At 41.2% G+C, this 144,179-nt stretch overlaps 1 protein-coding gene, 1 long non-coding RNA gene and 1 pseudogene across 3 annotated transcripts; 1 reads left to right on the plus strand and 2 right to left on the minus strand.

The window, feature by feature from the left end:
- Nucleotides 1-873: 873 nt before the first annotated feature.
- On the minus strand, nt 874-88,244 carry LOC146561453 (gamma-aminobutyric acid receptor subunit pi). 2 transcript variants are annotated; one of them, XM_085297567.1, is made up of 11 exons: nt 87,834-88,244; nt 87,174-87,272; nt 63,532-63,621; nt 28,854-28,966; nt 22,644-22,711; nt 18,595-18,812; nt 16,448-16,530; nt 8,066-8,203; nt 7,781-7,933; nt 6,182-6,372; nt 874-5,970 (listed from the first exon to the last, which is right to left on the minus strand). In XM_085297567.1, the coding sequence occupies exons 3-11, from the start codon at nt 63,582-63,584 to the stop codon at nt 5,605-5,607; spliced, it is 1,383 nt and encodes a 460-aa protein (XP_085153693.1). In that variant the 5' UTR covers nt 63,585-63,621; nt 87,174-87,272; nt 87,834-88,244; the 3' UTR covers nt 874-5,604. The 2 variants fall into 2 exon arrangements, with proteins under 2 accessions (XP_085153693.1, XP_085153692.1); XM_085297566.1 differs by lacking the exon at nt 87,174-87,272 and having other exon boundaries at nt 87,834-88,243.
- LOC146561454 (uncharacterized) lies at nt 80,598-84,958 on the plus strand. Its single transcript, XR_014894747.1, has 4 exons — nt 80,598-80,715; nt 81,639-81,787; nt 82,490-82,697; nt 82,775-84,958. It is a non-coding gene; the product is annotated as an uncharacterized LOC146561454 (long non-coding RNA).
- A 35,280-nt stretch (nt 88,245-123,524) lies between the features above and the next one.
- Nucleotides 123,525-124,941, minus strand: LOC146561455 (uncharacterized; annotated as a pseudogene).
- Between the last annotated feature and the right edge of the window lie 19,238 nt (nt 124,942-144,179).

The following is a 144,179-nucleotide window of genomic DNA, read 5'->3' on the forward strand; positions in this document are numbered from 1 at the left end:
AGCACAGAGATAAAAAATTGAGGTCAGACATTCAATCCTATCATTCATGCCCTGAGGAAAATAAAGTTAAATATTTAAAATATCCACCAATTTTCATTTTAATATTACTGTAACAGTATATGAAAGACTTTTGCCCGGTTCGACCCTGTTTAGATCTCATTTATGTTTATTTTTTGTGAGTAACTGTGTACATCTACATCAACTGTAGTTCTAACTTCTAATAGATTTGTTGTGGTACAAGCAGTGCAGCGTAATGCATGTATGAAAAAGTCTTTAGATTTACAAAGAACACAAACATATACACTCAGTCCTCCAAAGCTGGACTCTGCTGCAGAAATACTTTTTTTCTTCACCCTTTTAATAAAAAATAATTTATTTAATAGTATAAGGAGCTTGGAAAGAAAAGCATCTGGACTTTTTTTTAAAAAGTTGGTTGAAGACTTATTTAATAGTTTGCCCAAATTCTCTACTCTAGATGATGAAAATGTTTTAAAAATTCAGTTAATTTCCAATTGGAAGCACCAAACAGCAAAGTGGCTTGGTATGTCTTTAAAGAAAAGCAACCTACTGAATTCGCCCCTTTAAAGAAATGTGTGTTTGTGTGTGTGAGAGAGAGAGAGAGACGACCTCACTCGGTATTCTGCTGAGTCAGAGCTAAGGGAGCTGGAGGGCATTCCAAACATCTGCAACACAAACACATTTGCATGTCTGAAGGCTAGCTGGTCTCTGATTCTGCATTTGTAATTTTGATTCTGGAAAATGATGCGACTTTCAGACTGCTGTGTTGGTTGATGATGCCATAGTCATACACAACACTATAGTTATTATAGTTACTATACTATAGCTGTATAAAGAGTGTCAACAATGAACACGTTAAACCTCTTTTTTTTATTGCTATCATTCATATTCATACACAGACTAAACATGCATAGTGTTACTATTTATTTACAATAAGGAAACTGAAGTCTATATTAACATGGTACTATAGTGTATAAATAGATTGTACATGAAGATGTCCCAAGAACTGTGAGGCTGTTATAATAGCCAGTGTCTCCTGGAAGATTGACAGGTCCCACAAAAGGACAGAAAGGGGGGGGGGGGGGCAGTCCAACTGTTGCTCCAAACATGTCCAAACGATCTTGTTTGCACCTTCACCGTCAACAATGCTGTCCATTTAGAGCAAACAGGCATTTACATTGTAGTTGCAACTGTGGAGCCATACCTTAGGACAACCTTACGACTCTGTGCGTCCACACTGACAAGATGCTTCAGTGGTTGCTTTTGTGGTTCTTTGGCTCCATATTGGCATTCATTTCTTGTACTTTTCACTGAGAAGATTACTATCAGAACTATGACTGTGGTGCCATATTATATAAAACCCGGCAGTCTATGTTTTATCACGTTAACCTTTCCCCCAGATCAGTGCGTCCAGAGAACACAGTCACAGATCATTCATTTCTTTCAAAGTTTTGAAAAAAAGTGAAAAAGAAAACAGAAGTTTGAGCAGATTCTTACTTTAAACTCAGATGAGAGCCCAAATCAAATGAAAATATACATCTTGTTCATGAAACAGTCTTTTCTTACTCTTTAGTGATGATTCCTCTCTATCATGTTGAACCAAAACAAATCAAGCAACGGAAAAACCCCAACAAAAAACAAAAGATACGATTGACAATCATGCAGGAAGAGCATAAACAAAAAAATATCCTACTTTTGTATTATAATCAGACAAAGATCAATCAAAATGTTTGGTAGTTGATGGTATATTCAAAAATGGTTAAAAGGAGAAGTAGAAGCTAAAATGAAGCACATTCAAATATGAACAATTTAGCTCGTCACTGCACACTGAGAAGTAGTTCTTAGAAATGGAACCTCTGAGACTTGTATCATGGTGAAACTTGTACCAGTTTTCATATTAAATGAGTGAGATTATGTCATAGCAATACTGAGTACTGAGCAATAAATAAACATGCACCTCTGATATTCAACTGAATCCTGTTTTCTATCTGAAATATGAACTTCATGCTATTTCAGAGTTCTTCAATGAATAACAAACATGACATAACTTGAAAAATCTCTTGGGAACTAAAGGGAAACGAAGAGGAATGGTTGAATTAAATTGAAGTCTTTGGTTCTTTGGTTCACAACGCTGACAGAGAATGTGCTGTATCATCTCAACTGAAACAGTTGAGAGTTAACAGTTTACAAAACTGAAGAGTTCCACAGTTGAGTACAGTCGTTTACATGCACTCATAATGTTCATGAGGGTCATTTTGTGTTTTTAAGGTTTTCTTTAAACTTGTCTTTTCCAAGGTGGGATGATTGTACAACATCTTTAATGATTGTAAAGAAAAAAAAAAAACAAGAATTGGGTGTTTGAATTTCTTTAGATATTTGCAAATCTGCACAGCCTCAAACCTATACATAAAGGCTCAAATATAAAGCATGCATTCAAATATTCAAAGTGCCGCTCAAGGTTCTCCGATGTCTTTTAACTTGACATGGCCAAGGCCTATTAACTTCTCGTTCGTGATCATCATTGACAAAAAGTTTTTTTTTTTTGACAGCCCTCATTCAATTGACCAGTACTCATGAAAATGGGGAAGTCCAAGAAACTCAGAGAAGATCTGAGAAAGAGAATTGTAGATTCACACAAGTTGGTCAAGAAGGTCTCTTGGCACCATTTCTATAAACTGCAGATTCCAAGATTGTCAGGTCAATCAACTTTATATCAGTGGAGGTTCAAATGTTTCACTAATTTGCCAAGGTCAGAAAGAAGGCCCAAAGTTTCACCTTTAAATGAGAGTAAATTAGTTAGGATGTTTAGGAACAACTAATAAACCACTAAGAAAGAAGCTTGCAATGAACTGGAAACGCTGGGACACCAGCGTTACTATCGACAGTAAAGTGAGTTTGATATCACCATGGACTAAGAGGGTGCTATCTGAAAAAAAAAAACGCCTCTGCCTCAAAAGCTCACATCCAATTTTCCAGCTGCCCACATACAAATGCTTTCTAGAGAAAGGTTTTATGGTCTAGTGAGACAAAAAATGAGCTATTTAGCCACAATAAAAAAATGTGAGACTTTTAAAGCTAAGAACACTATACTACTAGCCAAGCACGGTGGTGCTAGCATCATGCTCTTGGGCTGTTGTGCTGCCAAGGGTCTTAATACATTCCATAAAGTGGATAGAACAAAAAAGAAAGGAGGAGATGATTATAACTTGGATACAACTGGATGTACAACAGAAATACAATGATCCCAAACACACATCAAAACAGGTTTTGGATGGGACAAAGCAGGCTAACACTGAACATCTGGAATGAGCTTCCCAAAAACTCTGATCTCAGCCCCATTGAAAATTTGTGGTTTACGCTACTGCACAAAAGTCTTGCTTTTTAAAGTTATTAAAGATGTATCATACACAATCATTCCACCCTGGAAAAAGAGCAGTTCAAACAAATGATTAAAACCCCAAACTTACCTTGACATCCATGCCAACGTTGAGTGTATATAAACTTCTGACCCAACAGTACCTCAAACATTTCTATGTATTTTCCATTTAGATAACTTTCAGATGACAACATCCTATTTAAATATTTTATCCATTTCATATTTAAATCCATCTTAAAAATTTTAACACTTTAACTGTCCGATCCATTGAAAAACCACAGTGAAAACACTACCAGCCAACCCATAGAGAGAGAAATACTGCATATATTTATCACTGTAACATAGTACCTGTCTGTATTGGTATATGTCTGCTGTCCTTTATATTTACACCTGTGTTTTCCATTATGCCTGCCAGTTAGTATGGAAACCCAAAAGCTCCAATATAAATAAATAATAATACAAATAAACTGAAGTATACAGATGATCTAATGAGATTATTTCAGACACTATTAAAATTAAGCTACTATAATTTATAAGAAATGTTTTGTTCTACAACGTGATTTACAGGATGCCATTTTCAATGACGCTTTATTTCATGTTAAGTTTTTCATTAGATATTAATACTTTTTCTTACTAAAACTGCTGTGGAAGAAGACAACATATTATTCATGTGAAAAATTAAATAATAATTTTCAGTATGAACTTTTTTCAGCCTCTTACAGAGAAATTTTGACCCACTCTTCTGTACAATATTGATTTAGTTCCGTTACAGCTCTCTTAAGGTGCCACTACTGCATTTCAGTCAAGTTTGAATGTTGTGCAGTCAAAACACCTTGGTTCTTTTCTTTTCCAGCCATTCTGCTGGAGACTTGCTGGTGATCTTGTGATCATTGTCCTGTTCAATGACCCAATTCCAGCCAAGCTTTAGCTTCCAGGTGGCCTTGAATTTATCTCTAGAACACTTTTGTGTAAAGACTCCTGTGAACGTTTCTTTTTTTTCTTTTTTTCACATGACTATAGAAATTATGTTCCTACAACAGTCTTGCTAGCTGGCAGTTATATGTTTAAAAGCCTATTTTATTTTTGAACTCACAAGATTAGTCAGCGCTCTAAAATCTAGCAATTTGATGAAAAAGAAAATAACAATCTGGACTGAGAAGACTGAGAAGCTAATCTAGCTGGTTGGCTGGCTAGCATACTCTAGGCTGGGATTTAACAAAAGTAAAGAGTATTTCTACATCTAAAGGCCGAGCACATATATATATATAATCTCACTCTATTTATTAACATGAATTTTCATTTGTAATTTGATATTTATTTATTTAACATGGATCCCTTTGGACTTCCATATCTTGGAGTGTGCAGGTGTGCTTCCCTTTATGAAATAGCAGAACAGATTCATACCGTGACAAGTGCCATTAAACTGTTCACGATAGCCAGATTTCCAGAATACAACTGAAGGTATCCAAGGCCACTACATTTATAGAAATGAAAAAAGGGTCATATGCAGGCTGGGAGAAACAGTACTGCAGTGAATTAAAAATAACTCACACAAGGACACAGAAGAATGAGAGCTTTCAACAATGAGTAGAAAGCTCGTCCTTTGGAGGTTTATATTTCTCAACACATGCTCCATTGTAGTGATTTTTCCACCTCCCTTGCCTGTCGTTTTCAGCCCTCTTCTGCCATCTGTTACTTTTGCTATTTCACTCTAAATGTTGTGCCTGCAGGCAGGAACAGGAGTTGTAAAATATCAATGATCAATCCATCATAAAAGAGACTCAAAGTGGAATGTGAATTTGTTCACACTCAATAGCACAGGTGAATTCTGTCATAAAGCCTTCAATTACAGCTCCATCCTAAAATAAATATTAAAGCGTGACAGAATTTATAAAATATCACCATGTCATAGTCAGGTAGGCCAATTTTTATCAAAACCAATTCCATCAAATTTTAAGCAATGTCATAGTTTGAGTACTTATTAATATTTAAAATGGAGCTGCAATTATGAGCATTCCCTTTTTCCACCAGAACAATCCCATATGACAATGCGACCTCGCTCATGAGTCCAAATGTAGAAGTTTTACACATTCAACCCAAAACACACCTGAATTACACTTACTGTACGTATGTACAGTAAGGTACACTTATTGTCTACTAACACTCTCCATCTTAAACTCTCCTGGACATATGCAGCACTTAAACAAATGCTAAAAGTACAGATAATATGTCCAGTAGAGTAGGTTAACAATGACAAAAGACAGTGGAAAGGTGACTCTGGAGTAGTTGTCTATATGGTGGGGGTTCTCCACATGACAACAGTGTATGGCGCGCAGAATCTTGCGGAGGGTGGCCAGAACAGTGAGGCACCAGTTGGTGTGCTCTGGAGGTGCCGCCTCAGGCTTGGGCTCACTGCCCGAGGGGCTAGAGGGCCTGACAGCGAGTTCTGTTGAGGCGGGAACTGAAGGAGAAGTTGCAGCGGGCTCCTTGCGCCTCTTGGCCCTGTTGGAGTGAGTGGAGATGGTGGTGACGATGCCGTTCATTTCATCATCAAAGTCGTACATTCGGTGGCCGTACTGCAAGATAGAGAAGAAAGATTAGGTTTGAATTAAAACAAAAACACAATGCGTTTACATCCGAGAAATCCAACTTACCCCAAAATGCTCATGGTGACATGATGATGACGATGACAATGACAGCGACCACCATGATGAACACAATGACTGTGACAACAGTAATGACCACAACAATCAACAGTTAATGTAAGTACATCCAGGAGTATCTCACCATGAGCATGTGTGCATCAGCGTGAGTGAGGGTGCAGAAGTGGGCCACAGCGTACTCAATAAGTGCTCCGAAGATAAAGCTGAAGCAGATCCCCAAATACACATCGATGGCCTTGATGAAGCAGTTGGCATTGGGTAGTGATGTCCGGGCTCCCATCATCAGAGTTGTCATGGTCAGTACTGTGGTCACTCCTGGCACAGAACACAGACAGTGGTCAAGTAGGATTCTTTGATGAACCACTAAAGACCTAAAAAGAAAACCACGTTTTTTTTTTTGTTTTTTTTTAACTTAGCCTCAGGCCGAGGTCAGCTTTGAACGGGAGTTATTGGTTGTAAATGCAGAAATGCCAATAAAAAGCTAAATGTTGATAACCCAATGCATTTCAACAAAAAAATAAAAATACAAAAATAATCCAGCTTTTGCTCTTCATAGCACCAGTTTTACCAATGGAAACTCAGGTGATGGTTTTCGTGTTTCCTGGCAATATGCTGACATACTTTGTAAAGAAAATGAAACGAGGCGGGATATTTGAATGGACAACACAATCCATAAGTATTATCCAAGTCGAACCCTGCACTGAGTTGCACCTTGTAATCTCACTGCTGACCTTAGTGTGCAATGAATGTAACAGCAAATGATTGTCACGACTGGGCGGCCAATACAGGGAAGAGGACTCAGACACCACATGGAGGCTCGGAGGTACAAACTCAGGGGGCTAAGAAACTGAATGAACTCACTCTATGGCAGGCAAAAACTTCAGTGTTACTAGATACAATACTAGAATATTTGGACACTATGAACAAAAGCAGAACTACGAAGCACTAACTAGGCTAGAACTATCTCAGCAATAGTCACAAGACATGAAAACATAAAACAAGAGTCACACTACGAGTGCGGCAGCAGAGTCCAAAAGGAAAAAGTCTCTTTAGCCAGATGGGGGAGCAGCCAGGGAACCCGACACCAGGTTCCAGAGCAGGCACCCTAAGGTGGAGGATTACGGAGCTACGCTCACAGAGTCATTTTACAGGTGGAGGCAAGGCTTGGGGGGGGGGAGTAAGGTCCGGGTGAGACTAAACCAGTCCAGGTTCACTTACTGTGAAAATTTACATGCTTAGATGTTTCCACTAGATACAACTTCAAGAAATGATCATCTAAAATCACAAACTGAAAATCAACACTACCTACCAGTAAGTCCCTGATCTCAGCTTCACTGAGTAAAAGCTGAAAATTCCAAAAGTCAAAACTATCACAAAGGAGAAATCCCTTTGTGAATCCTCTGGTGAGGTCCATCAGTTGGCAACCATTACAAAACAATACTCAACACAGTGTTAAAAATAAGCATTTTAATTTGTCCGGTTACATCTGAGCCCATCAGAAATTGCAGATGGTGCATTTAACTTCTTAACTAAAGATGAAAGTCTACACTTTGATTGCATCTCAGTCACTTTAGGTTTACTATGATGACTGACAGAGAGCAGGACACAGCAGCAATAATAATGCTTAAGTTGCAGTGCAAAAATATATGACATTTGCTCAAAAAGAAATGTTCTAAATCTGATTCTGATGATTGAATGAACAGAAAAATGGATTATCCCATACCTATGCAAATACGTGCTGGAACAGAAGACAAGGAAATCCAAAATGAAACCCATGAGAGGACCACCAGCAGGCTAGAGGGGACATAGGTCTCCAGGATGAAGTACAGAATGCTCCTCTTCAGCTCAAAGTGGAAGACAAGCCTGGGATAATTGCCTGTAAGAAGAAAGACAATAAATACACTAAAATTTAGTACATTTACATGTATTGATGTAATGCACAATAGTCTTTAGTAACAAAACACTGCTTTTTAAAGAATTAAACAATGGTTTTGGTTATCATTGTTACCAGTTTCATAGATGGCCTCTGAGACAGATGTGTAGTGGCCTTCTACTGTATACTGAGCCAGCTGGAGACTGTCTAAACCACTGACAGACTCATTTCCTCTGGTCCAGTAGAACATAACATCATTTATGTTGTAACCCCCTAAAGAGAAGAAAAGATGACAATGAAGAAAGCTGCTCTAATTACTATACAGGATAAAATAATTAATTTGATCAGTGAAATTTATCTGTAACTTTAATGATTGTGTGCATGGAAGCAGTGGGAGAGTCTGCAAGCAAAAAGCATATAACAAGAACAGCTACACAATTTATTATGATATTATCATAATAATTTATTATGATATTATCATAATAAATTAGGCAGAATTGAAATTTAATTTTTTAAATATCAGTGTTGTAAAAAACACACACAAACAATTTTTTTCTCTGGAACAGTTAGCGGTTTAATGATTTGTGCAATAACTGGTTGATGAGCTCTGATGCCACTTATGCTGAAATGAGTGTGAGTGTGTGTGTGTGTGTGTGTGTGTGTGTGTGTGTGTGTGTGTGTGTGGAGGGGAGGGTCCTGCTGAAGAGCTTAACTCTTGCCTCTTACCATAACAGACTAATCATGCATATTGCACTGGGCCCTAGAGAGCCTAGATAACCCAAATAAAGCTTGGAAAAAGAAGACATGCAAAATTAATATGATCAAAGATGCCACGGTTAAGTGTGGTTGCGCCTTTGACAGAGCAATGTAACAATGTGTAATCGTATCAGTTAGTAATAACTAGTGTTTCTCGTGTAAAAAAGAAAAAAATAAGGATAAAGTGTGATTAATAAGGCTTAACTTCTTAGGTGTATTTTTCTCATTTATCTGCAGAGGGAGCAAGAGAATAACAAAAGCGTGAAGACACGCTGTTGGCAGAAGCTGGTGTGCACCTCAGTAATCTGCCTTGCATGAAACGCTCATTAATTCTCTCTGTTTAAACCCATATGGAGTCATGTATTATTGACCAGAGCCACAATACTAGAAGCATAGCTTTCCTAATGAAGGGCAGTGGACTTTGAACCTGAAAGGTCCAATAAATTCACCTTTTTATATTTCATTGTAATTCTCTTGGTAGAGGAATTCATTATTCTTCTGACCTAAAGCCCTATCGTTACTGTACAAATTAAGAGACACAGATGGTCAGTGGCAAGCTGTGCAATAGCATGGAAAGAGTTACATTCAGTGCCCTGTAGCAAGCAGCCAAGAGTGTTGTATTTTTTTGAAAGCGTCCCCACAAAAATTTGACTTACAGCCATGATTACAAAAGGCCGTCACTTTCTTTTGACTCTTTTTGCTGTCAGAATGCGGAAAATATTTACCGCAATCTTAATTTAAATGCCCCTCACCCTCCCACGACGACGCTCTCTTTAAAGCCTCCTCCTGTGCAGAGGATCCACTTTTGGCACAGCATTAAAAGAAATAAATCCTTGAATATACATCTTCATAAAGAGACACAGAGACCAAGCAAGCAGGAAATAGAGATTGAAGGAGAGGAGGACAGGAGGGGAGAGAGAGAGCGAGAGAGATGGAGAGAAAGCAGCAGAGATAGAGAAGCACGATGAGAGCGAAATGGCAAAGGGGGGGGGGGGGCATACAGACACAGAGAGAGACAGAAGGAAACAGATGCAGATATTTAGCCTGGAATTATTAAAGCGGTGAAGGAAGGATCCATCATCCTCTCAGTTACCTAACGTTAACCTCCAGATGCCTTTATGCCTGCTGTCAAGTGGCACTGGAGCTCCAGCTAAATGTTTTATTTGGCACTGAGGTCCTGGTGGGCTTCTGGCAGGGATCTGACTTAGCTTAGCCCAGCTGCCGTCATTTAATAGCATGGAGCAAAAGCAAGCTGGGAAGCAAAGACAGTAGATGAGCAGGTGGAAATAGTGGAGAGGTGTGAGGAAGGCTTTTTCTTCCAACCATTTACTGCACAAGGCAATGAAAATGTGTCATAATTAGGAAAAATGGTCTCCCATTTTCAGCAACGTGTCACGAAAAATGTACACTTTTTAAAAAGCGAGGAATTTTTGCAGTGTTGTGGCAGAGGTTTTCATTCCACAGTTATTAGGGTACATTTAAAGGATTTGTAGGATTAGATGGTTTTGGTTCGAGGGACCCTAACTGACCCTGCAGTATAATGACTGTGGCTTTAAGATTATTCAAAGTCTAACTGAATAGTTTGACATTTTAGGAATAAACTTGAAACTGTGCATTAAAAGCCCCTTTGAATTTATATGAATTTTGCTGTGGCACGCCAGCTATTGTTAGATTCATTCTGTTTGCTTTAATAATTCTCCTGAATGGACATGCGATCGTGGTGAAAAAGAAAGTATACCCCCTGTCAGCTTTTTATGTATCAGGCCATAATAAACAGAGGTGTGGACTCGAGTCACATGACTTGGACTCGAGTCAGACTCGAGTCATTAATTTTATGACTTTAGACTTGACTTGAAAAAATGTTCTAAGACTTGTGACTTGACTTGGACTTTTACACCAATGACTTGGGACTTGAATTGGACTTGAACCGGTTTACTTGAAAAGACTTGATATTTTACCCCAAATATAAAATTTAAAATCAGTTACACAGCGATAAAAAGAAACACAAAAATGTCAAGAAGCTGTTGTATTATTAACTGCAATAGCCGGTCGCATGACAGCCACGGGAAGCCGACGGGTAAAGAGATCGGTTGTTATCGGATTACGTCGTTGAAGAGAAATTGTTCGAGCCATGTTTCCGAAGTAACAAAGACGCGACTGGATTGCAGCCATTCAAAGACCAAATATAACGTCCCAGAACACTCCAGCTCACAGGTTAGTCTGCTCCAAGCATTTACACGAAGGTCAGTGTTTTTTAGTAGTTAATACGTCATTTTTCATAACATAATTGGTGATATAGGTTACAAGCAAGTCTGGCGCTGAACAGAAATTGTCGCGCTATGCTCCTTTGTTTATTGTGCATAAATAGTAAATTATCCTGACACAATATTGTGTTTCGCTTCTGTTATTATGGTACATTGATAAAAACATATACTTTTATTCACAGGATAAAACAGGTTTTTTGTATCACCAATTGTCCAGTACGATTACAGCATACAGTATTATTGTCACTGCTACATTTCTGTGATGGGTACCAGAAGTTATTTCCACTACTAATTAATTACCGTTGAGCTCAAAGGTCCTATTAATAAACGGTTAAGGAATGTGTATTTATGACGACAGTTTGTGAGACTGGTAAACTTATGATACGTACGATGGTCTTTCGTTCTACACGGTGCATTTCAAGGTCCTGCACCCATCCGTCGGTAAACTGTACCTGGGCTTGTTGCAGTGACCTGAAGTTACTAAACTTCATGAGTGTATGCACTCACTCCAAGAACCGTATAATTATAAATATGCATATAAATATGCTAAGATGAGATAGCTGACTTCATCTAACTAGCAAATGTTGTCCAGGCTACGTTGGTGATACAGTTTTTTTTAATGTGTATGATATTTTTGTCATGCGATTTTAAAGCTGGTCCTACAACCGCATCCAAGAATAACATGCAGCTTATCTCAGAACTGTCGGTGAAAATTATTCTTGGAGCTAGGTTTAATTGAGCTGCATTTTAAAGAGGTGCAATTTCACAATTTGTGTATATTTTCTAAGTTCACTATTTTGTCATGTGTTGAGAAAAACACAGATTTTAAAATTACATGGTCTAATATTTACATTTAGCATAACTGCAACATTATTTTTTCATTTTTTTTTTTTTAAAGACTCGAAAGGACTTGAAATTCAAAGTTTCAGACTTGTGACTTGACTCGGACTTTTACACCAGTGACTTGAGACTCGACTCTGACTTGCCTGACATTACTTGAGACTTGACTTGAGACTTGAGGATAAAGACTTGAGACTTACTTGAGACTTGCAAAACAATGACTTGGTCCCACCTCTGATAATAAATACAAATCTGGTCCTTAGCAACCTCAGACGAAGTACAAAGCCCGACATATTACACCGAGTCATGATTTAACAAAAGCTAAGTTCAAGTGCAGAAGCAGGGCATGAAAAATTAAGTACAGCTGTACTGTTTCCACAAGAATTAAGAGGGAAAGTAGCAGCCAGGTGTTCATGATCAAACTGATCTTCAGCAAGTAACACCACATCTATAATAGTAAAAGTTTTGTCAGTTCACTGGTCTGAAGCAGTCAGTTGTGGGTTATGCAATGCCAAGGAGGAACGATATCTGCAGTGATCTTAAAAAGCAATTCATGCTGCCCATCAGTCTGGGAATGGCCACAAGGCCATTTCCAAAAAAATTAAAGTCCATCATTCTACACTGGGAAAATGTATCCACATGTGGAAAACATTCAGGACAGCTTTCAATCTTCCCAGGAGCGGACATATCAGCAAATATAGCCCAGACTAACAAGCCTCAATGGGCATGTTAAATGTTAAAGTTCATGACAGCATAATTAGAAAAAGACCGAACAAGTCTGGCTTGTTAGGAAGGGTTGGCAGCAGAAAGTGTCTTCTCGATAAAAAGAACTTGACAGCGCATGCGTTGCAACATCACATCAACATCACAACCATATCCTTTAGTTTTCTACAAATGTGTCGGTGTGCATTACGATCAAGCGCCTTCACTTTGGTATTGTCTTTCCAAATGCAATATATCAGCACAAACACCTGATACCAGCTGTGGAGCACGGTGGAGGAGAGCTGATGATTTAGGTACCTCTGTCACATCAACCCTCTGTGTGTCCTCCTTCACTGCATCCATGAATCTCTCTGTGGTCTTCCTATTTTAGTCCTGCCTGACAGCTCCATCTTCAACATCCTTTCTCAAATATATCCACTATTCCTCCTTTGCACATTTACAAACTATCTCAGTCTTGCCTCTCTAATTTTGTTCCCAAACCACTCAGCCTGGACTGTCCCTCATATATATTATTTCTTATCTCGTCTATTCTGGTCACTCCCAGTGATATAATTTAACATCTTCAGCACCATCACCTGTTTTTATTTTTATGTTTTATATTTTAAATGTTGTCTGGGAAAAAAATCCCCAGTAACTGGTGATTCTGAATTGATGATATGTGTGAATGATTGTCTGTGCGTTTTAGCTCTGTGATAGACTGTGATAAAGGGCAGGTGTACCCTGCCACTAAGCGCAATCGCGCACTGCAGGCACGGTGTCTGCGCACAAAAAATCTAACCTAACCTGAATTGCAATTAAAATAAATACGTTAACAATTCATTCTGCATTGTGAGTCAGTAAGTGACCGGTGACTGGGTGCTCCAGCCAATGATGCGATTCACATTCGTATATACGCCGCTAATCAACATCGTTGACAGGCTATGGCAGCGTCCTTACCGGTGTTTTAGTTAGCAAAGCGGCGTGGCTGATGTGGAGTGAAGCCATGTTAGTGACAACGTGTACAACCATTGGAGATGTGAGCAGGACAGACGGAACAATTGAGGGAAAAAGTGTGGACTTTATACCAGTTTTTAAATTGTGTTCATAGGCCAAGTAAAACCAGAGTTATGATAAAAAATATATGCAACGTTTGGTTTTCTTCCTGAATACTGTCGTTGTTTATATTTACTGCGGGAAGAAACGGTAAAAACGGCGTTTTATAAGGAAAACGCTCGAAAGCCTGTGAGCAATGACAACACAAAAACCTCCACCCTTTCCTATTGGTCGAAAAATGTACCATGTCGACCAATCAAAAAATGATATGCCAACATGGCATTTATTGTTTAGGAAGGGGGGGAAGTTTTAGGAGTGACTGCAGTGTTTTGAGATGCAAGAGATGTTTAGCTCAAATCTTGTGTAGTTAGTGTGTAGTGTAGTCAATAGTTTGGTTGTGTGTGTCAGAACAATGAGGCGACTGCTGAATGTTACAGGAGTGATACATCTCCTGTTGTCAGGCCTGCAGGCTGTTGTTCTCCTTTATCTCATAGTGGACAGAAATTATGTTTTGGAGTGGCACAAATAATTTGTGTGGCATCAGATTTGATGCAGAACAGCTGATTGTTCTGTAAATAGTTTGAAATGTTTATTAAAAAACCGCCTTGGCAGCATTTTTAGGTAAACAGCTGCAAAAAACTTTTTTTGAAGAAGTAACTATATAATTAATTGCCCAACATTGGTCATCATATACTGTATTTTGCAGACAGAGAGTTACAGACTCTCTCCCAGACCACAGACTCATACTCATAATACAAGTCAGAGCTTTATTTAAAAAAAAGAAAAGAAAGAAAGTTGTGTTTTCAAAATTGGAGTTCAAGTTGTTTTTACTTCCAATAGTGTTAACATACCACACAGGTCATGAACAAGATTTATTTATTAATTTTCATTGTAAGTGGGCTAAAGCACTTAATTAAAAGTAGTCTAACATAAATGTAAATGCTTTAATTTGATTATTTTAATAAACCATGTGACTTGGATGGAGTCGATGCTAGCGTGACCACAGTGCACACGTCTGCTGTTGCTCACAGTGGTCCAAGGGACTGCTCAGGGAGTTTGTGTGTTTGCTCAGACACATGAAAAATTAGAGAGAACACTGATTAAGAGCTAACCATAGTTGGGACTGTATCCAGCCCCGCCCTGAGATTCTGAATTGGAAATGCTGTAAAGAAATGGGATGTTTTTACTTTTTCATTATTAAGGGTAGACAAATGCAGAAAATGATTTTTCCATTTAACATTTAGTTCATAGCACAATACAATGTGCAAAAAATGAATTAAATGAGAAACCCTGATAGTATGTGGATCTGTCTACCAAACTGTTGTCATGCCATGTTTTTGTAATTTTTGCTTTCTTTTAGCTCTTTTTTTTTTTGCCAAAGTACGTTAGGGTCTGTGTGCAAAGATGGCATAGATTTTCTATACAAATCATATCAAGCTGAGCGTTGACAGTGCTGAAAAGGAGGGCACGAATTACAACATCAACAGAGTAATTCATGGTGGAAAAAGAAAACTTTTAGAAAGAAGGATTTTGTAACCTAGCAACAATGAGAGCTTAAGAGAAGTGCTATAAAAATGAGGTGACAGGCATTTCCAGTGCAAAAAGTGCTTTATGTGGACATGGACCCCTATTAAAACAGTGCTCCTCTATGAAATACTGTCTTAGCTGTCCAGGCTTTTCTTACATTACTGATGTCACCATGGAAAATATTTTTCCATTTCTATCTTTTCAAACAAAGAATGCACAGCTGCCCCAGTCTGCCATTTTTGCTCATTACAATGCTTCTGCTAACTTTAGTATGTTTCAACCACAAGTAAAGTATTTGTAATGTTGTTAGCTGTAATAGACTTCATGCACTTACAGCAATGTTACCACTGGCTTGGATTATACTGTATGCCTCTCCTCTCTGGGTTGAACCAGAAAGGTTTTACTTGTCTAAGTCACTATACCAATAAGGAAAGGCATCTGGTGTACAAATCTGCCAATGAGTAGCCAAAAGTAGGTCTTAAACAACAGCTGGGTGAGGGTTATTTTTATTTTCATGTCACCTATTATTACTATTTTTCTTACCATTCTCTTATGGTACATTTGACCAAACCCTAGCCCACAAAGTGCAACTGATGTTGTTGAAATATGGCTGTATATCAACCCAAGCCACAAGCCTTTTCCTAATATAACCAAGCACTTAGGTGCCTAAAGCAAAACATGATTAGACTCCGACGATGCCATCATGCCAGAATGGGATCCCAGCAGTGACAAAATTTAAGGTTGTATCCCTCAGGGTCTAGACATTGGTGATGGTCAAGATGAAGATGAAGGCTTAGATGGACCTGAGGTGCATGAACGAGTCTGAAAGGGAGAATGATGGTAAAGCAGTGAAATTTAAACCTTTCAACAAGTGCTTGCTCATAAGGGATAATCTCATTGTTATGGTTTTCGCTCTAATATTGCAGAGTTTTTACCGTACAAATAAAAAGCACCTTCAGGCAATCATTGTTGCAGACCATAGCATCCTCCCTACCTCAACCACTGGCTGTTTTTCCTCTCGTTGCATTTTTTTAAAATTTTCATTTTCTTGACTTTCATTGTGCAGTGTTTTTATAGGTGGTTCAGTTGTAACCCGAGGCACTAGCTGTATTTTTCTTTTTTTTCCACAGCAGCAGTTATGTCCTTTATGAAACATTTCATCAAGACTGAAGTAAATCCAGTTTATGTATGATGTGTGACATTCGTGCAATTTTACAAACACACACACACACACAACCAATGCAGAACATGAAAGTGATCCATTTCATCCTTTGTTTTGATCGGATTTACTTGAAATTATGCCCACCCACCAACAACTCTGCCACAGCTTCAGGTAGCAAAGATCAGATTTTCTTTAAATATAAAGTGGCCTTACAGCTCTCCAGTTGTAGCGTGCAGGTCTGCTTGTCCATGGGATACTTGGTCAGGTCCATGTTGCAAGCCACAGTGGTGGTAATCCTAGACAACAGAAATGTTATTTAAGTCCATGAAAAAGGTTACCAACGGCAAATGATATTTGTTATTCCTGGAGACTTTGAAAGCATGAAAGTGGCATACAGTATCCTTTTCAAATTAGCTTTTCCTTTAATTGCTTAACCTTTGGCTACAATCATCTCAGTGCTTTCTCATGTATTCCCTCCAGGCACAGCACTGAAACATTTACCACAGCTGTCCCTTTCCTCCAGCACCTCATATTTCTCACTTCACTCTGTCATTTTTCACAGCTCCAATTCCCCAAGGTGGTCATTTCTCTCCTGACTATCTTTTCTGGCTTGTTTTACTCTCACTAGTCGTGTTCTCTGACTGTGAAGCACCATCCTCCTCCACATTTTTCTGCCACACTGAAGCGTAGACGGTAAGCACTTCTTTGTATTGAAAGCAAAGGTCCATGAAGACTGGAGAAACTCTTATTTATTCCCAACAATAAGTCAAGAAATTGAATTTCGCTGTACTTAAGGATGACACGTGTTTTTTTTTTTTTAAAAAGAAACACAACTCATGTTCACGTTTAAAATACTGTACTATATACGGATGGACTGTGAAGAGAGACCACCTAACTCAGGTTACTATAACATAACACCCACATACCCCACCAGTGGTCGATTTAGTTGATTGCACATGATTTGGAAAGGCACACACCTGTCCATATAAGGTCCTATGGTTGACAGTGCATTTCAGAGCACAATCCAGCCTGGAGTCTGCAAAAGGTACCTGAAGGACTCTCAGACCATGAGAAACAAAATGCTCTGGTCTGCTGAAACCAATACTGAACTCTTTGGCCTGAATGCCAAACATCATTTCTGGAGGAAACCAGGCAGCGATCATCACCTAGCCAATACCATCCCTACACTTAAGCATGATGGTGGAAGCATCATGCTGCAGAAATGTTTTTCAGCATCAGGAACTGAGAGACTAGTCAGGGTTGAGGGAAAGATGAATGCAGCAATGTACGGAGATATCCTCGATGGCAACTTGCTTTAGAGCACTCCGGACCTCGGACTGGGATGAGGGTTTATCTTCCAACAGGACAATGACCGTAAGCACACAGCCAAGATAACAAAGGAATGGCTTCTGGACCACTCTGTGAATCTTGTCGAATGCCCCAGCCAGAGCCTAGAATTGAACGCCTGTTGAACAACCTCCCCAACTCCCCATCCACTGTTTGCAAGGTTCTGCAAAGAAGAATGAATCTGCCTAAAAGTAAGTGTTCAAAGCTTGTAGTGTCATACTGAAAAAAGACTTGAGGCTATTGTTGTCAGAGGTCAACAGAGTACTGAGCAAAGGCTGTGAATATTTATGTACATGTTTTAATTATTTATTTTAATAAATTTGCATGAGTTTGAAGGAATTTATTTCCACTTTGACATTATGGGGCATTGTGTGTAGAATTGTGAGGTGAAAAATACATTCAATCCATTTTGGAATAAGGCTGTAAAATGACCAAATCTGGAAGGAGTTAAGCACTGAATACTTTCCGCACAAACTGTATATCGAAGAATAATTAAAAAAAAACAAAAGAATTGAGTCAATGAAGTCAAATCCAGATCATAGACAGCTCCTCAATCTGTTGATGAGTTGAGGTTACAGCATGTGACAGTAACACAGTAGGCTGTTTAAATCCCTCTCACCACAGTTTTAAAAAAGCTGCCTGCTTGACTCAGTATCTATGAGTGCAAAGGTAATACAAATTTGAGAAGCCTGCCAAGATCCCATCAGATCTTAAGCCTTGCACACAGTACAATATCTGTTTCCCAGATCCTAACAGGACTTATGTTGCATTGATAGCCCACAGCTCTTTGTATTGCCAAATCACATGGTCCTATACTCATACAATCCAATACACAAGTAATAGAATTGACAAAACTCCCTGCTTCGCAATCACATTATCTCATATTCAACCCACGCTTCTTCCCTCAGCCAATGTTCCTATCCATTCCCCGGACTACTTTTCATTGTCTGTCAAAGCAGAAAACAATAAACAGAACAAGCCCATCAACGCACAATCTTTATTTGTTACCCCACCTTAGTGCGTAAAGGACAGTCCCGTTGGGGAAGATGCGGATCAGCCTGTTCTCCACAGTGATGTCATGGAGGAAGGATTTCTTGGAGTCAACAATAAACGTGTCTGGGACCCAGAGGAGCTCAACTAGCCGCCCGTCAAGGCTCAGGCTCTTGTTGCCTTCAAACACCAAGCGCTCATCAGTCCATCGCTGGCGGAGGAATATGGTAGCCGTGTAGTCCTGCAGTAATGAGGCCCGAACAGGTCATTAGCAGAGCTGATACACTGTTTTTACAAAGCATGTCAGTAATGTGCTGACAGACAAGTCATGTTTTTGCAAACCGAGCTCAGTGTTGTTGTATTTTTACAATTTTTGCAATTTTTACATAGCCCAAAGCCCTTCTGTGCCTCAAACAGCAGTAATTCAAAACATTGCTTCAAATCAGCAAGTTCTGTTCAAGTTTGTTCTGTTCTTTTAGCACACTGAACTTATTTTTTTCTTCATGACATTATTTTTCAAAGTCTTACTGTTGCATCATGTGAGACAATGTAACCATTTTCATGTGTTGCATGCTAGCTGTAAGCAGAATTTTCTCACAAAGCAAGCATTGCAGGAATGAACCATTCCCAAAGGAAAGTCATTGTTGCACTCACTATTTAATTAAGGCTGGTCGACCACTCTTAGTCAAGAAAGTCCAATCTCATATGAGCAAAACGAGTATGCACTTCCAGTATACTGAAACTTTTGTAGCTTAGTTTTTTGATAAAGATTTTTCTTTTAAACATGGATTAACTCTTGAAAATATGTTTTAAATTCTGTCTTCCCTACTTTTAATTTTAAGTTGCTTCATTGAAGGTCCAGCATGGGGATGATTATCTATGTCTGTTGACCTTACATGTCCTCAGATATGTAAGTTCCAAAATGCAATCCAAAAATATAAAGTGCATAAAATTCTTTAAGTTTTTCTTCCAAGGAGCTAGACTTTCTGGTAATTTTTTAAAGTGGTCTTAAGCAATAGTTTACTAGGCTTCCTAAAGGTATTTCAAAGTTGTTTTCTGGGTTTTGGCTTCTTTTTTCATTTACTGAAAGCCGTGTCCTTAAGAAGCAGTAAAAAAAAAAGGTCCAGCAATGCCCTGACACAGGGCCTCAGAGTTATTCCACCACACTATTTGCTGAAGCGAAATAAATTATCTTAACAGAATAGTGGCATCAAGAAGCAATTCTTAGGGAGGATAACATGAGAGACAAAGCTGAGGTATGCCAATTATACAAGAACTGAGCTGAAAATAAGTGACAACAGGTCTAATAGAGTGATGAATACAAATTCAAAGTTTCATCAATATGTATGGAGGAGTTTAGAAGAGGGATACAAGAGTGGGTCTCTACTTAACCCTATCTTTTCAAATTATTGGAATTGTAAATGCAGAAAAATACCATCAGATTTTGATCCACCATGTAATACCATCTGGAAAGCATCTGATTGGCAACAGCTTAATTTTTCAGCGGTGCGATGATCCCAAACTCAAGGCCAATGCAGCACAGTATATTTGTATAGAAAATACACAGTGGAAAGCTATCAGTCATGGACTGGCCTCCAGAGATCCTGGACCTCAACATTATTGAAGCGGTGTGGGATCATCTTAACAACGAACAGAATAAAAGGCAGCTGACATCCAAAGAAAAGCTTTGAATGTAGTTCAGGAAGCTTGGATAACTATTGGAGAAGACTACTTGTAGAAATTTTGAGAAAGCTTGAAAGTTCAGACAGCTTTTAAGAATAAAGGTGGTCATACCAAAAAAACGTGTACACATCAGGTTAAAAGAAGTGAGGAAAAAGGCAATAAACTTTTCATAACTGCTTACAGGTATGATGCTTTTTCAAACATTTCACAATACAGACAGACTGATCAATAAACTCGGAAAAATGATGTGTTCTGACCTGCATTGCACAGTTTCTTGTTGCATTTAATCAGTTTTAACCTTTGTGGTTTATTAGTTAGGGACCCATGAAATGTATCGATACTACCAGTCAAAAGTTTGGTAATGGTTTTTCTTTATTTTCATGACTATTTACATTGTAGATTCTCACTGAAGGCAACTATAAAACTATAAATGAACACATATGGAATTATGTAGTAAACAAAAAAGTGTGAAACTGAAAACATATTTTAGATTTTAGATTCTTCAAAATAGCCACCCTTCGCTTTCATTACTGTTTTGCACATTCTTGGTATTCTTGTGATAAGCTTCATGAGGTCGTCACCTGAAATGGTTTTCCAACAGTCTTGAAGGAGTTCCCAGAGATGCTGAGCACTTGTTGACCCTTTTGCCTTCACCCTGCAATCCATCTCATCCCAAACCATCTCGACTGAGTTTAGGTCAGGTGACTGTGGAGGCCAGGCCATCTGGTGCAGCACACCATCACTCTCCTTCGTGGTCAAAGAGCCCTTACACAGCCTGGAGATGTGTTTGGGGTCATTGCCCTGTTGTAAAATTAATGATGGCCCAACTAAACGCAAACAGGATGGGATGGCATGTCGCTGCAGGATGCTGTGGTAGACATGCTGGTTCATTGTGCCTTCAGTTTTGAATAAATCCCCAACAGTGTCAACACCCCACACCATCACACCTCCTCCTGCATGCTTCACGGTGGTAATCATGCTTGTAGAGTCTGTCCCGTATTCAGTAAGTGAAAATAAAATAAACAATAAAAGGTGAATCAAATGGACCATTACGGCAAGGCTGGGATGGTCAGTTTGGTAAAGTAAATCCGTTGGGCATCTTTCTTTGCCTTTAGACAACAATTCTGATGGCAAAAGAGCCAAACGGGACAGGCCAAAAAAAAAAAAAAAAAAAAAAAAAAAAAAAAAAAAAAAAATCATGCTTGTAGAGACCATCCAATCATCTTTTCTGTGGGTGGAACCAAAGATCTAAAACCTGGCCTCATCAGACCAAAGCACAGATTTTCACTTGTCTGATCCATTCCTAGTACTGTTTGGCCCAAACAAATCTCTTCTGCTTGTTGCTTTTCCTTAGTCGTGGTGTCTTAGCAGTTATTTGACCATAAAGGCCTGATTCTCCTCTGAACAGTTGATGTGTCTGCTACTGGAGCTCTGCATGGCTCTAATCTGAGATGCAATTTGAGGCTGGTGACTTGGATGAATTTATCCTCAGAAGCAGAGGTGACTTGGGGGTGGCTGTAGCTCAGGTGGTAGAGGAGGTCATCTACTGATTGGAAGGTTGGTGGTTCGATTCCTGGCTTCCCCTAGTCTGCATGCCAAATATCCTTGGGCAAGATATTAACCCCAAATTGCTCTCTGATGCATCCATCGGAGTGTGAATGTCAGTTAGAAAGCACCTAGGAAAAATGTGCTTGTGTGAATGCACAAGTTGTGTAAAGCACTTTGAGTGCTCAGAAGAGTAGAAAAGCGCTATATAAGAACCAGTCCATTTTCCAGCACTCTTGGTCTTCCTTTCCTGGGGCAGTCTTCGTGTCAGCCAGTTTTGTTGTAGTGCTTGATGTTTTGACTTTGACTGAATATGTCACTTGGGGACACGTTCAAAGTTTTAGCAAATTTCTGGACTGACTGACCTTTAGTTCTTAAAGCAATGATGGACTGTGGTTTCTCTTTACTTAGCTGATTGGTTCTTGCCATAAGAAGAATTCAGTTGTCAAATAGGGCTGTCAGCTGTGCCAACCTGACTTGCCCATTAAGAAGGCAAGAAACTCCACAAATGAACCCTGACAAGACACACCTGTGAAGTGAAAACCATTTCAGGTGACTACATCATGAAGCTTACTGAGAGAAGGCCAAGGGTTTGCAGCGCTGCCAGCAAAGCAAAGGGTGGCTACTTTGAGGAATCTAAAATATAAGACATATTTAGACTTTTCTTTCAATTTTTTCTTTGCTACATAATTCCATATATGTTGCTCTATATATTTAATGTCTTCAGTATTTATCTACATTGTAGAAAGTAGTGAAACTAAAGGAAAGACCATTAATTAAGAAACTTTGATTGGTAGTGCATGTTTTCATTGTTTAATTTCAGAAAGTAGTGTGATACTCTTACCATGTTGATCTCTGAAATGGTGTCAATGCTGGCAATGTCCAAACTCATACCCACTGTTACCGGACCATCTAGAAAAAAAGAAGAAACCATTCAAAAACATACTGCTCTATGTTCACACACTGCTTACTCCCTTCACTTTTAGTCTACATTAATCTTTGTTAATAGTCTATCTGGCAGACTGACAGACAAACTAAAGTCTATGTTTTGCTTGAAAATAACTTTTTCTGTGGCACATGGAGAAAGGCTGAGCTGTATCATGACACATTATTATATATTCAGGTTGACCTCAGCTGGTTATGAGTGCTGTGAGTGTCACTGCCCACTCAGCTGTGTCTACACAGACACAAGTAATTTAGAAAGAAAACCAGAGGACCGAGTTTAGCACCTCTCCCACTGACCGCTGCCAAAACAGACTGAAGATCTCATTATGAGTGCAGCCTTGGGATGACACAGCTGCCACTGGGAGTGTGGCTGTAGCCACAGTTGGGCTTTAGTTCTCACAATTTTGGCTGTGAAACATTCACATTTAAGGCCACGCTTCTTATCTTATTTTCATGTGACAATTTAAAAAGTTCTTATGTTTTATGTTAAAGGGTTACAGCAGCAACATGGCATAAGAGATGCAAATCTAAAGGCAATGCTGGAGCCTCACTGCAGCAGAATGTTAAGTAGAGTTTTTGGTGCCAGTTGTAATTTTCACGCACACGGCACACAGAATCCAGGTGGAGGAGGGTCCCACGGCACCTGTTTTATATGACCAAGGCAGTTTAGCAACACTTTATCATACAAAGGTACAGTAGTGTGGCAAAAGCTTGCAAGGTTATCAAGTTTTAAGGTAGTGATCATGGCATTAACAAAATAGATTTCTCAGGTCTTCAGAAAAAGAATTGTGGATACTGTTGCAAACAAAAAAAACTGTAAATATTAGAAAACCATCTCTAACCATCTCCGAAAAGACCAGTGATACCTGTATGCAGTTTGCTGTCATCATGCAGACATCCAGCCAGCTTTTGGGCAGACCATTCTACAACTGTTTGTTGTAATGGATTTCACTGTATTAAATCATCAAACCCTTACAGCATCTCATCTCTAAAACACGGGGATGGGAGGATAATTTTTTCAGGGCTGTTTGGCTGCCTCAAGGGCAAGAAGGCTACCATCACTGATGAAGCAAAGCATTTTGAATCAGATCAAATTATGTCAGGAAACAAATGATCTCAGTTTTAAGAGAGTGTGGGTAATGCGACAAGAAAACAGTGCACAGAACACAAGATGTTCTACCAAAATACAGCTAAAGAAGACCAAAGATTCGAAGCTCCAGAATCACTTAAATCCAACAGGAGTTGGACAAGAGGCCTGGCACAAACCATTCTTGTGAGGAAACCCAAACTTGAATGTATTGCTTTAAAATTATTCTAAGGTGATGTGTTAGAGGCCTGATCAATATTAACCAGAAATGTTTATTTGTGAGATAAAATCAAAGGCTCACATTTTATCAGGTCGAATTTGATTTGATGATGTTTTTTTACTTTTAGCCTAAGACATTTGACAAAGACGACGAAAATAAATACAAAACGCAGATTTCAAAAGATGATTTCATTTAATAAGGGAATAATGCTATTCAAGCCTATCTGGCCCTATGTGAGAAACTAAATGCCCCCTAAACCTGGTAACTGCTTGTGCCACTATTGGCAGCAAGTCTGCAACCAAGCATTTGCTATCAACTGGCAATGAGTCTTTCATGTCACTGTAGAGGAATTTTGGCCCACTCTTCTTCACAGACTTATTTAATTTTAACCACATTTGAGAGGTTTTGAGCATGGATTTAAGGCTAGACTGACTAGGACACTCTAAAAACTTTGTTTTGGAAGTTTTTGAGCCATTCACGATAGACTTGCTAGTGTGTTTCAAATCATTATCCTGCCCAAATGGGCTTGACCTTCAGGCCATGACTGATGGCTGGACATTTACTGTCGGGATTTTATGATAGAGAGCAGAATTGATGTTTCTATCATTTACAGTTACTTTTACGACAGCTGTAACAGGATTCAAGCTTTCTAACAAGTTCATCTTTTGTCTCATCAGTCAAGAGAATATTTTGCCAAAAGTCTTGAGAGTGGTCGAGATGTTTTTGCCACATTTGCCAAAAACATCTTGACCAACCAATCCGTTGGGATATTTTTGGTCAGCAGTGGTTTTGCCTTCGAACTCTCCCATGGATGTCATTTTTGCAGAGTCACTTTCTTTTTTCTGAATGATGAACACTTACCATAACTGAAACAAGTAAGGCTTGCAGTTCTGTAAATGCTACCCAGGGTTCTTTTATGAGCTCTGAATGATTCCTGGAGTCATTTTTTTGGAGGCCCACACTCCAGCGAAGATTCTCACCTGTTCCAAGTCTTCTCCTTTTGTGGAGAATGGCTTTCAACGTAATTCCCAAAGCCAGTCCCAAAGCTTTAGAAATGGCTTTGTAATCCTTTCCAGACTGATAGATGTGAGGGACTGTTTCTCATCAGTCCTTGAGTTTCTTAAGACCGTGCCATGCTGTGTTTCTGTCATGTTTTGTTCAGATCCTTTAGCCTGCTTCACTTTGTCAGACAGGTGCTATTTAAGTGTTTTCTTGATTCAACAGGTAATCACACCTGGGTTTGGCTAGTGAAAGTGTCCTCGGGGGGGGGGGGGGGAATAATCACTTTTTAACTTACGGCCAGTTATTTTTTCTTATAACCTTTCTTTAATTGAAAACTATTAAAATATCAACAAAACAAACACAGGAAAGGGAAAACATTCAAAATTTCAAATACAATGATCTGCAAAGCAAAAACAAAGTGTATTCGAAGTGGCAGTGGCTGTGTGTATATGTATATATATACAGGGAGTGCAGAATTATTAGGCAAATGAGTATTTTGTCCACATCATCTTCTTCATGCATGTTGTCTTACTCCAAGCTGTATAGGCTCGAAAGCCTACTACCAATTAAGCATATTAGGTGATGTGCATCTCTGTGATGAGAAGGGGTGTGGTCTAATGACATCAACACCCTATATCAGGTGTGCATAATTATTAGGCAACGTCCTTTCCTTTGGCAAAATGGGTCAAAAGAAGGACTTGACAGGCTCAGAAAAGTCAAAAACAGTGAGATATCTTGCAGAGGGATGCAGCAGTCTCAAAATTGCAAAGCTTCTGAAGCGTGATCATCGAACAATCAAGCGTTTCATTCAAAATAGTCAACAGGGTCGCAAGAAGCGTGTGGAAAAACCAAGGCGCAAAATAACTGCCCATGAACTGAGAAAAGTCAAGCGTGCAGCTGCCAAGATGCCACTTGCCACCAGTTTGGCCATATTTCAGAGCTGCAACATCACTGGAGTGCCCAAAAGCACAAGGTGTGCAATACTCAGAGACATGGCCAAGGTAAGAAAGGCTGAAAGACGACCACCACTGAACAAGACACACAAGCTGAAACGTCAAGACTGGGCCAAGAAATATCTCAAGACTGATTTTTCTAAGGTTTTATGGACTGATGAAATGAGAGTGAGTCTTGATGGGCCAGATGGATGGGCCCGTGGCTGGATTGGTAAAGGGCAGAGAGCTCCAGTCCGACTCAGACGCCAGCAAGGTGGAGGTGGAGTACTGGTTTGGGCTGGTATCATTAAAGATGAGCTTGTGGGGCCTTTTCGGGTTGAGGATGGAGTCAAGCTCAACTCCCAGTCCTACTGCCAGTTTCTGGAAGACACCTCCTTCAAGCAGTGGTACAGGAAGAAGTCTGCATCCTTCAAGAACAACATGATTTTCATGCAGGACAATGCTCCATCACACGCGTCCAAGTACTCCACAGCGTGGCTGGCAAGAAAGGGTATAAAAGAAGAAAAACTAATGACATGGCCTCCTTGTTCACCTGATCTGAACCCCATTGAGAACCTGTGGTCCATCATCAAATGTGAGATTTACAAGGAGGGAAAACAGTACACCTCTCTGAACAGTGTCTGGGAGGCTGTGGTTGCTGCTGCACGCAATGTTGATGGTGAACAGATCAAAACACTGACAGAATCCATGGATGGCAGGCTTTTGAGTGTCCTTGCAAAGAAAGGTGGCTATATTGGTCACTGATTTGTTTTTGTTTTGTTTTTGAATGTCAGAAATGTATATTTGTGAATGTGGAGATGTTATATTGGTTTCACTGGTAAAAATAAATAATTGAAATGGGTATATATTTGTTTTTTGTTAAGTTGCCTAATAATTATGCACAGTAATAGCTAAAATAGCTAAAACTAAAAACTACTTCCAAAAACATTCAGCTTTGATATTAATGAGTTTTTTGGGTTCATTGAGAACATAGTTGTTGTTGTTCAATAATAAAATTATTCCTCAAAAATACAACTTGCCTAATAATTCTGCACTCCCTGTATACATATGCGCATATGTTTTGGATAGCTTTTTTTTCCCTTGAAACCATTTAACTGATTAGGGTTATAGATAAATATATAAAATCATGAACTTTTTTCTGCAATTGTAAGTTATTGTGTGTGTATTGGTGCTGACTAAGAATTGTATTAAAATGGTCTGTATTCCTTAATTTTTATGCTGTACTAGCAGCACATCTGTCTTGGAAGCACCCTAACTTCAAGCAGTAGCTATCATACGACAACAGCAGCTGAACTTGAAATGATAACTAAATAATCGACCACAGCTTCATCCGTCATAGCCAGGCAAGGCGGGAGCAGCTGCGCTCAGAACCGGCAGCTTGCTACTGCTTGAGAGCTGCCTTCAAAAATAAGTAACGTGTCACACCCTCTCTGCTTTATATTGAACTGTTGTGGAACGCAAAAGTGGGGCTAAAAAATTTCTCTCTCTGACCTTTTTCTAGATTGTGTCTGAGTGTGATGACATAAAAGGGTATTTTGAGGACATAGGCATATATATAGTGTTGCATAATAAAACATTGTGTTATATAATGTAAGGTTATTGGAGGACAGCATATTTAAAAATGCTAAAGACCCCCACTTCTATCCACCAGCTGCAGTCTGTCGAGTGTGAACCTCCTTGAGGGAATTAATTCTTCCTGATTCACCATCAAAGACAGGGTAACTTTGCTGCTCTCCCGTGTTTCATCTTTCTATTCTCCTTCCCTTTTACTTATCAGTCATTTTTTTTCCTCAGAGACACACAAATGAGTCTGGTGTCATACTGCAGATACTGTATGTGCCAATGAGATGCATGTAAATCTACTGTATAAAAGTGTTTCTTGTGGAGTTTAGTATTAAAGGAACAGAGTGTGAGAGTGTGGCTCTCCTTTAAATCCAGGCAAGAAAGTGATTATCCAAAATGCTCAGTTATTCCTTTAAGGGTGTTTATGTGCTAGAAATGATGATTATTAGTTTTTGAGTAAGGAGGCAATCCACTTCAAACGCCAAAAATGAGCGCTCAGACGGCATTGTGCAGACCTGCTGGCTGTGCTTGAGGTTATCTGGCCCAGATGAGAAGTGAATCATTGCAAAGTTTAACCAAATTTAACTGTTTTTGTGGCAAAGAAAATGCAAATGTAAAAGAATGAATATAATTAATGGAGGTTCCAGCAGTGCCTGAAATGCAAAGGCATATGCGCGTGTGGGTGTGTGAATATGTCTCTTTGCTAGCGCTTTTACCATTACCGTGTGCCAAGCTTGTGCTTCCAGGCGGGAGGACTGGTGATTACGCTGAATAGCATTCGCCTTGGTAAAGTCCAAGGTGTTATTACAGATCAAACAGCGAGTAAACAAACCATAATCACATTGTGATGGATTCCCGGAGCTCAGAACAATAACTGTAGCGAGGGATTTGCGGGGAATGACATAACATTGTTCTTCTTCTGAAAGCACACATTGTGGCAGACTTTGTTCCTCTATTGCAAACAAATTGGTCACCTGGTGGAAACTGGAATCTAAATAAGACCATGTATTGTATGTGTTAAAGTAAGTCTTGTGTATGCGCATTCAGGGCTTCATAACATGGTTAAACCTCCATGCCTGTACGCAGAAAGTAATGGAGTACACCAATTTCAAAGCTAAATTAAACTGGCGTAAATTTTAATGTATGTATGTCAGCATATATTATCTGAGATGGGACACGCAAGCACAAAATTGCATTATGAACCCATCTCGTTCTCTGTCAAACGCAGATTTCCCCTGGGTGTTCTGTCATTTCCATGGCTGCCTGTGTCTGCAGTTCCCTTACTGTCAAAGAAAGGCCTGAGGTACTTGTTGTATCCTTTCATCAGCCTCTGGATGGTAGGAGGCAGAATCTCTCCTTCCTTCACTTCTGCGTTGAGCAACGAGCTCTCTAACAACCTGAGAACAAAGACAGACAGAGGGGGGGAGGGGGAAAAAAAAGCAGAAATAAGAGTTATTTTTCGTTTCTCTTCCCGTTGTGCATTTACCAGATGGATTCTTCTTTGGCGTTCACAGAGTCTGCAGGGTATCGATTGAGTTCCACAGCAAGTCTTACCAGCCATGCAGGGAGGGAGTAAAAGAAAGAAGATTTAAATGGAGATTTGGAAGTTTAAAAAAAATGCAAGAAATGAATAAACAAACAAAAAATTCTTTAAATTGAATGGGTCAAGAAAATGTTAAACCAGCCATATCTGCTTTTCCATCCACCTACGAATTTGAAATTACTATTTGCTTTCATAGGTTGTTGTTTTTTTCCCTTTCTTTTTTTATGCTATCCTTAAACGCACAGTGAAGTGTGGGAAGATGATTATATTGCTGGCAATTGTGGCAGCAGGGATGGGGGATGCGGGGGGCACTCATTGCGCTTTCCCTAGTGGTATGTGTGTTTGTGTATAAATCAGGCTCTAAATACAGAACGCCTGCTCTGTAGAGAGAAAGCCCCAGGGCACGTGCAATGATGTAAGCGGGACTGAAGCAAGACAGATCAGACCATGTGCAGAGGCAGAAAACATTCATCTCCATGCCCTGGCAGCATTTCAGAGTTCCCTCTGTCACTTGTGCGCTGCGGTAGTCAAACGTGTGACAAGAAGCGATACAATAGTGAAGCAAAATGAGCTCCATTTCTTACACTATCAGCACATTCATGAGGCACTGTATTAAAAATACAGTGTAAATAAATCCTTATACCTTGGTATTCTTACTCTAAACAATTTAGTGAACTAGGATCAAAATGATCCGTGTTTGCAGTGAAACTGGTCCCATACTATTCAGACCCCTAAAAAGAAGTGTGCTTTTCCAGCAATATCTAACCCTTTTGGGCACAGTTTATGTGGTGTCTTTGTTTAAATCTTTGTTTAATCTTCTTTTGGTTGCTCACTTTAGAGGTCGCCACAGCGGATCATCTGCCCTGTCCCTTGCATCTCTTCTGTCAGCGCTCCGCATATCCTCTTTTACTGCATCCATGAACCTTTCAAAAGTAGCCCAGCTCCCGCTGATCCAGTGTGGACATTTCATTCTTAGAGATATTTGACAAACATTTCACACCAGATGCCCATCTTGACACTACACTCCCAGCACCAGGTGTACTGTACACCACCTTGTAGCCCTCCTCTGATAAGGTTTGTGAAAGGGTTTGAATATAAATCATCAAAACATCTCAAGATGTGTGTAACTTGTTTGCAGTGCAGCGCTACATGAAACCTACTATAGCTTAGTTTACTTGTAAGTAAGGTGTAAGGAGACTTAATCATTGTATTTCATGCGATAAAAGAATGAGATGTCTGTGAGACAGCACCATGAGTTAAAAGCCTTTATTATCGTTTTAACTTGTTATCAAAGGGCAATTTAACACGGCTCATGCTAGCACACCAAATCTGCATTCAACACAAAAGTCCAGCCGCAGTTGATGTCAGTGTCATTTTTGCATGTATTCAGTCAGGCTAAATTGAAAATGGTATTTTGGCCAGATGAAAGCCTGTGGGGAATATGCAGACCTTAAGCAATTCATCCAATACTTCCATACACTCTGAACCATAATGATGAAAAGTCATGGAGGCAGTGGAGAGATTAATCCTCTTGTGGGCTTAATTATCTGTATCCAATTTCTGGAAAACCATTAAATATTTGTTAAAACTTTTACATAAAACCACAACTGAAGGGCTGTTCAGTAGTGCCTCGTCTCTAAAGTTATTAGCCCCTGCTGCTAAAATGATGTGTTTACATACATTAACCAGGTGCAAGTAATAATGTGATTAACTGTTATCTCTTTTCTGCCTCAAATCCACCTCTTTAACAATTGTTCAAATAATAAAACAGCCATTTAAAACATTTACCGTGTTTGTTGTTTTCCACAACAAATATGGTCAATGTTTCATCTAAAAGTTGCATTAAGCAGGGTTTGTATCCACGAAAAAAACTTGAAGGTTTTAATTTATGAGAAATGCAAGAGGTTGAGTTTGTATAAACAGCATAATCCAGTATCTTTAACAGGGTACAATTAATTACAGGGAGGAAATTATAACAAGTCGGCTACCTTTGGTAGCTGATGTTAAGTGAAGGACAGAATCTGAGGTAATATGGTATATTTTATGTGAATGAATGAGAAATGCAATAAGTGGTAGCTTTAGGTTAATTGTGTTTTCCCTGTTGTATATACTGTGAACCACTAAAATGGTAAAAAAAAAAAAAAAAAATCAGTCTATGTACAAGTATGTACAATCTATGTACAAGTAATTCCAGTGAGGCAAAAGCTCAGACTCAGACTGCTCGAAACCACTCAATTTCTATCTGTTATTTCTCCTCTTGGCTGTCTTTGACATTATTGAGGGCTGATAGCCCTAATGTGGTTATCTCAGACACACAGCTCTGGCTGTGAGAGCGGAAGATCTTCTGTTTGCAAGGGGCAACCAATCAGGAGAATATTAACTTAAGGAAGGGTGAAAGAGGCTAAAATAGCTTGTTTCAGACAGAAGCTGAATTAAAGTGCTTCCTCAAGACCTAGTATAAGATAAATAAGGGTTACTTTGAACTGCAAATCATCCAAATCTTGACTTTGAGTTATTCAATGCAAGAATTATTAAAATATTAAAATATTAAGAAATATTTTTAGCAGGACCGTATCTATGTACAAATACAATAGCATGTGGTGGCAACCATGTGGCCACCACATGGTAGCCAAGCAGAATCAAGCCTGCTTCCATAGACAAAAGCCGGCTATGGCGACAAGATGGCAGTAATTTAAAGGAAGGCTCAAACAGGCAATGCAAGAAGATTATGGGACAGAATGCTAATTGATGTGTACAAGGAGAGATTGCTTCACTTGGGTTTAAATTGACATTTATTTTTAGATTTCACTGGAACGATCAGTGCTTGCCTTGCTTGACCTCAAAGAATTCCACTACACAAATTGCAAATAAATATAAAAATAAAAGTCAGGGTGTAATCATATGTACGGAAGAGGATTAGGGCCACTGGGGAAAAAACGTGGGCACGTCTTTTTTTTCTTCTTCTTCTTTTCCAGAATTCTGAGAAAAATGTCAGAATTCTGAGAAAATATAATTCTGATGAAATTAATCTCAGAAATCTAAGAAAAAATTATTCTGATGAAAAAAATCAGAATTCTGAAATTAAAGTCAGAATTCTGACTTTTTTCTCAAAATTCTGAGATTAAAGTCAGAATTCTGAGAAAAAATAATTCTGTTGAAAAAGTCAGAATTCTGACTTTTTTCTCAGAATTCTGGAAAAGAAGAAAAAAAAAGACGTGCCCACGTTTTTTTTTCAGTGGCCCTAATCCTCCTTCGTACATATGTCTAATCCATTCATTGTTTGTAGGAATAATTTAATCTGGACCAATGTCGTAGACCAACAGCACAGCTCATCACTGTCTCACAAAGATAGAGTAACTTACTATTTTGTGACAGTGTGTCCTGTCTCTGTGTCCAGATCCTTATCTAAAGAAACTGTTTGTCATCACCCTTTTCCCCTTTGAGAGAATAGTTTGTTTTTGTTTTTGTTTTTTTACTAGAGTCCACCTTATGGCTTAAGAGCAAGATGGTTTGCTACAACTGTTGTATAGCCAAGAAAAAGTCTTCCCCAGAAAACTTAGAACTTGCTTCACCTGACTGTGTCAAATCAGCTTAGACAGCGAGGTAACTCGCTCCCAGCACACTGTTGCTATGCTGCATAATGTCTCACTCTTGTGACGTGTACCCTGTTGTTTCAGCTTAAAACATTCTTGCATGAGAAAGCCACGTCACTGACAGTAGAGACAGCACTCTGCCTTTGGCATGCAGCATTATCAGTCTGTATCACCCAGTGTGTCCCTCGTTATCTTTACAAATGGCTTTTCATCTACTCAAGTGTGTCTGTGTGTGTTTGTTAAAGAAAATCTTTTAAAATTGTATTGTTTAAAAAATGCACCAAACACAAAAAATATAAGACTTCTAGTCCTTTATATTATATATTATACTGAGTCCCATAGCACTGCACTTACTGATAGTGACAGAGCTATCCAGCTTTGATGTTCATCAGGGTTTTACAGTCTAAGAATGAAACGCAGCTTCTTTGACCAGAACGTGTGCTAAGAGCTCTCAGCTCCTTTCACTCCATCCATCTCTATAAATCCCCAGACTCTAACTTTTGGCTGTCTAAAACCTTCATCTGCAGGCGGGGATGAGACCTAAGGTCTCCAGCCTGCCAAACAGTCGCTATCCACTGAGCCCTGACAGTGGAAAAAAAACAAAGGTAGATCTTTAGAATGCTTCAGGAATGACCAAGGCCAGTAATGGTTACAAATAATCTTTGTGTTTTTATGTACAAGGCAGCATTATCATATAAACAGGAGCCTGTGTGTTGCAGTACCAACCACACACACAGATGCATGTGTGCGCACACCAACAAACAAGCAAACATCGCTCATCATTATGTACTGTAGGGTTTCTCTCTCCCAAGATGAAAACACAGTGTGTGGAATGCACATTTTCCCAGAACGCATGCTGACAGACCAAACACACCTGCCGACCGGGCTGTCTATCAAGAATAACAGGATGACATGTTGAATACCCAGAACTAAGAAGAGGAGGGTCTGCCATACTAAGTAGTAATTTTAAGCTTTGCTTTAATATATATGTATATACAGCGATATAAATTTAAAACAACATATTTTGCATATAAGTGTTGTGCATCCATTAGCCCATCTTTGGTGATCTGGCAAAGTAAAAAAAAAAGTAGAGCTGCTACATTAGCCCAGAAGCACCAACACTTAATATGTCACGGTGAACGTACCAGCAGAGCTTCTTCCATCAAGCTAAACACTTTCAGGTTTTATTTGAGGTGGCTGCACGTGTGGATCTGTTTTTCTGTCTATAGCCATTTTCTATGGTGGCCCTTTTGGCCATTTTGGAAAAAAAAACACACACACAAGTTGTTGTTTTTTTGGGCGGTTACATTTGTTTTGTTGGTTGAGTTTTAGGAGCCACATGTGTATCGCAGCTCTTCCCACTTTTCAGGACATTAACTGGTAGAGGTGCATGTAAGAGGGTAAATATCTAAGGCAGTGTGAGCTTAAACTTGCTACTGCTCCACTTCAAAGGCCAGGTGATGTCCAGTTGAGCTGAGCTGCATCACTGTAAAAATAGCAATATTCAGTTGCTATCAGTAAAAGTGTAGCTAGCAAGTGGCCTGGATCCTGCCTTCACTTAGGCACCTCCATTGCTTGGACATCCAATGTAACCTTTTTCTGGCTATGTCCTACATTAGAAGAAAGTAAGTGGCTTACAATGTCCTGGCGTAATCATCTCTGTATTGTCCAGGGTATGCGGGGGTAAGCACCACACACCTCATGGTTTCTAATATGCACAGATTCAAAGTAATTTTCTTGTGCTATCTGGCCCTATCAATATCATGATAAACTGAATCCCGACTAGTCGAAATGTGCTATTTCAAAGTTGATACAAACTCCTTCATAAAAAGGTATTAAATTACTCAGCATAGTGAATAAATGTTAGAGCAAGAAAAGAATGGAGAATTTCAAAGAACACTGTTCGACGGAGAAGTGCTTTATGGAAAAGTAATGGACACTGACAGTGGTATCTAAAAGCAGGTTACCGCTTCAGCTGCTCACTCAGGGATGTCAACATGAGTATCAATACTGCATGTGAGCAGCTGATTTCTGAGGGCTTTATCTGTCATGACACACCTAGCGACGACATTATCAGCACCGACACATGACACTATGAATCTAAACAACACCTTCTAATGTGCTAATTGGCCAGTCACAAATGATCATGTCTTGCCTCTGTGAAGTTGGTGGAAAGGAAAGCGAGAGGAGGAAGCAATGTTCAGTCCGTCCTTGTTTGTCATGATCAAAATCTGCTGCTGTTCTCAGTAATGAGAGCAGCTTTGGTTTGCTTATTCTCTCAGTCGTATTTCTTTATTCCCCTCCTCATCTCTCTGCCTATCTCCCTCTCACAGCATTAAGAAATCTGACTGAGTCACACCATGAAGAACACAATTAACCTACATATTGCAACCACAATATGACCTTCTAATGTTTCAAAAAGAAAAAAAATCAAGTTCCAAACAGAAAATTGCTTTCAAAATGTGTCGCCTCCTTAAACTAACTGCCGGTCAGATATCAAGTGAAAGTAACGACAAAGTGAGCATGACATTTTCATGGCATTTCTGTGGGAAAAAGTAAAAACTGGAAACTGTGCTTATATAGTATTAAAAGGGTTTTTATGATTATTCAGTGATATTATTGTGACATTATTATTCAGTGAAAAACCATTTGAGAAATTACTACAATACTGCCAATAGGAGTGGCAAAATCTACAGTTTGGTACATCCCGACAAAGAAAAAAGAAAGCACTGGTGAACTGAGCAATGCACAAAGACCTGGACGTCCACGGAAGACAACAGTGTTGGATTAATCACAGAATCGTTTTCATGGTGAAGAGAAACCCCTTCACAACATGTAACCAAGTAAACAACCCTCTCCAGTAGGATGGGCGTATCGATATCCAAGTCTACAAGAAGACATAATGACAGTAAATATAGAGTGTTGACTGCAAGGTCCAAGCCACCCATAAGCCTCAAGAACAGAAAGGCTAGATTGGACTTCACTAAAAAACATCAAAAACAAGCCTGCAAAGCTCTTGAACAACATTCTTTGGACAGACGAAACCAAGCTCAACCTCTAGCCAAATGATGCGACACAGGACAGAAGGAGCCGAATGAATTCTGAGGTGTTCAGAGACATACTGGTGGTGTTTCAAAATACAGATGCACAATGGCCCAAAACATACAGCCAAAGCAACCCAGGAGTTTACTAAAGCAAAGAAGTGGAATATCTTTGAACGGCCAAGCCAGACACCTGATCTTAACCCAATTGAGCATTTCAGCTGCCGAAGACTAAACTTTGGACAGAAGCAGCAAAGGCCTGGCAGAGCATTAAAAAGGAGGAAACCCAGCATCTGGTGATATCCATGAGTTCAAAACAGGCTGTCATTAGCAGCAAAAGGGTTTTCAACCAAGTATTAGAAATGAACATTTTAATTTCCGTTATTTAATTTATCCACTTACTTTTGAGCCCCTTAAATGAAGACATTGTGTTTAAAAATGCTTTAGTTCCTTAGTTTTATGCAATTATTTTGTTCAACCCCCTGAATTAAGTTGAAAGTCTGCACTTCATCTGCAAGTGAGTTGTGTCATTTAAAATTAATTGTGGTAATGTAGAGAACAAAATTAGAAAAAAGCTGTCGCTGTCCCAATGTTTATGGACCTAACTGTATCTTTATGACTTAAGCAAGTCAGTGCATCACCAGAGGCCAGCGAGTTTCTTCTGGGCAGAGACCTCCGATTGTTGTGCTTTATGTCTGCTGGAGTCACAATTCCAGTTTCAGGGTTATAGCTCCTAATGCTCCTACTACCACTGAGTCCACTTTGGACTTTACCTTCCACATCTGCTCCAGTCCCTAATACTTCTCTATTATCTCATGCACCTTCTTCCTGATGTTACTATCCACTGAGATTGTATAGATTGCATAGATTACATCTATCACAACTACTGTCTTCTGCTCTTTGCAACCACTATGTCTGGTTGGTTGGCCAGCAGCTCCTTATCTGTCTGGAACTCAGACCTAACCTTTAGCCCTGTTGTTCTCAACCACCTTTGGGGGCGTCTTCTATCAGAACTTGGGGACATGTTGTTCATATGGGGCACAAATTAGTGTTCATGCTCCCAGCTTGCATGTTACATCCAGCTACAATGTGTCTCCGGTCCTGTTAGCTGTGGTAGATTTCTGCCTTTATGGATCCGGTGCTTATAGGGCCTGTTTTTGCACTGTTATGTTCAGAGCCTCTTTACTGTCCTTTAAAACGGTCTTTCCTACCAGTAGGATTGCTTGGTGTCAGCCAATTCCTCTATTTGTCAATGATACATCCCATGCCGGCTTGGTTGTCCATAATAGTGTCTCCTGCTCCTCATCACTCATCTATCTTCATCGCCTGAGGCATTCTTGGAGCAGCTTATCTCAGAGGGCCTCTTCCTGATGTATTCACGGATGCTTCATGTTTCATCGTGGATTGTGGCACTGACAATCCTCACCGTCCCTGTATCTGTAGCTCATAGACCCTCAGTTCTTAGTTTTGAAAGTTCCTTGAAGGACATTCAATGCTCTTCTTTGAATGTTGGCTTCCTTTTGATCTGCTCTCTGTCAAGATGATCCCACACTACCTCAACAATGTTGAGGCCCGGGCTCTGGGGAGGCCAATCCATGACTGATAGTGTGTGTGTGTGTGTTTTTCTGTCCAGGTACGCTTTTACTGCGCTGTCAGTGTGTTTCAGAATATCGTCACCTGCCTCCAACCACATATTGTCCAGATAGTATTGTATCGTGGTTAAAAATGTGACACTACTTCTATGCGTTCATAATTCCATCAATTTTTACAAGATAACCAACACCAGTGGCTAAAATGTTACCCTAAATCATGACAGAGCCACTACTGTATCTTACAGATTGCTGCAGCTTGGCATTGGCAATTCATTTCAGGGAACGCCCACCCCGCCTACCTATCCACTTGCAGTCGTTACAGTAAACGTTGGACTTGCTTAGTGTTAATACTATACCACCCAAAATGTCCTCAAGATAGCTGGTTAATTCATTTTTAGTAGGTTCCTGATTTGTTCCTGTTGCCACCACCATGACATATTTTCTTATTAATGTGTGCCAGTGGTATGGATTCAGTAATGCATGGATAGCAGGGTGGTTTGGAATGAGGGCCTCTTCCACCCTGTGGGTGATTTCATCTTTTCAGATCCTGTTTCATGAGTGAGCCTCCCCACAGTTCTCCCCACCTATCCTCTTTCTCTTCTTCCCCATCTCTGCGGCACACAAGGCATCAGTCCAGGCAGTACTTGCACATTTCACAACAGATTAATTCAGTTGAACATAACCCCTGCAGAGAGCTGAGTAACATACACTGTGGACCCCCCTCTCATTCTTTTTTTTCCCATCCTCCCACCCACTCCGCAGTATGCTCAACTCAAAAACACGCGTCTCACTCTTATTTCATTGATTCATGCCCTTCCTTGTTCCCCAGACTCCCTCAGTTGGCATCGTCTCTGCTGCCGAAATCCCTAAGGCCATCGGTGTGCCACATCGCTCAGGCCTCACAAAGAAGAACAACATGTGTGTTCTGTACTTGCAGAGGGAGCAATTGGATTCTTCATTCCTCATTTATCTACAAATCGGCTGCGCTAAGTGGGATTTGACGAGGCGAGGATGCAGCTCCATTGAAATGATTTCTTTAATACATTTTCATGGGACGACTTTATCCATTTGTCATTCAGTACCACAGACTCAATGTCATGTTACTACGTAGTTTCTTTTCTCGTACTATTAATCAAGCCAATACTACAAAGCATTTCATCACACTTGGTGATTAAAAGCTTGAAAAAACATGGCAGAATGTCGCCACTGATGGATTGCTTCAAATCTTTCGGCACATAGAAAAAGCAGGTCCTCAGCTGACCTTCAGGGTCAGAGAATTAAACATATTCATATTCAAATGACAGCTAATGGCATTTGCGCCTTAATTCATAGCACCAGACTAAATCGGAAAACCATAAAAACTGGTTCAAATTCTCTACATAAAGAGCTGACAGTAGGCTCTGAGTGAAAAGAGGCATCCATTGTCTTCTGACATGCTGCTGGGGGAAACAGGTAAAACATGTGGCATTATCCGAATCCTCAAGGTGTGCTCGCAATGTTAGACTCACGCTGGATGCTACGCCTGTCGAGCTGCATTAAGTGTCTTTTCTTCTTTTGCAGAGAATATTCATTTTTTTGCACTGTGAAATGGGATTTGAGGAAAGTAGCTGCTGCTTTCATATACAGAGATTATTCCCTCGCTCATCAGGGACTTTCTGGGCCTCCTCAGACCCTTCAGCCACTACAGACTTGGAGATGCAGAGGCAGGCAATGAGGCACGAAGAAGAAAAAAAAGCCCTCCTGAGTTCATGTCGCAGCCTTGTGTGGATAAAAGCAGCTGTTTCTGTCTTTCATGCTATCCTAGGCAGCTCCCTAAGCCTCTCCACATGGGAGCATAGAAGAACTCCCTGGTGCCGAATGCAGAACACTTACTGTCTTCATAAGCCTACTGAAGTCATATGAATCTCAGAAAAAAATGTGACATCAGAAACACGTGACTTTATTTAAGTGCATGACTTATGTATGTATACTCTTTTTACTGCCTTAAATAGTTTTGTAGCCTCAAACCTTAAAAACAGGAAACCTATGAAACAATCTAGTTTACAAGTTTCGTATTAACTACTGGAAGAAAAAACAACATTTCTATGATACATTTGGTCAGTTTTTTGGCTTTATATTCTTCACAGCTCTGCTATCTGCTCATCATCATGTCATCATGTGACCTTATCCCACAGCCTGTCCTGGAAGATGCCCTAGTATATCCTTGTGTTTTCTTCTTCCCAGTGTGATTATGGTCCCGTTAGTCTTGTCCTAGCTCTGCCCATGTTGTACACCATAATCAGCCCACTGAGCTGCTCAGCTTACCCGCTCAGCTTACCCACTCATCTGCGAGGGGTATATGTGCCCAGATCCTCCATCTACTCTCTGCCAGATTTTAGCTTAAACCACAGTGGTAACAAACTCAAGGCATATATTGCTTCTATTGATTTTCCAGTCCTAGTGTTAGTTATTTCTAACCTCTCTCTCATGCTCCAGGATCCTCACCTGCCTCTGTGGTGTTTCCATGCCCACCTGCAAACCACTTTAAGCTTCCACAGCCTGAAGTGGGTTTTTTTTTTTTTACCTCACTCCTCACCCACACCAACTCCAGCCTCTATAACCCTCCTTATTTCTGTTACTACTGGATTCTCCAACTTTGCCTTCAGCCTCTCCCCTAATCATGAATTGCAATGACTAAAGACCAGGGTGTGCCAGAACGATACAAAACTGTCTTCCAGCATTAATTAAATCTGATTGCTATTGAAAAAATAATCAAGCAAGTTAATTTTTCTTGGTATTGCTTCCAGGTGCTGTCATCCCACATTCCCAATTTTACCCTTGAAGTATCCTTTTATTTTTCTTTTGATTCTGCATGCGGAATCAATATAGTTGTGGTACTTCAGCAACTAGCTAGCTGGATTTTCTGGTCGAAAAAAAATGTTACTGTGCAATAACTCACGTAGATGGAAAAAGAGAAGGGAGAGAAATAGTTTTCCAAAACTATTCCAAAACAGTCTAGTTAGAATGATTACTTTGCATCTTTGTTGTTAAGTTTACAGTAATGCATGGTGCTGCACTGGTGCAGAGCATGGTTTCCAGGCTCACTGTTAAGTTAGATTATGAATCACAGACATCTAGAGCTCTAAGTAATTTTTTTGCAGCCCTTTGCTGCACTGCTACGTTCCACCACCTACAAAATCCCATTTTAACCCCTCTTAACAATCCTTTCTTTGTGTCTAGCATTTGGATCCAACGTGTAGCACATTTTTAATTCCAAAAGATAATTCCTTTGCTCATTCAATTATATTAATCAGGTTTTTGAAAACCTGGGGTGCTGTATAAGTTGTCAAAAAAAGACAACAAAAAACAATGTAATGACTTGTAAATCACTTTATCACTCTGTTTCATTGAACAATTTAAGAACTACATCAAAATATAAAAGAAATTCAATTTATTTGTTTATTTTATATTTTAACGTGTTAATTTGAATAATTTGGTGACTGCATTATCTTTGGTACATAATATAATTTAAATAAGATCATCAAAAAATGACTAATTCCTTCTGTTGTCATTTATGCTTTGCAGCATCTGCCTGTTCTGGGACGTCAACACACATATGTGAAAGCATAAGGCACAGAGCAGAGAGACCTCAGGCAGAACAAAGCCGGCATTAGTGAAAACAGATTTAGCAGTAATTACCTCAAAAATAAAAGGAAAAAGAGGAGTCTGGGTGCAGGTGGGTTGGAAAGCAGCTTGCAGATGTGCAGCTGTGGGCTGGGTAAATTGCAGCACCCTATATAAGATTTGTCAAATGATGCTGATATAGTCTGGCACAGTGATCAGCTGAGCTGTTATGAAAACTTAAATTAAGAGGATGTAGAAAAACTGTTCTGTGTTCTAACCAGTCAATATTTCAAATTTTACCTGAAGAAATTTGCTTCACACTGCAGCCTGAAAATCTGACAGCTATCTCTCATAGACTGTGGATTCTCGAACACCACAAAAAAAATTGCAACTGGAGAAAAAGCTAAATATTTAGCTAATTATTTTATTATTTATTATTTTTATTATTTATTAATTATTATATTAGCTAAATATTTTTGAATATTTCTGCTTTCAATGTAACAAACTCATTCCTGTACTAAACATGCAAGCGTATAATCCAATTTGTCATTAATCACTAATTGGCACATCATAAAACCAAGAGATGATAAGGTAGACCCTGAACTATTAAACAGCTAAAATTCTGAAGCAAAGATGCTTTCAAAACTGCAGCTAAAGGTCTCCTCAATTCCTATATTCATGAGAGTGCTGTTAAAAGAAATACTGATGCAACACAGTGGCAAACATAGTCCTGTCCTAACATTTTTTAACATGTTCAAAGTCAGGATTTAATATATATATATATATATATATATATATATATATATATATATATATATATATATAAAGAAGCTCTTATTTTCAACAATAGACATGTCATGTCAGACTTTTCCATATCACCTTTGAATGCCCTCTGACATATTTAAATTCAGAATTTAATTGCTTACAGCACCACCACTGTCAAAAATGATCCAGTATTTAATCAGTGGATTTTTTTTCCTACTTCTAACGTACAAGCTGTGGCCTAGAAGGAATGTATCACCCATATTTTATTACCGATAGCAAAGTTTTTCCCTAAAGGGGTAATTACCTGCATGGCTATTTAAATAGTAAACTAAAAAATTTGAATGAAGTGGACTTCAGTCTTCATTTGAATTTTTTGAGTAATTAAACAGCCTGATGTGACTCAAATCTACCAAGCTTTAGGGAACGCTGATGCTTTGCTGTTAGTCTCATGTTCATAAGTCCAACCTGAACATGTTCTGCATAGCGAAATAACCAGTTTTGGTCAAGTTACTTGAAAATAGTAATTAGTTACTAGAGTGACTCTCCACCATTTGGTTTTAGAATTGAAGAAGCTTCTCAGATGAGTGATAAAATTTCTTCAAGAAACTTAAAGAAGTCCTGATGCTTTCTTTCCAAGCTCCTTAGACTACCATGACTTGGATGATTAAGAACCTACACAGACAACTTCAGAGGTCCTGTGTTCATGTTCTGATTGGTCAGAACCATACTAGCAACATAGTGACTCACCAGAAGTGCTTTGTCTGCTCAATGAAACTGTGGGATTGACACCATTTTCTTTCCCTCTTGGATTGTCACTGTGTTAGAATACAAGAATATAAATTTCTGGATTTCTAACCAAGAGACAGCACAACAGACTGAAACCAAGCTGAGCTTCCTGTTTTTCACAACTTGGTTAATGAACTAGTTGTTCTAAAGCACTTTTCAAAGAACTTTATACTAAAAGCCTTTTTCACCCATTCACACAAGCACATTTGTGTATATCTAAGTGCTTTCTATCTTACACTGTATCAAGAGCAACTCAGGGTTCACCATCTTGCTCAATACAGACCAAGAACCTTCCAGTTAGTTGACAACCTGCTCTACCTTCTGAATGACAGGTGCCTTGCTTGACGTATGCAAGGAAAAAGAGCAAGGGAAATACTTTCCAGTTCTGCACAACAGCTTAGCAAATATTTATGTATGTGAACATAGTTTTGATAGGTTTACTATGAAAGAAAGTAAACCTGGAACATCTTTACCTGTGCTTTTATTATCCCTTCATAGTAGGCAGGAAGAAGCCATTGTGCAGCATATGCACACAGAGGATTAGTGTTTACTTGGTATGCTTATGACTTGAGGATGAGTCAAATGATTGCAGGTTCGAAATTAAATATGATGCATCAAGTCTTTCTGATTTCTGTATTTACCGATTTGGAAGAGCATTCTGTGAACATACTGTTTGAAATGTCAACTAGATGGGAGAAGGCACTTTAAAGTCTGTTTTGAACTTACATTAGAAAACCAAATATGCAGTCTTGTCTTTTTGATTTCATCTATTAACCATCTGTTGAAGGGAAGAGTTTCATATGCTTCTACATATTTTTTAGCTTCCCTACTGAGAAAAAGATTAATAGGTTTCTCTAAGAAATCAGCAGGTAACAACATCAAGAAACATAAAGTACGTGCAAATAGAGTACTTTTTGCATCACAATGTACTGTTATAAGTTTTAAAAGCCAGCTGAACTAACTTTGAATTGAACTAAACGCAATTTCATAAAGGTGTTTTTAAAACTACTAGCCATGAAGACAAATTACATTCTTCCAAAAGGCTGAACTGCGAGCAGAATGTGAAATGTAATGATGTGAAATCTTTGCTGCTGCTAAGAGGCTAAATTAAATTGGATCAAATGGACTGAAATGTGTTGCTGACAGAAATTTTAGGCACCATCCTGCCAAGACTGCATTCAGCGAGTTGGATTTTCATTATGGGAACTAATCACAGATACATTTTCTCCCTCCATGGGTAGTCTTTATGTCACGGTTCTGGGTCCGTTGGACCCAGTAGTTTGAGTTTTATGTTTTGGTTTTAGTTTGCATCAGGGATTGTTTTCTTGTTCTCTTGTAGTGTAGTGTTGATGATGATGATGATGTTTATTATTTGAGTTTCATGTTTCTGTGGTGTTTAGGATTTGTTCTTCGGTTGTGTCTGCTTAGTATTTGTCTAGCTCCATGTGCCATTTTCTGTCTGTCTCTCTATGTCGAGTCTGTGTCTTAGTGTGATGGTTTCTTGTTCCTGTTTTATTGTGATGGTCTGCGTCTCATGTGAGTGTGTTCAGTTTTACCTTTGTCTCGTCTTGTTGATTATTCCCAGCTGTGTCCACCACCTGTGTGTAATTCCCCTGTGATTCTCTGTGTATTTAAGTCATGTCTGCCGTCATTGTAGTTGCTGGTCTGTCTGTGTATCTACCATGTCTCACCCGTGTGTTCTCCCTGCTGTCCATCATCATTCTCCTCTGCTCATTCTCATTCAGGTTTGTGCTTTGTAGTTTTAGTTGTTTCCCAGTATAGTTTAGTTCTCCGTGTTGCCGTTTGCCTCTCCTTTTGTGTCCAATAAATCACCTTTTACACCTTCACGACTGCCTGCGTGTGGATCCTCCTTTTCCTTTTCTACACGGCTCTTCTCACTCGCCGTGACACTTTAATTATTCTCTGAAAATTTTCTTGGACATTTCAGAGTTACGCCATTACTGAGTTTAAAAAAGAAAAAAGAAAAAAGGTGGGAAATTACACCATCCTGAAAAATCCTATCACCAGTATAATTAGTTGTGTTTTCTTTTTAACACCAGATGAAAGAGAGTAATAAGCATGCTAATGAATTCCTACCAAAAGTGTCAGCTTATATAAGTCAGGGGGAGTCATGCAAATTTATAAGATATTATTAGTGGTTTTGCAGTAAAACAGTAACATCACTGTACAGTTAACAATGCACAAACTAGGGATAGAGAAGTCTAGTTCATATTTTTATCCAGTCTCATAGAAGGGCAAATAATTAATCTAATGTAAGAATGTATGTTCAGATCAATCAATCAATCATTCTCTAATAGGGGTTTCTGTTTGTGTGTAGGGCATCAAAACTATGAAAGAATAAACCACAAGTAAAAGTATATTTAGTATATTAAGTTTTTGATTGTATTTCAGAGCAAAACGTTACTCATATCAAGACAAAAAGAAAAATAATTGAAGCTCTATCACACATAGCTATTTAAATCTCCCCCATCACAATGGCTAACTCTCAAATTAAAAGCTGCTTAAAAGTCAAGCTGCGAACAGGGGTTGTGTAAGTATGGCAGGGGATGCTGGACAGGCTTTTTGCACCCAAGCATATGGTGAGGGCTCACCGGAAGTGTGGCAGAGGCCAAACTAGTTCATGCATTTATTACTTCCAGACTGGACTACTGCAATTCATTATTATCAGGATGTCCAAAAAACTTGCTGAAAAGCCTTCAGTTAATCCAAAATGCTGCAGCAAGAGTCCTGACAGGGACTAGAAAGAGAGAGCATATTTCTCCTGTTTTGGCTTCCCTTCATTGGCGTCCTGTTAAGTCCAGAATTGAATTCAAAATCCTGCTCCTCACATACAAGGTCTTAAATAATCAGGCCCCATCTTATCTTAATGACCTTGTAGTACCATATCACCCTATTAGAGCACTTCGCTCTCGCTCTGCAGAACTACTTGTTGTTCCTAGGGTATTTAAAAGTAGAAAGAGAGGGAGAGCCTTCAGTTTTCAGGCCCCTCTTCTGTGGAACCAGCTTCCAGTTTGGATTCGGGAGACAGACGCTATCTCTACTTTCAAGATTAGGCTTAAAACTTTCCTTTTTGCTAAAGCATATAGTTAGGGCTGGACCAGGTGACCCTGAATTCTCCCTTAGTTATGCTGCAATAGATGTAGGCTGCCGGGGATTCTCCTTTCCAGTCACCTTTCTCACTCACTATGTTTTAATAAACCTCTCTCCATTGAATCACACTTGTTATTAATCTCTGTCTCTCTTCCACAGCATGTCTTTATCCTGTCTTCCTTCTCTCACCCCAACCGGTCGCAGCAGGTGGCCCCGCCCCTCCCTGAGCCTGGTTCTTCTGGAGGTTTCTTCCTGTTAAAAGGGAGTTTTTCCTTCCCACTGTTACCAAAGTGCTTGCTCATAGGGGGTCATGTGATTGTTGGGTTTTTCTCTGTATCTACTGTACAATATAAAGCACCTTGAGGTGACTTTTGTCGTGATTTGGCGCTATATAAATAAAATTGAATTGAATTGAACGTCTGTGAGAACATGCAGAACTTCGAAAGAATACAATAGAGGCTGGTGACATCAAATTCGAATGGACAATGTTCCACATCTCCATCCTTGAGGCAGCTGAACCAAGCTGTGGCTCCAAGGTGGTTGGTGCCTGTCATGGTGATGATTCCCAAAACACTGAGTGGACATCCGAGGTAAAGGGATCCATCGTGCTGAACAGTTATACTGGGCTTGGTTAGCCTGTAGGACTCCAGAGATGACCAGATACTGCCAGGCCAGGAGTGTTGCTCTGGTAGTTGCTGCAGCAAAAAAGTAGGGTGTAGGAGGAGTTTGGGGAGGCCATGGAGCAAAACTTTCAGTCAACCTCAGCGTCAGCAATGCTGCAGATTCTGTACTAACTTGCTGTGGTGAAAAGCAAAGCTGCCAGTTTACGGATCAGTCTGTACCCACCTCAGCTATGGTCATAAACTCTGGGTAATGATTGAATAATGAGAGTGCAGTTAAAATCGGCAGAAATGAGTTTACTCTTCCACATTGAAAGGGGCCAGTTGAGATGGCTTGGACATACGATTCCTCCAAGGTGCCTCCTGGGAAAGTTGCTCCATGCATGTCCTATTGGGGAGGAGAGATTGCGTCTGTTGCCTGGCCTGAGAACCAACTTATTTCCAACTTACTATAACCATAAAATGAATTAGTATGGGATTTGCTGAGGATTCATGCAGGATGGGGCAGAGAGCCATAGCACCACTGTTGAGCCAGACTTCAAACATACATTGTATGCTAAATGTTAACAGTATTAACACTAACAATATAATTACTAGGGGAAGAAGGGAGGCAAAGGCATCCTAGAAATCAATATCACAGTGACCCTGTCAAGATCTCTACGCTGGTAAAAAAACAAACAAACAAATAAACAAATAAACAAAAAGAAGCTCAACAAATTTTGATAAAAAACTGAACAATACCATTTATGTTAGTTTCTAGAGAGCAGCAACAATATTAAGGATTCTAAATGCACTCAAAGACCCTGCAGATCATTCATTAAAACACCCAGAAAAAAATGAATATTCAACCCTGTGCTGGCTATTCCACCGCACGCTGGAGCAGTTTCTTTTCCATCAAGGGCAGCTCACCCTCTGCAGTTCAGAAAATATAGCCGCTGTATTTCTCTCACTAAATTATTTTAAGATTTATTTATAATTGATTTTTGTTGTGAGCATAAACCAATTGCAATTTGTTTCAAAGCTAAATAATAATAATTACAGTGAATAACAAAGAGTGGCATTCATTTGCGGTCACATTTCTAAAGACTTTTTGAAGGCAAAAGGATTGTTTTCGCTTTAATATCGTCCTCTGCCAACACCCAAGGGAAATATCTGGCTCTTAAGCAGCTAAATGCTCTATTATGTACAGTAGTTCGATGCTAACTTTGTGTGTTCGGTGATTAGTGCTAGGCAGTTATTACACAGTTCGTTTTAGATATTTCGGCTAATGAAAATTGTTTGTGAAATTAGGATATAAGAATATGCTGAAAAACTAGAAAGTCCCCACTAATACTGCAAACATTCAGTGGAAGCTGCAGACTGACTTTATAATTCATTTTTAAACATCACATTCAAATCTTTTTCTTTTTTTTTTTTATTGTTCATTTTGGACTGCTTTCTCAGGAGCATAAAACCAAAAAAGTAAAGTCCCTATCTATAGCTGACAGTTCCTGGGTGTTTTCTCACAGTCGTTAAAGACATATTGCCCTGTGTCATTATTTACTTAACAAAATCTAAGGCAGAATGCAAAAGCAGCACGTGAATCCCAACCGGTATCATGTAGACCCACTTTAATCAACAATAACTTTGAAGTAGATCAGAGTAATTATTTTCTGTATGATTATCAGTCTCTCACAGGAATTTTGGCCCACTCATTCATTCACTGATATTGGCTGGCATTTGTTATGCACAGCTCTTCTAGGGCCCCCAACATTTCAAGTGCACTGAAGTTTGAACTTCGTATGGGTCATTTTTCATTTTAAGTGGTTCTGTTGTAGATTTGCTGCTGTGCTTAGGATCACTGTCCTGCTGCATCACCCAGTTTTGTCCCAAGCTGTTGGAGAGATGGCCTCACATTTAACTCTAAAATACTTTGGGATACAAAGGAGTTGATGGTCGACTCAGCAAAGTGACCAGGCCCTGTTGCTGCAAAACAAGCCGAAATCATCACCCTTCCACCACCGTGTTTGACAATTGGTATTAGGTGTTTGTAATGCTATGCTCTATATGGTTAGATGTGGTGCTATGCATTATGGCCAAACATCTCCACTGCAGTCTCATCTGTCCAAAGGAAATTGTTCCAGATGTCTTAGAGTTTGTGCAGATGCAACTGGCCAAACCTAAGTGGTGCTGCCATGTTCTTTTTAGAGAGAAGAGGCCATTCCAAACAAGCCATACTTGTTCAGTTTTTCTCACTGGTGTTCACATTTGCTGATGATCAGTTAATCAACTATATCTGACCATCAGGCGATCTCTTGCCTTCCTAATTCACATGGAGGCAGCAACACTGTGGTAAATACTGAGTGTACTCTGTGTCTGCATTTTAGCTTTCACAAAATATGCAACACTAGTTTAAAGGGTGGTTTTTAAAGTATTTATTACATTAATATTTACTCAATATTTATTTGATTTTTTTTAGTGTTGCTGGTGAATAATTGATTATTTTGTTATATTTTATGAGTAATGTGTTCTTCTGCCAGCTTGTAAAAACCCAGAAAAATATTTTGAAGCTCCTCGTCTTGAACCTTCTGAGCCCTCAAATGATTCAATTACACTGCTACTTCTCAATGTTATCCTAGGATCATCAGAAAGTAAGACCTATAAACCTATTTTGTATGAGACACCCACCAAAGCATTCAATTTTCAAAAGGCTTTTAAAAAGGAGGAGAAATTTTGTTGGTGAGGGAGATCCAAAGAAAACCTCTGTGATCTTCAGTTTCGAGCTGTTGTGCGATGGGATAAGCTATCAGCTAGAGTACTATCCCTCTCAAGGCAGGGAATATGCTTCTTTTATGCGATAGACTCTTGGAAAATGCAGTAACTTTTCAACTTTTAGAAACTTTAGATAATATGTTATTTTCCCTATAGACACATGCAATATTTTATCCCGTTAGAAGCAGTCATCACAAGATGGCCAAAAGGGAATGGTTATAGTCACCAACAATACTCAGGCATCTGCAGTGTTTCAAATATGTTCAGTTGGTACAAAGGAACCCAAAATATGCCAAAACAAATGAACCATCAAAAACCTGAGCCACTGATACAGGGCAGTTTGGATCCATGCTTTTGTGTTCTTTATGCTAAATTCTGATCATCCAGTGTTGCAGCAGAAATCAGACCAGGTAAAGTTTTTTTTCCAGTCTTCTCATGTCCAATTTTGGTGAACCTGTTCTAACTGTAGCCTTTCTATTAGCATGAAGCAGTCTGACCATTGTTCTCTGATCTGTGGCATCATTTTCACCCAGAAAGTTGCAGCTCACTGGATATTTTCTCACTTTTGAGCCATTGTCCATGAAGCCTGGAGAGGGTTATGCAGGAAAATCTAAGCAGATCAGCAGTTTCTGAAATACTCAGACCAGACTGTTTGGGACCAACAACCATACCATGTTCAAAGTCACTTAAATCATATCTCCCCCATTTTAATGCTAAGGTTGAACTTCAGCAGGTCACCTTGACCATGTCCACACACATAAATACACCGAGCTGCTGCCATGTACCTGGCTCATCAGATATTTAGCTTAATGAGTAGCTAAACAGATGTGCCTGGTGGCCATTGGCTATTCAGTGTATATCTATTTTGACATTTTAATGTTTTAAATTGTTGTGGTTGTGCGTTGCCACCAATTATGTCCACTAAACATTGTATAGGGGTCATTTGTGCAAAGAGATCGTTGCTTCTGGCAGGTATAAGTGATCTAACTAAATGTATGGAGTTTAATGATTTACAGTTAAAAGCCTCTCTGGCGATTTGGATTTTCTATATGCACGAGAGAACCACCACAGCAATTTTATTAAACTTCATCATACTGCATCTTTTAAATGAATCTGGAGCTTTACCAGGAGGATATATTAACTAAAATAAAACACACAGCGTAGCATTAATATTCTGAGCAGAGTTGAAATCGCTCATCAAAACATTTTTGTTTCTTGGAGAAAGCACCAGTGGTAGAAACAACCAAAAGCACAAAGCAGCTTTTCATATCCTTAGTCATAGTAGAGGTGGTTTCATTAATTTTTGTACATCACTCCCCGATGTCTGCTACAGTGCAGGCAAGTACATATGTGCTGCTGAGGGGTTTAAACAGTATTCTTGAGCCTGAAGTGATAATTTTTTTTTTTTTTTTAAAAAGCAAAAATTAGCAAAATGTATGAAAGGAAGTAGAAAACAGTACTGATGGTGTCTGCCGTTTCGCATATTAGCTCTGGAATAATGTTGGAACAATAAAGATCAGGTGTTGTTTTTAAAGCTGCCCTTTGTCACACGTAGCACAGGAAACTGTCCTGGAAATACTCTGGTTTAGGCGAGAGGTATATAGCATGAAGAAGGTAGGATACGTGAATCATTCACAAAGTTACCTGCTCAGGTCTCACATGAGCCCAAACGGACATCAGCCCTTTGTACTAGGTAGGTTAAAGTCAGTTTAGTGTCAGGTGTGACTGAAACACCTGACATAGTTGCATTCTCATATGCAGCCACTCTGCTGATATCTGAGTTAAGGGTTGTAGTGAGTATATGAAAACAGCTTATGACAAAGCACTCTGAAAATGGAAATGGCACAGAGAGAATATCTTGTTTAAGATAGAGGACCTATAGTTAAACTTAGAGACTGGTTTAAAGTTCAGCTTTTCTGCAGAAAATGATAAATGACGGATTTCAAAGAACATCTTCTGCATGGCAAGACAATTACTAACAGCTGTTGTTATTAAAAAAAGAAAAGGAAAAGTGGATTTTGTGATATTTGTGGAACTCAATAGCCTCATTAGTTAACTCAGAGGAAGCTGAGTTGTTTTTAATATTCCCTGTATATTCTCTGTTAGCACCTTCTTTGTTAATCTGTTTCTCCCCCTCTTTGTCTCCCTCTCAAACACACACACACACACACACATACACACACACACATATACATGCACACACACAAAAATAATAGTTGCCATGACTGTCCCTCCTCTCCACTTCCCTGCTGACCTGCACTAACGCTGTGCTTAACGATCCAGTCCTGAATATGCTTCAGTTTGTCTCAGGGTTTCAACTCCTCTCTCTCACTGTCACGCACACACACACACACACACACACACACACACACACACACACACACACACACTTACTTCTGAAAAGCTCTCTGGAGGGCACAATGGGGTTCATTTTATGAATTTTGTTGCTTAAATAGGGCCACTTTTGGAAACGGCAACATGCTGTCCTCTCACATGCTTTATAGATTTGTTAATTACTTAACACAGTGATTTTCTTGTAGGCAGCTGTCGAGGAAGTGCATGAGCTCCTTGCTTGGGCATGGTTATCTGTCACACACTGTGTACTACGCTCGAGTACAACTGAACCACCACGCCTGGGCTGGCCTGTCCAAGTAGACAAGCTTTTCCTAACTGTACGGTACGCTGAGATCGCACTAGTAAAAGCGAATGGCCCTTGGGGGTCAAATGTGCTCAGGCGTGGTACAGATTACCTAGTGTGAGTACACCCTTACTTACATAGTTGAAATAGAGCAAAGAATTCACATCAGTTAGCATATTTCAAAGCCATGCAATCTCACCATTTAACAAATGAGCCTATTATTTGAAAACCTGCCACCTTTTATTTGTGGACAAGAAATGTTTGCACTAATTGCTTTTACCAATTCTTTGATTACAAAACAAGGAAACAGCTCAGGTTTAAGCATTCTGCTTGTAGTTTTAAGACACTTGGTATAAAAGCTAAGGTCTGCCCATATGTGTTTGTTGTCTTTCAGTCAAGCTCTAATCGGCCGTGGCATCAGCTCTGAAACATCAGTGGTGTTATATTTTGGTAACTCTTGACATCAATGAAGTGACATCAGTGAGTAGCCTCGAGCATCAACTTGTCAGAGGCAGCACAGCTACAGATCACTCTTCCCACTTGTTGAGGTCCAGTCCCTGGATCTGAGATAATCTCAAGTCCTACCTTTGCAATTCTCTTTTCTTCTAATCCACAACCTCAAAAGCTCCTCTTACAGTAGACATGATATAGTCCTTTCAATGGATGATACTTTGTTTCTCCAGTGAATGAAAAACAAAATATATGATACAATGTTCCTTTAAGCCAATTACTTCTTCACCACTGTATCTTTTTGTGGCGTCTTCCTTGAGACAGTCCAGTGCTGTAATTATCCAAGCATAGGGACACACTAATCTCTCAAGTAATAATCAATAAAGCTGACATAGAATGGATTTCTATACAGGAGTAAGTCATGTCTCTCCAGTTAAATCAAGAAAAGCATAGTGTAAGCCTTTAATCTGCTTGTAATAGGTTTCAGTAAAATTCTAGCCATCCTTTCTGTAACCATTGCACAGAAACCATTGGTGCCTATATGCAGTATTATGGTGCTACTTTAAATTATTAAGCCTCTATTGAAACAGATTAAATGAGAAATCAAGCCTGGCCGCTTTGATGCTGGAGCTCGTGTTTGCACATGTGGGTTGCTGAATGACTTGCAGAGGAATACATTTACGTCTGGTTACAAAATCAAAAATATAACCTTTAATCTAAAGCTGCTTCATCGAATAAAGGACTGGCTTTACCGTGGATTGCAGTCCTTATTAGACTAAACCCTTCCACATGAATAGCAACTGCTCAGTCATAGCTGACCTGACTATTCTATGCACGTCATGCTTCGCCCATTGTTATTTACAGTGGTTAACAATTTTATGTATTTTACTTATAAACAAAACAAGAAGTCAGAAATCTGTCTTAAAATCTGTTTAAAACTAAGAATTATAGTTTTTTCATTCATTATATAACGAAATGAACACTTGTTTTATACCATTGTGCTCATACTATTTTAAGCTCTCAGGTTTGCCTGAGAAGACAAAAATGAATCAACCTCAACCACTAAAACTATCACTGTAATTTGACATCTTAATCAAAACATCATGATTAGCTTTACAGTTTTTCCTAGGGTGTTTTTTAAAACAGGTAATTTAAAAATTTGTTGATAACAACAAAAATTAGATTTCTGCATTTAAAAACTCGTTTCAGTTAAAGAGCTTGGCATTCTGTTGGGTAAACCACTTCAGAAGCTTAACTTAAAAAGATAATGTTTTGTTTCTTGTGCTTAACTTAACTTAAGCCCTCTAATAACTGCAATTTAAAAGAAAACAATTGTTTTCAACTGGGGTGGCTATGTTATACGTAGCATGCTGATCATCTTCTACATATGTATGTGCTGTCTGCAGCATTGCAACAGTTAACTAACAGTCAGTAAATTTGCCAAACAAAGCTACAGATGACTGTATTTATTTCTACTCAGCTGTGATCAGCTGTGATCTTCAGTCTCTCCTCTTCAATTCCTCCTTTTGTTCTTTTTACTTCAGGAGAAAAACGATGCTCCAGTGCTGCCGGGATTTTCACCAAGTGCCACACGGACATGAAAGGAGGCATGACTGACAGTAAAGCATTAATAAGCATGTCTCTTATGGCTCAGCTACATTGGTGGTGTACCACATCCTCAACAACAAGCAAAACACCAAATGTTCCAGACTCTAAACAGATCATTCCAACTGACGGTGTGACCTACATGACTCAAACTGCTTCAGCTTGTTACCTGTAATAAAGGTTTGCCGTCAGTTGTTGGTCTTAAGAGGTTTTGCTTTGTCTATTAAAGCGTGAGAGCTGAGCACTAAAAGGATTTGCTGATGGGACGCTGAGCTTCCATGTTGTCCATACTAGGAAAACATCAATCTAAAATTTGGACTGGATCTTGTTTAGATCCTGAAAGTTGGATCAGGTTTTTGCGACAACGAGACAACCAGTTGATCGGCATACCATCCCACCCATAAGCACCCATTGCTAGCAGATAAGCTGACATGCGAACATCTTTGATTGTTTTAATAATAAATAATAATCAAGTAAATTTATATTATCTGATGTATTTATTTTGTACTTTTCTTAACAAAATTAATTTTATTCATCGTTAAATTACTCACACAACTTTGCCTCTGAAGCACAAGATGAATGCAGTTAAAAACAAAAAAAGAGGTTGGATTTGTCACTCGAGTAATGCAAAGGTCTGCCAAATGATCAAAAAGAAGAGATGGAACTGCAACAACCTAACAGACCCACAGCACTTTCCCTCTAAAAGCAAGAGCCACACTAACACACAAGAATCGTTCGTCATTTTGGTACTCTGAGCCGACTGGCCTACATATATGCCTTGCAAACACAATGCTGCAAAACACAAATCAAACGCCTGAAATTTCAGCCCATCGTTTCATTTTGGGATGCACATTGTTCCACTGAAACACCTCTGCAAACACAAACACAAGCCAAAGCAGGACAAAGCTGCTTGCTAAGCTCGTTCTCATTGTTTCGGATGGGTGTCAGTGATGGCTGACTCTTTTTATAGTGTGTTTCAACATCAAAGCTCTGCACTAGAGGTCAGGCTACAGCAGCTGCCTTCTTCTGGTATACTCAGTGTTAGCCAAGTTGAGACTGTACTTTGGTTCACATGTTTACATGTTCACAGTGGCCATGATACCACATTAATTTTACATGGTCACTGTCTTTGTTTAGCTATGTTAACGTAAAAAATAAATAAAACCTGATCTGAAAGTGAGTAAAAACACTTTGTTACTGTACTAAAGTAGAATTTTCAGGTATCTGGACTTTACTTGAGTATTTATTTTTCTGACAACTTTTTACTTTTACTCCATATATTACTCCATAAATATCTGCACTTTCTACCCCTCACATTTTTAATACAGGCTTATTACTTCTGACTCATCTGTATCATTTATAGTACTCAGCGGTTAAAGTAAGCAGGAACGAGTGCAGGTGTCTGTAAGTTGTTGCTTCAGTACTTGGCGATCGTGGCTCAAGAGTCGGCAGTTCATCTTGTAATCGTAAGGTTGCCGGTTCGAGCCCCGGCTCCGACAGTCTTGGTCGTTGTGTCCTTGGGCAAGACACTTAACCCGTTCCCTACTGGTGGTGGTCAGAGGGTCCGGTGGCATCAGTGTCCAGCAGCCTCGCCTCTGTCAGTATGCCCCAAGGTGGCTGTGGCTACAATGTAGCTTGCCATCACCAGTGTGTGAATGTGTGGATGACTGAATATGTAAAGCGCTTTGGGGTCCTTAGGGACTAAGTAAAGCGCTATACAAATACAGGTCATTTAGCATTTAGCTAGCACTACAGAAGAGGTGTGAGCACAAAGGAAGTTTTTTTAACCATCAGGTAATTTCAAATGTAGCGTTTCTATCAGCAAACACAAACACACAGACTGTTTGAGTGCAGTTTGTCGCACAGTGTGTTGTTAGTCTAAGATCCAGCTGCTGTATTTCCAGTGTGTTATTTAATATTATTTAATAATTATTTAATAATTGTGTTATTTAAATTTTCCAAGAAAATATACAGTAGTTGGATGGAATAAAGAGATTAGATTGCTGTACTGTGACGAATATATAATAAAGCACTGCGTCGGACTGGTGCATAGTGGCTTTAGTACTTACGGATAGATTAATTCACTGAATTCAACCTTTATACCAGCTGTAGGTCTAGTATGAGACAATATACAGTATACTACTAGTGTAGGAAATGGAAGCCAGCCAAGACAGCTTGTGAAATTGTTGACATGTTGTTCATTAAGTTTTGTAAATCCACAAAGAGCAGCAGGTCAGCTGATCACAGCCTGTACACTATAAAGTCTACTGGAGCTCACGCTAGGAATTTTGGAGTTGGGATTCTTTTCCCCACACTGAGCCACTGCAACTGTACTTAGGGTTGTCCCACCTGTTGAATTTCTGCTCCCTTTAAGGGTCTTCAGAGCTGATCACCTTGCTCCATCTCACCTTATCCCTAGCATCCTCTTTACATCAGTGAATCATCTCTGAGGCCTTCCTCTTCAGCATCCTGTGTCCAATATATGCACTATCCCTCCTCTGCACATGTCCAAACCATCTCAGGGCTCCAACTTTGTCTCCAAGCTGCTCAACCTGAGCTGCCCCTCTGATATACTCATTTCTAATCCTGTCCATTTTAGTCACTCCTGGTAAAACATCTTGTCACTTTCTTCCTCCCTTCACCTCTGCCACCTTCAGTTCTGCCTCCTGTGTTTTTGTCAGTGCCACTATCTACAAACCATCATAGCAGGACTTACTACCATCCTTCATCTAAATCCATTTCACTCTTGCCACTATCCTTCTGTCACAAATCACCCCTGACACTTGTTTCCACCCGCTCCACCCTGCACACTTTTCTTCACCTCTCATGTCCAACAACACTGCTCTGGATGGTTAACCCCAGTTATTTAAACTCATTAACCTTCAATATTTCTGCTTCTACGTTTCCTTTTCCACCTGCCTCGCATGCATTCTGATTTTCATTATTCTTTCCACTGCATACCTCCACCTCTCCAGGCTTTCTCCCACCTGCTCCCTACTTGCATTACAGATCACATCATCTGCTTACACCTTAGTCCTTAGAGACTCCTGCCAGACCTCATCTGCCAGCCTGTCCATCACCACTGCAAACAAGAAGATGCTCAAAGCTGATCCCTGATGTAATCCCAGCCCCACCTTAAAGCCATCTGTCACTGGTACTGCACACCTCATCACTGTCATCATACATGTCCTACGCCAACCTCATATACTTCTCAGCCACTCCTGACTCATATATACATGATCACAGATCCTCTTTTGGCACCCTATCATATACATTGAAGCTCCTCCTGACCTCCCCTGTACTTCTCCATCAACATTTTCAAAACAAAGATCACATCTGTAGCGCTCTTTCTCTGGCATGAAGCCATACTGCCGCTCAGTCATCGTCACCTCTGTTCCTTTCACCTACATGTCCATTGAAATCACCTCCAATTGCCACTCTTTCCCCCCTGGGGACACTCTCTACACTTCACCTAACTTCCTCCAAAATTCCTCTTTCTCTTCTAACTGACATCCAACCTGTTGGGCATACATACTGCCAGCATTTAACATCACCCCTTCGATTTCCAGCTTCAAACTCGTGATCCTGTCTGACACTCTCCACCTCCACAACACTGTTTATATACTCTTTCTGCAAGATCCCTCCTACTCCATTTCTCTTTTTATCTACACCATGGTAGAACAGCTTCGATCCACCTCGAGTGCTCCTGGCCTTGCTTCCTTTTCCACATCCCCTGCACACATTATTTCTACTTTCCTTTTTGCCATAATACCAGCCTCCTCTCTCCGTTTACCAGTTATATTACTACTATACTACATTAAAAATCACTACTCTCATTTCCACATCTGCTTTTCCTTTTCTCCCGCTGCCTCCTAACACATCTTCACTCTTTCCTATTCTTTTTGTCTTAAGCCAACAGTAGCACAGTTTCCAGTTTCCAGTGGTGTCTCACCATCCCATTCACAACCCCCAGAGAGGAGAGTAGAGGGGGTCCACAGTCCAGCTGTTGAAATGCAGGATGAGCGAAGTGGATTCAAGAAACTCTTTCTTTGACATCGACTGTATCAATATCGAAGTGTATAGATGAATATAGGTTCCTCCTTTTCATGTAAACCGAACGGGCTTATTCTTATTCTGAGAGTCTCTCAAGACTTTTACTTGCAGATTCCAGCAGGCTACCATTAACTATAGAGATCATTTGGTCAAATTGTGAATCAATCAGCCTCATTGCTGTGAATGTGTAAATGTTGCAATGCCAACTGTGCATAACGCTGCATGATTAATGCGCAGATACTGCCAGAAAAAGTAATGATTATAAGAACCATTGATAAGCTCATTTCTGCGCATATCAGCCGGCACCCACCAAGGCTTAAAATGAAGCCACTGTGGAAATGCCATCTTAAAAGGCCAAACTTAAACTAAGAAACTAGTGATGTGTGATACCACTGATTTCTTTTCTCATCCAATACCAAGTACATTTCAGCTTTGAATCAGCAATACTGATCCGATACCGATACTTTGTAGAAAAACTTAATGTGTTTGGAAAATCATACTAAAAAGTAGTGTGCATCACCATAGTGTGTGCTAATCTCACCCTAGCAGTACCTGTCCCTCTCCTCCTCTAGTCATCACCAAATTCTGTGTTATAATTGACTTGATTGATTTGTGGCCTTGCAAACCATGTCTTGGCTGTTTGTGGAGCTGAAATAGCTCCACACATGACTCCACGAGTGAGCGAGCCATTTATACAGCCGTATTTTGTACCACTATGACAGGCAGAAGAATCCGATCTGCACACCACTAAACCGACATATTTACAACCTGGAAGAGTTATTTTAGTATCAGTTGGTAATTTCCCTCTTCATAAAAACAGGGTGGAGACTGACATGTAGCCAGCAGCTGTCTGCTAGGCCTCACTTCTGTTGAGTTATTGAACTGGACCTCTCAACCTGCGTTCTGATGATGTTGGATCATTTTGGTGAGTGAAATTCTACTATTGTTCTAGTGTGTTACTTGAAATGAATTAGCAGGTATCTGTATGTGCATGTGCAGAGCTAGGGTTGCCAACTCCCTGAAAAATAAATAAGGGACACCTCGTGGCCAGGGCCGGGCAACCCAGTTGTCTTCACCCTTCCCAGTGTGGTAGCTCTTTTTTTGTGTGTGTGAAATTATTTTTTAACCATTTGACTTGAATTTGATTTAAGCAGATGCATATTCTTTGTGATATGACCATATGGGAAACAAATGATCATTTAGCCATTTATTTTTAGCTCAAAATGACAACATTAACACAATAAAACAGGTCTCTTTCTTAAACAGAAGCCTGTCATGCTTAACTTTTGAGAATATAAGTAAATCTTTCTTTAAAAGAACTCTGTCCTGCTTAACTTAAAATTATATAAATTAATAGAAAGCAATAGAACGAAAAATATTCTTGTAACAGTGCACATATAGTGCATTTAGTACAGTTGGCTTCAGTTGAGGTATTATTTCAGCTTTTCTAATGCTAATCAGCTGCTCCTGTTTGTAAACCCGCTTGTTCCCATGATTACGCACCTTAACTCATCATCATTATTCATCTATGTATTACTTTTATGTATTATTCATCTATTTGTTGTAATCATCCATCCTTGCAGTTGTTTATTACACAAAATAAATGATATTATTACACTTCTGGCCACATAGCCCTGATATTCACTGCACATGCCCATATTAACCTTAACCAGAGGGTTTAAAAAAAACAAACCAGTGTTTACATACCATATCTGCTTCTGCCGTGGCCTGGTGGACAAAAAATTGGTAAAGGGTTCCCCGAGCTTTCACGCCCCTCATGTTCTTCTTGTGCCCACCACTAGAAGCATGCCTATGGAAAAAGTGCGCCGGCACACAGTGCAGTGCGCTTTATAGGTGTTATCGTGCACTTTCCCAGCCAGGTGTTTTCCTTTTCCCATTCCTCCCTGTACTTTTGCAGCCTTTTTTCTTTTCTTTCTCTGAGCGAACAAACATTGCTGCTCTAATGCTGGGCTTACACTGTGCGATTTTTGGCCCATTTTGAGCCGATTTTTGAGTCGTGCGACCGATTTGGTGATCGGCCCGATTTTGGCCTTCATCGTGCATCGTGTAGTATACGTGGGGTAACGAGAAGCGATTAACACCTCACGACCAGCTCCCGATCATCAATCGCTCGTGAGGGTCTCACCACAGCCGCTCACACTGCTCATGCGCAAACACGTAAACATCGGTGAAAAAGACGGCGCAGCACGGCTGTGCAGCGTGTGATCTGGACACAAGTGATGGAGGCACTTGTAGAACTTTGGAAAGCTCATCCGAGCCTTTTCGATGTGGCATCACAAAATTATCACGACCACAACAACCGTGAAAATAGTTGGATTTACACTGCTGCTCAATCACAGCTAGGGTTGCCAACCGTCCCTTAAAAAACGGAATCGTCCCGTATTTCGAAACAAAAGTACACGTCCCGTATTGAGCTAATAAGGGACGCACTTTGTCCCGTAATACAGTGAGAATCAAAAGTAGTCTATAACTTTTAATGGAATTAACGCTTTGTTTGAAAACATAATTCCCAGCCCCTCTCCTGCTTTGTGACCAATGAGCTGACAGCACACTTATGACAATTCGAGTATGACAAGTCAGATTACCGCTCATCTCATTGGTTGAGGAAAGGTCGCTTACGGAGAAAATATCGGAAGACAACCGATGACCACAACAACAAGCATGGCCAACAGGGAAACAAACGCCGACACTGCGGTGCAAGTCTCGGACGGCACACTGTGCGTCCATAAAATGAAGGTTATAACAGAAAATCTGTCGCTCGCTCTCTCTGTCTTTCACTCACACAGACACACCACCACATCAACTTTGCTAAATTGCTAATGAAAAACATTGATCAGGCAGCTGTGATTGAGCAGCAATGTAAATCCAACTATTTTCACGGTTGTTGTGGTCGTGATAATTTTGTGATGCCACATGGAAAAGGCTCGGATGAGCTTTCCAAAGTTCTACAAGTTGTGCCTCCATCGCTTGTGTCCAGATCACACGCTGCACAGCTGTGCTGCAACGTCTTTTTCACCGACGTTTACGTGTTTGCGCGTGAGCAGCTGCGGTGACACCCTCACGAGCGATTGATGATCGGGAGCTGGTCGTGAGGTGTTAATCGCTTCTCGTTACCCCACGTATACTACACGACGCACGATGAAGGCCAAAATCGGGCTGATCACCAAATCGGTCGCACGACTCAAAAATCGGCTCAAAATGGGCCAAAAATCGCACAGTGTGAGCCCAGCATTAGAGCAGCAATGTTTGTTCGCTCAGAGAAAGAAAGAAAAAGGCTGCAAAAGTACAGGGAGGAATGGGAAAAGGAAAACACCTGGCTGGAAAAGTGCACTATAAAGCGCACTGCACTGTGTGCCGGCGCACTTTTTCCATAGGCATGCTTCTATTGGTGGGCACATGAAGAACATGAGGGGCATGAAAGCTCGGGGAACCCTTTACCAATTTTTTGTCCGCCAGGCCACGGCAGAAGCAGATATGGTATGTAAACACTGGTTTGTTTTTTTTAAACCCTCTGGTTAAGGTTAATATGGGCATGTGCAGTGAATATCAGCGCTATGTGGCCAGAAGTGTAATAATATAATTTATTTTGTGTAATAAACAACTGCAAGGATAGATGATTACAACAAATAGATCACTAATACATAAAAGTAATACATAGATGAATAATGATGATGAGTTAAGATGCGTAATCATGGGAACAAGTGGGTTTACAAACAGGAGCAGCTGATTAGCATTAGAAAAGCTGAAATAATACCTCAACTGAAGCCAACTGTACTAAATGCACTAAATGTGCACTGTTACAAGAATGTTTTTCGTTCTATTGCTTTCTATTAATTTATATAATTTTAAGTTAAGCAGGACAGAGTTCTTTTAAAGAAAGATTTACTTATATTCTCAAAAGTTAAGCATGACAGGCTTCTGTTTAAGAAAGAGACCTGTTTTATTGTGTTAATGTTGTCATTGTGAGCTAAAAATAAATGGCTAAATGATCATTTGTTTCCCATATGGTCATATCACAAAGAATATGCATCTGCTTAAATCAAGTTCAAGTCAAATGGTTAAAAAATAATTTCACACACACAAAAAAAGAGCTACCACACTGGGAAGGGTGAAGACAACTGGGTCGCCCGGCCCTGGCCACGAGGTGTCCCTTATTTATTTTTCAGGGAGTTGGCAACCCTAATCACAGCTGCCTGATCATGTTTTTCATTAGCAATTCAGCAAAGTTGATGGTGGTGTGTCTGTGTGAGTGAAAGACAGAGAGAGCGAGCGACAGATTTTCTGTTATAACCTTCATGTTATGTTGGCACAGTGTGAGCACTCAGGTCGCATCAGAGCATCGGGCCGTATAGTGTGAGACCTGCATCGTGACCTGCAAACTTCTAATCCCTGCGAGTCAATCGTGCAGTTTGAGCAAGAGCTGAATAACGTGACTGAAAAAAATCGCAGTGTCTGCCCAGCTTTAGGTGTACTGTCATCCGAGACTTGCACCGCAGTGTCGGCGTTTGTTTCCCTGTTGGCCATGCTTGTTGTTGTGGTCATCTGTTGTCTTCCGGTATTTTCTCCGCAAGCGACCTTTCCTCGACCAATGAGATAATCTGAATTGTCATACTCGAATTGTCATAAGTGTGCTGTCAGCTCATTGGTCACAAAGCAGGAGAGGGGCTGGGAATTATGTTTTCCAACAAAGCGTTAATTCCATTAACATTTATAGACTACTTTTGATTCTCACTGTATTACGGGACAAAGTGCGTCCCTTATTAGCTCAATACGGGACGTGTGCTTTTGTTTCTAAATACGGGACGATTCCGTTTTTTAAGGGACGGTTGGCAACCCTATGCAGAGCTCATAGTACCTTATTAAAAAGAAGTTTGTTTGCTAGCATTAGCTTACACTAGCATTAGCTTATAACTTAGCACTTTGACTACTCTTACAAATACACAAATAAATAAACATAGTATGCTAACAATCCAAATCCAGTCAGTGATTTCAGCATAGTCAAGTCAATAAAATCAAAATCAAAAAAAAAAAAAAAATCTTTTATATACAGTCTATGACATAGGCTTGTCATTGGCTCTTTATGGTTAGATAGGTTATGTAGAAAGCTGGACTTCACTTCCAGGTATACTGGGATTTCTAAAGTGAAAAGTGCCTTCGTGTTCTTATAGTATAAAGCTGATTTATTTTCTTTTGTGTGCACCATTTATGACTTTTGAGCAGACTTATATTTTTAATATAAATGTATATTTTAGAAGTGCTTAATAAATGAGGCCCTTAGGTGGCAGGAACCTGCCACAACACAAAAATCCCATAGCTTTTTGTGAAAAGAAGTGCTGCACTATACAGAGCATATCTTATAGCTGTTTTCAGTATGAGCCAGAGGGTTTGTCTTATCTAGAATGTGCATAGTGCACTCTATAATTTGAGAATAAACTGCAAGAAGAGCAGAGGCTTTGGTTCCCAACAGCATACAAATGTGCACCAAAGCATCCCATCATTCTCACCATACGACCTCTGCAGGGATTTTAACACCAATTGCATCCATGTGGTGCTGGATGCTGCCTCATCGATTCTGCTCAGCAGTGTCATCAGTGTAGGCATGGAGTTTCAATGCTTTTTGTCTGATGCATGAAGAGTTGTTATTGAGTATTGATGGTTTACACAAAAATGATGCGACTAAGTATCTCCTCCTGAGCTCATTGACTACAAAGCTTTGGTGTTGTTAGAAATTAGAATCTGACATGGCTGATGACTTTGCGGCTGTAGATCCCAGTGGTTGTCCTTTCTTACCTGCTAATGAGGAGTACAGTGAACACGGTTCCTCCAGATACAGAGAGAGCCATGGCTGCTGGAGGAGTGAAGATGCCAAGTGGAGTTTATCTGGAAAAGGGGCACACAATGGAGAATAACATGCCGTTTAATGGGATGCAAGTAATGATAGCAGTCAGGAAATATAGATTGTGCTGTGCTTTGAAGACCAAACAGTTTTATGCATTTCAACGAGGATGCAGGGCAGGACTTGTGCAGGATCAGTGACTTCTGGAGCTTTGCTTTCCAGCTGGCAGGCAGCACAGAGGGGCACATGTGTGGCCCCTTTTTCTTGTTCCAAGTGTTTAAAGTCTGAGGTTCCAAAAATACATATTTTCTCTTTACTCACATGATTTTTATCACCCAGGTAACGGTGGTTTCTCTGTGCCACTTGGTTATCTTTAATAGATTCCCTCAAACACTGAAATGTAAGACACTCTTTCCTGATGTATTTCTAAATCACACAGTAGTGAATAACTGTGCTGGTCTGCCTTAGGGATATTCTCTTGGCAGCATAATGGCCTCCTGTTAATGATTTCACCTCACCTCCAAGTCTGGCACTGAGCTTGAGTGAAAAGTAATAAAGCAATTTCCAATGTCCTCTCATTTCTTATATCCTCCTGCACTCCCTCTCTCTCTCTTTTAAGATAAAAGCGCACAGAAACCCTTCAGAGACCAGAAAAAACCGAGACCCAACGTGCCATAGATGGCAAGTTGGTCTAAGGAAATATTTAATGTAAAGTTGAAAGCAAACTTCTGTGGCTATGGTGTTAAAAGTGTCTTTACTTCGGTCCAAGCTTGAACTACAGTAAATCCTGTTGATGGTAACATTAAATTTTTAGGTAAGGGATTGCATAGCAGAGGGTACACAGTTCTAAAGCAGGTAAGAAATGCCTCAATCCCAACAGGCTTTACAGTGAAACATGTATAATGCATACACAGTAAGGGAATACTACATGAATATATGAAACTGGGAATCCAGAGATACATTATTGAGGACTAGGTTTCTCCTATTCTCTGCGCACATAGTGACACTGAGGACATGTGTACTTATTCAGCCATTTTGGTCATAAATGCAGAAAGAATGGTGAAGACACAGTATGGCCGACTTCCTGTCTCTGCTCTCGATGACACGACTGAAGCTGACAGAAATGCAGTGAAGTTTAAAATTCTCTCTCACTTCTTTCCATTATGACTCATACATAAGTCTGGTCTGTTGATGTAAAAATGCATGTGCTCTGAAGTGGGCATACATATATTTTTAGAACTTAAATCTTCTTTCTTGTCTTTGCACGCAGTTAAACTATCTTGCAATATTAAACTGAGATTTGATTGTCATTGTGATGATTAAAACAAGTTCGATTTTTGCTTTAAAATGACTAAAAGCGCGTTGTCCAACGTTTTTATCTGTTCACATTTATTTATTCAGGAGGAAGCTGTAAAACTTTGTGAAAGTTCAATACGAGTCAACGAGTCAGTGAAGCTCACTTCTGTCTGATACCCGTGAACTTTTCTGTTGGTAAGAGCTGCTGTTTTTGTTGCTGTTAGCAACTGTTAGCTGCTGTTCGTGAAACCTTCTTGGAAGTGGATCGAGTATTGTTGAACTCTTATCGAATAAAGTCTCATATGATGTGAAAATATATTCAAGCTGCTTCTCAGCCATTAGCTGGCATAATAATAGCTTATAACCAGCTGTTGTTGTTTAACCAGCTTATTGTCAGCTGTGTGAAAACATATCTAATTTGCTGACAATGAGTAATAGCATAGAATAGAATAGAATTCAACTTTATTGTCATTGCACATGTCACAGGTACAGGGCAACGAAATGCAGTTTGCATCCATCCAGAAGTGCTTTAGTGATATAGATATATTACAATATATATTAGCAATAACATAGATATGTAAGTATATTACAGAAATGGGTCGATTACGGTATGTAATATGTACACGGTATGAAGTATGTTATGAATATGCTATAACTATAAGTATGTACAGGCTGTGAGCACAAGCTATGTACAGGCTATGAACAGGATATAAATATGAAAAAAATAGAATAATATTGTGTGTAATTATGTTTATGCACATTTTCATGTGTAACATGAGGTGTACTTCATATGCAGACTATCTCTAGCCACACACACACAGAATGGCAGTCCATCTGTATTCAAGATGACGGGACAAACCGGTGCTGCTCCTGTGTATTTTTAATGGATTAACTCGAAGTTCATGAGAATGCATCAATTTGTTGAAAAACATAATTGCATACCAATCAAAGTATATTTATGATTAAAACATTTTTTCTATTAAAGAACAAAAAAATGACAGAAAAATTCTGTTAACTTTCCCCCTATTTCCAGTCCAGAACTGTAAAGGTGCTTTTTACACCTATCCCCTACTATTCCCGTTCAGCATTCAATGTTTTTTGGTTTCTGATTCTGACAGACTGCCATTTATCCAAGTTCTATCACAGATGAACAATAAATACACAGAAATATACACAATAGGGTCATAAAGTAAAAGATTAAATAGTAGAATCACTTGTTTTTGTTTTGTCACCAGGTGTAGAGTAGCTGGATTCGTCTGTTACTGTCTGCAGATATATTTTTGATGTCTTGGTTGTATTTATTTACAGAGCACCAGTGCAGTACAATATTACAGAAAAAACCTAATGATCCCCTATGAGCAAGCATCATGAAGGGAGGGTAGGAAAGAAGAACTTCTTTTCAAGGTAAGAGATCTCTGGTAAAACAGGGCTCAGGGAGGGATAGCCATCTGCCTCGAGCTGGTTTTCATATTTTATAGTTATATGTTATGCATGTGTCATGGCTTAAGGGCTAAATTATCACATTCTGTTCTGGTCTATCTCTCTCTCTCTCCCATATATTAGTAGGTTAAACATTATCTTAATTTACCAATTATTTTAATGTAATGATTTTTTTTCTATATGTGGTAGTTATGAAACACCATTCAATAATAATAAAGTCAAATCATTTCAGTTTTTATTTATGCTAAAAGAAAAATAATACGTAGATATATGAGTGTCTCGGTTTTGGACCAGTGTACTGTTACACAGCAATAAACAATATATACATTACTGCAAATCAAACTAAGTTACTGCCCATTAGAGTTTGTGGACTTAGTGGGAGAGTAATTTCAACATAATAGAAGACTGAAATACAAAATTATACCCACTCACCTGACAGCAGTTCAGCCTGTACCTTAGAGTACTTTACTGTACCCTGGAAAGCTATTCAGCCAACCAGGAATACCTATTTGAAACCTGTTTGCAGTGAACTCTATAAAAATAGGACTGTTTCAAAAGAGGATCACTTCAAGTTGTTTTAAGAAGCGCTTCCATTTGATGTACTCTTTGGAAAGGATACAAGTACAGATACGTGTGTTAAAAAAATCCAGTAAAAGTGTTGATCAATTTCTTTACTCAAGTAAAAGTGAAAAAGTACAGGCTCTGAAATGCACTCAAAGTAAAAAGTAGCTCCCTGAAGGACAATTCTACCATCCATTTTTATGCACAGGTAACTGGACCTTCTGCTATATTAATATGACACAAAAATGTATTTATATAAATTATGACATCACACATTTAAATCTGCAGTTTATCAGGTATCACTGAGCAGTCATTACCTTTAAATTTAACCTCTCTTCTTCCTTTCCTGTCCTGTCTTTCTCCATCTCTGAGTGCAGTTACCTCTCTTTTGTTTCTCTGCCTGAGTAACACAGCAGCTGTAACTACACACGATGGGTTTGTGTGTGTGCTGATGTTTGTTGAGATGATAGAAATGTTGTTGAAACGTTATGTCGTGAAGAAACATAAAAAATAAGTAAAGTACAGATAGCTGAAAATTCTACTTAAGTACAGTAACAAAGCATTTGTACTTACTTCCCACCTCTGGATGCTGGTGCTACTGTTGGTGCAGCAGCACCGACAGTTAACGTGTCAGCTAATTTGAGAGGATTCTATTATTAGTTTGTTTTTTATTGTTTTCTCTCAGCTTTTCAGCTCCACCTTTTAGCCACTTCTTCCTCACTAAACTTTTTCCAAAAGGTGCGGGCGGTTGAGTTAAGAGGTCTGATTTGGGTAATCCAGTGTCAGTAATTAAAATGGGCCGCTGTAAGTGCTTGTACAGAAGCCCTTCAAGACGGCTCATTGCCCCAAAGTGCGTCGTTACATCTTGAAAATGCCAGATTACCAGTCCAGCCCTGACTACAAAGAAATACAAAAGAGCTTTAGCCAAAGGGAAGAAATTTGGATTTATAAATTATAGGTCAGTAAATGAAATCATTTTCTTGTCTGATTTTGACTGAATTTGTCCAGGTTTGTGGACGAGTCCTCTTGCTGGTGGCGTTTTAATTCAATTCATTCACATTTCATTTCTTTAAATATGTCATGACCCTGTGCCTTCTCGGCTGACTCTGTATGGCTACAAGTGTTTTTGTTGTGCTGCATCTCTCTCTCTCCCCTGCACTGCGCTCTACCGGGGCGGAGTCATGACGGCTCCAGCCCCTGGCTCGGACACCTGCAAGCAATCATCTCACTCACTTCTTAAGGCGGCTGCTGAGAGTGCTTCCTCGCTGGGTTATTGTGTAACACTCGTCAGTGTCATCACTTATCTGAGCCGTTTTTCGAGTTTCTGTCGTGCCACTACTCACCTGCCTTTCCTCTCTGTGCCAGGATTCTCGCCAGCCTGAGGACCGCCGTTGGTGAGCTAAAGCCGGAGTCCGAGCTACCTGAGCTTCAGTGGATTTTGTACATAGCCCTCTTCTTCCCGTGCCTGTGCTTCCCGGAGACCCTCTTCCTGTGCCCCCTCACCTGTATATATTCGCACCTGGTGTCTGTGTGTGTAAATAAATCACGAACTTAAGTGACGGTCTGCCTCCGAGTCCCTCCTGAGCCTGACAGAATAATCCAGCCACCGCTATGGACTCAGCAGGCCCAGCCTCGGCAGCGACAGCCCCTATGTCTCTGGAGGAGCTTCTGCACCGACACGAACAAATGCTGGTGAAGCTCAGCGGAGACGTGGCGTCTCTAACGCAGGCCTTCGCCCAACGGATTCCGCTGGCCGAGGACCAGCCTCCCGCGGCCCCTCCCCAGGTAACGCACGCTCCTGCCGTCACTACAACAGCCACAGCTACCCAGGCTGCTAGCGCGGTAGCATCAGTAGCCTCCGCGGTTTCGCTGGATAAGCTTTTGCCTTCACCTGAGGCTTTTTCTGGGGAGATGGGAAAATGTGCGGGATTTTTGTTGCAGTGTTCTATGCACTTTCAATTACTGCCCCATGTGTTTGTTTCTGACGGGGTTAAGATCGCTTACGTCACCCAGCTACTACGTGATCGAGCCCTGGCCTGGGCCCAGGCCCAGCTGCAGGCTTGCCCCGGAATGTCTTATGACGACTTCCTGTCGCGCTTCAAGTCGGTGTTTGATAAAGGCTCTAGTACAGAGGCAGCTGGCTATCGTTTGATTAATCTGAAGCAAGGTAGGCGAAGCATGGCTGACTTTTCTGTTGATTTCTGGACTCTAGCTGCACAGACCAAATGGGGACCTGAGGCCCTGAAGACCACTCTGTTAAATAATATCCGCGAAGAGCTCAAGGATGAGATAATGATGCGTGAGCTTCCTGCTTCTCTAAATGCTTTGATGTCCCTGTGTATTCAGGTGGATGATCGCCTGCGGGCGCGCCAGAGCTCACAAAGACAGCAGTTTCGCGAGCCCCTGGCTTTTCGGGAGCCCCAACCCGACGCACGGGAGGCTAGAGCTTTTGGAACTGAGGAGGAGGTACCCATGCAGCTGGGACGTTCTGGACTCACCCCTGCAGAGCGACAACGCCGGTTTTCCGCGGGTGAGTGTCTGTATTGCGGTCGCAAGGGGCATTACATCTCTGCCTGCCCGGCGCTGGCAAAAGGAGGCGCCCGCCAGTAATTGAGAGGGTACTGGTGGGCGACCTGTCCAGCAACAAGCTGCCTGCTAAACTCACCCTCCGGTCGTTGTCCCATTCCCTCTCTGTGTTAATTGACTCTGGTGCAGAACAGAATTTCATTGATGCGTCGCTAGTCTCCAAGCTCAGCATTGGCACACGACCACTGCCTCATCCTCTCCGCGTGTCCGCCCTGTCTGGTCACCGGTTGCCTGACATAACGCACGTCACCCTACCTGTCACACTCACTCTCTCCGGTAACCACGTTGAGAACGTTTGTTTCTGTGTGTTTAAGGCTCCAGTAACCCCGCTCGTACTAGGTTATCCATGGCTTTCACAACACAACCCACACATCGACTGGAAGAAGGAGCAAGTTATGGGGTGGGGTGTGGGCTGCCACATGACCTGCCTCTCCCCCCCCCCCCGGGAAGCCTTCAAAGTCACCAGAGCTGTTTTCGGTTCCTTCCGTCTATCATGACCTCGCAGCAGTTTTTAGTAAGGATGAGGCGGGCTCGCTTCCACCACACCGGCCCTATGACTGTGCCATTGATCTTCTCCCTGGGGCGCCTCTCCCCTCTGGCCGCCTCTACAGCCTCACACAGCCCGAAAGGGAAACCATGGAGAGATACGTCAACGACTCTCTGGCTGCTGGGTTAATTCGCCCGTCATCCTCCCCCGTGGGGGCAGGTTTCTTCTTTGTTGCCAAGAAAGACAAGACGCTCCGGCCATGTATTGATTACCGCGGCCTCAACAAGATCACAGTAAAGAACAAGTACCCTCTTCCCCTCCTTAATTCTGCTTTCGAACTACTCCAGGGGGCCACGGTGTTCAGCAAACTGGACCTGCGAAACGCTTACCACCTGGTGAGGATCCGGGAGGGAGATGAGTGGAAGACCGCTTTCAACACTCATATCGGACACTATGAGTATCTCGTCATGCCCTTTGGCTTAACCAATGCGCCCGCGGTCTTCCAGGCCCTTGTTAACGATGTTCTGAGGGATTTTATTAATCGATGTGCTTTTGTGTACCTTGATGATATTCTCATTTTCTCTAAGTCCCAGGCGGAGCACGAGAGTCACGTGAGGCAGGTCCTGCAGCGCCTCCTGGAGAACCGGTTGTTCGTGAAAGCGGAGAAATGTGAATTTCACGTTGACACTGTGGCCTTCCTTGGCTATATCATCTCTCAGGGGGATCTCAAACCTGACCCCGAGAAGGTCCGGGCCGTGGTGGACTGGCCTCAACCGCCGAACCGCCAGCAACTCCGACGGTTCCTAGGATTCGCCAACTTCCACCGACGCTTCATAAAGGACTACAGTAAGATCGCCTCACCTCTCACTGCGCTTACCTCTCCCAAAGTTCCTTTTCAGTGGGACCTCTCTGCTCAGGAGGCCTTTTCCCTACTAAAGGAGAAGTTCACTACCGCCCCCATCCTCCGTCAGCCCAACCTCAGGCAACCGTTCGTGGTGGAGGTGGATGCTTCGGACTCTGGAGTGGGAGCAGTTCTGTCTCAACGATTTGAAGGTACGCTCCATCCCTGTGCATTCTTTTCTCGTCGTCTCTCACCCGCAGAACAGAACTACGGCATCGGTGATCGGGAGCTGCTAGCGGTCAAACTGGCCCTGGAGGAGTGGAGGCACTGGCTTGAGGGCGCGGAACACCCATTCATCGTGTGGACCGACCATAAGAACCTTGAGTACATCCGGTCCGCCAAACGCCTAAATTCACGACAAGCCAGGTGGGCCCTCTTCTTCACAAGATTCAATTTCACCATCACTTACAGACCAGGGTCGCGCAACGTGAAGCCCGATGCACTCTCCCGTCAGTTTTCCAGTACGGAAGGAGACTCCGATCCAGAACCGATTCTTCCAGCTACCTGTGTTATTGGAGCTGTCACATGGGAGATCGAAGCTCTCGTGCGCGAGGCCCAGGATACTGACCCCGACCCGGGGACGGGCCCCCTGGTCGGTTGTTTGTCCCTGCTGCTGTCCGACCTCAGGTACTCCACTGGGGCCACACTGCCCGGTTCACCTGTCATCCAGGAGCCCGCCGCACCATCACCTTCCTGCAGCGATTTTTCTGGTGGCCCACCTTGGACAAGGACGCCAGGGAGTACGTTATGGCGTGCACCACGTGTGCCCGGAACAAACGTCCCAACCGACCACCCGCCGGGCTTCTTCAACCACTCCCCGCGCCAGGACGGCCATGGTCTCACATAGCGCTGGACTTCGTTACGGGGCTCCCACCGTCATCCGGTAACACCACCATCCTCACTATTGTTGACCGTTTTTCTAAGTCAGCTCATTTCATCGCCCTCCCCAAGCTCCCTACAGCCCTGGAGACCGCCCAGCTGCTCACCACCCACGTCTTCCGGCTTCATGGCATTCCGATGGACATCGTTTCCGACCGGGGACCCCAATTTACCTCTCGGGTTTGGAAGGAGTTCTGCGTGCAGATCGGCGCCGCGGTCAGTCTCTCTTCGGGCTTCCACCCTCAGAGCAATGGACAGGCCGAGCGTACCAACCAAGAGCTCGAAGCGGCACTCCGCTGTGTCGTCTCTCTCAACCAGGCCACTTGGAGCGAGCAGCTCCCCTGGATTGAGTACGCCCACAACTGCCTGACCTCTTCAGCCACTGGACTGTCGCCGTTCGAAGCCTCATTGGGCTACCAACCACCCCTGTTCCCGGCCGTGGAGGGTGAGCATGCCGTCCCATCGGTACAACATCATTTCCGCAGGTGCCGCCGGGCCTGGCGGTCCACCCGAGCCGCTCTGCTGCGGACGGCGGAGCGCAATAAGGAGATCGCTGACCGCCACCGGATCCCTGCGCCTGCCTATACAGTTGGGCAACAGGTATGGCTCTCCTCACGCTTTGTTCCCCTTCGTGCAGAGTCGAAGAAACTTTCCCCGGCTTTCATCGGTCCGTTTGAGATTGAGGCCCTGGTCAATCCGGTATCCGTCCGTCTGAAGCTGCCTCGCAATATGCGTATCCATAATGTTTTCCATGTCTCCCAGGTCAAGCCCGTGCTCTCCAGCCCGTTGTGCCCTCCTTCCGGGCCCCCTCCGCCCGCCCGGCTCGTGGATGGGCAGGAAGTGTTTAACATCACCCGCATTATGGACTCGCGGGGGCGGGATGTCCAGTACCTGGTGGACTGGGAGGGCTACGGGCCAGAGGAACGTTCCTGGGTGCCCCGGTCAGCGGTTCTGGCTCCTGGTCTGCTCCACGAGTTTCACCGGCGGCATCCGGGTAAGCCGGGTGGGTCGCCGAGGGGCTCCCGTTGAGGGGGGGGGGGGGGGGTACTGTCATGACCCTGTGCCTTCTCGGCTGACTCTGTATGGCTACAAGTGTTTTTGTTGTGCTGCATCTCTCTCTCTCCCCTGCACTGCGCTCTACCGGGGCGGAGTCATGACGGCTCCAGCCCCTGGCTCGGACACCTGCAAGCAATCATCTCACTCACTTCTTAAGGCGGCTGCTGAGAGTGCTTCCTCGCTGGGTTATTGTGTAACACTCGTCAGTGTCATCACTTATCTGAGCCGTTTTTCGAGTTTCTGTCGTGCCACTACTCACCTGCCTTTCCTCTCTGTGCCAGGATTCTCGCCAGCCTGAGGACCGCCGTTGGTGAGCTAAAGCCGGAGTCCGAGCTACCTGAGCTTCAGTGGATTTTGTACATAGCCCTCTTCTTCCCGTGCCTGTGCTTCCCGGAGACCCTCTTGCTGTGCCCCCTCACCTGTATATATTCGCACCTGGTGTGTGTGTGTGTGTGTGTGTGTGTGTGTGTGTGTGTGTGTGTGTGTGTGTGTGTGTGTGTGTGTGTGTGTGTAAATAAATCACGAACTTAAGTGACGGTCTGCCTCCGAGTCCCTCCTGAGCCTGACAAAATAACCAAACAACAACAACAGGTGATGACCTTGTAAGGTAAAGGGCCTACAGTAGAAATGACCTTTATAAACAGGGGTGCACATAAGGTGCGCATTTGCTGTCAAAATAAAAGACACGCACCAGATAAGAAGTTGCAACACACTTTTGCGTACATAAGCTTTTCTGGAGGAGGACAGACATGTGTTTAGAACTCTTAAAGGTGTCGAAGAAGCAAGCTCCTTTAAGCAATTACTTGGTGTTCCTCCACCTTCAAAGAAATGTCAGAAGGAGTCCGAACCGCAAAAGAAGTGCGTATTCTCGGAAAAGAGGTTGCAGGAGGTGAGCTGGCTTCAAACAAATGATGAATGCACAGAGTTGTGGTGCAGAATATGCCGTGAAAATCCCACTCTATATGTACGCAAACGTTGCAACTTCTTATCTGGTACGCGTCTTTTATTTTGACAGCGAATGACCACTTATGTGCACCCCTGTTTATAAAGACCCTTTACTGGTAAAAAAAAAAACAAAAAAAAAAACCCTCACATCCTGTGTGGAAGTTGAAGGTGGATTTACCTCTATTGGTGAAACACCTATAGAAAAGAATTCAATATGTTCATGGACGCCTGTCTTGTCCCTGATGAAGGCTTCGGATGAACACGTTGGACTTATAGGTTAAATATAGTTATGTCATGAGAATAAAGGCATTTTAAATATATATGAAAAGAGAGTGCCTTGGAGGTTTTGAATATTTCAGCTTACAATAAAAGGATAATCACATTATATAAAAGATTTAAAAATGTTACAAAATAGCTTTTTTGCTGTAGAAATGACTGTGGTTTAATGTAATGACATCATTTCTAATCATCTAACAATATGAGGATCATTCCCTATTACCAGAACAGATTTAAGAATTACAATAAATGAATGTCAGATTTTCGACAGCAGTCATGTCAAATGTTTATACTTGTGTATCATGAAATGTTTCTGAGATTTACTTTGTCTGTGGCTCTACACACACACTTACTCAGTGAGGAGAAGTATTGGGTCAGACAGAAAATGATAAGACTGCAGAATGATTTGTTTTGGTTTTCTCAGCAGGTGTATTTGGACTCATCTGTCACTGTCTGGGGATAACTTTTTTTAATCTTTGGGCAAATGTAAACAAATGACACAACACTGTCAGACAGGCTGTTTGTAGTCTTATTTCACAGCAACAACAAAACCTCGTACCAAAACACATACAGATGTGGAACTGTGAACATACAGGGCTGCCACTTTAAGTACTAAAGATCTCCCTACCTGTTATTTTAAGAGACAAGACAATGAGTTCTTGATGTCTTAAGTTAGGTAGACCTGGCCCCACATCTCAAATCAGTTATGGCAATTCTTCAGCCTGTTTGTCCGTCAGACTGGTCTGACATCGGCCTTAACTCAGTCACTACAAAAAGGATACCCTAACGTGGGATGATGGGTAACAGCTTCCCAAAGTGATGCCTGTCTTTCATCTCTGACTCCGACTGTTTGCAATTTGATTTTGAGCCGACTTGAAAAGGGCAGCAGCAAATAAAGAAGATAAGTCAGGCAGAACTGAGTCACTTTATCTAATTCAAGGGTTTTCTCTCCTTTGTTGCTCTTCAAGGTACTTATTCCAGGCATAGTGAATGAGTCAATAGCATGTCAACCTTTGTGGCCTCCAAGCGGTTAGTCTATATCGAATTCTCCTCTTCCTCCAGTTATTCACATTTATATCCTTCAAAGCTGTGATTTAGTGAATCATGGCAGTGTTGCTTCTTCTAATTTTACATTTTGCTTCACCTCGTTGTTGCACTAAATTGCAATAAATATCAAAGTTGCAAGAGTATAAAAGAGTCACTAACTGGTATAAATAATGTTGCACTAACTAGTCGTCACTTTCTTGTTCACTGTGGATGGAGCAAATGCTACACGTGCATCAAAACAAGAAAGCTGGCTCACAAAACTTAACTATAAGTGTGTGAAGCACGTGATGGTGTTGGTTGAGAATTAAAAATCTACGCCAACAAGGTAGTCTATCCTATCAGATATCTTTAAACGGCAAACTGATTACTCACTCTTATTCACTGTGGACCGTTCTGCAAGCACTCTCTATGTGAATAGCCAATTTTGGTACAGTGCCATTATTAGGATGTGAGCAGGCTTTGTGTTTATTGTGTTTATTGTATGTGTATCACACTTCAAGACACCCACAGAAAGTTCTTCAAAAAAGAGGAAGGCAGCGCAGCAGACGGCAGTTTCTAGGTTGGGACTATAATGACTGAAAGCTCAATAAGTTGATTTAGGATGTATTGAAGTGTACTTGATGATCTAAAAGCTTTCTGAAATGTAGTGAGCATGACAACTATACAAAAAGCTAAGCACAGCAGCAAGCATATTAAAATCACTTCTGTGCTTTAGTAGGAGACAGTGAGAAGAACTGATACGACTGATTTTTACTGTCACATGTCAAACTTTTCATAGCGCACTGCTCTATATAGGAAATCCCACTTTTTAATTCTTGCAGTGCTCTTCACATTATTGAGGAAACTTACCAACAATTCATTTAATAAAATACATTTTACTGGTTGTTCACTGCATCAGTGGACTGGGTTAGGGTTAAGGTCAGGGTCATGAATGTACAACTTTAACTGTGTGGTGACAGGCATTTCTACTCATTACTGCATCTACAACATTAATTAGCACGGTATTTCTTTAGTGCTCTGGTGGGACAAGCTGTTGACAGGGAAGCTGTAATGTCTTGTTTAACTTTGGTCAAGAACAGCAGGATTGTGACCTCTTTATGAGCTTTGAAAACCGTTTCTGGGGCAAAGACACTAAGCATTTGAAGTAACTATTATAAAACTTGACTGGTTACTGGTTATCAAGGGGGTTGCTAAGTCCAAAGACAATAAACAATGTAGCCATGTACCTTTTTACTATGACGATTCAGACTCTTTTCCTATAAAAAGACCAATATACACAGTAAAAATAAAGTCGTGGGCTATGTTAAGTTACATGGATATATATTTCCTTATTCTCCATTTTATTTTACACAGTGCAGTAACCAGTATAAAAATTCTGAAAAAATAACTTGATTTCATTCCCCTAAAAAATGATGGAGAGTATGTGTACCGTACAGGGTTATAAAATTAAAAAGTCATGCTCTGTTTATGCTCCTTTTTTGTCACTGGCTGTTTTATGTGTTGACATGTATCCAAATAACTCAATTCATTACACCTGTCAATGCTAATTACACATAGAAATCAATAAAAGTCAATGTTTTATATACATTTTGCACAGTGTCCCAACATTTTTGAAACCAGGGTTGTAGGAAATTTGTAATAATTTCCAATATACAATCACACTTGCTCCTCTAAGACACATTAAAAATAAAATACATGCTTATGCATTTTCCAAGAATCCCATTTGAAGCTTAAGCACATGTGTTTTATAAATCTCAGACCTGCTTAAGCACCTGGGTACAGCACCTGCTTTGCAATTTCATATGACAGAGCAAGTTGGGGTTCATGCAGGAATAGCAATGTACCAGAAGAAAACAAACCAAGTTTTTAGAAGACAAGTTCACAGAAGCTGCAGAGAAGGTTATAGCCAGGCACATTTTTCATTTCAGTATGAGTCGCTGCTGAAAAAAGCAGGACAAAATGCCCAAACTGCAAAGTTCATCACAGGTTCAGACAGATATACATCTCAACCTGCAATAACCATACATATATTTGCTAAGAAATACAAAAAGGTCAAAAATCTTCATGAATTTGGCAGCTTAAGAGCACCTTAAGTTGCCAATAGGCAGTACCCTAGAGATCAAGGACTTCTGCTTTATCTCTACAACAACAGCTTTCAAGATGATACATAAGATTAGGTGCAAAAAAGAGAACATTTAAAGTCAAATGTATGTAAAACTGCTCCAACATGAATCCAATGTGCTGGGCACGTCAAGCTCTTACGTTACGCCTCTAGAAACAAAAGTCTAATAAAGAGTGTGCTGTCCTCACACAGACTCCAGCTCCATGTTTTTCAGAGCCTCACTTTTTAAAATCAGATTCCACAAGTACATTAAAACAAAAATAGCTCTAAAAGAATCGCTAATGTCTGAGTGATGGAGCAGAGTGATAAAACATTTCACTGTGTGGTGGAACAGTTTCATCTCTCATCAAAGTGTCTTAGTGATGTTGTCACTGTAGGTTATTTAAGGTGCCTACCACAATTTAACTAACATCTTTCATTACATAAAAAGGGACTTCTGACCTCCTTAAAGATATTCCCTCAGTCTCATTTTCTCCTCTGTCTATTTCAAATGCAGAAAGGCAATGTCGCAGAGAAACATTAGGGACTTTGGACTTTATCCAGGTGGAAGCTTCTCCTCCCCCCTTTCATCTGCAGGTTTAGAAGTTTTGACTTCTACTTCTCATCATACAGTAGAGGTCTCTTGTGTCCTTAAATCTGCATTATTATTAGGCTGAGCTAGCAACATTGCTGCTTAAACACACACTATGGAGAGAAATGTGCAGGCTTGGAAATACAGCAGTGATGACAGAGGTGTGGATGATGAGGAAGAGTGGGAAGAGACGATGAAGTCATTAAAAATGGAAGTTGATGTTGAACAAAAACGTGATAAATAATGTGTGGTTTAAACTTGTATGATCATCATTAAAAAAAATGAAAAAGAATATTTGAATAAGTACGAAACCAAAATGTAGTACACCAATCGTATACATGGGCATAAGCAATTAGGTATTCATAAACAGTTAGGCTAAGTTTGGTTTCCAGCCAGTGACTGAGTAACACCATCTTTAGTCCATAAACAGAACAAGTGGAGAGATATCCGACCGTTAATGATAGAGGTCTTCACCAAAAACATGCTATACACTCAAAAAATACAAAGTGCTGTTCAATATACGTTCAACAACTACTTTATTATGTACACCCATCCAACTGATGCAAATAGCTGATCAACTAATCACATGGAATCAACTCAGTGCATTTAACAAGTAGACATGCTGATCCAGGTTGTACAGAGAACGGTCTGAAAAAGAGAAAATATCTCGTGTGTGGCAGTTTTATGAGCAAAAAAGCCTTGCTGATGTCAGAGGTCACAGAACAATGGTCAGATTGCTTTAAGTTCATAGGAAGGCAAAAGTAACTTAATAACAACAATCAGAAAAGCTTCTCTGAATGCAGAACATACTGTATCAAACTTTGAAGCAGCAGAAGACCACACCAGGTGCAACTCCTGTCAGCTAAGGACAGCTAAAATGCTGCTAATGCCTGCTCTGATATGCTACTGGTGGTATTATGGTGTGGGGGATATTTTCTTAGCACACTTTAAAGCCCTTACGTCCAGCTGAGCATTGTTGATATGACACAGCCTACCTGAGTATCACATATATCAAAGCTCAAATCATCTCAAACTGGTTTCTCGAACATGACAGTGAGTTCGCTGCCCTAAAATCACCTCCAAATTTGCTAGATGCAATGCAATAGAGCACCTTTGGGACATGGTGGGATGGGGGAGTCATGTCATGGATGTGCAGCCAACAAATCTCCAGCAACTAGTGACTGAAGGTTAACGAGGGTCCGAGCCAGCACTAGCAAGGGGTACCTAATAAAATGTGAGGTGAGTGTGTATTGCTAAAAGTGTTTTTGGAAAGAGAACCAGCAATGAAGCTATATGAAAAAAACCTATATGAACTGATTTGGAAATACTGAAATCTAACTATAAAAACTCATAAAACTTCCTTCCCAGAACTAAACTTTTGAGATAAAATTAAATACAAAATGTTTTCTTCTGATGAAAAGAAGAAGAGCTTTCAAACGCCTCTGCCTGCATTCACAAAATTAAAACAAACAAAATTAAATAAGATGTTTTTCAAAAGAACACCATCCACTTTCAGCACAATATACTAGTACACAAAGACCATACATATATGTACATACTTTCATTAGTACACTGCATATGAATTTCACCGCCTGATTAATCATAGTGGTGAGGTGAGCACTTACTGCAGAGTATCTGTGATTTCTGCACTGAGCAGATAAGCAGCAGAGAGAGGATGGATGACACTGGTGCCTCTAATGCACATAGTAAATCCATCAATAGAAAAAGTGACAATTTAACACATAGAAAACACCAGAACGTGTGATTTTAGTCTGCAAATCCTGAAAAACATGTCAGTGCTAGCTATTAGCTACCTAGCGAGTAATCACGTACTGCTTCCACTGGCTAAAAACTGGTTGGTGGCCCCTCCCTTTCCACTACACACTCAGAAAAATTATGGTTCTTAAATGGTTCTTCAGATGTCTTCATGGTTCTTTAAAGAACCATTTATTTTGTGGATGGTTCTTCAGCTATTACAAATGGTTCTTTAAAGAACAAAAGGGTCTTCATCCTTAGCAATCTAAGTTTGATGGTGTAAATGGCATAAATATTTATTCACTATAATGAGGCTGTGAATTATGTGTTTTCTTTGTGTGCATGTGTGTGCGAAGGGGAAGGGCGGGATACCTGGCAATTACCCTTTAAGAGAAGATGGTAGGAAACTGAATATTCAAATAAAAGTTAGAAATATTTGCAAACAATACCCATATGGAAAAGATATATATAAATCTTATAAAGTTTGTATCTGTCTTGTGTGAAACTTGTATGAAAAGCATATAAGTGTGAAAACAGATATAAGGTCCCTTGAAAAATTATATAATGGTTTGGATACTTACTAAAACAATGTATGAAAGTAATGCGAAAGTGGCCACTTTCATGAGTAATCACATATACGTTTTTACTATTTCTTTTCCGTATGGGTAGACACAATACACACATTCAAATACTGTACTTTAGTTTTAAATTTTAATAAAGCATTACTATTTTCTACTCCAAGGCATTACTTTTGAGATTATTATATATTTTTGAAAATGTAGCATAATGATAATACTAGTTATTGTAAACTTTACAAACCACCCAGCAGTATATAAAGTCAAATTATAAAATACAAGTAAATAACAATTGCAGAACAGAATGTCAGTGTAATGAACACACACTTCGTTTTGACAAAGCGCACTGCTTTGGTAAATGATCTGAGTAGTTGTTCATCACTGAGCAATTTGTTAATATGTGTTTCGAGTCAAATAAATGACAGGGAGAGAGAGTGACGTCAGAACACGTCATACTATAACCTCCTGGGAGCAGACGGAGGGGGTCAGTTGTTGGGATGCGCATGCGCAGACAGAGTGTGCGAGCGGCGGGCCTTGACCTTTCGGAAAAAAAAAACTCACGGACGGTGACAGCGAAACGGATAACAGTCTTCAGTACCTGTTGGACTCTGAAGCTGTGGATTCTGGGACTGTTAGAAAAGGTAAAACATTTTCATTAAAACCTTATTACGGTTTTATTTTTGTTACTCGTCATTGTAGCTTGCTGTTAATGTTGTGCTAACAGTAGCGATTGGCTAGATACGTTAGCCGTTGAGGTCAGCGCAATTTAGTATCCAACTGTTTTCCTAACAAAACCACTGTTATAATTAAGTGAAGGTGCTCCCAGCTAATTTGAACCTTTGGCTTCTAAAATATGTGGTTCAATTGCGTGCTGCGTACATAACCTAATGTCAGCTAGACCGAAATTAAAATTTTATATATTGTTAAAGTCACTAAAATGGCGCCTGAAGCCTGTTGTGACGTGAGCTCTGTGTCTGCTCTAGAAACTCTGAAATTCTGTAGATATGAGCTGTACATTAAATACTCACATGAACCTGTACTTTGAATTCTGTATGAGCTGTATAAAATACAGCTATGCATAAGTGTTTTGAATGAATAATTCGATTAGATAACTCTTCATTGTCTAATCGAATTATATAGAAATGAATAGAAATGTGACATGAGAAGGTGTGTCTTTGACTGTTCCTGCATAACTTAGTTTCGGACTAGTTGACAAGTTATGCTCCGGTCATTTGATGTTTCCAAGATAGATGTTCTTTTGTAATATAGTTAATTTTTTTGTATTGTAATTTTTTATCCACCATCATACATCACACATACAAGCTAAGAAGAGGTCGTTATACTAACAAGAGGTATCAACGCTGGGCCAAAGTTCAGCACATGGTTAAAGTTTGTAATCCAGCCAGGGTGTAAATATCACTCAGCAGCCAGAGCTGAAGCAGGTAGCATCAACACATAAATCTACTCTACCCGGCTTAAATCACAAGAGCACCTCTAACCAAAAAGCTGTAGATTTTTCTTGTTTGCACAAATTAATCCAGATTCACATTAATTGTGTTCACAGCTCCAACAAAATGAGGAAGAGGAGGGGGAGAAACACAATTAGGTTGAATTACAATTGGATGGAAGGCGAGGACAAGGAGAAGGAAGCTTAGGATGAGGAGGAAGAGAAGCAGCAGGAGCATCTTTAGGGATCCCTATGATGTCATTGAGGTTTGTTTCATTAATATGGTCCTCTCACAAAGAACGATGACTTGTTTTAGTTCACCTACTTCCTGTATTAAATAGTGATGTGCAAAATGTTGTGAAAAACCATGGAGCAGGCACGTATAGTGCATCTGCAGGTAAATGAACATCAAATCTCTAAGACAGACTGAAATCTGTATATTTATCACCCTTATGATAAAACCCATGTCAGCCATTGGTTTATGGACTTTGTATTTTGAAGCCTCAACATTTGCTTTATTGCTGTTGCTATGTTGGGACCATATTAGGATGAGGGATCAGAATCTGGAGTCATGCACACTATTGTTTCATTTAGTGTGTATTCATAAGATTCGTACAGCAGATCCAAGTTGTGCCTTGAAAACAGGAAAGTCGTCTGCATAGAGGAGAACTGTAATAGCAGGCTTTTACAAAGTGAGGCTTTGTGCACTCGTTTTACTTCTGTCACCCTGTTTTGATGCAGAATTCACTTGAAATCAGGCAAGAACTGGACTTATTTTTTATAATGTGTTCTTGTGAATTGATTGTGTATCGCATATGTTTGATTTGACTTTCTGCAAGACAAGAGTCGTCCACTGGCCAAAAAAGTTTTTCCAAATACCTCCACTTGATCTAGCCTGCATTTAGAAAAGAATAGCAAAAAAAATCTGCACCTCCTGCTTCAGATGCAATTTGTGTTTCTGTGTTCAGAGGCAGCGGCGAGAGGGGAGACCTCGGCTCATCCAGCTGGATGAGGCAGCGGCGAGAGGGGAGACCTCGGCTCATCCAGCTGGAGAGCCTGACCAGGAGGAGTTGAACATTAACTCAGCTCTTCCAGGGCACCCTGCAGACTCGGCTGTTGGCATCGACGAGGGATGACGTGAACGCCAAACTGGAGTCCATCACAGGTCAACTGCAGGTATGCGAGTCAGACCTTCTGAGGAGGGCTTCACTTTTCTCTCTTCTTTATAATTGACTCTTTTCTCTCTCTTTCAGCTCCTTGTCTCAGAGTGGGAGGGATTTGAAGCACAAAGGGAGGAACTTGTCGTTTGGTTGGTTGATATGGATGTCCGCCTGAGTGAGGTTGACCAGCTGACAGGAAACACCAGTGAAAAACTGAAACAACTGCAGGTGTGGGCTTGTTTTGATATGACATATACAGGGAGTGCAGAATTATTAGGCAAGTTGTATTTTTGAGGAATAATTTTATTATTGAACAACAACCATGTTCTCAATGAACCCAAAAAACTCATTAATATCAAAGTTGAATGTTTTTGGAAGTAGTTTTTAGTTTGTTTTTAGTTTTAGCTATTTTAGGGGGATATCTGTGTGTGCAGGTGACTATTACTGTGCATAATTATTAGGCAACTTAACAAAAAACAAATATATACCCATTTCAATTATTTATTTTTACCAGTGAAACCAATATAACATCTCCACATTCACAAATATACATTTCTGACATTCAAAAACAAAACAAAAACAAATCAGCGACCAATATAGCCACCTTTCTTTGCAAGGACACTCAAAAGCCTGCCATCCATGGATTCTGTCAGTGTTTTGATCTGTTCACCATCAACATTGCGTGCAGCAGCAACCACAGCCTCCCAGACACTGTTCAGAGAGGTGTACTGTTTTCCCTCCTTGTAAATCTCACATTTGATGATGGACCACAGGTTCTCAATGGGGTTCAGATCAGGTGAACAAGGAGGCCATGTCATTAGTTTTTCTTCTTTTATACCCTTTCTTGCAGCCACGCTGTGGAGTACTTGGACGCGTGTGATGGAGCATTGTCCTGCATGGAAATCATGTTTTTCTTGAAGGATGCAGACTTCTTCCTGTACCACTGCTTGAAGGAGGTGTCTTCCAGAAACTGGCAGTAGGACTGGGAGTTGAGCTTGACTCCATCCTCAACCCGAAAAGGCCCCACAAGCTCATCTTTGATGATACCAGCCCAAACCAGTACTCCACCTCCACCTTGCTGGCGTCTGAGTCGGACTGGAGCTCTCTGCCCTTTACCAATCCAGCCACGGGCCCATCCATCTGGCCCATCAAGACTCACTCTCATTTCATCAGTCCATAAAACCTTAGAAAAACCAGTCTTGAGATATTTCTTGGCCCAGTCTTGACGTTTCAGTTTGTGTGTCTTGTTCAGTGGTGGTCGTCTTTCAGCCTTTCTTACCTTGGCCATGTCTCTGAGTATTGCACACCTTGTGCTTTTGGGCACTCCAGTGATGTTGCAGCTCTGAAATATGGCCAAACTGGTGGCAAGTGGCATCTTGGCAGCTGCACGCTTGACTTTTCTCAGTTCATGGGCAGTTATTTTGCACCTTGGTTTTTCCACACGCTTCTTGCGACCCTGTTGACTATTTTGAATGAAATGCTTGATTGTTCGATGATCACGCTTCAGAAGCTTTGCAATTTTGAGACTGCTGCATCCCTCTGCAAGATATCTCACTATTTTTGACTTTTCTGAGCCTGTCAAGTCCTTCTTTTGACCCATTTTGCCAAAGGAAAGGACGTTGCCTAATAATTATGCACACCTGATATAGGGTGTTGATGTCATTAGACCACACCCCTTCTCATTACAGAGATGCACATCACCTAATATGCTTAACTCATTCACTGCCATTGACGTCTATAGACGTCAATTACGTTACCTGATTTGGAAATGGCTGGCAGTGAATGAGTTAATTGGTAGTAGGCTTTCGAGTCTATACAGCTTGGAGTAAGACAACATGCATGAAGAGGATGATGTGGACAAAATAATCATTTGCCTAATAATTCTGCACTCCCTGTATTTGATATGAAACATACGTCAGAGACATTATCCTATACTGGACTAACAAAGGACCATGAGTACAACATGAAACGTACATTACATGGCGTAATGCTAAAGTTCATTGATCATTTTAATCATAAACTTGTTGTTGAAATATTTTTACTGAACATGCAAACATCTGCTGATGAAAATGTGTTGATTTATTGGTCTGTTATGAAGCTATTGCTATTTCTAATGTGTTTTATCACTTTCTGATGTTTTATTAATTAAACAATACATGTATTGTTGTGTTATCTGTAGCTATAGTATTTATATATATTTATTTATAGTATAGCAAATATATTTAATTATTACTGTTTAAAACACTAATATGTGTCATGTATTAGTAGTGATGTTGTGCTGAGGGTTAAAATGCCTTTTTGTAACTACAAAATGACAATAAACCATTAATATATGTCTACGCTGTGCTCGTATTTATTTTACCCTACTCAAATTCAATTTATGATGCATTTTATTTTGAAAGATTTAAAATGTTTTTTTAAAGAACCACTCAAAAAAGGTCCTTCAAAATGGTTCTTTTAAAGAACCATTTGAAGAACCATTTTTAAAAAGGTTCTTTGGAAAACCATTAAAGGTTCCCCAAAGAACCATTTCTTGATGGTTCTTTGGGGCACCTTTAAAGGTTCTTCAATGAACCACTGAAAGAAATGGTTCTTCAAAGAACCATTGTTTGAAAGGTTCTTTGTGGCACCAAAAAAGGTTCTTCTATGGCATCAGTCTAAAGAACCACTTTTGGTTCCAGTTGGCACCTTTATTTTTCTGAGTCCATAACCAATATAGCAAACACTGAGGGCGTGTTTCACACTTCATTTCTTTGCCATTGTGAGTACACCATCCTGGTACTCCTAAGGCACTTCATGTAGTCGTACTTGATAGAGCGGCTGCACTTATGCACTCATAATAGGAGCTGAAAGTATGTGAGTACACAATTTAAAACAGAGCCACTGTCCACACTGTATCAAGTACATCTGTAGGTAATATAATCCCTAATGCTGATGGTAGAATGTATGAGCTGTTTTTTAAAAAACAAAAATCTTTTCTTCAAAGTTAAAATCAGACTTAAGACTCTCAGTTGTGTTTAGTAAATTGTATATTCTACATCCTCTATCAACTCGTGTCTTTTGTGCTTCTTTTACAGCAGGCTCCTGAGATAAGTGTTTAAAAGTTCATTTGAAGGATGAGCTGTTTTAAAGAATATATTTCAGAATGCAGGTACCTGCAGACAACCTTCGGCTGACGTTGAGCACAGAGAGCAATGGATTAAATCTAAGATATGCCAACAAGTAATAATGAGCTGGACTCTGTCACAGTCCACTGAAACGTGCTGCGTGCTGGAGAGCTTCTGCTCTACCCAGACCCCACCTCTGGTGTTTACTCCTGTTTCTATCAAGTGTAGACAAAGAAAACCCTGAAGGAAAGAAACCAACTGATCTGACGACTCATCGAGACAATGGGACAGCACAAGAATACCAGAGTGACGCACGCCATGAAAGTCTATTGTAGTACTAATGACATTACTTATGACACACGATGACACAAAGCAAACTCCCATAAGACGAGAACCAGAGCGTGGCACAGCTGCGGTGCAAACGAACCTGGAAAATCTAAAGTGTTGCTTTGAATTCAGTGCCAAAAAAAAGGAGGAAAAAAGAAAAAATGGGATCATCGGGTCTGCACCTGGTATGAGAGATGTACTCCAAATGATTGAGATGAATCACAGCACGCCAGTTGCAGTAATGCTCTCATTTAGCTTGCTAGAGCACAGAAAGAAGTCAATAATCAGGTAAAAGAAAAAACTAGAGGCCGGGGGAAATCAATACAGAGAAAGAGAACTGAAAACAAAAACCCTGCTGTCACATGCTCAATAAGGCACATCAGCTCCAGCACTTCAAACTGCTGTTTTGAGACTGCAGTTTAAAAAAAAATCATCCAAGTTGTCCATCTGAGAGGGAATGAAAATACCACTTCACTGCTCTGGAGTTTTGTTGATAACAGAGAGCCTTTCCATTATCTCTACACAAGTCTGTTTATGTAAATCTCATTCCTCTCTCATTCCCTTCCCTGCCTTGCTGTGATGGCCGGCCTTCAACGTGAGTGCTGAATCTAAAAGGCAGCTGGCAGTTTATAGACAAAGAAAATAAAATAAATAAATAAAAATACCAATTAAGTGTGCCGTACAATCTGTGCTTGTTCCTCTGATTACAGGCATTATCACTGTGGTAAATATAGTTTGAGAAATTAAGAGGCGGACTTGAGGAAACTCACCATAAGGCTTCATGGAGCATTAGCATGATTTTAATTACAGTTTTTATCGCAGTGGAATCATATCATTGCTGGAAGCTTTTTTCTTTTTCTTTTTTTTTTTGACTTGACAGCTTAAGTGTTTCTGTCTAACAGAAGGCTGTTGGCTAAGGACTGGCCAAATTAGACACCCCTTTCGATAAGATGTGTCTAATGTGCGTCCGGGATATGGATGTACACTGTGGCTGATAAATTCTTACCATTTCTATTTACCAGCATCTCTCTCTTTATTTAAGGACACAGTTACATTACCTGAGGTGTCTGTTATTCATTCATGTTTCTGGCCCTTCACCTTCTTGTCACTGTGATAACTTCAACTCATTTGGCTGTTGAGCTTGATTACAGTTTGTTCTATTAATAAAAAACAGAACACAATTAAAGGGGGGAGGGGGGTAAATAAACAAACAAAAAAAATCAATGAACGATTAAGAGGTTCGTGTGGTTAAACAAAAACTTGTTAACCTCTCAACCCTCATCCACATCAAGGAAGAGAATCCTTTGCGCACTGGTGCACCAGGAGCGCATACAGACGGAATTAATTTAAAGCGCCAGAATTTAGGAAGGAGACGCACACACGCCCAGAGGCGCACGAATATAGACGCGCGCACACACACACTCACACACAAATGGAGATAAGCGTGGAATCGATGAAATTTCTTTATAGTTTAAGATATCATCTGAGCGTAAAGAGGTCGCTCGGCACATCAAAGTTTAAATCGTCAGCATACTTTGGTGCTCAGCCTGCCTTTTATTCGGCGCGCTCCATTCAGAGGTGCGCTGGTGAGGGGAAAAAACGCACGGAACGAAACAAGAGACGTCACCCGAAATGCAGGCGAGACAAAGATTTATTTTTTTTTAAACCACAACATTTTAAGGAAAAGAAACACAAAAATTGTTCAGCTCGAACTTTACCTGCACCTGCCGATGGCCGCGAGCATTTCACGCATGTCCGCGCATCCTGGGAATAAGGGTCCGCAATGGTCGAGTTTCCCCTCAGACTGGCGTTGCTGTAACAGCGACTTCCATCCAGATTTCTTTCTTTTCTTTTCTTTTTTTTTTAAAGACAACACCTGCTGATCCGCGCGTACATATGCCCGCACAAACAACTGGTAGTGCTCTGTCAGCGGATTCCCAACTATGGGCTGGACGCGCTGCTGCGCAATGACGCACGCCAAGAACTCGCAGCTGATTTGGAGTCTCCAAAGATGCCCAAGATGAATCCCAGAAGACCTGTCGTGATGCTGTCGGCTGTGCGTTGCCCTTCATGTAGTGTATGAAGGGGAGGCGATATTGTATGGCTCAACTAAAACACTGAATGCTTTGTGGGGGTTTTTGTTTGTTTGTTTTGCTTTTTTGCTATGACGTGACACAAGATTAACTCCAGGCATTTATAGATCGTTGAAAAAAGATCATAGCCCAAAAATGGAACTGGCACACTGTATGCACAATTTCAGATATAGTTCTATTTCTGTTGTGGCACTTTGAGGAAATCGTGCGACAATAACAGTGTCAGTGTGTGTTAAGCGCTTCAGCAGCATGTGCAGCCGTTACTATTTCTAATCAGCTTCTGGCAAAGGAAATGAGCTCTTGTTGGAATTTAGGATGGAAGGCTGGCAGGCTGCAAGTGAAGATGGAGGAGGTTGTCCCAAGGTGTTGGCCTCTGATGGATGGAGCTGGAAAACCACCCCGCAGGCTGCAACTCTTTGCTTAGCGTGGGTGTCCCAGGAGCACTTCCATCCACAACACCCCAAGGGGAGTGAGGGGTGGTCAGTCAGGCAGCAACTGATCCGATTTTAGCCCACATGTGCGCCATTACTGTTGCACTTCGGCCAGTGTTTGGTAGAGCAGCGTGCCATAGCAGTAGGAAAAAGACCACCATCAAAGCGTTAGAGGGTTAAGCCCCTCTGTTGGCAAACAGCCATTCAGCTGAAGCAAAAGCAGGACGGTGAATCCCTTCCATCTGTGGCTGTATCGTTGGCTTCCACCTCCAGGGAGACTGATCTCTAACTAGACAACATAATACATTCATGTATTTATTCAATTGTTTTGGTAGTGGTATAGGGGGTACTTTTGACTCAACAGTGGATTCATTTTGAATAATTACATTTTTATGTTTAAACACTACAAAAAAATGTTGTTTTTTTATAGCGTGTATTCTTCTAATGGATGTCACTAACACCACTCACCTCACTGTTAAACACAAACAGTCCAAGGTCTTAATACAGTAACACCGAGACAACTGAATCAGTACCATGGACAGCACCTACACATGAAACAATGCAGACTTGTTCTGCTCTATATTTACTCGATATTGGCATGCACTGAAAAAAAAAAACCTATATTTTTAACCACTTAGATAGAACAGGAAGTCTATTCAGGAAGTTAATGGGAAAGTGTCACTGTGAACCAGAAGTCAGGAACATGGAGCACATCTGATAGTGAAACAAAGGGACACACCTGGTTAACCTCCATTATCGTACGTTCAAATATGAAATTCATGTTGTATTCAACACAACTTCAAACAAGCAACTGAGGCCGTAAAAATATCAGCAAAGCATTTGCTAAAGTCATAGAGCAAGGATCGTGAAAGCTGTTTTCTCATAGATGTGTATACAAGCATAGGTTTTTTGGTTTGCTAGTTTGTTTTGCATGTAGAGTCACCACTGCTGGCAAGTAAAAATAATTTGTGTAATACACTTGTCTATTGGCTTTATAAGCTTGCAGTTAGCAAAGCAGAGGAGCCAAACATGCAAATGACCCACGCCTTTTTTCACATCTTGGCTCATGTGATGACTTACATGATTAATATTAGATCAGTGACCCTCAGGACAACCTCCAAAAAGGGGATAACCCTTTGGAGGCTGATGTGTTAAATACCTGGGACTGTCCACCTGTTGTTTTTAGATATGAAGAAACTTTGAGAAGTGAAACATCTTCACTAACCTAAAGAAGTTCAGTTGCCTTCTTTATTTCAAGCTCTGAAGTCTACAGTGAGCTGGATGACGGAGAACCGACACAGACAATCCAAAAGAAGACTTTTTTTTTTATTAAACCACTTAACCATCATTTTGAGGTATTTCAAAGAGGCGCAGTTCAAAAAGAAATCACAAGGAAATTTTTAAATCTTAAATCTTAAAAAAGTTAAATCCACAAGAAGGGAAAATGTAAAAAGAAATGAACAATTTAACAAGCCTTTTTCACTTTTTATTTATTTTCATGTTGCTGGGCAAAGCTTAACAAAATATAAAGGTTAAATTGGTGCAACTTGGTGCCTTATGCTATTTAATTCTGAAGTCTTTTTCAGATTTCACCCAGTACTTTATCATGTGTCACCCATCCTGCCATCCTCTATCAATTTCTCTAGTCTTTGACTGTAAATCTCCAGGTAGTGATCATCAACCCCTCCATTCATCCCACCAGTCTGCAAAACAATTACATGACTAATTAACGAGACAAATCTCACACTTTTCTTTGCTTTCTCTGCTCTGGTTTTCACACTGTTCAGGAATCATTACCACCCACCAGGTCTCACTGTCCTTGCAGTGTGTTACATCCCTAATATCTTCTGAACATCCTTGGAGTTCCACCTGGGACCCTCCCCCTGTTGCATTCTTTATTCATGTGAAGAGCAGGTGACACGTGAGAACTTAAAGGCCATGCATCTCACAACCTCTTCCTCCAATGACAGGCTCGCTTGTGATGAGTCCCATCATATATCTCCCTGTCACATTTGAATCCTGCCCAGGTATTTCACCATGTCCACCTGAGCCCTCTTTCATCTGCTGCTGCTGCTGCTGCTGCTTTCAACAAAGCAATTTTACCCAGGGTTATATGGCCATGTGCCTGCTTTATGCATGATTTATGTGTGCCGAGTTCCATCAGTTGACCTGGGTCACTGGGAAAGACCAGATTAGTTATGCGCCCTCAAATGATGTATTTGGCCAGTGGTCTTGACCTCTGAAAGGTTTAGCTCTGTAATTATTCATAATGAGTGCATTACAAGCTATGGTACATGCACATCTGATATACTGTATGCACTTTGTACATCTGATATGCATGAGTTTTGTTTTCCCTCCAAAAGCATGGTGGTTGACAGCAGTCTCTTTATCTTGGCATTCATGTTGTTTTCAACCACCATACCAGTAAACACTGTAATTTGTCGCTGGGTTTTAAGCATGCATTGTGCAACATTTTATTAAGTATAAGCTCAATGTTTAAACATTTTATCTATTTAAAAAAAAAGTTTCAATCAGTTGTAAGGTGACCTTGATATTCCCAGTAGGGAGATGCTTTTTGGTAGAAAACCTTAGAAACATCTCATTCACAAGTTATTGCACAGGAGTCTCAGGAGTGTAGGCTTTGCAGAGCAAGTCCCATGTATTCAGCCGTGAGACCTACCCTTTGTCTTTGACAGGTGAAGAAACATATCTATATGGCAACAATTTCTCTAACATTAAAGCAATTTGTAATTCTAAATTGATATATTCTTAATACTTAAGAACTTAAAGATAAACATTTCTTTACAACAGGTATTAAAGCTCCAAAGGTTACAGTGTTGAGTTACACTGAACAAAAGCATAAATCACATAAATGTAGCAATAACAAATTCTTCATTACAGAGCTTTGAAACACGAGACATGATTCTGTGGAAATGCCGTGTGGATTTTCATCCAAGTATTAAAAATCTTTATTCAAACTTATGTTACTTTGTCCAGTTACTTTTGAACCTCTGAAAATTGGGTGCTGTGTAGAAAGTCGGCTGTAAGGGGTCTAATGCTTCTGGGCAGCATTACCTTCTCTTGTATTTGATTAGAGTGACGTTTGGGTCGGCCCATGGGCTTTTCTGCCCGCTTTAGAGGGCGGGAGTTTCCCCTGTGATATACTTATTTTACAGTTGTACAAATATTGGGGTTTTTTCCTACAGGACTAAGACCACATTTTGACTTCAGCTGTCAATCACACACATATTGTAAACCACATAATGAAACTCTAACAGTATCCCATTCATTGGTTGCCCATTGGGGCCTTGCACATGGGTGGGAGTCAAGGAATGCTGACAGGAAGCATGCAGTGAAGATGTTCTCTCTCACACTGCTATAAATTTTACAAGACATGATGCATCCTGATGCATATTAGTAGACTGGGATTATTGGACAGCTCCTCATCCAGTGCCTTTCATTTTTATCATACGAGCTTTTACACTCATTACGCAGCGGGTTCTTGAAGAAAGCTCATACTATCAAAGCGCTGTTATGTCTGGCTTCACAGGAGCTACCGCACACCCTCATTAGACAGATGCTGTTTGCCAGGGGGGACTGTGGTATCTGGGGTAAAGTGTTAGTGGCGTCCCTGCTTTCCTTTCACAGGAACAGATGTCGGAGGGAGCGAGACGGTCTTGTCATTCCACCTGAGGTTTCCATCCTTTTCATTCGTCTGGTGTGCTCATATTAAATTGTTTTCGTGTGCCCCGTTTCCTGACGCTGGCTCTGCGAAGACCCCCCGTGTGTGATGTTCTGTCATAAAACAGCATTTCTAGGTTAATGAATAACTCAAAATGTGCTTGTTGCAATGATGCGTCATTAGCAGAGAAATTAATTATGGCTTTGAAAAAAAAAACTGTGTCAATTTGTGGCTAAGTAATATTAGCCTGCCTGTCATTTGTTTTGTATAGCTAGAAGGGATCTTGGGTCATTAAAACTATGTGCACCAAGTGTTATATTTGTTCCTTTTTTTTTATTTCTTTCAAGAAAGGAACTTTAAACAGGGTGTGAAGAAGGAGAATGCTTCTGTAAAAGTTATTCATGTTGTTAGAGCAGGTAGAAGCACACCATCCATAATTGGTTCCCACAACACTTTCTCCCACTTTCTTCCCCTTCCCTGTGACATCCTTTATCGCTCACTCCTCTCTGTAAATATTTTTGCCATTTGATCCCTAGCTCAAACCCGCTGCCTATCTTTGTCTTTCCCTCTATTTCTTCCTCTGCCTTTGTTTTACTTGCAGACGTGTGCCCACACATAGCCAGGAAAAGCTTGGCATTGCTTATCAGGCAGAAAGCAAATCCAGGCACATTCAGACTCGGCAAGAATCAAATGTAAGGGTTTGCTACTAATAGATGCATCGATGTAGAGTGGAAAGGGAAAAAGAAACAGTCTCTCTTTTATCTTTTAAAAGTAACATTCATTTTTATCCAATTTCCTGTCAAAATAGCCTCGAGGGTGCATCATCTGTCAGCCTGACAGTTTGTTCATTTGATGGACTGGATTTTATCTTCAAACCTAAACTGTCAAAACTATAAAATCCATCAGTGTGTGATAATAGAAAAATGTGAACAATATTTAACACTGTGCAGACTGTGGTAAACAAAAAGACAAAGAGAGAGAGAGAGAGGCGAACATTACACCTACAGTGCTATCATGTTGAATTACTGTACTCAAATGTGCCTCCATGAGTCATTTTCGTCCACTGGAGACCATCCCACTTTGAGTACTCACACCTTCAGTGTGTTTTTCTGTGCTCCAAACTGTTGTAAACTAGAACTACTTTACCAAAGTAAGTTTTAAAAAAAAGTCACAAGGTCTTGCAAGTAGTGGAGTGGGCGACTTGTCCTTCTGGATAAGAGATTTTGGAACTGCTGACATGCCAGAGCAAATGTAATTCCAGTGGAGGATTATGGTCTTCTCTGGTGGTCACGCCAGTTATGAGGGCATTGAAAATAAATGGACAACATCTTCCATGTCCTAACCACATCTCATTTTTCTCACATCAGCCTTCTAAGCTTACAGTAAACTACGACCTACTCCACATCAAATCCGATTAACAATGCTGCCGTTTTGTGCCGTCTGTTCGCCGCAAACCAGCAGCACCCGAGTTCTCTTGAAATGTTTGCTTTCAGATGCCAAAAGGAATCCGATCCGTGGCCAAATTCTGCAGAGTTCCATTTAAGAAATAGCTCAACATTTAGTCGCTTCCATGCCAAGAGTTAGATGAGGAGATCAGAAGCACTTTCATGTCTGTGCTAGAACACAGATAGAGCCAGGGGGTGATGAAGCATAGCTTAGCATAAATACTAAAGGCAGGGGAGTAACCTGCTGTAAGTGTTTCTTGGCAAACAACAGCCGCTGCAATGACTTCCCAGAATCTTGTCATTCACAGCAAGAGTGCCAGGAAACCTGGGAGACACTGTGCAGGAAGTTCTGTGCAAATTAATAAAGTGGTGTTCGTAATTAAAGTGCTAGAGATAATTTTAAAAAATCCCCTTTAAGGTGAACTTTATCATTTTTGCACAGATTGAATACGTGAGATAAAAAAAAGGTGACAATTTAAAGAAAAATTAATGATAAAATGTTAAAGACTTGGCTCCCACATTGCCACCAAAATGACTTTATTTTTGATTGAGAAGCCATATGTCTGGATCTCTACTGGAGAAATAGTGCAGCAGCTGCCAGGATTTGCATGTTTGTCAGTCTGAACAAATTCCTTCAAAAGATTTGCCATTTGATTTTCAAAATTTCAGTGTTTTATCTTCACATCTTCACCACTGTTTCGCTGCAGAATTTTAACCACTGGACCAGTTGCAGAGGTTTTACTCCTGATTTTTAATGCTTTTGGCTATCCCCCTTTTATAGCAATTGGATGCATACAACTATGTTCAGACATGTTAGCATTCAATGTAACATTCCTCCATTGAGACTCAAATAATTTAATGAACTCTGTGCTCTCTCAGGCTGGAACACCCTGTCATCAATTTTTAACCGCTTATTTTTTAACAAGTTAACACAGAGAGACGTTTACCATCGCTCCAACCAGATCTTTGCACAGATTCAATTTGTTATGCCGGCTGATTTATGTAACTAACTTTATTACATTTATGTTTTCTGTAGTCTACCCGCTCCTAGCTTAGTCTATGGTAAATGGACTGCAATTTTGCAGACTGCACTTTTTGATCCTCGCCTTGCACTTAAAGCACTTTGATACACTGCAAGCTGCATTCACAGATACATTTTTAAAGCTCATGCATGCATACATCAGCGGGTTCTCTGGGATTACTATCTTGCCTAAGGAGACTTTGTCATAACACAAAGTCTCCTTAGGCATATATAATCTGGGAATCCAACCATCAACCCTCTGAATCCAATAACAACCCACTCTAAATTCTGAACAGGATTTTGGAGGGCCAAGGTCAGACTTCGGTAGCCAGTGAGGAGGGTAAGGGGTCCATCCCAGAAATGTGACTTAAAAGAGCTTTACCTGTCCTACTACACCCCAAACACCTGTTTGAAAATACTTTATTATTTAAAAGAAGGGGGAAAGAGTAGTTTCAGTCTTCTAAAGACGATTACCACAATGGTCAAACAAGGATGACTTTACACTAAAGACCATTCAAAAAGGCAAGTCTGGTTTATTTGAAAAATTAATAAATAAATCTTGCCTTTGTAGACAACCATCATGAAAATGGCCAACATCATATGTTTTTACTGTTTTCTAAAGTAATTACACTTTACACTCTGTTTTTCACTTTAATGTTGTCTGTGGCACTTAAACAGAACCCAATATACTCCCTCATTTGATATGTTAATAATGTTACCTTGGAAGAGATCATTCCCATCAGGTTCAGTTTCATTCATTATGCCATCAGAATGCTCCCCACTGTATAACATCACCACCAGATACTCTCACTCCTGCAGAGTGAAGCTTTAGATCTTCAGGGAAAAGGGAAAAACCCAAGGCCTAAGCTGATAAGATAGCACTAACCTCTACCTGAAACATATGTACCGACCAAGTGTCAGAATGTGTCACCTTCTTTTTTTATTTGTCCCCTTATATCCAAGTGTAACCAAACTTACGAATTATCATTAAGAATGACCGAACTCCCACTAGCTAGTATCAGAAGATCTAGGATTGGCAGGAGCCCAAGGTATAAACACCAATAAGGAGAGACCACACCACAATAGACTGTTCACAAATTTGTTATATTTGACACACAGCTGCTGCAACAATGTAATGAAAGCAATAAAATAAAATACAAAATATTTCCCCCAAAATAACAAACTAAATAAAAGTGCGCGCATACAGCTTTCTCTGAGTCAATTGTATGAGTGGATAATGTCTGGTAACTGATGGCTCGTTGGGGCCCGTTCAGTTTGTTTAATGTTTGTCCTACCACACTCCGATGAAGGAAGAAAGTTCGTAGTCCTGCAGGTATCTGAAGCTTCAATGGGAACGAAACTTTGGCTTCAATAAAACCTTGGCAAATCCTATTCAATTTTGGGTTGGCTCACCATCCAGTTAACTGGAACTGGGAATCACTGCTCCTCGATGGGGCTTGCTTCAGACTGGGTCCGTCTGTCGAGTCATCCTTTTACCAGATAACAAAAAAACCTGACCGTTGACAGGGTGAAACTCCGAACAACCAAAAACAACTGCAGCAAACTTTCTTTTAACTCCTAGCGATTCGACTTCGGGAACATTAGTTTCTCTGGCACATGCCATTGTATGAACAGGAACAAAATGGCAACACAGGAAATCATGTGATCAAGGTCAACAGCAAGGGTCACTGGGAGCTCATTGCTGATTGGCCAAGTTAAATGACAACAGAAAATTTTATTTGTCCACATCTTCCTTTAAACATAAAAGAAAAAAAGAAATGACTAAATTGTTTACATTATACACGAAAAAAAAAACTACTTTCCACTGCTCTTTTTTTCTAGCTGGGCTACACAAGACAAGGAGAATATCTTTCAACAGCCAAAAGACACGTAGGTTGATAGAGCAGGATTCACAGTCACTTCTCATCACAGAGGTTTAAGCGTTACATTTTTTCCTTTCTGCACATTTAGTTTCTTGGTAGATTTAGAGAGGTCGGGTGTATTTTTAAATTTGGAAGTGTTCCCCTTGCTGATGGTCTCCTCAAGCCAAACTAGGCCAACTGCCTCTTGGCTTGAGTTCTATACTTAGCATACAGAAATAAGAGTGATATCAATTTTCTCATCTTACTCTTGGCAACAAAGAAAATTTGCATCTTTACCCAGGTACTGAACTACGATCAGTGTTCATGCACTGTGCTGTGTAAAGTGCAATCATTCACCAACAGTATGTTTTGTAACCATTCAAAATCTCACCTGTATCATGGACTACATCACATAACATAAATTAATGTACAGAAGATTAGATCCATCAGCCATCCTGCGTTACATCCTGTCTTTTTGTTGTCAGACAAAAAAGAGCTAATATGATTTTCTTACCTACTCAGATTACCGGGTGAGATGCTCCTCAGATGTTTCACCACCATAGAGCTGATCTCCTCTTCTGACTGAGCAGAAGGGGGAACTTAGAGGGGCGTACTGCGGATCTTTTCTAGGTAGATACAGTTGTTAAGAGCAGCCTGCCATTTGTTCCCGCTAGTTGAATATACGTAACATCTCAAAGAACAAAGCTTGACAGGAATAAAATAAGTATTTTACACCAACAAGGTGGTTGTTAAAGGGCCATGATTCAAAAACTTGGCATATCCCGACATGTTGTGGAGTGTGTCTCTATAAAAATTGAGGAAACTGGCTGAGGACAAAAAAATGCAATCCTGAAAACATATCTATAGCAAATCAACAGTAATGGAAAGTCATGACCTTAAGAAAAGGGGGAAAATGAAGTGAAGACTTGAGACAGGACCTGAGAAATTTATCCCTTCAGTTGATCCTTTTACTGTTTATTGGAGTCTGATCAGAAATGGTCTCACTGGAAGGTTGACTGTCACTCTTAAAGATGGGAAACTGGTACAAAATGACACAATAACTGGACTAAAATTAGTGGCAGCAGGTCTTATAGAGCGATCGATCAATGTTCAGTATGTACAGAGGAGGTATAACAGTAAGTTTCTACAGCCTTCTGCAAAACACAGTGGAGGCTCTGTCATGATTTAGGTATTTGAGCTAGTGATGTTGGAGACCTTAAAGATTTTGCTAAGGGCTTTATTTTCCAGTCTGGTAATGATCCCAAACACACCTGTAACACAGTAAATGAATACTTGCCTAGTGAAACACTATCGGTCATTGATTGGCCTCCCCAAAGTTGGATCTCAACATTGTTGAAACAGTGTGAGATCATCCTGACAGTGAATGGAGCAACTGGCAGATAAAATCCCAAGAAAAGCTTCGATCTGGAGAATTATTCCTGAAGATGACTTCAAGAAATCACAAGAAAGCTTGCCTATATGAGTCCAGGCTCATGAAGAATAAAGATGGTCAAATATTGACTTTAAAGCTCATCAATTGTACAAACTGTGTTTTTGCCTTACACACTGTTTGTATGTTAAAACATACATAAACATAAACTGCTGCACCTATTTCCCACTTTCATGACAGAATAAAAAAACAATGAGGAGTGGCTCAGGAGTTCCACACAGTACTTCATGTTGTAAATACAGTAAACCACGCTTTGTGTTCTAATATTTAATTTAAATGTTGTGGACAGATCCATCTCACTTACCCAAAAATAGACGCAGTTCGATGTCTACAGCTTGAAATGTGGCGCAAATGCACATTCACAGAGATAATTAGGAATATCCAACAGATAAGTCGGTAGAAGCAGCACGTCCATGGAGTGACTGGGTGGTATGAATAGCTGTCTGTATTCCCTAGTACAGCGGTCCCCAACCTTTTTTGCGCCACGGACCGGTTCATGCCCGACAATATTTTCATGGACCGGCCTTTAAGGTGTCGCGGATAAATACAACAAAATAAAACTAGTACCGGTACCGAAAAAAAGAAAATTTATTCATAACACACGTGAAAAGACCCAGGAAAACCGAGTAAACGATAACAACGATAACAAAATAACGCTGAAAACCGATAAAAACCCTGAAAACCATACATTTCACACCTGAGCCTCAACTCTCGCGGCCCGGTACCAAACGACTCACGGACCGGTACCGGTCCGAGGCCCGGGAGTTGGGGACCGCTGCCCTAGTAAGTGTACTCTAGTGAGTAAACACTACTGTGGATTAGGGAAATTAATGAGTGGACAGTTCAAGCACAGTCATAGTTTGCACATTTGAAAATCTCATATCTCAAGAGCCAATACATTTACCTTTACATTTACCACTGAAGTACTCTGTTGTGTTGGTGGTTAATGTTTCTGTCAGCAGAAGTAAAAACAACATAATTTGGTAATTTTCTCAATATCACATCAAAAACATGAAAAAACTGCTGTTTATACACCAATAAATGAAGCACAATGAGCTCACGGTGAAATCAAACTGTTTACTGGAACAATATTACTGCCAGTGTGCGTCTTTTACTTGACAAACAGGACAATTAAATACTATAATAAACCAAGGCAAAAGTACAATTTACTGTCGGTCGATGTAGGATATGTTTCGTTGCCATGGCAACATTCAGAATATTCTGATGTCTACGGGGATTTCGATAAAGAGGATGTGAAGATGCTTTAAAACCTCGCTCTGATCTTAAACAGCCCAGAGTTTGTTCAGACACTCCAAACACCATTAGCAAAGAGCATCGCAGCATTGCTGCAGTAAGAGCCACCGCCAGCTCCACGGGGCCAGTGCGCACCTCGGTAACATCTGTGTGACAGACTGGAACTGTTTTCCACCTCTTTGTATATTTACTTAGCATGTTTTTCTCTTTCTCTCTCTCTCACACACGCACACACTTTCTCTCTCTAGGCCAGTTTTTTCTTTAAAAATTGAAAGACTACAGGAAACAAAGATTCCAGGACCACAGGCTCACAGGTGCATACATTATTCAGACAGGCTGCAAGTCAACCACATGCCTCCAGCTACTCAACTTGAAGTTAAAGCCCCAGCAAGTAAATAATAAGCTGCCAAACAATAAAAATATATTAAAGAAAAAAAACAAAAAAAACCTCCAGTCATCTCATTCTGCATCTGTAAGGAAGTCAAACATTTCTCCAGCTGAAAATAAATATTTCAGCCTAACAAAGCCTGTCCAGGGCTTAAGTGTAAATAACTCTATTCTTAGTGACTGAACGTTGCGGCTGAATTGAATACATGGAAGCAAAGACCTCACAGTTAGTTGGCACAGAAAAGTTCGGTGCATTTCTATTCTCTTAGGAGGGGACTGGGGGAGGAGGGGGGCACAACTTTTCTGATGGGTTTCTGGCACATACAGCAGGAAATTTTCTTGCAGGCATACTGGTTTTCTGTAAGATAAACAGTAAGGGGGCACCGAGAGACATGTTTAACCAGTGGTCAGCTACAGGGTCAGCCACAAACACACATACATCTCGGCTGCACATTGTGTTTTTGAAAAATGAAAAAAGTTCAGATCGGGTCAGAAAAACAGGACTCTGGTGTGCTGAGATTTGTTTTGGCAGCTTAAATGTTGTAGAAAAACAGAAGCCACAACCTCAACAGAAAGCAACCATGTCAACATCAGCCACCCAGAAAGTTTTAGGACTAATAAAAGTTATTGTTTTGAATTGCATTATGGAGTAATGTACTCTTGCTTGTTGAAATATTCAGCCTAAGGTCATGTAGAGGTGTAATTAACACCTGTTCAATATACTCGAATCTCCATCCACCTCAATACACCTCATACATTAAGGGCGGGCCATGTCCTACACCTCTCATCAATCAATCTTGTGAACAATTTCTCAACCAAAATAATGAAAAACAGTCACATCATTAGTTTGCTTAAAAATATTTAAAAACAAGATAATATTTTTTATGACACAGTGAACATCTCGAAGCACATGGATGGTTATACATTTCCGAGTGAGGCAACTTTGAAATTTTATCATAAATCGGGTGCAGGCGTGTGTGCTTTTTTTTAAAAACAAGGCCTTATTCTAAATGGTCAATTTGAATTTTGTGAGGCTTTTACATCACTTGCCTGAGTGCCTCGCAGTGAGAGTCTTTTGGAAAAGTGCTGTCAGACGTAGATGACATTCAGTACATGATTTCACCACCCCTGGTGCCAATTCCACATCCACCTTTATTCAGAGGAAGCAGTAATTATCCAGCAAAAGCCATAATTCAAAATTTGACTCTATAAATTCTCTGCCTTACACTACATCTTATAAATTGCACCATAAATGGTTATTGTTCTTTTGCGCCTTGTGGTCAGTGCTGGAATATGACCAACAATCTAAAATTGGCCATTTATGAACTCATAAAAAAGGTTCAAGCTCCTTGTAGTTTGTTTGGTATGATTGGTGACTTAAATTGGCCATTGTAGCCAATCTAGTGCTATAATGCAAATAACTAAGAAAGTGTTCTTACTTTATAAATCTTCACATTATTCCCAAACTGTCACTTGTAGTCATTATAAACATATTCTGGATAACAAGAGTTCCAAAGTTATAAAAACAAATTTGTCCCACAGCTGAGAGGTGACACAAGTATGAGTGCACGTCTGTCTGAACTGGTGCTGTGATAGACAGGTGAGCTGTCCAGAGTGCTGTGAGACAGTCTTAATAGCAGTAAGCCACTAAAGGAAATAAATAGATGGCTGAGACACTGAGGAAATTACAGAATGCAATAGTATTGGCACAAACAGAATGAAAGGATCTGGGCATAATGGACGACTGGTTAATCCTTGAGTGATGGCTGATGATGGATGTTGCAGCTAAACCCGAATTATTTACACACCTCTCCACAGTCTGCTTCAACTGTGTTGGGGGAATTTCTGCTCTACATTTTTATGGCTGTAATTAGGACACGGTTTTGCATAAAGTGTCACCATAAGGGAGGATCCATCATTCTGTCTCTGTCACTATGCTGTCAACACAACCACATCAGGGAGAGAAAAGGAGGGAAGGGACAGCCAAAAAACCATAGAAAAGTCTCCCAATGCAGATAATCCCATACATTTGGGATACAAGCATGCCAAATATAGTAAATCGACTACAGTAATACATTTCAGAATGTACATGTGCATGTTTAAAAATAAGTGAAATGAGACTTATTGACAGGCGTAGATAGCCAGAGAGATGAGACAGCCAATGAAATGGAAGGAAAGGTGGTGAGGAGAGGGAGACAATTAAAAAGAGAAACTCTCTTGGCTGACATTGTTGTAGCTCACTGGTTGAGCAGACAAACCATATGCTGACAGGATACTGCAGATGCCCAGGTCTGAGTTTGCCCTGGGCCATATATTACTATCTCCCTCTCCCCTTTCCTGTCTAGACTACTGTCCTGTCCAAAAGGAAAAAAACAAAAAAAGAGAATATGGGCAGTGAATTTAAAAACAAACACACACCCTTGCAACATGCATGCATGTCAGTCAAAACAAACACAAATTTAACCCTTTATAACTCAATATCTGTTCGTTTTCTTTATGTGTGTATAATTAATTTATTTATGTGTCTTCCCTGCTTTTTTTGGTCTTTATCACTTTCCCATTCCTTGTACCACTTGGCCATTCCACCAATAGCCATAGCATAACTTTTAAATTGATCATTCAAGCAGGTTAATGTGTTATGTTTGTGTGTTATGTGTTATGTCACAGCATGTCTTTTATCCTGTCTTCCTTCTTTCACCCCAGCTGTTTAAAGCAGATGGCCGCCCCTCCCTGAGCTTGGTTCTGCTGGAGGTTTCTTCCTGTTAAAGGGGAGTTTTTCCCACTGTCGCCAAAGCGCTTGCTCATATGGGGTCATATGATTGTTGGGTTTTTCTCTGTATGGATTATTGTAGGGTCAATCTTACAATATAAAGAGCCTTGAGGCGACTGTTGTTGTGATTTGCCGCTGTATAAATAAAATTGAATTGTTTTAACTAGACACCAGATCGCTGAACAGCTCTTGTACCCTTCACATCAACACAAAGGTTTAGCCTACAGAATTCAGAGCTGGTTGGTTTGCACGAATAGGGTGGCCTTAGATAGAGTATTCCCAGCTTGAGTTATTATTTCAGTCCGCCCCTGCTCATTGAGCTTTGCATAGTGCACCGCTAATAAATATCTAATAACCTCGAGACCCACAGCATGGATTCCAAAGCACACCAGACAAAGTCTAAGAGTTTTTGCACCATGCATTTGAAGCTGCTTTTCAAAGTGGCTAAAAATGTTCAAAGTTGCCCAAAATAGTTTGAGAGAGTATAAATATGCTCAAAGCAAATGTGAACAATTAAAGTCTCATAGTAGAGCCTATAGCTTTAATAATGTAGCATGGTCTCTGTGCATGTGTGCTTCTCTGCGAATGTGCAGAGATTTAAAGCCAAAAAGGGTCGGGAAGCCTTTCAAAAAAGTAATTGTTTACATGTCTGTGAAGTGTGATTAATACCCCACATGTTTATGGAATGAGGGGACAAGACTCTTTGTTGAGTGCATCTTTGTGACTTTGCTGATAATTATACAGTAAGTATAACAAGCACTGCCAAAAGCTTCACATACTATGAAAGACACTATTTAATCACGAGATTTAAGGAGACAAAACCATTCAAATTAATAGTGCTTGGTTACTGACAGGCATGAACATTTCAGTAGAATTTTACAGGTAGTGACTGTGATTAGCTAAGCTGTATTAGAATACAGTATTAAAATAATATCTGTTGACCTTTTCAAGTAAACGAACAAAGGCTCTTCAAAGTGATGAAGGAAGACAAATGAATCAATGACTCTTTTGTATTGCAGCCCACTTAATGGATCCTCCACTTTTCCTGCCTGTTGGAGATGACACATCCAATTAAAAAGATGATAAATTTAACTCCGTCATGGTTTAATTTCTCGAAGCTAAATTTAGATTTAAGAAAGAAAGAAACTTAACTTTGTTATAAAGATAAAAGTTTTCATGTCTACACCAACTTTGAGGGACAGAAAATCTTCTTTTTCTAAGTGTTCCAAATATGCCAGATATTGCCTTTGTAGGATATTTTCCTATAATACAAAAAGGAAAAGGACCAAAGTTGTGAGCTTGAGTAGATCACTGTTCCTAACAATTAATAGTCTCATTTCCTCTTTGTTTTTTGGTGATGCAGCTCATGCCCAATTTTAAGAGCTAAATTGGTTGTTTGCCTAGTACAAATGCAATTAAAATACGATTACATTACAATTAACTAACATTAACTGTCACGGTTTGCCGGGGCAAGCCGTGTGGAATATGAAATAGGACCCAAAATGCGGCAGCTCTGGTGCAGATGAGTGTTTATTTACAGGGGTGTGAGTACAAACAGCGGTGGCGACAAAACATGAAACCGGAAACCTAAACTGGGTAAACTAATAAGACAAACCAGAATGAGGATGCAGGGAGGTCCGGAGAAATACATACAGGGAGAGCGAGGGGAAACAACACAGACGAACCAGCGATTACCAAGACAGAAAATACAACTTAAATACACTCAGAGAACACAGGGAGATTACACACAGGTGGGAGACACAGCTGGGAGTGATTAACATGACGAGACCAGGGAGGCAAACTGAAAACACTCACATAAGACGCAGACCTTCACAATAAAACAGGAACACACGGGGGGGGGACAGGGTAAACACCAATTAGAGAACAGAACCAAAATCGCGAAGAGAAAACACAAAACGCTGGGTCAAAAGGACCCAGGATCATGACAGTACCTCCCCCCACAAAGGCTGGCCCCAGACAGCCCAACAAGAAACAAAACAGCCAGAAAAAACAGAAAACAACCCGACCAGGGCGGGCGGCGGGGGCCCAGGAAGGAGGGCTCGAAGCAAAACAAAACCGGAGCACCAGAAGGCCAAAAGACAAAAACAAAAAACGAGTCCAAAACCAAAAGAAACGAAGCACACCAGAACACAGGAAAAAACAGAGTCCAAAACAGAAGAGTTCAGGGGGCCGACAGCACAGGAGTCCAAAACAGTTCAGGGGGCCGACCGTGCGGACGGCAACGGCGGCGACGTGGACACAGTTCGGGGGGGCCGGCCGTGCGGACGGCAACGGCGGCGACGTGGACACAGTTCGGGGGGCCGGCCGTGCGGACGGCAACGGCGGCGACGTGGACACAGTTCGGGGGGCCGGCCGTGCGGACGGCAACGGCGGCGACGTGGGCACAGTTCGGGGGGCCGGCCGTGCGGACGGCAACGGCGGCGACGTGGGCACAGTTCGGGGGGGCCGGCCGTGCGGACGGCAACGGCGGCGACGTGGACACAGTTCGGGGGGCCGGCCGTGCGGAAGGCAACGGCGGCCACTCAGGCGATGGCGGTCCGGGGGCCGGCTGTGCGGAAGGCAACGGCGGCCACTCAGGCGATGGCGGTCCAGGGGCCGGCCGTGCGGAAGGCAACGGCGGCCACTCAGGCAATGGCGGTCCGGGGGCCGGCCGCGCAGAAGGCAACGGCTCTGAGGCTGGACCAGGCGAGGCTGAAGGCTCTGAGGCCGGGCCAGGCGAGGCTGAAGACACGGAGGCTGGGCCAGGCGAGGCTGAAGACACGGAGGCTGGGCCAGGCGAGGCTGAAGACACGGAGGCTGGGCCAGGCGAGGCTGAAGACACGGAGGCTGGGCCAGGCGAGGCTGAAGGCCCTGGAGCTGCAGCAGGCGAGGATGATGATGGAGCTACAGCAGGCGGCTGGACGGGCTGAACGGGCCCCTCGGACCCTCCAGCGGAGGCAGGAGGCTGAACGGGCCCCTCGGACCCTCCAGCGGAGACAGGAGACGAAGGCCGGAGCGGTCCCTCGGACCCCCCAGCGGAGACTAGAGACGAAGGCCGGAGCAGTCCTACGGACCCTCCAGCAGAAGTCACCACTAAGCCAGCAGTCATGGAGTCCTCTGGCAAACACGAAGGCAACTGGCGATGCACTGAGCACTGGCTCTGCCCAGGCAACGCTGACATGGTGCAGTTCTCAGGTGGCTGCATAAACTTCAGGGGTCCAGAATCAGCCGGGGACTGAGACCTAGCCTCTGGGGAAGCCCTGGAGCGGCAAACTGTGCCAATGGCGGCTGAACCATGAAAAGCACCTTGAGGTGAAATTAGACTTTCTCCCTGTATGGAGTGAATGAGTGAAACCGGTGATACTGGAGCTACTGGGGCCTGCGCTACAGGCGGCACTGGAGCTACTGGGGCCTGCGCTACAGGCGGCACTGGAGCTACTGGGGCCTGCGCTACAGGCGGCACTGGAGACTGAACTGAGGGTGGTGTTGCACCCTCAGAGAGACATGACTCCATTCTCCTTTTTCTTGCAACTTTATTCTCCTCAGTTCAGGTTTGGAGTTTACAGGCAGAATAGCGTATCATCAGCAAAACATCGCTCCCTCACGTCTCAGACACTGTTTGTTTTTTTTTTTTCTCTGCGCTTACTGATGACATCACACATCTGAACTCTGACCTCCTGGAGCCAATAAACTACAAAAATTAACTAGAAATGTGTCCAAAAACAAAACACAATTAAATAAGAATAGTCTTTAAAGATTTTCCCCACAATTCAGAAAAATTTAAGTTTTATAACTACTTTTAGAGCGCAACACCCTCCCCCACAAAAGAAAAATGTTGCCACACATTTTCTTTCTAATCTTTGACAATTTACCAAAAATAGAACATTTAACCAAAGATGAGTGAGCAAACAAGTATTTTCACACATATTACACATTACTGGGTGAGAGGCTATACCATCTCTTAGTATCTCAGGACAAGTCTCTCATGGTCACGATACAAAACTAAATGTTCATAGTCCTTTTGTACTGAAGGGTGGGTTATCCCTCGAAGTATTGGTGGGCCCGCCGAATCTTCGCAGTGGGACAAGGAAAATACCATTTACACCCCAACATCATGTGATTACACACTTCAAAACCATGAGTTCAGTAAACCCATATTGTACTCACTACTGTCTTAACTCTTTGACGCAAGAATGATAAACCTTCCCTCTATTTATTATAGTAATAATGCTCAGAGTACCTGTTTCTCTTTTAACTGTAACATGTGTCAATACTACATCAACATGAACTGCAACTGTAATGTTACGCTTAGATTAAACTCTCTTGTGAAGTTGACTCTGTGTTTTTTTTTTGTTATATCTATTCATACTGTGAAGGATACATGAATGATGGTGGGACAGAGGAATGATGGATGCCACTTGAAGGGCTGTTCACACTGACAGGGCATGTGCTCCATTGCTGGACGGTTGGCTGGCCTAGTTTTTCATATGTGTAGACACGCCGGGGCTGTCTCATTCTCTTTGGCTTGTGCCTCCATGTCTCAGCATCACTCTGGTCACTCTCGGGTCCAACAGCTGGAGCTTCAACCTCCTCCTCCAAACTGCGCCTCTCCTCCACCTGTTCCTCTTCAGGATGCCCCTCTGCTCTGAAAGCAGGCTCAGACTTCTCTCCGAGTGCGTCACTCCGGGGGCAGAAATCCTCTGTTTCTGGGTTGAGGGGTGGATCAGCATATCTGAGTGCTGTCCACATGTGACAGTCATCTTCACTAGAACTGCCTGTGTCTGTTTGGTCAGTATCGGGCTTGGTCTGATGATGTCTTCTTGCTGACTGTCTCTGTTTGTTTCCACGGCTTTTCTCTTTCAGGCTGCTTTCACACATCCCAGACTCTTCAACCAGGTAAGGACACGGCAAGAGTAGGTTACGGTGTAACACTCGTCTTCTTCCTGTCCCCTGCAACGGCTCAACCACATACACTGGACTATCAGGACCTTTCCTCTCGGTGATGACATGAATCATATCCTCCCAATAGCTGCGCAGTTTCCCAGGACCTCCTCTGGGTGTGAGATTTCTCACCAAGACATGGTCACCTGGCTGAAGCACAGAGCTCCATGCACGTCGATTGTAGTTTTTCTGTCCCCTTCTTGCACTCTTTCTCATGTTCTGCCTCGCAATTGTATATGCCTCTTGCATAACTCCTCTCCATTTCTCTGCATAGCCACTGTGTGACTGACTCTTCTCTTCTTCTCTCTTTGGGAAGAGCAGGTCGATAGGCAAGGTTGGTTCACGGCCAAAGAGAAGGAAGAATGGAGAAAATCCTGTTGCTTCGTGCACAGTCGAGTTGTAGGCATGAACTACTTTGTTCAAATGGTCTTTCCATCTTGACTTCTGAGATTCATCAAGTGTCCGGAGCATACCTAGGAGGGTCCTATTGAAGCGCTCTGCGGGATTGGCCTGTGGGTGGTACGGGGAGGTACGAGAATGGCTGATACCGCAGTAGCCTTGAAGCTTGCGGAAAAGATTGTTCTCAAATTCTTTCCCCTGGTCATGGTGTATTTTGGATGGGAAACCGAAGCGCATGATAAAGTCATCAAAGAGCTTTCTTGCCGCAGTCTTCCCAGACTTGTCCCTTGTCGCATATGCCTGGGCATATTTGGTGAAATGATCCACAACTACGAGTATGTATTCTTCACCTCCTGTGCACTTGTCCAAATGCAGATAGTCAATGGATATCATCTCAAACGGCGCAGAGGTTTCAATGCTCTGAATTGGTGTTCTGGTTATTCTGTTAGGCTTCTTCTTCTTTATACAGCGACACACCTGAGTGACATAGTGCTCCATTTCCTGCCTCATTTTAGGCCAGAAGAAGCGCTCCCTGGCGAGAGCAACCATCCTGTCTGCTCCTAAATGTCCCATCTCCTCATGTAGATGTTTATAGACCATGGGCTTTAATGAGTCAGGAACAACAAACTGTTTTCTCCTGGTGGTCTCACGCCTCAGAATGCCATCTCCATCAATCTGCAAATGGGGCCACTGCCGAAGAAGGTACCTAACTGCCTCACTCTCCGCCATCTTTTCTTTATGCTTCAGGTAGGTGTGTGTTCTTTTCAGGGACAAAACTCGGTTTATGGCTATGTCTGCATCCTGGGCGTCTCTGATGTCGTCAACTGCAAACGGCTGAATTGGTTCTGAGACGATGCATCCCTCTGGCAGCGCGTTGACATTACAGGTGACAGCTGAGATCCAGTTCATTTCTCCTGTTTTCTCTCTCTCTAGGGCTTTCCCAATACATTCAATGTCATCTTGCTGATATTCCTCTGTGCATTCCTGCATGATGTCTTCAATGGGCTTTCCTCTTCTTGATAAGAAATCTGCATCTCGATTCGCTGCCCCTGGCCTGTACTTAAGAGTGAACCGATAATCTGCCAACTCCGCCACCCAGCGGTGTCCAGCTGCATTAAGTTTCGCTGACTTCATGACGTATGTCAGCGGGTTATTGTCACTGTACACAGTAAAATGAGGCGCATGAAACAGATAATCACGAAAGCGTTCTGTTATGACCCATTTCAGTGCCAGGAATTCCAGCTTGCCTGAATGTAGCTTGTAGTTTTTTTCTGCAGCTGTCAGTGTCCGTGATCCATAGCCTATGACTCTCAGGGCAGTCCCTTGACGCTGGTACAAGACTGCACCCAAACCATCCTCAGAGGCATCTACATGAAGAACAAATGGCTTCTCTAGATCTGGATATGCCATGATTGGTGGGTTTGTCAGCTGGTTTACTATTTTGTCCAATGTCTCTTTGTGAACTGTCATCCACTGGATTGGGTGGGATGGTGGCAGCTGGGCAGATTTGCGGTGGCACTCCTTACTCTTTCCACGCTGCTTGTGTTCAGACTTAGGCTTTGCTAAGAGTTCATAGAGGGGTTTGGCTGCCCTTGAGAAGTCCTGTATGTAGGGTCTGTAGTAGCTAAGGAAACCCATCAACTTTCTCACCTCTCTCACGGTCGATGGTTTCTCCTGTTTCAGTGCTTGCACTGCTTCAACTTCTTTGGGGTTCATCTTGTATCCCTCTGCTGAAACCACTCGCCCCACATAGCAGACTTCACGTTTGAAAAAGTCACACTTCTGTGGCCTTAATTTGATACCACATTCTCTTTGTCGCTGTAGCACTCTCCTCACATTTTGGATGTGTTGTTCGAAGCTTGAGCTAAAGACGAGTACATCATCCAAATATGGGACACACATTTCATCCCTGAGGTCTCCCAGGCATCCCTCCATGTAGCGCTGGAATGCTGCTGGGGCATTAGTAAGGCCGAATGGGACCCTCACCCACTCATAGAGTCCCCATGGTGTTATAAATGCAGTACAGGGTCTGCTGTTCTCACTCATGAAACCCTGGTGATAAGCCTTTCCCTGGTCCAATACTGTGAACCAGGAGTTGCCCCCAAGGTTTTCCAGGATCTCCTGTATTCTTGGGATGGGATGTCTGTCGGACAGTGTCTTTGCATTCAGGAGCCTATAGTCTACACACAAGCGAAGGCCACCATCTTTCTTCCTGACGCATACCACAGGCGAAGAATATGAAGAACAAGATTTTTGGATCCAGCCCTGATTCAGTAAGTCTTGTATGTGTGCTTTTACCTCCTGATAAAGGTGTCTGGGGATTGCATTATATGTCTTTTGCACAGGCACTTTGTCTTTTAGCTGTATCTCCAGCTCTAGATCTTTAATGCATCCTGTGTCCCAGTCATCTTTTGCAAAAACATTGCATTCCTCCCTCAGCATCTGTTTTACCTGCTGCTGTTGGTCACTTGTCAGATGGCTCAAATCCACTGGTGGGTCCCAGGGCTCAGTTTTTGTTGTCTGACTGGACTGCACTGTGGGTAAGGAAGTACTTGCGTCTGATGTCTTAGAAAGCTCACCCTCCATACATTTTACATGTGGCATGTAGATAGCATCAACATTGTGCAGCCACCCCAGTGTAGTGCGACCATAGAGGGTGATATCATGGTCAGTCATGTTTTCCACAGTCACTGCAACTTTAGCATCACCTTCTGAGGGGAGCTGAATTAGCTGTTCTCTAACAACTAGGCCTGCTGGCCATGGTGTCTCACAGTTCGGCTCCAATACTGCATGTGACCCACTCAACACACTCTTATTTAGCCAACCACATTGCACTGTCATCATGTTACGCTTCGGGATGGTCACAGGTCGCCTTCCTACTCGGGCTATGTGGGGATGGCTGTCAGGCGTTTGTTTCTTTAGGACAGACAGGACAGCTCTTGCAGTTTTGCGCCCCACCTCGAATGCTGAGCACAATCTGTCCAGCATATGCCCTGGGGGGATACAGTCTTTGCTGGTGTCATTTCTCAAAGCTAATTCTTCTATCACATTAAAGCCGATGATGGGACATTCAATGTCACCGCTGGCGACTAGGATTGGAACTTGGACGGGCCTGTTGGTCATCCCAGCAACAGCATTTTTGGACAGGCTGAACTCAGTCTCTATCCATCCTTCATATGGAATACTGGTCCCATTAGCAGCTGAGAGCTCTAAAGCTCCCTCTTCGAGCAGCTCTTCCACTGACCTCATTTCAGCATCAGGCAGGTGTTTCTTTCTCCAGTTCGTCCCCACTATCGATACTTGTGAGCCGGTGTCCCACAATATTGTGGTGTCCACACCTCCTAAGAAGCCACGGACCTGGCATCTTTTGCCTACCAGCTTCGCCATTTGTTGTTGTTTACCAGTGAGGGGTGCTTTGAGGCTGAATGGGTCGGTTTGGTGCTTCTCCCCTTCAGGGTTAAGTATGATTTCGATCTTACTTGAATTAGCTGAGCACTTTTTCCTACGACAACCTGCTGCCCAGTGTTCCGTACTGCCACATTTGTAACAGTGGTCACATTTGTTTCCTGTATTGGATGATTGACACTGCTGGCACTGTCTAACGTTTGTGCTCCTAGGTTGTGATTGGTATTTCCGGTCAGGTGGTTCGGCCATTCTCATGTGCTGAGGCTTAACGGTCTGCTGGAGGCTAGCAATGTGAGTGGTGAGGTTCTGCAGAGCCTCACATATAGCCTTGTTGCCTTGATCAACTTTATCCATTAATGTGTCTCGTTTGACCGCTCCACCTTGCTTGATCTTACTTTCTGATGTGTGCATACTGCTTTCTTTCTCCACCTCTTGATCTTCCCCACTTACTGCTGCAACTTTGATAATCTTTGCTCTTGATGCAGCTGACAGCTTATTCTTTCTTTCCATTTCCAGACTGTATGCCGCAGTCATTTTTTCCAGAAGAACCTCATCTGTGATTTTAGGATTTTGCAGGTATAGCTTCACATCATGTCATCATGGAGGCCAGTGAGTACTGTCTGGAGAAACTGATTTTGGATCAGCTCCGAACTGTACTTTAAACCAGACTTAACTCTCTCTGAAGCAAGAACAAGTTGTTGTCTCAAATCCATTGCTCGCATCAAAAACTGGATTGGAGTTTCTTTTGGCTCCTGTACAGCACGTGTGAGCGAGTGATACAACTCTGTGGCATCTTTCTCAATGTAATGAGTCCGTAATATTTGCCTGAGAGCTTGCAAAGTCAAATCTACTCTACTCTCAAGGTAGCTTTTCAGTTTTGTTCCTGGGGTTATAGCTTGAATGATGGCTTCAACAATGTCTCCTTCATCATATCCCCTCTTCAATGCCCTCTGGATTTGTCTTTCCAAGCTAGTGTATGTTAATTTGTCCTTTTGGTTTGGTTCTCCAATTTGTCCCATTATTTTCAGATCCCGTCGGTACAGTGGGTGTACAAAAGGGACACTTTGAGTAGCGACAGGGGTGACTCGTGTAGCATTCAGATGAGAAACACTTTCTCTCTGCTTGTCTGAATTACTGGGTGCTATCACATTTTCAGCCACAAGGTGGTGCTCTTGTACCACTTGTTGAGACAACGGGGCATTACTTTCGCATCTCTTTTGCTTCACTTCATTAATTTTGTCATCTAATTCCAACAACAGAGACATTCCTTCATCTTCTCGTGCAGTAACATCCTCTCCCTCTAAGTACTGCAGAATACGCCGCCTCAGTTTACGAGGTAAGTCTTTTTCACTTTCATCCACGGCTAAACTGAGGGCAGCACAAATCTCATTCAAATCCGGTGCTAGCAGTGTAAGTGACTTTTCCTCTATCTCCTCAAGAAGTTGCTCCCAACCAGGAGACATCTGCTGTACTTTAGACATGACGAAAAACTTTTACCTTCACTGCCTTTTCTTGGAGGGATGGCACTGCGGTATGAGTTCAGGTGGGGGGTAATGAGCGAGGCTAGTCACATGTAGCTCGTCCTTCTTTGCGGTATAAACTCCAAACCGGGCGGAAACACCAAGATTATGTTGCACCCTCAGAGAGACATGACTCCATTCTCCTTTTTCTTGCAACTTTATTCTCCTCAGTTCAGGTTTGGAGTTTACAGGCAGAATAGCGTATCATCAGCAAAACATCGCTCCCTCACGTCTCAGACACTGTTTGTTTGTTTTTTTTCTCTGCGCTTACTGATGACATCACACATCTGAACTCTGACCTCCTGGAGCCAATAAACTACAAAAATTAACTAGAAATGTGTCCAAAAACAAAACACAATTAAATAAGAATAATCTTTAAAGATTTTCCCCACAATTCAGAAAAATTTAAGTTTTATAACTACTTTTAGAGCGCAACAGTGGCACTGGAGACTGAACTGAGGGTGGCACTGGAGACTGAACTGAAGGGGACACTGGAGACTGAACTGAAGGGGACACTGGAGACTGAACTGAAGGAGGCACAGGAGACTGAGCTGAGAGGCGCACTGGCTGCGGGGGAGCTAACTGAGCTGAGAGGCGCACTGGCTGCGGGGGAGCTAACCGACCTGAGAGTGGCTGCGGGGGAGCAAACCGAGCTGACGGTAGCTATAAACAGGTGCTCAGCCACACACACATATATATATATATATATATATATATATATATATATATATATATATATATATATATATATATATATATATATACACACATACATACATACATACATACATACACACACACACACACACACACACACACACACACAGAAGGGAAGCAACACCAAAATACATATAATAATACTAATAATATAATTCATAACTGCTCAGGGATCCTGGGTCGCTCAGACCCAGGACCCTGACAGTACCCCCCCCCCTCTAAGGGTCGGCTCCCGACGACCCCAAAACCAAAACAGCACAACCAACCCAGGGCGGGCGGCGGGGGGGAACCAGGACGGAGGGCCAGAACCAAAACAAGCAAAAACAACCAAAGAAAACAACCCCCCCAAGGTCACAGTCCCAGAGTCCGACCGCGCATCCAGCAGCGGAGCAACAAAAAGAAAAAACGCCACAAAACAGTCCCAGGCGGCCCATCAACATAACAAAAGAGTTCAGGGGGCCTACCTCGAGTCCAAAGGCGGCGACATTGCCGCTCCGGCGGACGGCCACGGGTCCGGCAGCAGCAGCAAAACAGTTCCGGGGGCCTGCCACAGCTCCAGTGGCGGCGGCACAGCTGCCCCTCCGGTGGCGAGTCCCGGGTCCAGTAACGGCGGCGCTGCTCCCCAGGCGGCCTGCCCGGGATCCAGTGGCGGTGGCGGCGCTGCTGCTCCTCCGGCGGCCTGCCCCGGGTCCGATGGCGGCGGCGCTGCTCCCCAGGCGGCCTGCCCGGGATCCAGTGGCGGTGGCGGCGCTGCTGCTCCTCCGGCGGCCTGCCCCGGGCCCGACGGCGGCGGCGCTGCTCCCCAGGCGGCCTGCCCCGAATCCAGTGGCGGCGGCGCAGCTCCGGTGAACAACGGCGAGGTATGGTACATGGCCGATGACACGCCGGTCGATGACGCGCCGGTCGCTGACGCAGACGCGCTGGGCGTAGCTGGCGTGGAGGGCGCGCTAGACGTGATGATCCGTCAGACTTGCTGACCTCCAGTTCAGGCCGAGCGGGTCTCCCCGGACCTCCGAGCTCCTCCGGTGGCAGCGCGGGCTCCACAGGCTCGCCGAGCTCCTCCGGCTCGACTAGCTCCACCGGCACGCCGAGCTCCTCCGGCACGCCGAGCTGCCCCGGCTCGCCGAACTGCTCCCGCTCCGGCTCGCTGAGCTGCTCCGGCTCGCTGAGCCCCTCAGCTGGCGGTGCGGGCTACTCCGGCTCGCTGAGCCCCTCAGCTGGCGGTGCGGGCCCCTCCGGCTTACTGAGCTCCACCAGCTCGCTGAGCTCCTCAGCCGGCGGTGCGGGCTCCTCCGGCTCGCTGAGCCCCTCCAGCTCGCCTAGCTTCTCCGGCACGCTGAGCTGTTCCGGCTCGCTGAGTTCCTCAGCTGGCGGTGCGGGCTCCTCCAGCTCGCTGAGCTCCTCAGCTGGCGGTGCGGGCTCCTCCAGCTCGCTGAGCTCCTCCGGCTCGCTGAGCTCCTCCGGCTCGCTGAGCTCCTCCGGCTCGCTGAGCTCCTCAGCTGGCGGTGCGGGCCCCTCCAGCTCGCTGAGCTCCTCAGCTGGCGGTGCGGGCTCCTCCAGCTCGCTGAGCTCCTCCGGCTCTCCGAGCTCCTGCTCGCAGGGCTCTGCAGCTGGCAGTGAAAAAGAAATCAGGATGGTGGCTGCAGGCAGATGAAACGGTGGCGGAGTTACAGCTGCAGATGGTGAAGCAGCGGGTGGTGTAGCGACCTCTGACCAAGGTGATGTTACCTGCGTCGTCAGCTTGTCCACTGCAGACACAAACACAGATGGTGAGGGAAATGGAAAATTGTCCGTACTACTCACCACAGCCGGCTCTTGAGATGTCCGTGGATGTGGCTGCGGTGAGGAACGCCGGCGGCGCGAACGTCGTTTTCGTGTAGACGTCGGGGCCGGCGTCTCAGGCTGTGAATCCACCAGCTGTCCGGGCCGGTGAGCAGCCTGAGGAGGAGAGTGGAGGTGGAGGGTGGAAAGTAAGAAGTCCAAGACGACAGGATTAAGGTCGTCAACCAGCCAGGGAAATTTAAAAAGCGTCTCCTGCAGCCGCCTCTCCACGGCGCGACGCAAACCTTCCGCGGGCTTCTCCCACCATAACTCACAGAGTCTGTAAACCCTGTCCATAACAGCAGCCGTCAAGACACTTAATTCCAGTAGGCATACACTCAGACTTTAACTAAGCAGAAGACTAACGTGGAGTCTCATGGAATGATCCCGCGTCGGTGGGAGCTCCAAGACTCTCTTAAGTAGCTCCCCCGACGAGGCCTGATCAGCAGCAGGTGTGTGGCTTCGGGTGTGGCCAGTCCCCTTGCAGGACCACACCCTCCAGGCCTGACGCCACCTATAAACAGGTGCTCAGCCACACACACATATATATATATACACACACACAAGCACAGAGAAGGGAAGCAACACCAAAATACATATAATAATACTAATAATATAATTCATAACTGCTCAGGGATCCTGGGTCGCTCAGACCCAGGACCCTGACAATTATCACTGATTAGTGATAGACTGAAGGCAAAACTGAACTGAGGACCTATTATTATATAGTCATGGGTTCATTTCTTGTGTAGATACTAAAGTATTTAAAAATCAGGGACTAGGAGCAGAGGCATATCAGTAAAGGAAGTAGCATAGCCTTCTGCTTTGTTTTTTCATTTAGCTTACTAGACAACAGCGTTTATGCTAACAGAAAGTGAACACGTCAGTTAGCAAATCTGAGAGCATTTTACATAAATGGAGACATACAGTTTTGGCTGCTATTGCTTTCACTGTGTCTTGGATGATGAAAAAGGTCTACATTAGAGTTTTCAATATGTGGTAATATGCACAGAATAACAACACAGCAAATTTTTTGTACAACTTGATTTGTTGGGGCCAAAAAAGGTACTGGGATGTCAGATATTTAACTCTAGTTGCTGAGTTCGAATTCTGAAACAGCTCTCTAACTGCATTTCCATACACAGTGTATGGCTTGGTGTCAGCTGTTTACTGAGATGTAGAAATATTCTGCATTCAGTACACCACTTCACAGTTTTTAATGAACCAAAGAGCATACAAAAGGGGAAAAAATCTGTAACTATTTGGATTCTAAAGGAGGATGAAGCAGTACATGCCCTTACTCTGACCTATGGATTATTATACACATTATGCATAATGCCCACCACACATATAATCGTAATCATAGGCAGATTTACAAAATAGCTTACTATAGTTATGTAGTGTCAGTGTATCAAGTACAGTACTTTGTGCTTCAAAAGACATGCTGTACATTTTCACCTCAATTCAAAAGGGCATATAGTGTTCCAGTGAATGGGTTCTGAACATGATTAGGGGCAAGTTGAATCAGAACACTAGAGTGTATGGTGATTGTGCTTTTTTGTCTGACTACTTTTGAGTTATGTGATAACACTTTCTGCATTCCCTTTGATCCATATTTCCAGAAGGTGCTACAGCTGCTGTGGGTATAGCATTTGCTTTGGCTCTCTATGCTATAAAGCTCAGTCTGCATCATTAGGGCTAATCGAATAAGATGACTGGCAGGGACTAGTTAGATTCCTGCTCTGTGTTCAGCTGGCCGTTGCCCTGCCTATGATTATAACAGCTGTGGGTATGGTTAGAAAGCAATGGCTGTGGCTGTAGCAGTGATTATGAGGGGATTTCGGCTGTAATTATGGCCATGATAATTATAGCTCAGGCTGTGGTGCTGGTTTTTAAGGATACCAGCACCACACCTATATTTTTATTGTTATAAATGATGTGCAGGTGTAGTAAACCAACATAGTTTTGCTGTTGTGAATTAGAGTTAAGGTATTCCTCTCAACTCTGGCACTATAAAGACAAGACATAGCATAGCATTAGGGACTGCTCTGGCCTTCCTTAAAACCCTAGCCACCATCCTTATTATGCCAGTTAGCATAGTCACAGTCGTTAGTATAGACAGAGAAACAGAGAGCAACTTCTGGAGCTGAAAAGAAATGCATTGCCACTTAAGACTGGCTCCAGAAGATAGCCAGCTCTATAGACTAAAGGAATAAAATGCACAGATTTAGGGCAGATATAAGCATGTTTGCACTGTAGTATGATCAACAGGTCTATAGACAGGTCGAATTTAGGTATTAATTCACCCTTTAAGTTAACCCATTAAATTATCTTAATGATATTTCAGTTCATGTTAACTCTGATTAGCAGATATTTATACCTGTGCTAAACCCATAGTGTCTGTTTATACAACTTGCTACCTAAGCAAATTCACACTAGCTGCTAAGTTACTATACTTTGTTGCATGAATATTAGATTTTACAACAAAAAACAATTTTCTACATTCAAAACAGGATAATGTATAAGTGAGTAGAATTAGCCTTTATATACATTAAATTCCAAATCCAAAATCAGAACATAGTATAGCTTTGGCTATAGGTCCAAAGAATTGCTAATGAAGCCCGATATATCGGCTATATGCCAAGATATCTTATCAGCATTTAAAAAGGCTCTTAAATTTATTTATTTTTATTGCAAGTAAAGACGAAATGGGAGAAACAATGATTCGAGTGTTTATGTTCCATAGTTTGTCCACCCCAGGACACACTGCAGCTTTCCTGTTAGCAATGTACTTGGAACACCTCAAACACAACAACAGAGTGTGGCAGAGCGTAAACGAGTAATCCACAACTTGTGACAATGTAACAAAATTATTTTTAAACTGCATTGTAATAGTTTCTTAGTAAGGTCACATAACTAGTAAGGAAAATCTCCTGATGTTTCATGTGTCTGAAAGGAAAAAAAACAATATCGGGGAATGAATGGATTTTTTCTCCAAATACAGTGGAACCCCGACTTACAAAATTAATTCGTTCCTGAGGGTCTTTTGTAAGTCGAAAATTTTCTTAAGTCAAAGCACCCATCGCGCCTTTTGAGTGAACGATAAGCTATAGACTAATTGCTAACTGCAACAACAATACGTTGTTCAAGTGGAACAGTACGGAGCCCCGCAGGGGACATGGGAGAAGAAAAAAATTAAGACGGACTTTTGTGAGATTTCGCAAAACAATCTCGGGAGGTTTTAGCCTCATTCTTCGGAAGCCGCCAGCTCGAAGCCAACCGGGAGGTCGAGGCACGATGTGCCGGGAAAGCGGTGTTCCTCCCGGCTGTAGTAGGTCTCGACCTCCCAGACTTTAGTTTTTTTTAACGATGAATGAGAAGAGATTGAAGATGTATTGAATGTAACACAAAAGTATGTCTGAGGAAAAAAAACATCTCTACTGTGAATTTTCAGCACATAATCAGACATATGATTGTCTTCTATAGGAGATTGTACTGTTTCAGTGTTTGTCAAAACAAATCAAAAATAAATGTCGCGTACTGCTCCTATCTACACACATATTCTCCTCGAGCCTGGAACCTATAAGTAGAATATTGCTGCATTTTGAGGAGTCTGTTATTTACTGTATGTGAAGTTTATAAGAGCTTGTTACTCACGTTATCAGTTCATTGCAATGGGCAGATTTAAGTCTGTTTAGGCCTGCACCAAGTGTAAGATGTATTGCCTTGTATTGCTCATATATCATGCATGCACCATCTGTCTGGGAATTCATTCCATTTTTTTTCTTCCCTCCTCAAATGCATTGTGTCTCTCTTTCACCGTCTGTCTCGCTCACATTGGGATGCTGTCTTTTTAATATCAGGATTCTGCCAGTGATCAGGTGACAGGGGTGTACACCATGTCAGATTAGCAAGTCTGCCATATTATCCAGAAATGTGTGGGAGACTACAAAGCCCTGTCAAGTGCCAGAGAGGCGCACTGTATAATCTCTCAGTACAAACTCTGCCGCAGGACACAGCAGCTGTTTTTTCTGTAACGCCACAAAAAAGAAGAAGAAGAAGAACCACAGTCAGATTTAGCTGCAGTGGTGTTATAAATGCAAAAGACCATATATAACAGCTTACATGACCAGAGAGATGACAAAAGACTAGTCATTAGATGGGAAGGGGAATATCATGAGCAGGCGACAAATGGTGCCGAGTCAAATGTCTCTCAGCCTCATCTAACTGGTGCAGCTGTTAGCAGACAAATCCTTCCTGTGGGAGGAGAGGACAGATTTAGTTTAGACTACCGCAGCACTGCATAATTTTTTCATCTGTACATGTTGGCAAATTATGCGACTAATGAGTTTCCCCACATTGAAGAGAGTAACACCATATCCTCGCAATGTTCCTCTGGTAACACGCATCCCTCCTGCTGGGAGTCCACTTCTTCTTTCTTCAGCACCATGAAATGCACTAAACGCTTACTCCTTTTAAAAACAAGGCCTAATCAAAGCCAAAGATTGAGCGGGAGAACATCGGGAAAGTTCACGTTAAAGGCACGCCACGACTCAAAAACACCATAAAATGACTCTTCAAAGCTCAATCGGTGACCCACTTTTATGCAGCCAATTATATTATTTCTCCCTCTTGCATCTTTTTTTTTTTTAAGTAGGTCAAGAAATCTGAGAAATCTGAAAATAACTGAACAAAGTTTGGCTGTTTGTACACAGAAGGTATTGTATTTGTTCTTCTTTTCTGAATGATGATTAATAAATGTTTTGGGTTGTCAGCATCAATTAAACATGAATTACTTAGACAAACAGGAAGCTGTTGGCATAAATCTAAACATGTTTGAAATGAAGACTCACTGAGAGCTGTGAGGAGCTTCACTAATAAAATTTGGGGTAGACCCAGGGCAACTTATTATATATCTCTCTGCAAATATATCTTCAGGTCACAGAGTACAGCAACTACAATATTGCAAAATACAGTGTTTATTGGCGCTGTCAAGTATGGTAACTTGTCTGTGAAATCGGATAACTTCACTTTGAAAGTGGCATTGGGATACAGAGCACGTCAAACAGAAAGACTGATTACTTCTCAGATCATGAACATCCATGATAGCGGAAAAACTGGCAACTCCCTGAACAATCTGCTCCGAAACAGTTGCCTGGACTTGATTAATAGGGGTGCAGCAGCTGACGACAAAGAACCATCTGAATCTCTTTGTACCTGCATGAGTTTTGATAGAGAAACAACAGCTTTGGTGTCTCAGTTTTTGTTCGTGTCATTCATTTCAACTTCTTGTCTCGTTTTCCACATGAAAAAAGCTCCCATTTGCCCTGTTTCCTGCTAGTTTATCACCTGACCTGCCTCTCTGCTCCAATGCATGCACTTCCTAATCAACTCCCTCAGGATTTATAGCCGCACTTCACTGTGCATCAGTTGTCTTGTTGTCTCATTGTCTAGTAAAAATCTGGGTTCTGTCTTCACCTGCTTCCCCTGGTTTGTTTGCATACCTGTAAAACACTGGATAACACTTCACCTATGGGATTTCTGCAGTGTTTTGGGGGGGTTGGGGGTTACCAGTGTTGTGCCATTTGGATGTCTTTGATAAGATGTGAACATAAATTGAGCTACCAAACAGGTTTTTAGGTTTTCTATAGCATTTTGTATTATATCCGGTAGTGGAGAGCATTTGGTATTGGTATCACCTTTCAGAGTGTTGCAGTTACATCTGCCTCATGCAAGTGGAGGCTTCAAGATACCTATTGGTATCCAACAGAATTTAGAGTGCAGACCAAAAGCAATAGCTAAATTAGAGTTAGGCTTGGGTATGAATTCTTACTTAATGCTCAAGAGAAATGCTTTTGTCATGTTATGTTGTGTTTATGGCCCTGTCATGAATGCAACTGTAACTGGCTAGCTGTTTAGTTGCTAAAAAGGTGGAAAACAATATAGTATGTTAGCCACCTTGCTAACTATAGTTTCCTAGTGTTGAAACTGACCAATGGAAGCCCTGTCACCTCACACCACACAAAAGATTGAAATAAAAAAGTAGAAAAGCTTTTGTATCATTATTTTTGGAGTGATAGCTGTAAACACATACTTTGAAAATTAGTAAAAAAAAATGTAACTAGTTTTATGTTAACTGATAAGTATATATTAAACATTTTCGGGCCACTTCATACATTGTCCAAAATAAACCCCCCAACATATCATATTGTTTTAAAAGTGCTTTAATCTTTTATTGTGCCACAACAACTAGGTCAGGGGTCGGCATGCGGCTCTTTAGTCCTTATAGTGCGGCTCCGCGTGGTTTGGGAAAATAAATTAGAAGTATTTAGCTGAAGTGTATTTTATTTATGTTAGTTCTTTTTTAACTTGTAGTTCTAAATTGTAAGATTATTGTAATATTGAAATATAAAAATAAAATTATATTCTATTATTTTTTCATCACTCAAAATAAGCGTCACACTCGCGGAAGCCAAAACGCCATGCATTTATCAAGACTTTCAACCCCAGGTAGGCCAATTATGGATCTTCGGATCGACATTATGTCAGCAGCTGTTCTCCACCGTGAACTATGTTAAAAACAAACACCGCTCACGCCTCACAGATGACAGCTTACAGTCCTGCGTAAAGATGAAAGTGACTTTGTACAGCCCCGTTTTGCCGACGCTGTGCGCAGAGGTTCAGGAGCAGAAGTCCTATTGTAAACATACCACGGCAGACCCGACGATGTTTGCACGAACATGCTTTTCATCATTTCTTTATCGACCACTTTTCACACATGGCTGCACACATACAGCCGGCTGTAGCTTTTCAGCTCACAGCCCGACAACACAACAGCATAGATCGCACAGACGTTAAGGCGCGAGGCGTGATTGCGGGTCCCGCTCAGGTGCGTCCGCCTTCCCTGCAGCTGCGCTGCAGACCACGCCCCGCCACACACATTAACCAGGTAAAATACATATCTAGGCAGAATTTTGCAAATATCTATTTTTCATCTTTTAGCAGCATAGTGCTTGTTTTCCAATTATTTTTTAAAAGTCAGGTCAAGGCTCCAAAAGCCCAAAGGTGATATAAGGTTGGTGGCTCACAACAGTTTTGTTTGCTACATGGATCATTTTAGTTCAGCTGGGTGTCTTTGCTTTTGTTATATTTCTTTAAGAGTTCAAAATGTGTTAATTACATAAATAAAATGTAATTTTCTCTGTAGCACTTCATGGATTTCATAAGCAACACACTTTAGTTGTTCACACAAAGAATAAAGGTAAAAAACAATATATACAGTGTTATCTTCGTTTTAGATGTCAAAAAGTATTTGCGGCTCCCAGTGTTTTCTTTTGCGTGGAAACCGGGTCCAAATGGCTCTTTGGGTGTTAAAGGTTGCTGATCCCTGAACTAGGTGTTAGAAAATCATATGTTTTACCCATCCTAACTCCCAGTTTATAGAAGCAGTGCGTCACTGGTATTACACAGAGCCATCGATCACCTAAAAATTGGTGTCTTTTCTTTATTGCAATCGGAATGCTGTTTACAATTGGCACACACACCTTATTGGGTACCACTTTACAATAAGGCTCCCCTTATAGATGCTAATAAATAGTTTATAGCTATATTATTAATTAATCTGTAAATGCTTTATAAACCATTATTAATGGTTTATTATGCATTAGTTAAGGGTGAGAAAGAGGAAAAAAACTGACCGGTTTCTTGCCAAATAGTGAGCCAAATGTGTTCACCTATATATTTCATCTAGAGTTGCTATATTAAACATTTCAGACTAAGTTACTATCCTGTAAGCACAATCAGCATTTGTAAACATATTTTTTATCATATAAAATTGTACTTCAGAAATGCATTATAAATATCCACAACTATCAATCGGAGCTTTGTTGTAAAGTGTAAAGCATAAAACCATTTATTAATGAATAATAAATATTTATAAATGCCAAATGGGAGCCTTATTGTAAAGTGTAAAGCATGACACCATTTATTTATGACTACTAAACATTATAAATGACAAACGATAGCTTTGTCGTAAAGTTTAAAACATGTCAACATTTATTAAGGACTAATAAACATTTATAAATGCCAAATGGGAGCCTTATTGTAAAGTGTAAAGCATAACACCATTTATTAATGACTACTAAACATTATAAATGACAAAAGATAGCTTTGTCGTAAAGTTTAAAACATGTCAACATTTATTAAGGACTAATAAACATTTATAAATGCCAAATGGGAGCCTTATTGTAAAGTGTAAAGCATAACACCATTTATTAATCACTAATAAACATTTATAATTGCCAAAAGTGAGTCTTAAATGTATAATGTCACCATTTATAACACTTAGACCTAAATTACAATCAGTGCTTGAAATAACATTTAACTACTGTCAAAAATGTATTGTAAGAGTAACACATGTAACATTAAATGTGTTTTTTAAAACACCAAACAGTCACCCACTCCAAAAAAAGTTCATGCCAGACTGGTTCAAACTGGAAATATTTTTTGTATGTCCTTAAATAAGCGTCCCAGTGGTCCATCAGGGTGTCGCGAACCAAGCCAAGATGACCACTCAAGAACCATCAGGTGTTCCTCCAGCAACTTCTCAGTGCGATTTCCTCTTAGTCTACGGTCATGTCCTTTGATGGTCATCCAAGCCCTTTCCATATGCTGTGTATGACTGCCAGATTGAGGATCTACAAACCACCTGCAGTGATTTACAGTGTAATGTCTGTACCCTATGTTTGTCAAAACATTCTTGTAGGCTCTCCACTCATCACTGATAATGGCACTACCCAACTTAACATGCTGTCTGATCAGAGGAACAAGGTGGCGCCTTGATCGTTTTTCAACAAGTTTTAACACGAGCCTTCGCCTTTTGTCTTTAATTCCCATCATTCCAAATACCCATTTCTTCCTTTTCCATGCATTTCCAAAGCGTCCACGTGCATACTGAAAACAAAAAGAATAAAATTAAACAGAATTAAAATTAAAAAGAATAAAATTAAATATCTACAAAGAAACATTCAAAAAGATGGTTGCTTCTACTAATTTTTTTTACTTATGGTAAAGGTTTCCATGTTTAGAGGACACATTCAGATCTGCATTGATTCTAACAAACCTGTCTGAGAGTTTACCAACCTTTTGCTGATGACGGAGACAGCTTTCATCTATAACCACAAATTCTCTGTCACCACCAAGACGGTGTCCATTGTTTATTCTGTGTCTTTTAATTGCACGTATACAAACATGTCGAATGTGTCTTGCCATGCTACTTAGTGTTCTGGAGCTGCCAGCCACTTCATCATCGATCATATCTATTTGTCTGAGCCTGAGCCCTTGTGAAAATCTGTGATAGAAATTGAGGCAATTATTACTTACTGAGGCCCTAATTTTATTTCACAAGTCTCGTATTGGTGTTCAATTATGAAAGGTGCATTGCTATTAATGTCTACATCTACATATACCTGTAAATGAACTTCATCCAACTGAAAAGAGATGTTTTTGATTTCTCAAAGAGGGAGCTAGTTCTAATTGTTCTGGAAACTCTCCTATGACTTGCTCTTTTGTAGCACCTGAGAACATATCAATGAGTTAAGTAAAGAAATGGACCCTTAAACAAGAGCATTAATTGAAAAGATAATCACAACATTAAGTATGAAGAAAATAATGAAAAGAGGTTAATGCTCCCTCTTGCATTGATAACCGAAATATTTTGTTATATTTACTACATGCACTACATTATCATGCATTATACATACCACATATATTGGTCTTTCTTCACCACGGAAATCATTTTCATCTTATGGTGACAAACAGGACATCTAAGCTTCTTTTTTAGCAGGTGTTTCTTCTGCAGCCATTTAATGTGCCTTAGTGCCTTATATTTAGTTTGTTTTCCTTCTATTCTGGTGCGCAATCTCATTCCCAAAGACATTCTGGTGGAAAAAAAATGAGTAATTTATTTTATTATCACCTCGAAACACCGTAAAATACTCTATGGGAGTCTAGTGCAAATCGGTTCAGAGTTAAAGAACTTCACATGCTATATAAAACAAGCCCTATGATCAAAAATAGTCCCACGCAAAAAAGAGGATTGTCTCACCTGTTATAATGTATCTCCGACTTTGTTATGTAGATCTAACCCGCTGGATTCACGCTAAAAAAAATATGTTCTGCTGCCAAAGGGAGGGAAAACAAATTTAATTTAAACGCAGAGGAGCTTATACAACCATCCAATCACAGTTAACTTTATTAAGGAAAGCCCCTCCTCTCAGAGCGCGACAGGCAGTGGAGCGCTCTGGAAGGTCAAGCCAAAGGGGCACGAAAAGACACACTGAAGGCGCTCGTTCAAGTTCCTGCGCCATGGATGGAGCAGAAGATAAAAATTTGTGTGCGTCTGCGACTTACACAGTTAGCACACGTTCGAAGAGATACAAAAAGCAGAGACTGGATGATCTAGATTGCACTAAGCCAACGACGTCAGCAGTTAGACATGAAGGTGAGTATAATGCTAGCTAGCTAGCTACCGAGCCATTTGGCTGCTAGCTACAGTGGCTAACTAACATCACATAACATGTGAATAGCTCTATTACTATTGGTTATTCCAAACGATTGATATCACTTAGTTGTATATTTTTAATTTTGTTTATGTGCATCATTAAATTTATATTAAACACCCTGGTAAGGCAGTACACATAAGAATTATTTGCCTTGTTTTAGAAATGTCTGAACCACCACATGTGCACAGCAAATTCAAAAGTGTTAAATTTTTTGGTGTTAATAGTCTCCTTGCAAAAGTAGAGTTAATTTTACTCTAAGCAGAGTCACATTCTTTTAATGTAACTCTGAGGTGTAAAATGATAGTAGTTAAAATCGAGTGTTAAAAATGAGTCTTTCTCTGTCAAATCTGGAGGTGTTACAATGGAAACATTAACTCTTGACCTCTTAACTCTGAACTCCTAGACGGGCTATGACACCAATAGAGTAAATTCACAGACTCCGCCCGCAGCACGGCTCCAATCGAAGCTGAAGTGAAGCCGTTTCAGAACATTTTGCTCTACATATTTGAGTTGTTTGCCATGCTTGGTAAGTCATTTTTTCAAAGATTGTTTCAATTATTATTATGAGCTTTTACTTCTGTGGCTCTTTGGAGTTGAGACAAAGCTGTGTGAAAGGCATTAGCCATGTTGCTCGCTGATAGCATAATATTCTGTTTTAGCTAGCTGAAAGGTATTGTTTGCAGGCAAATACCACAGCCTTGAAAAAAAGCTTGCATGTGAATTTTCAGTCAAACTTTTGGTCAAACACACCTAAAACAATGTCTAGAATGTGAAATGTTGGTATAATGGTGCTACTTGAAGCCTGAAAACGATCGCCCATAAAAAAAACGAGCAAACAGCAGTAGCTGACGTCCTGACTGGATTCTACGTTAGCATAGATCCCTCCAGAGTTTTGTGCACACGGTTTAGGTAAAAATGAAAAAGGTTGAGGTTTTACATTTAGTTCAGTATTACCTGTTGCCTGTGTCGTTGTCTTTTGGGAAAATACTTTACACAAGTAGTGGCTCAAAGAGGATTCCTTTTTTTTTTTTTACTGTGCTGCAATTGTTTACTGGATTATTTGTGCCATTAATTAGTGTCAACTAATTTTTATTCAATCTCCGCACAGGATATGCTTGTGAAGATGGAATATGGGGGAGAGCAGAAGTGCGTTGAAGTTCCACAAAGGGATGAATGAAGGACATGCATATTGTATGCATATTTATTCTGAACTGTGCACCACAATTTCAAAACATTTTCTGAAAGATGTAACAGTATACATGTTCTCACTTTCATTAGAATTTTGTTTATCAAAAGGTCTGACATGGTAAATGCAAATAACAGCCGCAAGTTGCCGACCCCTGACCTAGTTGTTGTGGCACAATAAAAGATTAAAGCACTTTTAAAACAATATGATATGTTGGGGGGTTTATTTTGGACAATGTATAAAGTGGCCCGAAAATGTTTAATATATACTTGTATGAAATAAGTGATGAGAATGCTGTTATTTGCATTTACCATGTCAGACCTTTTGATAAACAAAATTCTAATGAAAGTGAGAACATGTATACTGTTACATCTTTCAGAAAATGTTTTGAAATTGTGGTGCACAGTTCAGAATAAATGTTTTTCAAAAACCATTGCATCTTTTTAGTAAATGTTTTATTTCCAAAAGAAATTTCTAGAAGTTCAGAACAGTAAAATTCCCGCTTTTTAGAATGAATTAGAAGATAACTCTTACGTAGTTAAACTAAAATACTCTTTGAGAGTTAATATATAAACTCTTAACACCAAGTGTTAAATTATCAACTCCAGACAGATTTGGTGTTTAACACTAAATCAGAGTTAACGTACCAACTCTCCAAAAAGAGTTAAATTAACACTCTCTGGTGTGGACCCATATAGACACTTTAATAGTGTTGAAATCAAATCCGACAGTGTTAATTTGGACATGCTGGATTTGCTGTGTGTATATAACATAATTTTTACAAAGTGGCTTTTTATAAATTCAAGTTGTAACTGTTTTTAATCAATATTTTATTTGAGTTTCCCAAGTTTAGATTATAAATTATTTTAGTATTGTAATTTAATAATTGTTTGTTCTTTAGATTCTTCTTCTAATCCTGCCCCTACTGCAACTGCCCTTCTTAACAAGGAGCGAGAGAAACTGACTTTTCTTAAGCAGAAACTGGAGCGCGACACCCTGATGGACCACTGGGACGCTTATTTAAGGACATACAAAAAATATTTCCAGTTTGAACCAGTCTGGCATGAACTTTTTTTGGAGTGGGTGACTGTTTGGTGTTTTAAAAAACACATTTAATGTTACATGTGTTACTCTTACAATACATTTTTGACAGTAGTTAAATGTTATTTCAAGCACTGATTGTAATTTAGGTCTAAGTGTTATAAATGGTGACATTATACATTTAAGACTCACTTTTGGCAATTATAAATGTTTATTAGTGATTAATAAATGGTGTTATGCTTTACACTTTACAATAAGGCTCCCATTTGGCATTTATAAATGTTTATTAGTCCTTAATAAATGTTGACATGTTTTAAACTTTACGACAAAGCTATCTTTTGTCATTTATAATGTTTAGTAGTCATTAATAAATGGTGTCATGCTTTACACTTTACAATAAGGCTCCCATTTGGCATTTATAAATGTTTATTAGTCATAAATAAATGGTGTCATGCTTTACACTTTACAATAAGGCTCCCATTTGGCATTTATAAATATTTATTATTCATTAATAAATGGTTTTATGCTTTACACTTTACAACAAAGCTCCGATTGATAGTTGTGGATATTTATAATGCATTTCTGAAGTACAATTTTATATGATAAAAAATATGTTTACAAATGCTGATTGTGCTTACAGGATAGTAACTTAGTCTGAAATGTTTAATATAGCAACTCTAGATGAAATATATAGGTGAACACATTTGGCTCACTATTTGGCAAGAAACCGGTCAGTTTTTTTCCTCTTTCTCACCCTTAACTAATGCATAATAAACCATTAATAATGGTTTATAAAGCATTTACAGATTAATTAATAATATAGCTATAAACTATTTATTAGCATCTATAAGGGGAGCCTTATTGTAAAGTGGTACCCAATAAGGTGTGTGTGCCAATTGTAAACAGCATTCCGATTGCAATAAAGAAAAGACACCAATTTTTAGGTGATCGATGGCTCTGTGTAATACCAGTGACGCACTGCTTCTATAAACTGGGAGTTAGGATGGGTAAAACATATGATTTTCTAACACCTAGTTCAGGGATCAGCAACCTTTAACACCCAAAGAGCCATTTGGACCCGGTTTCCACGCAAAAGAAAACACTGGGAGCCGCAAATACTTTTTGACATCTAAAACGAAGATAACACTGTATATATTGTTTTTTACCTTTATTCTTTGTGTGAACAACTAAAGTGTGTTGCTTATGAAATCCATGAAGTGCTACAGAGAAAATTACATTTTATTTATGTAATTAACACATTTTGAAATATAACAAAAGCAAAGACACCCAGCTGAACTAAAATGATCCATGTAGCAAACAAAAACTGTTGTGAGCCACCAACCTTATATCACCTTTGGGCTTTTGGAGCCTTGACCTGACTTTTAAAAAATAATTGGAAAACAAGCACTATGCTGCTAAAAGATGAAAAATAGATATTTGCAAAATTCTGCCTAAATATGTATTTTACCTGGTTAATGTGTGTGGCGGGGCGTGGTCTGCAGCGCAGCTGCAGGGAAGGCGGACGCACCTGAGCGGGACCCGCAATCACGCCTCGCGCCTTAACGTCTGTGCGATCTATGCTGTTGTGTTGTCGGGCTGTGAGCTGAAAAGCTACAGCCGGCTGTATGTGTGCAGCCATGTGTGAAAAGTGGTCGATAAAGAAATGATGAAAAGCATGTTCGTGCAAACATCGTCGGGTCTGCCGTGGTATGTTTACAATAGGACTTCTGCTCCTGAACCTCTGCGCACAGCGTCGGCAAAACGGGGCTGTACAAAGTCACTTTCATCTTTACGCAGGACTGTAAGCTGTCATCTGTGAGGCGTGAGCGGTGTTTGTTTTTAACATAGTTCACGGTGGAGAACAGCCGCTGACATAATGTCGATCCGAAGATCCATAATTGGCCTACCTGGGGTTGAAAGTCTTGATAAATGCATGGCGTTTTGGCTTCCGCGAGTGTGACGCTTATTTTGAGTGATGAAAAAATAATAGAATATAATTTTATTTTTATATTTCAATATTACAATAATCTTACAATTTAGAACTACAAGTTAAAAAAGAACTAACATAAATAAAATACACTTCAGCTAAATACTTCTAATTTATTTTCCCAAACCACGCGGAGCCGCACTATAGTGACTAAAGAGCCGCATGCCGACCCCTGACCTAGTTGTTGTGGCACAATAAAAGATTAAAGCACTTTTAAAACAATATGATATGTTGGGGGGTTTATTTTGGACAATGTATGAAGTGGCCCGAAAATGTTTAATATATACTTATCAGTTAACATAAAACTAGTTACATTTTTTTTTACTAATTTTCAAAGTATGTGTTTACAGCTATCACTCCAAAAATAATGATACAAAAGCTTTTCTACTTTTTTATTTCAATCTTTTGTGTGGTGTGAGGTGACAGGGCTTCCATTGGTCAGTTTCAACACTAGGAAACTATAGTTAGCAAGGTGGCTAACATACTATATTGTTTTCCACCTTTTTAGCAACTAAACAGCTAGCCAGTTACAGTTGCATTCATGACAGGGCCATAAACACAACAGCTAAATTCCTCCCTCTCCTGCTGTCATTCTCAGGCTTTGTGGGAAGGCATTAGGATAACACGGGGCTACTGGGAATCTGCCGAAAAAGCAGAGAATCACTTGGCAGCAAAGCATTGAGGTTCGTTTAAACCTCCATTACTATCCACAGCCCCAACAAGACATGAGACAAACAGAGGCCTGAGTGGAATTTCAAATGTTGAGGTGAGCTGTGAAATTGGATAAAGCTGCTTAACAACTTGGACAGCTTACACCTCCCTCACAACAAACTAGTTTACAAGGCATAAAGTCTCTACTCCACCATCCACTCTCTGCCATCTCTGACTGGATTTCCAACTTTTCTATTCTTAGAAAAATTGGCATGTAACAGAATATAGGTTTGAGATGTAGGCAATCCAAGGATTTAAGCTGCTGAAAGTAGTAGAACTGCCCATTTTCATGTCAAATCTTTCTTTCCTTTTAATTGAGAGAGTGGATAGTTTAATAATTTGGGTAAACTGGCTTGAGCTTTCAGTAAAACGGTCTTTCTTGTAATTGTATGTGATTTTGAGCAATAGTTCTCCATTGGTTGCTTTTTCAGGCATTAACCAGCCTTGTATTTACACAGAACAGATAACTTAAGAAAGAATCCGTTTCAAATTGGCACTTTGTTGCTAAAGGTCTGTCACAAAAGCACATAAAAGTAAAACAGTAAGGGTCTACAGCTCTAAAACACAGTGGAATCTCTTTCATGGTTTGATGCTACATTTCAGCCTGTGGTGTGTGGCTCTTGCCAATATTGATGGAATTACAAATCCAAAAAAGAATCATTAGATTTTGGACCACCGTCTCTTAATCTCTGGCTTTCTTCCAGAATGCCTCACTCGTGCTGTCTACCTCACCTCTAATCATTCGCGGTAGAAGCTGCCCTTCCCTGAGTCTGGTTCTGCCAGAGGTTACTTCCTGTTAAAAGGGAGTTTTTTCTTCCCACTGTTGCCAAGTGTTTGCTCATGGGGGTCATGTAATTGTCGGGGTTTCCTCTGTATTATTGTAGGGTCTTTACCTTACAACATACATGTAAAGTGCCTTGAGGCAATTTTTCTTGTGATTTGGAGAGATATTATATACAATTTTCAACTTCTAGAGTGACTTTATCGTTGGAGATCCTCAATTTTAAGCTCAGAGACAGATGTGCTTGCTTGTTTCTGTACCTCTGGCCCCTAAGCATCTAAACTGTGTCCTTTGGATATTTATGAGATATTTATTGTCAGGGTATCAGGATGGCTGGAGCCTATCCCAGCTGTCATGGACCAGTCAAAGAAAGGTCTAATCATTCTAATGAATTCTATGTTTGAAAAACAAATAATTTAGCATAACTGTTTGTTTCATAAAGGAAGGGCTTTGAAGCTCCTTTTATTTGGCGGGAGATCTGTTTGGGCAGCATGAGCGCGTGGGACTGAAGGTGAAAGTGTGTGTCACGTGCCAGAAGCGTGACAGTTTGCAACCCTGCTGTACCAGCAAGTTAGAAATCTGTCACAGATGCAGAAAAAAATAGACTTGATAAAGAAAAATAGGATATGGAGATCTGGCAATTTCCAGAAAGATTTGCCTTTCACTGTATTTTTTTTTTCTCACAAGCATGAATGTTTGCCTGTGACTTTGAAAAAGCTGGCGACACAACAATGTCCTAGTCTCACAGCCTATACAGATCAACATCATCCTTTGTCACAGAGTTTATCGTCATCCTCTTTGTTTAAACTGATTGCAGATGACTACAAAGGGGAATAAAACGAAAACTCTTATCCTCTTTCCATTCTTTCAGCCACTGCAGCTCCAATTTGTTGCAAATGCTAAAGCTTCAACGTATTTCTCATTTTCCTTTATTTTTGTGTGCCCAGTAAAAGACATGACAGCCTGTATTACTGATCCTAAACAACCTGGTGCAGCTCAGTGTAGGCCTTAAATGGTAAATGGCCTGTATTTATATAGCGTTTTACTAGTCCCTAAGGACCCCAAAGCGCTTTACATATCCAGTCATCCACCCATTCACACACACATTCACACACTGGTGATGGCAAGCTACATTGTAGCCACAGCCACCCTGTCACCTTAAATGTCTGAACTTTATGGAGTTGGACCAGCTCTATCCAGCACATGTCCCATATAATTGGTGGTAGGGAAAAAAAGACAAATTGTCAGATAAATAGATCCTCTGCTGGATCAGAACAATAAACTACACTGCAAACCCAGTTTTTCCATCAGCCTAGTTGGTGTACATATGTGAATGTGTGTCATGCCCATAAGTGCAGATTGCCTCCAGAATTACACAGGCAGTCTAGGCCATTTGGCAAGCAGGACTGTAGTCCCTACCACCAGGAGGAACACACAGCAGAGCCAGAGGAGGGGAGAAAAAAATAAAAGGCGGCAAAATGCCAGCGGACACTGAGAAATAATAACTCTCCCCTATCACCCACACACAGAGTTCGTACAAATACAGCCACCTGCTCGCTGGTTCTCAGAGTCCTACAACCACTGTAGAGCCAAACTGACACAGATCAGTATTTTTTGGGGGAAAAGCATATGTCTGCTAGTCACAGTTAGATTTAGTCAGTGTCAGAGGTTTGTGTTCAGTCCAAACAGAGCCCACTTACCTGTGACAAATAAACATCACCGCCTCGTAAACATTAGCTCTGCTGTTGCCAGTTATCTTATTAACACAGATTTTTTGGGAAACTGAGTATAAATATAGAGTCTGAAAACCTGGAGTTTCGCTCAAAAGTGACCAAAGCAACTATTAAGCTGGAAAAGACGCCACAGTTATAAATTCATGACTGGGGCACAATGACATTTGCTTCACCACTGTGTGAGCACATATTGTTCAGGTTTGACAGCCCTGTCTCTTTGGCGAAACAGAAGCACAACCCAAACAACTGTCATTCACTTCTGAGGATGGATGTCAGTTGTCTAAGTGGAAATATTGTATTTGATCGAAGTTTTTTTTCCCCAGACATCGATGTTCACATATTCTATTTTTTATTTTATTTTTATTTTTTTTCAGAGAACTCGTTCAGCAGTATCTGTGCACAGCAACTACTGAATATTTGGGTTAAGGAAAAATCACGTTAATGTGCGCACAGCTGCTACATGACATTGAATTTTAATAATCATAGGTAGTTACAGACAGAATGTAAACCAAATGGGCCTTTAAAATAACATTTGCACCTTTAAGGTGTGTCCACACATGAAAGAATTCACAGCGCCGTGGCCACCAGAGGCTCGAAAGTACAAGGCATTCAGCAACGACGTGAAATAACAGCTGGTAGCGCAAAGTGACCGAGTCCCGAGTTATCATCATTCTCAACCACCGAAACAACTGCAGTGGGGGGAATAATTATTTGATCCCCTGCTGAATTTGAAAGTTTGCTCACTTACAAAGAAATTGTGTTTTATTTTGGAGAGAGACAGAATATCAACCAGAAAAATCCAGAAAAAAACACATTAAATAAAAGTTATACATTGATTTGCATGTCATTGAGTGAAACATGTGTTGCCCAAGCAAAACATGGCTTAAGACTTGGTGGAGAAACCCTTACTGGCAAACACAGGAGTAAGATGTTTCTTGTAGTTGGTCACCAGGTTCGCACACATCTCAGGAGGGATTTTAGCCCACTCCACGGACAGAAACTCTAAATCCTTTAGGTTTCCTGGCTACTGCTGAACAACTCAAAGCTTCATCCACAGATTTTCTATGGGACTGAGGTCTGGAGACTGGCTCGGCCACTCCATGACCTTAATGGGCTCCTTTGTTGCCTTGGAAGTGTGTTTCAGGTCATTATCATCCTGGTAGCACCTTCAGTGTTCTGGCTGTATTTCTCCATTAAAGTGAAACTACCATAAAAATTTGAGTTCATTTCTTTCTTTCTAATTTCCAAGTGAGCAAACTTACAAATTCACCAGGCGATTGAATATTTCCCTCACTGTACCAGTGGGAACACACGATACAGTTGATTGACAAATTACAGCACATTTACCTAGGCAACCGGAGCTCAGACGGTTCACTGATGACCAACCATCAGCGACAAAGCTAATCGTTAAACATATGGATGCCCCGTAAGCTGCAAAATCTGGCAAACAGCTTTAAATATTGAAATGGTAAATGGTAAATGGCCTGCATTTGTATAGCGATAGTTTTGAAGCAAAACTAGACATTTCTAGGTCCAGATTCCTTCCTTAGTATTATCCAATAAAACCACTATTTGTCATTTCAGTTCAGTTTTATTTATATAGCACCAAATTATAACACCAGTCCCCTCAAGATACTTGTTTACTTAGTGTCGACACCCGAGGTCATTCTCATGACATGTACAGGATGCATTTCTGCCTCAGAGCTAAGCAGGCAGGTGGCTAGCTCGCTAATGTTTGGTCCCATATAACTTTAAGAGCCTCAATTACCCTGTTATATATGTTTGTTCCTATAAACCATCTTAAAAAGTCTACTTAAAGAGCTCATTGGTAAGAAAATATGAGAAGGAAGGTGATAGAAATCGAGTCTTGGAAGGACTATAAAGCTACTATTAAGGTTCTGTGAGCTTCACATATCCAGAGTAATAGACCTCAGATTGGAACAACAGTGACCATCCACAGAAGTAGCTAATCTTCCAAATTCCCTCCAAGACCACAGTAGGGATGTAAACCATGACGGTACAAAATAAAGCATCAGAAAACATCCAAGCCACTTTAGGCCCTCCAGGGCAAAAATGGCTTCCACAGGAGAGCGGTATAGTAAAATGTATTTAGGTTTCTCTGAAATTTGTTTTGGAAATTATGAATCCTTTGCTAATTCAAAGTGGTCTCTTCAGTGGTTTATAGTTACTTCCAATGTAAATACTCGAGCAGCTTGTTATTCATGTCTGAGTTAGCTGCCGCATGAGTTAGGAACTTCACTGATTCATTCAAAAACACTGGTGACTGGAGATTTGCACTGTCCAGCAGAGCAGCAGTTGCCACAAGTACAGGTTGTTTAACAATGCAAAACAGCATTTTTCAAGTTTAATGCATTTAGCAAAGCGAGAACATTTGTTGCAAGTCGTCAAAATGTCACAAAGTCTTCAGATCTTACTTCTGAGCACACCGTTTCATCCTGGATTAGAAGTGGGGCCAGGATGTTGATTAGAAAGTGCAGAACTGTCCATTACAGAAAGTAATTCTCCAAGTATACCAAGGCAGAAGAGGACAAAACACAAACGCAGAAATTGTTCACGAGGCCTTAACGGGGGCCTTAAGGTTGTGTAAAGCGCTTTGGGGTCCTTAGGGACTAGAAAAGCGCTATACAAATACAGGCCATTTACCATTTAACCATCAAAATGTAATAATGCATTTTTTAAAGCTGTCAGCAAGTGCTGACTGTTACCGCACATGGCATGTTAGTGCTTCTGTAACCCTGGTTAACATAGCTAACAACAAATAAAAGCCTGTTAGTAAAAACAGTCATAAGAAATATATTACAGGTGATAAATAGTCAATAAATAGATCATAATGGTTAGAAAATTCATTAAAAACATCAGCAATGATATAATTCATGGTATAGGATTTCATTTGTGTTTAAAAACATGTTAAAAGGGTACAGAACTTGCTAATTCATGGTGTTTTATGTTAATTCAGGTAAAATGGCTAAAATATGTGTTGAGACTCTTATTGTGAAAGGGCACGCTGCAGCGTGACTCCTGTGATTAGCCACACCCAATCGGGTTGTTCCTTCTTTTTGATGCTCGAGAGGGAGAAATGCAGACAGTCCTTGCAGAGCTGCTGGTTAAATGAGTGAAAAAATAGTAAAAATAAGCAAAAAATCTACTTAAAGCCATTTTTGTACTCTGGAGAATGTATTTTTGTTTTTCCGACCTGTCCTTGCCTTGGTGACGTTGTGAACATAACCGAACGGGACTTGGTGAGTTCAGAAATTGTCTTTTATTTCATGCAAGAAATTTTTGTTGTATTATATTGCTCATTTCATGCAAATGGAGAGCCAAGGTAGCAGATTTATGTTGTTTTATGTTAAAAACGGTGGATTCGTGCTTAAACGACACACAGGCTGCAGTTCAAAGGCCTTTGACGGTGTTTCAGCGCGCCATATTGGCGTCACCTCATTTACGGCTAAATAAGCTGGAAAAAACGGACTTTTACTGTTATTTAAGGGCTACCCGTGTGTTATTTTCGAATGTTTATGCACTTTATTTTGTTGTTATGGTAGGCCATTAAGGTTTGGATCGGGAAATGCCGAGCTAGAATCGGAGTTTGATCCGCTGAGCGAGAAACAAGATGGCGAGCCACCCACGGACCCATTGAACTGTACCGAGCAGGAAAAAGGAAAACGCCCCCTGCTGGACGTTGAGCTCTTTCGCTGATAAAACTGGTAGGATTAATCCATACACCTCTGCAAAAGAACAGCGGACTTTTCAAAGCACTGGATAATCATTCGGAGTAATTCCAGGACTAATAGTTAAAGGACACAAAGACAACTTTCTTTTGTTTATTTGTTTGTTTAAGGGATTTATTCAGCCTTTTGCTGAATTGTTTTCAGTTTTACATTTATTTATTTATTTTTGTAATTTATTTTGGTCAACCTTACATTTTAATGCTGTAATGGTGTTAATGGAAGTGTAAATAATTTTGTTGGGTTAAAACAAAATAAGAACTGGTTGAGAATTTAAAGGTGAACCTAGACCAAGATTAAATTAAATCTTGGGCCTAAAGAAACTGAACTTGATTTAAAATAACACAGTGTTAATGCAAATAGATCAAAGGATAAACTTGAACTTAGAACTTGAAATAAATAAAACAATAACCTAGGTTGAGAATAACATCCTTCTAAAGCCAAATAAAAGGTTTTGAGATAAATAGGGTGAACTAACAGAACATACTGAACTAAGAAGGGGAAAGAAAACATCTTGTTTTCCTTAAATGTGTGATGTTGAATGTTTTATGTAATGTGTCTATAACTGTCTATTCTCTGTCTTCACAAAATAATAAGCCGGCAATTTAAACGTATTTACTGGTCTGTGGTCTTTATTACATGCTACGCTCATTACTGCTCTAGTAGTCGAACCTAACTGGTCCTAGTATACTGTAACGACTCCAGAAGTGTTACAGAAGTGGCGAGCCAGCCAGGAGTAGTAATTGATCCCTCAAGTTTTTTTTCTGACCCAGACCTCAAAAATAGGCCAAGTCCGGCAAAATGGAAATAGTTGACAGAGAAAATGTTAAAATCCCAAACTCAGTTATTGTTAGTGGGATTACAGGCACAGACGCTGATGAAGCTTTAAAAGACTTTTTAAGCAGATATGGTCGAACAGCAAGAACCCTTAAGATAGATGACCCTAAGTCTTCTTACCACAAAAATGCTATTGTAGAGTATGAGAGTGGATCTGCTCTGTCGACACTTGAACCCTTACTACCCTACACACTTGAATGTCCGAATGAAGTCACTTATCAGATACGAGCCCTGTCACCTGAGTACATCGCAGCTGTTACCAACGTCGCCACCAACAGTTTTTTCAATGAACTGCAAAGCATTGCTAGACTTAGTGGCAAATCTTTTGAAGCTGTTCTGCATGAACACCTTTCCCAATGTGCTCAGTCAGTCACACACAGCACAGAAGCTCCTACCCCAGATGCACATAGTGAACTAACAACCCAAGTACAAGCAAATGACCAACCTATCCAAAGTGAAACTGCAGAACTGATCAAAGCTAACATATGCATCAGCGATTCTGAGTCAGACAACCAGACACAGCCAGATCTACAAACTACCATTCCACAGAGCTTTATAACACACCCTGATGTGCAAAAGGTTGTAGTAGAGCACATAGTGCGAAGTGAAGCTCTTGTCTCACCAGTGAGCGCCTCCTTCCGCCTCAGAAATTTTTCAGGCAAACTGCCCTGTCCTAGTCATGAGGTGGACTTTGATACATGGCGCCACAGTGTAGAGCTCATACTTCAAGATCCCAATCTGTCTGACTTGCAACGCTCACGGAAAATCGTACACAGTCTTGTACCGCCTGCTGCCAACGTGGTGAAACCTCTGGGCCCTGAAGCCTTGCCCTCAGCTTATCTTGAACTACTCCATTCAGCTTTTGGCACTGTGGAGGATGGCGACGAGCTTTTCGCCAAATTCCTCAACACATTACAAGATGCAGGTGAAAAGCCTTCACACTACCTCCATCGCTTGCAAACAGCTCTCTCAAAAGCTCTGAAAAGAGGCGGTGTCGTAGCTAGTGAAGCAGACCGACACCTTCTGCGTCAATTCTGTCGGGGGTGTTGGGATAATGCCTTGTTAACAGATCTTCAGCTCGAAAAGAAAAAAGATAAACCCCCCTCATTCACCGAGCTGCTGCTACAGTTGAGAGTGGAAGAGGACAAGCATACTGCAAAAGAAAGCCGAATGAAAAAACATTTTGCTGCCACCAGACCAAAAGTAGCCTCTCACTCTATTGCTGCAAATGCTGACTTTCCTGCGCTCACCATGCAAGACGATCTCACTGAAATGCGAAAACAAATAACTGCGCTGCAGAGTGAACTGACGAGATTGAAACCCCAGAAAGTAGACCCACCAGTAGATGCTCAAAAGGATCTGGTCACAGAATTAAAGGCACAAATCAGTCAGCTTCAAAGCCATCTCGCAACATTAACCCCGAACCCTCCTAGGAAAAAGTCTAACCCTCCAAAAGCTACTGCTAAGACCAACTCTCAAGTACCCGAACGAACCCTTTTGACATCCCAAGCTGCGAAGAGTAGGCCCAGGCCTGGTTACTGCTTCCAGTGCGGCGAAGACGGCCATATTGCCTCTGTGTGCCCAAATGACCCAAACCCGTCTTTAGTCACTGACAAAAGGAAACAGTTGAAAGAAAAACAGTTGCTGTGGGATAGACAAAACAAGCAAACACAGCCTTTAAACTAAAGGGAGCCCTCATTGCGGGACAAATGGGTGCTACGGACAAAACTAGTCCCACCGAACCTTCACATAAACCCAAAAAACGATTCTCAAACAATAAATCAGCCACTGTGAAACTACCCAAGGGTCTAATTGGAGCTAAGTACACTGCTCAAGTGAAAATCAATGATCAAGCTTGCAACTGCCTTCTTGATACCGGATCGCAAGTGACCACAGTGTCCCGATCGTTCTATGAAAACAATCTTGCAGACCTTGAAATCCATCCAATACAGGACCTGCTAGAAGTCGAAGCTGCAAATGGTCAGAATGTTCCATATTCAGGCTATATTTGTGTCGACATTACCTTTCCAAAGAACTGTTTTGGTACTGAACTTACTGTGTCTTCTCTTGCATTAATTGTTCCAGACACACGCTCTAGTGTTCAGTCTTCTCTCTTAATTGGCACTAACACTCTTGACCTTGTCTTTGAAAGCCTCTCCTTGGCTAATACAGACCTCAGTATCCTGCCTTATGGTTATAGAGTAGTGCTGAGCGTGTTACAACAAAGACACAAGCAAAAAGAGGACGACAGCCTTGGTCTTGTCACTTTGTCAGGGAAAGAGCCTGAAGTCATTCCTGCAGGCCAAAGTCGAGTCTTAGAGGGTTTAGTCCACGCAAAAACTGAACACTCAGGCGGGTGGGTAGTAGTCGAGACCCCCTCTACATCCTCCTTGCCAGGTGGAGTCTTGGTCACCAACTGTCTACTTACCCTTGCTGAGAAACCCTCACAAAAGCTTCCAGTGGTCCTGCGAAATGAAAGTAAGCATGACATAGTTATCCCTGCGAAAAGTGTCATTGCTGAAATGCATGCTATTCAAGAGATCATACCAAACAGTCAGATCACAGAGCAGTCCAAACAGACTCCCAGCTCAAACCCTGCTGAGCTTAATCTTAACTTTGCTGATTCTCCAGTCCCTGCTGAATGGAAAGAACGAATCACACAAAAGTTAAGTGCTATGTCGGAGGTTTTTGCACTACACGATACAGACTTTGGTTGCACTAACAAAGTAAAACACCAAATCAAACTGAGCGATGAAACCCCCTTTAAGCACAGACCCCGTCCTGTACGACCACAAGATCTTGACGCCGTACGGAGGCATTTGCAGGAGCTAAGCGATGCAGGTGTCATTCGCGAATCCGAGTCGCCATTTTCCTCACCGATAGTGGTGGTAAGGAAGAAGAATGGAGACGTAAGACTCTGTGTAGATTACCGTAAGTTGAATCTGAACACCATCAAAGATGCCTACGCGCTTCCTAACTTGGAAGAAGCGTTCTCCGCCTTGACAGGATCGAAGTGGTTCTCGGTCCTTGACCTCAAAAGTGGGTACTACCAGATTGAGGTCGATGAGGCAGATAAGCACAAAACAGCCTTCGTATGTCCGATGGGGTTCTTTGAGTTCAACCGGATGCCTCAAGGCATAACAAACGCTCCCAGCACATTTCAAAGGCTGATGGAGAAATGTATGGGCGACATCAACCTTAAGGAAGTCCTGGTCTATCTAGACGACCTTATAGTTTACTCCGAAACCCTCGAACAACACGAGACCCGCCTTCTCCATGTGCTTAATCGTCTCAAAGAATACGGTCTGAAGCTATCGCCTGAAAAATGTATGTTTTTTCAGACGTCAGTTCGGTACTTGGGGCACATTGTCTCCCAAAACGGTGTAGAAACAGACCCCGAGAAAGTAGCAGCGTTAAAAACATGGCCAAGTCCCAAGAACTTGAAAGAACTCCGCTCCTTCTTAGGGTTTGCGGGGTATTATAGGCGGTTTATTAAGGACTTTTCTAAGATCGTAAAACCCCTTACCAACCTAACTGCTGGATACCCCCCACTGCGAAAAAACAATAGCTCTAAGTCCAACTACGTCCAATACTTTCAGCCAAAAGCTCCTTTCGGGGAGAGATGGACAGAGAGTTGTCAGAAAGCGTTTGAGACTATTATAGACAAACTGACTTCTGCCCCAATTCTAGGCTTTGCCGATCCCAAGTTGCCTTATGTATTACATACAGATGCAAGCACAATCGGGTTAGGGGCAGCTCTTTATCAAGAGCAGGAGGGAGAGTTGCGAGTAATTGCATACGCAAGCAGAGGACTATCAAAAAGCGAAAGCCGTTATCCTGCTCATAAGCTTGAGTTTCTTGCCCTCAAATGGGCTGTAACGGAAAAGTTTTGTGATTACTTGTATGGCAGTCCTTTCACAGTAATAACTGACAGCAACCCCCTAACTTACATTTTGACCACCGCTAAGTTAGACGCGACGAGCTATCGCTGGTTGTCCGCCCTGTCCTCTTTCGAGTTCCAGCTTAGGTACAGAGCAGGCAAACAAAACATGGACGCAGATGGCCTATCTCGTCGTCCGCATCTCGAGCCATTAAATGACCTTGTCTCCCTGAAGGAACAGGAGCGGATCCGTCAGTTTGTGCAACACCACTTGCCTGGCACCGATCCTTTCACTCACGTTCCCACTCAAGCTGTCAGTGCAATATGTGAGAAACATCTAGTCCAGTCTCTTGACACAGACCATGCTCTTGCCTGCCCACTCGTAACTTCACTGTCTACGTCCGTTGATGCTGTTCCCGACAGTTTCGACCAGTGTGATGCTTTTCCTGTCATTCCAAGCTTGTCAGAAGAAGAGATAAGACAAAGTCAAACAAACGATCCTGCTATCAGTGAAATCATACACCAGCTTGAAACAGGTGAAACATCTCCTCCTACTGTACGCAACGAGATCCCACAACTTAGCATCCTTCTGCGTGAGTTAAACAAACTTGAGTTGCAGAACGGGATTTTGTACAGAAAAAGACAAGTAGGTGAAGAGACACAGTACCAGCTGGTTCTTCCTGAAAGTCTAAGATCTATGGTTTTCAAAAGCCTTCACGATGACATGGGTCATTTTGGTCTTGACCGGACCCTTGATTTAACCAGAACCAGATTTTTCTGGCCAAAAATGGCCTCAGACATAGAGCAAAAGATCAAAAGCTGTAGCAGGTGTGTTTGCAGAAAGACTCTGCCAGAGAGGGCAGCGCCCCTAGTAAACATTCAAGTCACCAGACCTCTAGAGTTGGTGTGTATTGATTTCTTGACAATTGAACCAGATCGCAGCAACACTAAAGATGTCTTAGTTATTACAGATTTCTTTACGAAGTATGCTGTAGCAATGACAACTCCCAACCAAAAGGCTAAAACTGTAGCCAAGGCCCTGTGGGAAAACTTTATAATCCACTACGGTTTTCCCGAGAAGTTGCATAGCGATCAGGGAGCAGACTTTGAGTCAAAAACTATCAAAGAGTTATGCGACCTAGCTGGGATTCAGAAGGTCAGAACTTCACCCTACCATCCCAGGGGAAACCCTGTGGAGAGGTTTAATAGAACCCTGCTAAACATGTTGGGTACACTCAAAGACGAAGACAAGAAACATTGGCGTGACTTTAAGCCACTCGTTCACGCGTATAACTGCACCAAACATGAAAGTACAGGGTTTACGCCGTACGAGTTAATGTTTGGCAGACAGCCTAGGTTACCCATTGATCTTGCCTTCAATGTCCCCCTGAACCATCGCCAGCAGCAATCTCACTCACAGTATGTTAAAGCCCTCAAATCTCACCTTCAGGAGAGCTACCAACTGGCTACCAAAAATGTAAGCAAAGTTGCTGAACGTAACAAAACTAGATATGACAAACATGTAACCGAATCTGTCTTAGGTGTCGGAGATCGCGTGCTTGTAAGGAATGTTCGGATTAGGGGAAAAAACAAATTGGCTGATAAGTGGGAGTCCGTCGTCCACGTGGTTGTAAGCCAAAAAGACAACCTCCCAGTATACACAGTCAAACCCGAGCATCACCAAGGTTCCACTAGAACTCTCCACAGAGACCTTTTGTTACCTTGTGGGTTTTTGCCAACTGCCCCTGAAAATCCTCCAGCAGTCCAAGTAAAGCCTCATCGGCCAAGCACACGTCAACACCCAACAACTGATCCTGATGAACCTGAACTTGAATACAACTCTGAGGAGGATAACTACCCTCTGTATTACCCTCCACTTCCTCCCAAAGAGATCTCAAAGTCGATTGAGGAATACGAGGTAGTTTTTTCTCCCAAGGCTAAGTCAAATCATGCTAATGAGCAACCCAAATCAGACAATTCTCAAATCTCAGAAAACGTGACAGTGCCTGATATTGCTCAAGAGCACATGGACATGACGGAAACTGTAAATTTACCTGATTGTGGAAACCTACCGGATATGGAAAACTTACCTGAAGATGACAAAATACCTGAAATGGAGAAACCACCTGAAATGGAAAACTTGCCTGAACCTGCAAAGGAAGGAGCTCAAATAACTCCACCAAATGAAAAGGATAATGCATCGGATTCAACGAAAACTAATGATGAGGAAGCAACTCAAACTCGCGTGAATGAAACTGAACCTGTAAACAATGAAACTGAAAGAAATGACCCCGAAGCAGAGCAATCAGTCAGAAGATCATCCCGAGAGAGAACAAAGCCCAAGCACTTAACATACCCTCAATTAGGCAACCCTCTTGTTGGCATAGTTCAGTCTTTGTTCC

The sequence above is a fragment of the Mchenga conophoros genome, linkage group LG13, assembly GCF_057382185.1.
Source record: "Mchenga conophoros isolate Kocher_MC1m ecotype Shallow Benthic linkage group LG13, M_conophoros_male_GT1.1, whole genome shotgun sequence".
Classification (NCBI taxonomy): domain Eukaryota; kingdom Metazoa; phylum Chordata; class Actinopteri; order Cichliformes; family Cichlidae; genus Mchenga; species Mchenga conophoros.

Bases quoted from the DNA above. Each gene is read 5' to 3' on its own strand.
- LOC146561453 (XM_085297567.1), bottom strand. From the start codon at position 63,584: ATGGCTCTCTCTGTATCTGGAGGAACCGTGTTCACTGTACTCCTCATT. The intron at 16,531-18,594 runs GTGGGGTAACAA...TCTGTTGTCTAG, and splicing joins ACTGTCCTTTACGCACTAAG to GATTACCACCACTGTGGCTT. The intron at 8,204-16,447 runs GTAAGGCCACTT...TCTTCTCTTTAG, and splicing joins CACGCTACAACTGGAGAGCT to GGGGTTACAACATAAATGAT.